General features: G+C 40.9%; 2 protein-coding genes and 1 long non-coding RNA gene across 3 annotated transcripts; 1 reads left to right on the forward strand and 2 right to left on the reverse strand.

The window, feature by feature from the left end:
- Window positions 1-30,044: 30,044 nt before the first annotated feature.
- On the reverse strand, window positions 30,045-70,826 carry LOC143171845 (mucosa-associated lymphoid tissue lymphoma translocation protein 1-like). Its single transcript, XM_076360935.1, has 17 exons — window positions 70,666-70,826; window positions 68,854-69,020; window positions 61,598-61,719; window positions 60,318-60,468; window positions 56,240-56,418; window positions 55,553-55,649; window positions 54,784-54,816; window positions 53,017-53,043; window positions 51,834-51,869; window positions 49,783-49,986; window positions 44,023-44,200; window positions 42,531-42,605; window positions 41,327-41,454; window positions 36,774-36,923; window positions 35,157-35,314; window positions 34,136-34,261; window positions 30,045-33,358 (listed from the first exon to the last, which is right to left on the reverse strand). Exons 1-17 carry the CDS (start codon window positions 70,824-70,826, stop codon window positions 32,897-32,899), a joined length of 2,454 nt encoding a protein of 817 aa, XP_076217050.1. The 3' UTR covers window positions 30,045-32,896.
- A 122-nt stretch (window positions 70,827-70,948) lies between these two features.
- LOC143171865 (alpha-protein kinase 2-like) lies at window positions 70,949-116,146 on the forward strand. Its single transcript, XM_076360973.1, has 13 exons — window positions 70,949-71,196; window positions 71,969-72,003; window positions 73,094-73,147; window positions 81,784-83,491; window positions 92,386-95,260; window positions 97,858-98,005; window positions 100,955-101,082; window positions 101,189-101,224; window positions 103,204-103,478; window positions 103,600-103,688; window positions 106,999-107,216; window positions 109,093-109,141; window positions 113,506-116,146. The coding sequence occupies exons 4-13, from the start codon at window positions 82,109-82,111 to the stop codon at window positions 113,738-113,740; spliced, it is 5,436 nt and encodes a 1,811-aa protein (XP_076217088.1). The 5' UTR covers window positions 70,949-71,196; window positions 71,969-72,003; window positions 73,094-73,147; window positions 81,784-82,108; the 3' UTR covers window positions 113,741-116,146.
- A 7,474-nt stretch (window positions 116,147-123,620) lies between these two features.
- Window positions 123,621-134,284, reverse strand: LOC143172061 (uncharacterized). The gene is made up of 3 exons (XR_012997286.1): window positions 134,229-134,284; window positions 127,903-128,096; window positions 123,621-123,857 (listed from the first exon to the last, which is right to left on the reverse strand). It is a non-coding gene; the product is annotated as an uncharacterized LOC143172061 (long non-coding RNA).
- Window positions 134,285-140,081: the final 5,797 nt, after the last annotated feature.

Raw genomic sequence — 140,081 nt, forward strand, 5'->3', positions numbered from 1 at the left:
AGAACCAGTGGTGAAAGAAATTACCGTTTTTTAAGATTATTCTGTTTTCTCCATTGGCTTTGCAGTGGCCAGGAGCAAAGCCTCTGACACTGCTGTCCTTGTGGTAGAGAGTCTCAGTCAAGACAAATGAAACCACCACTGTATTCCTTCCACTTTGACTCCAGAACAGCACTGAGATGGGATCACCTGGTCGCCTGCGCTGATGGAGCAGTAAACTTTGCTACCGGGTCGCATACCATGTATTTCATTCTTCAAGAACTGTGAAGAAGTTTTCTTTTTCCTGAAGAAATGCCTCCAGTACAGCCTGCTATTACTTCTCAGCAGTCAGCAAGGAGTGCTGCCAATTCAAAACATTTTTCCTTTGATGCTGCAGTGAATGCTGAACTTGTGTGCAATAATAACTTCTTAATTATTTAACTTCTTAAGGATTTTAAGGCTCTTGCAATCCAGAACTCTAAAATGTGGTGTATTCATCCCACACTTTTTGTATAGGAATCAGTTTTAACTGTATCAAATATAAATAGCTACAAACGTAGCTTTTACACATTAAAAATGTGCTGGGGCCAAAGATGATTTTGCAGGTGGATTGACACAATAAAAAATAAGGTCAATTTACATTTAATTTTTTTATGTTAGAATAAATGATGCCCTTTTTGTCCTCTCCCAATTTTGTTTGTTGTTTTTACTCAATAATAAAACATTTCCTTCCTGGCTAGTGAAACATCCTTAGCTTAAGCAAGAAGGATAAAATACAGATTCCATATTTCCAATCCTAAATTTATTTTTTAGACTAATAGCTTTACAACTTTTGGCAAAAACTTAATACTATCTGTTACTTCAGTTGCTTTTTTTAGGTTTTCACCTTAAAATTTCCTGTATCATATTAGCCACAAAGGCAGAGAATAAGCCTGCATTTCTTGTTTTAGAATACTTACATTTTTCTTTTTATCACTGTTTTGAATGCAATGGTACTTTTCTTTAACCACTATACTTAAACATTCAGTATTAAAAAAAACAGCTTACAACTAAACTTCCCCTTTTCTGATGCTTCTATTACTATTCTCTAGCTATTTTCTTGGGAAAAAAAAATCAATTCCCTCTCCTGGTTATTAAAATAAGTCTCCTATTATATTTTGGACTAAAAGCTCTAGGATTGCTTTTAGAAAGATGAGATTTATTAAAAGAAAGGGATCTCATATGAGATAAGATGAAGGACTTTGGTAGGGAGAAATCTATAACCAGACTCAAAATACATCTTACCTACTATTGAGGTCAAATAAAAATTAAAATCTAGGATGATTTTGAATGGAAAAATGCCTCTCAGTCTAGTAAACAGACAAATATATGACAGACACACACAAATTTGCATCCACATCTGTAGACTCTAAATTGCAGATTTCTTCTGTTAAGATAGCTTCTGGCCCAATAGCACGTTAAAACCTAAATTTGTCATGCGACATGTTTATCAAAGTGCTGTAGTGTTCTGGCACCTGGCCATCTGGTAGACTCCAGAGCTCTGATTTATAGCCAATACTCAACTCACAGGTGGACAGGGGAGTTAAAATTCACCTAATTCTCACTCTAGATGCCTGGATCTAATCTGCAATTTGCCAAACTCCACACAACCACCAGCTAGCCTTTGGGGTTTGCACTGCTCAGAAGTGGCACTGGTCTGCATCTGGGCTGAAGGGGCCGGTCTTGGCTGGCTCTTGTGCAGCAGGAGCGACAGCAGCGTCGGAAGAGACCTCCCCATTGCTCAGTGGTTAGGTTATTCCCAGGATTTTGGGGAGTCAGGTTTGCTCCTTCGCGATCTCCAAACCTTCATTTCCTACCTCTACAACGTACTCAGCTGGAAGGATACTCTGGTAGATGGTGCTTTGCTTCTGTGCTTGTAATCCTGTGTCGAATAGAGCAAGGAGCGAAAGAAACCAGACTCCGCCACCAGCAGAGTGAGCAAGGCGTGGGTCTGGGTCCCTCCTGCTGAGTGCTTGAGATCCGTGGTGAAACCACTGTTAATCTAGGCTGGACACCATGAGCGAGTGACCCCCTGTGCTGCAAGGAAAGGTTTGCTGCTCCATGGAGGATGGAGCCTGACCAGTCGTCCAAAAGTAAAGAAACTGAGTGATGACTTGGTTTTCAGCTTTCATTTTTTAAAACCAAAATAATTAAAGTGTGTGCCAATTCTACGGGACTTTTGAAGCATAGTTTGGTAATCTTTGTCCAGAATATTCTGCGGAAACAATGCAGTTTGCATTTTCCACTGGGATTAGCTCAGAAAAAGAGCATGGAGTTGTTGTCAGTAATAGCAAAAATACAGTGATAGAAATGTGTGCAGATTGTGTACAGATGTATTCTAACTCCTAAGCCTTGAAGTGTAAGCTATAGTCTGATGAGAGAGGTCTTACTATTTAATAAGTATGGTTTACAAGTTGGTTTTAAATTTGGTTGGTAGTGAAATGACTTTTACTCCACTCGTTAGAGGTTAATGAAGAACATACGTAAATGTATGAATAGCTGCTTAGTTTAGGAAGCAAGAGGACTTCTAATCTGAAAATTGTCCAACTCCATGGTAATTTTGTGCCAATGCCTATGTTGCAACATAAAAATTAGAGCTATTTTTCCATTGGAGAAGATAAATCACTGGATCCATTGTTGGTCTCTTCTAGGGTCTGGTTACACTATGAAAACTACCAAGCATGACTGTTCAGGATTTTCTCCTAGTTATTGAAAAGCCATCAACTATTTTTAGGACCAGCAACCATTGGTCACTACTGGCTCGGAGTGGGCAGTCACAGAGGCAAGCAGAAGAGAGATGCACGGAGTGGGGAGAGTCCCTCCTGCTGCTCCTGTCTGCAGGGGACATTTCCCTCCTTTGGTGATTACCTCTTTCAAGGGTCCCTGTTGCTGCCTTTACAGGTTGGGTGTACACTCAGCAGCTAGCAACCAGCTTTATGTCGCCATTGCTTCTCATACAGGCACTTACTGACCAAAATAATCAGCACCTAGCTCAGAACAATGAGAGTTTTGCACACAGTTAAATGTAAGTGTAGACCACAACAAACTACAGTTAAAACCTGCACGGGGCAAGTATAACCCATAGATAGATATATATATATTTATATATGCCCATGTATAGCATATACATACTTGAAAATTATGCTGAATTAGATTTATGATCAGAAAGTGAGAAATCTATTGAAACCCATTCTTAACTACAGATTTTTTCTTCAATGTTGAGCTGTCTTTTGTCTTGGCCTTCTCTCCCTTGGCTTTGAAGACTGTCTGTCTTTCAGAGAAACAAGAGGAAGAGGAGGAAAAGAAGAGCACACAAGAAGTAGATACAACCTAAGATAAATGGACGTAGTCTCAGGGCAGGGGAGAATGTAAGAATATAATGTTAGGGCAGTCTCTGTGGGGCAGACAGCGTTCAGATCGTAACTGCTGCATAATCTGTGCTTGCGCCTCCAGCAAACACTGCCCATAGCTATGGAACAACATCTCCACAACAGGCAATTTCCCCCAAATTTGAAGAATGTATTGGACAAAGGCTAATGGCTACACAGAAGTTGATAACTCTTGTTATCCATCTGCAGAAGAGAATCTCTAACTACAAAGTGAACATTTGCAATGCCCAAATAGCACGAAGAGTGAGAAATCCTAATAACTCTCAGGATGTTAAATGCTAGAAAAGCCAGAATATGGTAATGTCTTGAACAACAAGACACTCAGATTTTTAATCATCTGTAGAAGAGATGCTGAGTTCAGATATAATACAAAGACAGGCGGATTTGACAGGGCTTAATAATTCTTTTTTTCTGGCTGTTAACAAGCCAGAGCAAACTATTATCCAAAGAAATAATGGTTAGTTAGCAAGGATAGTGGGCTTAAAATGGTAAGGGAGTTACAGTCAATACCTCAGCTTTTCCACATATACTGAGAGGTATTAACATAATGCCATGCTGGAGATGTCACAGCTCCTATGAAGAGTGTTGCTGAACAACTGCAGCCCCAGGCCTGGCAGCCGTGCAGGGCTTCCTACCCCCATGCAGAGGCAGTTAAACCTCCCAATGCCATGGCTGCCTAAGACAGTGACAGCCCTCGTCCTCGAGGCCTCAGGAAAGGCAGGAGCTGTGGCATACAGGCTGGTTGGAAGGCACCATGCCAGCAGCAGCAGCTCTGTCCCCACCTCAGGGAGCCACAGCCCCGGGCCGCAGCTTTCCCACTGGGGTGGGCACCAGGGTCCCCGCCTCTGCCCCTGCACAGACACAGAGCAGCCCTCCCTGTGTGTTTGCTGTAATGAAAGGGACTCTGCCACAGAAAGGCTCATGGCTACCCTTTATTTCTGCATCTCAAACGAACAGTCTTTCAGGCCCTAAATACCAGCTGGAAAGACAAGCAGAGGAGGCTGCAATGGTGTAACTTGTGCTGGCACTAATGACCGCTTCCGGGAGAGCCCCCTGCGATGGGGACAGCCTCCGCCATGGGGAACACCCAGAGCAGATGTGAGAAGGCCCCTAAGTTGCTCCACCAGCAATATCAAATAGCTGATTTTCATAGAATCATAGAATCATAGAATTGTTTAGGTTGGAAGGACCTCTAAAGGCCATCTAGTCCAACCCCCCTGCTGTGGGCAGGGACATCTTCAACTAGAGCAGGTTGCTCAGAGCCCCGTCCAACCTGACCTGGAATGTTTCCAGGGATGGGGCATCCACCACCTCTCTGGGCAATCTGTGCCAGTGTTTCACCACCCTCAGCGTAAAACATTTCTTCCTTATCTCTAGTCTAAATCTACCCCCCTTTAGTTTAAAGCCATTCCCCCTTGTCCTGTCGCAACAGGCCCTGCTAAAAAGTTTGCCGCCATCTTTTTTAGAAGCCTCCTTTAAGTACTGATAGGCTGCAGTAAGGTCTCCCCAGAGCCTTCTCTTCTCTAGGCTGAACAAGCCCAACTCTCTCAGCCTTTCTTCATAGGAGAGGTGTTCCATCCCCCCGATCATTTTTGTGACCCTCCTCTGGACCCGCTCCAACAGGTCCGTGTCTTTCTTATGCTGAGGGCTCCGGAGCTGGACACAGTACTCCAGGTGGGGTCCCACCAGAGCAGAGTAGAGGGGCAGAATCCCCTCCCTCGACCTGCTGGCCACGCTTCTTTTGATGCAGCCCAGGATAAGATTGGCCTTCTGGGCTGCGAGCGCACATTGCTGGCTCACATCCATCTTTTCATCCACCAGTACCCCCAAGTCCTTCTCGGCAGGGCTGCTCTCAATCCCTTCATCCCCCAGCCTGTATTGATACTGGGGGTTGCCCCAACCCAGGTGCAGGACCTTGCACTTGGCCTTGTTCAACCTCATGAGGTTCACACAGGCCCACTTCTCCAGTTTGTTCAGGTCCCTCTGGGTGGCATCCCGTCCCTCTGGCGTGTCGACTGCACCACTCAGCTTGGTGTCATCTGCAAACTTGCTGAGGGTGCACTCGATCCCACTGTCTATGTCACTGATGAAGATATTAAACAGTACCGGTCCCAATACGGACCCCTGCGGGACACCACTCGTCACCAATCTCCATCTGGACATTGAGCCGTTGACCACTACCCTCTGGATGCGACCGTCTAACCAATTCCTCACGCACCGGACAGTCCACCCATCAAATCCATACCTCTCCAGTTTAGAGAGAAGGATGTTGTGGGGGACCGTGTCAAAGGCCTTACAGAGGTCCAGATAGATGACATCTGTAGCCCTTCCCGTGTCCACTGATGTAGTGACTCCGTCACAGAAGGCCACGAGGTTGGTCAGGCAGGACTTGCCCTCGGTGAAGCCATGCTGGCTGTCTCGAATCCCCTCCCTGTCCTCCATGTGCCTTAGCAGAGCTTCCAGGAGGATCTGTTCCATGATCTTCCCAGGCACAGAGGTGAGACTGACTGGCCTGTAGTTCCCTGGGTCTTCCTTTTTTCCCCTCTTTAAAAATGGGGGTTATGTTTCCCCTTTGTCCAGTCAGTGGGAACTTCACCAGACTGCCACAACTTCTCAAATACGATGGACAGTGGCTTAGCAACTTCATCCGCCAGTTCCTTCAGGACCTGCGGATGGATCTCATCGGGTCCCATGGACTTGTGCACCTTCAGGTGCCTTAGATGGTCTCAAACCTGATGTTCTCCCACAGTGGGCGGCTCTTCATTCTCCCAGTCCCCGCCTTTGCCTTCTGCGGGTTGGGCGGTGAGGCTCGAGCACTTGCCAGTGAAGGCTGAGGCAAAAAAGTCATTGAGTACCTCTGCCTTCTCCATATCCCGGGTAACCAGGTCTCCTGTTTTGTTCCAGAGAGGGCCCACATTTTTCCTCATCTTCCTTTTATCCCCAACGTACCTATAGAATCTTTTCTTGTTGCCCTTGACGTCCCTGGCGAGATTTAATTCTATCAGGGCTTTAGTTTTCCTAACCTGATCCCTGGCTGCTCAGACAATGTCTCTGTATTCCTCCCAGGCTACCTGTCCTTGCTTCCACCCTCTGTAGGCTTCCTTTTTGTGTTGGAGTTTGTCCAGGAGCTCCTTGTTCATCCATGCAGGCCTCCTGGTGCTTTTGCCTGACTTCCTCTTTGTTGGGATGCATCGCTCCTGAGCTTGAAGGAGGTGATCCTTGAAAATTACCCAGCTTTCTTGGGCCCCTCTTCCCTCCAGGGCTTTTGTCCCATGGCACTCTACCAAGCAGATCCCTGAAGAGGCCAAGGTTTGCTCTTCTGAAGTCCAGGGTAGTGAGCTTGCTGTGTGCCCTCCTCGGTGCCCTAAAGATCTTGACCTCCACCATTTCGTGGTCACTGCAGCCCAGGCTGCCCTTGAGCTTCACATTCCCCACCAGCCCCTCCTTGTTGGTGAGAACAAGGTCCAGCAGAGCACCTCTCCTCGTTGGCTCCTCTACCACTTGGAGAAAGAAGTTATCATTGACACACTCCAGGAACCTCCCGGATTGCTTATGCCCTGCCGTATTGTCCCTCCAACAGATATCAGGGTGGTTGAAGTCCTGAAATCCTCATGAGGACCAGGGCTTGTGAGCGTGAGGCTGCTCCTATCTGTCTATAGAGGGCCTCATCTGCTTGGTCTTCCTTGTCAGGTGGCCTGTAGCAGACCCCCACCGTAATGTCACCTGTCCCTGCCTTCCCTTTAATTCTGACCCATAAGCTCTCGGTTGGCTCCTCATCCATCCCCAGGCAGGGCTCCATGCACTCCAGCTGGTCATTGACATAGAGGGTGACACCCCCTCCTCGTCTCCCCTGCCTGTCCCTCCTAAAGAGCCTCTATCCCTCCATCCCAACACTCCAGTCATAGGAGCCATCCCACCACATCTCCGTGATGCCAATAAGGTCGTAGCCCTGCAGGCGTGTGCACGTCTCTAACTCCTCTTGTTTATTCCCCATGCTACGTGCGTTTGCACAAAGGCATTGAAGTTGGGCCCCCGATGAAGCTGTCTTACTGGCTGGAGTTCCTTTGTGCTGCTCTTCAGGCGCTCTCCTGCTGACCTGTGTTCCTTCTCCAGGCTCTGGGCATCTATTGCTGGCCCTGGCATCAAACTGATAGGAGTGGGATGGATTGAGGTTCCCCTCCTCTAGCATCTCTAGTTTAAAGCCCTCTTCACCAGCTTGGCAAGCCTACGACTGAAGATATTCTTCCCCCAGCCTGCTCTTCCCCCAGCCAAGGAGTAGGCAGCTGCATGCATGGCACCACTGCGGTGTCCACAGGCTGCATGCGGGGAGAGCCGTGAGCTGGATGAGGCCCAACCTGGCTGTAGCCCTGTGTGCTGGAGGGACACCTCTGTCGCAGGGAACCTGTGGCAGTCAGCGGGAAGATCCTGGCTGCTCTTCCAGGGACCCAGCTCAGGGAACCTATGTCTTCCCTGTGGTGAGGCAGGCTGGGATCAGGCCTCTCAGGGTGCGAATGGCCACAGCCGAGCAGGAGAGGTGGTCTCCAGAGCCTGTGCATGCCTTGATCCAACCCTGGGTTCAGCCGTACCTGCCATTCCCAGCAGCAGCTTGGATCCCATCCCGTCAGGAGCATCCGCTGAATCAGGGCTGAGCCGCGGCGTGGCGGGAAGGGATGTCCTTTGCCTGTCAGAAAAGGACCTGGGGATGCTGGTTGACAGCTGGCTGAACATGAGCCGGCAGTGTGCCCAGGTGGCCAAGAAGGCCAATGGCATCCTGGCCTGTATCAGAAATAGTGTGGCCAGCAGGAGTAGGGGAGTGATCGTGCCCCTGTACTCGGCACTGGTGAGGCCGCACCTCGAATACTGTGTTCAGTTTTGGGCCCCTCACTACAAGAAGGACGTCGAGGTGCTGGAGCGTGTCCAGAGAAGGGCAACGAGGCTGGTGAGGGGTCTGGAGAACAAGTCTGATGAGGAGCGGCTGAGGGACCTGGGGTTGTTTAGTCTGAAGAAGAGGAGGCTGAGGGGAGACCTCATCGCTCTCTACAACTCCCTGAAAGGAGGTTGTAGCGAGGTGGGGGTCGGTCTCTTCTCCCAAGTAACTAGTGATAGGACGAGAGGAAATGGCCTCAAGTTGCGCCAGGGGAGGTTTAGATTGGACATGAGGAAAAACTTCTTTACTGAAAGAGTGGTTAAACATTGGAACAGGCTGCCCAGGGAAGTGGTTGAGTCCCCATCCCTGGAGGTATTTAAAAGACATGTAGATGAGGCGCTGAGGGACATGGTTTAGTGGGCATGGTGGTGTTGGGTCGACGGTTGGACTCGATGATCTTAGAGGTCTTTTCCAACCTTAATGATTCTGTGATTCATGACCCGGTACGCAGGCCATATGCCTGCAACACTTGCTGGCTAGTCATCTTCAAGCTGCCAAGAGGTGGTACTGGTGTTCATGGCAGATGGTTGTACACTGCATCTCTGGGAAGACTTGTCACAGGTTTACATCTGTTGGCAAAAGGATACCTTTAAGCCCAAGCATTTCTAGACATGAAGTAGGAAAAATGAAGTAGGAAAACAACAATGATTGCCAAAACTTGGAAAGACATTTCTTCTGCACCCGAGTACCATTTTTAGAGAACCTAAGATCAAGATGAATGAAGGGGAGGCACAGCCTCTGCTGGGAGCAGCCCTTGCTCTGGCTTCTCTCACACTGCTCCGTGGCCCCTTGCCTAAGCCCATCATGAAGGATGTGACTTTGCTGGCATGCTGGCTTGCATTATCCATGCTTTGTGCACACCTCCAAGCTATTGTTAGAACCACAGAATCACAGAATTGTTTGGGTTGGAAGGGACCTTCAAAGATCATCTAGTCCAACTCTCCTGTCGTGGGCAAGGACACCTTCCACTAGACCAGGTTGCTCAAAGCCCCATCCAACCTGACCTTGAACACTTCCAGGGATGGGGTATCCACATCTTCTCTGGGCAACCTGTGCCAGTGTCTCACCACCCTCATCGTAAAACATTTCTTCCTTATGTCCAATCTAAACCTGCTCTCTTTCAGTTTAAAACCATTGCCCCGTGTCCTGTCACTACAGGCCCTTGTAAAAAGTCTCTCTGTGTCTTTCTTATAAGCCCCTTTATATATTGAAAGGCCGCAAGAAGGTCTCCCCGGAGCTGTCTCTTCTCCAGGCTGAAGAACCCCGACTCTCTCAGCCTTTCTCCATAGCAGAGGTGTTCCACCCCCCTGACCATTCTCGTGTTCCTCTTCTGGACCCACTCTCACAGGTCCACGTCTTTTGTGCTGGGGACCCCAGAGCTGAACGCAGTGCTCCAGGTGGAGTTTCACAGGAGCAGAGCAGAGCGGGAGAATCACCTCCCTGGACCTGCTGGTCACGCTGCTGGTGATGCAGCCCAGGATGCTATTGGCTTTCTGGGCTGCAAGTGCACATTGCTGGCTCTTATATTCTTGTTTTGTTCTGCACTAAGATACCCTGAAACAAAGGAAATTGCTTATAGCATCTGTACTAGCTACACAGAGGCCACACCGAACAATTATCTGGTTGATCAGCATTGCGAATGCACCACACCATGTACTCCAGCAAAACAGGTAGTTTAAGGGTAAAACGCTCCAGTGGAAGGTGTGTGGGTGTGCGGGCAGGAGCTGCGTGAGGGACAGCACACACCTGATCAAAGCAATTTGCCCAGCAGCACAGAAGAGCACTGCTGAAGGCCAGACCTGGACCTGGGTTTTCCCAGCCATCACCTCACAAACTCAATCCTCCACCTGTGTCACCAGCGAGTTACACAACAGAACCACATGCATATTGCAAAATGTAAGGCTAGTGGATTTTCCCATGAGCACTATGGTCTTTTCCGCTTACTAACACCTTTCAAATGCTGGGCCAGAAACCCCTCAGTCAGCTTTCTGTTCAAGCATTAGCCACCTGCGTGATTAACATCCAGTATAACAAAGCTCATCAGCCTAGGACATTGAAAAATGTCTGTTTTGTTCCTTTAACGTGCCATATGTATGAGATTTTTCCTTCCTTCTCCTGATATTTATTCAAGTATACGAGGATTATTTCTGAATTATTCATCATACAATATCTGATTAGACTGTGGCTGTGCTAGTTCCCACTGCTTAATGAATGAGCCATTAGCCTTTTGCAGATGGTGCTATCAACAGCTATTTGAATGCTGTATGTTTGCCTGCATTTACACAGCACTGTGAGCAAAAGGATAGAGCTGAACCTAAATGCAGGGTTGGGAGATGATTTTTTACTGTAATACCCGTTAAGTATCATGTCATATACAATACTCCCTGTCTCACTCACTGTTGGAGTCCACGGGATGGCCTCATTAGGCACTCCCTATAGGAGCTATAGGTGGAGTTTCCACAGGGCACCTTCTGACGCTGGATGCAACTTCTCTCACGGCTGGAATCCTACAAACCGGACAAAGAGAGGAAGTATTTTTGCAACACTTAAATTTTGTTTTAGACAGTATCTAATACAATTTTCTCAGAATAGGAAATCTTTGTGTAGTTGAGTATATATCCTACCAAAATACTCTTTACATCACTTCAAGCAATGAAGGAAAGTACATAAAAAGAAATTGCTAGCAGTTACGATCATTTACGTATACACTGTCTTTCTACACCAATGTGTCCTATAAAATTTGGCCACTGCTGCCATTTCAGAGCCATGGCTCACCTGCATGAGCAGAGGCAGACACCATCTGTGTGCTCCAGATACTTCTTTCTCCTAAAGTTAGAAAATAAGAAGTGAAAGAAGACACTGTACTAGATAACCCAAGCAGTAGACTGAGAAGAGGCATAACTGGCACAGGCGCACTCTTACTTTGGGAAGGTCTTTGACAGATGTTGGAAGACTTTTTCTTTATTGAACTGGGGAACACTGCATAGCTGTGTGTTGTGCCAATAACGTTGTGAAATTCAGCCCAGAATACACAGTGCACTCCTATATGTCTGCTTGGCGGGGTTCCTGCTGGTGCCCTTAAGGCCAACCAGGCAGCCTGGCATCGAAACAGCTGGAGAACAGGGCACCAGGAGGCGATGCCTCGAGGCATGCAGCCACCCACTGTCACCAGCAGCAAGGCGTGCCTGCCCCTCTGGAGGTGAGTTCAGCCAGGCATTTGGTACCGGCAGCAGCAGTGCTTTTACTTTTGCCTTTCCATAGTCTACCCCGTAAAATGGAATGAGCACATAATAAAATAAGGATAAAGGGGAATCCAAAACATCCAGAGCTGGACTCTGAGCAAGTCATCAGAAGAACTATGCCAAAGTTGCTAGCAGCCAATTAAGAAACCTTTGCATCTGGAAGAAACTCAATTAGGTGCAGCATTGTTTCCAGCAAGAGCGATTTTTGTGCTACTTTTCTTCTGTTTACCTCAGGAAACACTATCCTCACAGATGGGGATGTCATCAGCAGCTTAGCCTGTCTGTGGTTGCTGATTTTGAGCTGCCCAGGATGTTCTTCCTACAATTGAAGCAAAAATAAAACTAAAGGTGGCTTGCTGATTTAAAGCCAGCACAGCCTGGGAGTCTTTCAAGCGATCTCAGACTTTCAGTGCTGGTACTTGGTATCTCCTGCTGGAGGAAGGACGTCTGATTCATCACCACCAGAGGCTACAGAAGATGAGTCAGGATTATACAAATTCCATTTAGTTTGTGTAACAACACTACTTTCTGTATTGAAAACTTCCTTTGCTGCTGCCATAAAGATCTCTACTGAACAAAACCCTAAATATGCAGCAATTAGCAAACCGTCACCCAAACTGGGGCTGGTCACTTGCGTGACCTGTTTTTCGGTATTTGTGGGGTCTCGGCTGTGTGCGCAGCCAGTGTGGCAGTGGAGGGGAAGGGGCCAGCAGGAGGGGGCTGATGTTGAGGAAAGCAAACTGAAACTCAAGTGTCAGAAAAGCTGCTTGACAGAGAAGTGTATCAGGTTGTGGGAAAAGCCTTCCAAGAGCAGTAATAGACACCCAAAACTTGTGATGAGTCAAATCAAAAGCAGAAATAACTTTGATCAAAAATTTTGATAAGATATGGGAGAAATGCAAGTGTAGTTTACATTTGAGTATTAAACTCTGTATATATTGATTTAAGCCCCTGGATTAAATCCAGAATATTTAAAATAATGGCAAGCTCATATTTATATTAAATAGTTAATAATAAAAAAAAAATCCCCCAAGCCCCTTACAAGCTTTGCTCTTATACACATCATTTTCTCTAGTGATCATTTTAAGAAAATATGATTTTTACAAATGGCTAGGAGACATCTAAATTCCTCAAAATGCCGTACTGACTGTTGAGAGCTCCGCTTAATTCACCGCCTGTGGCACGAGAAGGGAAAATGATCCCTCCCTAGAAAAGACAGGTGCTATTATCATCATTTCCATTTCTTCCAAATTGCAAATATTGCTGCCTTTACAGTGATTCTCCCACCTAACTGTATTTAGTAACAACTAAGCTGGCTCTTGTGCTAACAGTTGCCCGGGAAATAAAAACGAGTGTGAGTCGGAGAGTTTCAGCAATGTCTGCTTTTGTCCTAAGAATTATTGACAGCGGGAGATTACAGTGAAAAACTGACAGTGTCTCTATACAGTTGCCACTTATGTCAATGGTGAACTCACTATTGAAAATAATTCACAGGTGTCTGTGTTACACATTAGTGGTTCTGTCACAGCGTAAATTGGGAGTTGATGAATGTAACTTCCCAGTTATGAAGTGCCCTGGAGCAATGCTAAGCCTGGCTTGTGTAACCAAACAGCAAAGCATGCAAAGTTGAGGTGTGCACATTTAGCAGCACTGTACAATCGCTTGCTTGGATGATCCCTGGCCAGGGCAGATGAGGTCGGCTTTTCTTGTTGTCAGTGCATCTTCAGAGGGTGCCTGCACTGGAGACCTGCCCTGCTGAGCACCTCGCAGGCGCCCCCAGACCTGGCTGGAAGGAGGACCTGCACCCAGCTCTGCCAAAAACTGCCAGCTCAGACATGCTGCTGAGCTCACACAACTGTCAGCTTCCACGTGCGCAGAGGACTTCCAGTGTCAGAGAGCACAGTGCCTCTGTGGCAGCTCCCCAGCGTGATGCAGCCACCACGCAGCCAAGGCCTGCTCCACCTGGGGTCTAGTGGGTCTCACCCGCACCCTCAAACACCGGCAGCAGGGAGCCAAAGCAACCCATTGCCTCTGCCCTACTCACAGGCTGACAGCAGTACTCGAGGACCCGGCATTAAGGACACTTAAAACTACAGACGTGTGTAATCTGTATATATGCACAGATACGCACATATATATACACACACACATATCTTCCTTATGTAGCATGTTTTAGGTTGCATGCTTACATATAGGAAGTACAGAAAAATCTAAAAGCTCGGGTTTGCTAATCCTTACCTATACACGGTACATACCCATCGCAGGTTCTCAAGCCTTTGCCTGAAGAGTTTGCTGCAGCAAGAAGATAGGCCAGGGATTGGCCCTGACCACCCCCCCCAGTCCTGTGGAGGGTTTCAGAAGTCTATGTAAGAGTTAAGTGGACAAATATGAATAAATCAAGGCAAGTTTCTTTTTGCAAATATTTCTGAGGAAAATGAAATGTCTGCAGCCATCATCCAGAGGGACGTTAAGGAAGATTGCAGGTTTGCAGACTTAAACAACAGGAACCAATAGCATTAATATCTTGTCTTCCTTCCACCACCAACTTGAACCCAAGGTCTACTGCAAACAGTCCTCTAGCTCAAGCTACATCTGCTGTCCTTACCAGTTAACTTAAATTGTTACTGGGCTTTGGCATTACCCACATATGCACACTGTCCTTGATAACTTTGCATGTATTAGCATGGTGAGAAGGAGGGAAATTGCTCTGCACTGGAAACGCCTGCTCCCTGCCTGGTGAGCTCTCTACTACCCTACAAAAGTCTTAAAAATACCCAACAACCTAAACCACCAAAAATGTTTTAAAACACATCCAGGTTAGGGCAACGCTTCTGCTTGCACAACGCATCACCCTGTGGCATGCCACACTGCTAGTCTGATGTGCCCAGCACTGGAAACACCCCTCTCCCATTTGACAAAGAGAGGCAGAAGATGCAGGAGGATCAAGGGCTACAGAAGAGGAAGGGGAGGAACCAGGGGAGCATCCAGCCCAAGCACGGACCCAGCCCCGAGGGTTTCAAAGTTCAGTGGCAGCCCATGTGCATAGTTTTATCAGCCTTCTTTGAAACGGATTAGCAGCCTCTGGTGGCTTTCCTCTCTTTTGTACAAAAGGGCAGGTGGTGAGGCTCTTTTGGTTTGTTTCACATAAAAGAAACAGATATAGGATAGTTATCTCACTGGAAGGGGTCCCCAGGTGACAGAGTATTCCCTGTAGGACGTGAGGTGGGGTGGCAGCACACCCCCACCCCCAGCTGCTCCGGCCTGGTTACCTCCCCATAAAATGAGCGTGTTTTTCCCGTGCAGTGTGATGGCTAACCATTATCTATTGGTAAGACATCCGTTGCTGTCACTGGCGACAATACTCGGGTGTGACTGCACCTGCTGAGGCCCTGATTAGATTGTGTTTAATGGCAGGCTGCTCGGGGAGATTACAAGCATGTCGTGGGCATCGGCTCCTCCAGCATCTGCACACATTGTCTGCAGGGGCTAATCCACTGTTTCAGACCTGGGGTATCTTGCCTCTTTGTCCCTTCACCTCTCAGAAACCTCTGTCTCAGAAATTATGCTCCCACGCACCTGCTGCTCCCTCACCAATGCCTGCCTACACCACAGGCTCAGCATCTGCGGCTTCGTTCCACCCTGGACCTCACCATGCTGCCGCCATGCCTCTGCATTGCCTCCTTCCCCGTGCCAGCACATCCCAAGGTGGTGGATGTGACCCAAGGGCAGGCAGGGGATGCTGTCACCCTTGGAGCAGCAACCCTGAGGAAACTCTGGGAGGTTTTGGTTGCACAGAAAGACCTCCTTTTCACAGTATTTTAGGGGAACTGAAGTTCTCAAAAAAACTCCTTACATAGCATAACCTTAATAGTCCAGTACTGGAAATTCACATTGTTACCCAGATTCTTGCCAGGAAAAGAAAGTCAGCATCTTGCTGAAGAGAAGATGCCCCGGGTGGATGGAGAGGCAGTGGACGCGACGCGGGAGCGCGTCTCTGCAGAAGAACGTTGACACCTGGTGGCTGGTCCAGCCAACTGCTCAGGTGGCGGCCAGCCGCCCTGCTGAGGGTTTCCAGCCTTCGCGTCAAAGGAATTTTAACAGTGGAACTGAATAACTAGAGAAAGAATTACAGCTTTACTGGCATTAACCATGTGTTATCCTGTATATCTGGGGGGGTGGGGTGTACTCACTTGGAGGAACACCAGAACCAGAGCTTCCATTAATGAGTCTTGACGGAGCTGTCCCCAGCCTCAACAGGCACAATGTGTTCAACGAACATGCATGCACATTGGTGCCTCAGTCCTAAAAAGCCTGCTCTAGGACTGAATAACTAACCACTAAAAATATTACTGTAGGCTTCCTTCATGACAAAAAGTATCATTTATTCCTTTCGAGCTACTGTGTGACATTTCCCATGAATGATCTCACGCATAGTGTTTCACCTCCTTCAAGCTCAGGAGCGATACATCCCAACAAAGAGGAAGTTGGGCAAAAGCACCAGGAGGCCTGCATGGATGAACAAGGAGCTCCTGGACAAACTCCAACACAAAAAGGAAGCCTACAGAGGGTGGAAGCAAGGACAGGTAGCCTGGGAGGAATACAGAGACATTGTCCGAGCCGCCAGGGATCAGGTTAGGAAAGCTAAAGCCCTGATAGAATTAAATCTCGCCAGGGACGTCAAGGGCAACAAGAAAAGATTCTATAGGTATGCTGGGGATAAAAGGAAGACGAGGGAAAATGTGGTCCCTCTCTGAAACAAAACGGGAGACCTGGTTACCCGGGATATGGAGAAGGTGGAGGTACTCAATGACTTTTTTGCCTCGGCCTTCACTGGCAAGTGCTCGAGCCTCACCGCCCAACCCGCAGAAGGCAAAGGCGGGGACTGGGAGAATGAAGAGCCGCCCACTGTGGGAGAACATCAGGTTTGAGACCATCTAAGGCACCTGAAGGTGCACAAGTCCATGGGACCCGATGAGATCCATCCGCAGGTCCTGAAGGAACTGGTGGATGAAGTTGCTAAGCCACTGTCCATCGTATTTGAGAAGTTGTGGCAGTCCAGAGAAGTTCCCACTGACTGGACAAAGGAGAAACATAACCCCCATTTTTAAAGAGGGGAAAAAAGGAAGACCCAGGGAACTACAGGCCAGTCAGTCTCACCTCTGTGCCTGGGAAGACCATGGAACAGATCCTCCTGGAAGCTCTGCTAAGGCACATGGAGGACAGGGAGGGGATTCGAGACAGCCAGCATGGCTTCACCGAGGGCAAGTCCTGCCTGACCAACCTCGTGGCCTTCTGTGACGGAGTCACTACATCAGTGGACACGGGAAGGGCTACAGATGTCATCTATCTGGACCTCTGTAAGGCCTTTGACACAGTCCCCCACAACATCCTTCTCTCTAAACTGGAGAGGTATGGATTTGATGGGTGGACTGTCCGGTGGGTGAGGAATTGGTTAGATGGTCGCATCCAGAGGGTAGTGGTCAACAGCTCAATGTCCAGATGGAGATTGGTGACGAGTGGTGTCCCGCAGGGGTCCGTCTTGGGACCAGTACTGTTTAATATCTTCATCAGTGACATAGACAGTGGGATTGAGTGCACCTTCAGCAAGTTTGCAGATGACACCAAGCTGAGTGGTGCGGTCGACACGCCAGAGGGACGGGATGCCACCCAGAGGGACCTGGACAAGCTTGAGAAGTGGGCCTGTGTGAACCTCATGAGGTTGAACAAGGCCAAGTGCAAGGTCCTGCACCTGGGTTGGGGCAACCCCCAGTATCAATACAGGCTGGGGGATGAAGGGATTGAGAGCAGCCCTGCCGAGAAGGACTTGGGGGTACTGGTGGATGAAAAGATGGATGTGAGCCAGCAATGTGCGCTCGCAGCCCGGAAGGCCAATCGTATCCTGGGCTGCACCAAAAGAAGCGTGGCCAGCAGGTCGAGGGAGGGGATTCTGCCCCTCTACTCTGCTCTGGTGGGACCCCACCTGCAGCACTGCGTCCAGCTCTGGAGCCCTCAGCATAAGAGAGACATGGACCTGTTGGAGCGGGTCCAGAGGAGGGTCACAAAAATGATCGGGGGGATGGAACACCTCTCCTATGAAGAAAGGCTGAGAGAGTTGGGCTTGTTCAGCCTAGAGAAGAGAAGGCTTTGGGGAGACCTTACTGCAGCCTGTCAGTACTTAAAGGGGGCTTCTAAAAAAGATGGCGGCAAACTTTTTAGCAGGGCCTGTTGCGACAGGACAAGGGGGAATGGCTTTCAACTAAAGGGGGGTAGATTTAGACTAGAGATAAGGAAGAAATGTTTTATGCTGAGGGTGGTGAAGCCCTGGCACAGGTTGCCCAGAGAGGTGGTGGATGCCCCATCCCTGGAAACATTGAAGGTCAGGTTGGATGGGGCTCTGAGCGACCTGCTCTAGTTGAAGATGTCCCTGCCCATGGCAGGGGGGTTGGACTAGATGACCTTTAGAGGTCCCTTCTAACCCAAAGAATTCTATGATTCTATACATCAATAGCAGAAACAATAGTCAGACTCATGGGCCACAAACTACATTAGTTAACTAAAGAGGTCAGAGCCAGCTGCTAGTCCTGAGTGCAACTGCACAGGCTGGCCAAGTTCATGCAATTCTCTCAGCTTCACTTTCCAACCAGGGCGGCTGCAAGGGTCTCTGTGAGGGCAAAAGCCACGCTTGGTTAGACAGGATCTTACTAGCACATTAAAAGCAAAGCAAAGAGAGTCAGAGTCATATGACTCCTTGGTCTTCGTTTGCAGGTATCCACATCCACCTAGGGACAATAGGAAATTTCAGGGTCCGTTTGTAGAAAAAATCTCTTATATGGGAAATGATTTGAACTTTATTATTATTATTATTTGTACCACACCCCCCTCCCTCAAAGGCTCCAAGATGAACTTGGCTTGTTTCATCAGCAGTCGCTCCGGCTAAAGGCTGATGGATTCCAATGAAGAACGCAGAATGGCCAGGATCAGAAGTAGACAAGGTGAAGGGCATTGGTATTATTACTATTAGAGCTTGGAGAATCTGTGTAATTTGGCGGCAAAATGAAAAAAACAACCTGTTTTTTTTCTGGGTTGTTTCAAACCATCTTTTCACTAATGAAGAAATACATCTAAGACAATCTCAAAGCGCAGACATTACGCCAACAACAGTCTAAAAACAAAATATCTTGATTTTATTGAAATGTTTCATCTCTTCTTTTTTTCCTGTCAAAACTATTCCCTAAACATCAGTCACAGTTTTGCATGTTGCTCACTCTCCTCCCCCCCCAGCTGCATGAGGGATGGGAGGAAGGAAAGAATAAATTTCTAACAACAAAACTGATGCCCGAGTTACAGCAACAGTTACAACAACACTGAGAAACCCAGACCAAGACTGAAGATCTCAGGAACTGGAGAACTGAAGCTCACATTAAAAGCAGCCCCATAGGCAACGGCAGATGGAGAAGCAGAGCAAGAGCTTCCCGGGGTCCCATCACTTAGGTGAACCCTGCACCTCTGTGTTCAGTTCACACACGCACAAGAGTGCCCACACCAAGTGACAGACCTTTGCTCACCTCCCAGATCCGGTCCGCGGGGTCTGAGGGAGGAGGAGGTTTCACAACAATGTCCCCAGTGGCAGGGAGAGGGGTAAAGTGGCAGGCAGGATCTGGCATCAGGCTACAGCAACCTCTCCGGAGCATCGCAGCTGAGTCTGTGGCAGAGGACGGAGCTTCCTCTGGCACAGCCCTCACCTTGGGTCCTGCTCTTGCAGCTGGTCGCACATCGCAATTGCTGTGAGCCTGGCGAATACTTTGAAGGAAGTATAATGCCAAAAAACCCCCCTGTTGAAATCATACTGAAAATTAAATAGTTGAATAAAAATTTAAGTTTGATATGAAAGCACACAGTATGAGATAGTCTATTGAGTTCCCACCCTAAAGGTTCAACTGTTTGTTTGTTACGCATCCAGTGTTTACTCTCACAGTAAAGCAAGGTTTTAAAAAAATCAGCAGGAGGTTTTAGAGGTAGCTGTCAGGGTGCAGCAGGGTCGGGGCTGGCCACACTGGGGGTCTGAGCCAGAGGGAACCCATGGGGGACCCCAGTGTGGGCAGTACCCTCACCTACAGGCACAGTCCCATGTCTGACCCTGGCAGGCAGAGCTGGGGCTGGCAGCAGGGTCCACTTTAGAGCCCCTTATAATTTTGGAAGAAAAAATAAGGCTGTGAGGTTATTTTCATCATTTTGTCCATTAAAGATGGGTAAAAATTATTCAGTGAGTGACTTACGGACTTGTGATAACAACAAAATGGTAAACAGCAAAACCTGATCTAAACCCTGCTTAGTCTGTCATACCTACGAGCCAGGTTCAAATGCAACGATATAATCTTTGCAGGCAGAGAAATTGGATTGACCCATTCTGAAATCCTTTCTCCACCTCCCTTCCGTGGGAACAATTATACAAGCCCAACATGCAAGAAATGGCTTGGCTTCAGATAAAGCAAAAATTTACATTTTGCACTGCATGCATGCAAATAATCATTTAGGTAGCAAAGTCAACTGCTGAGCATCATCTCTCTACTCACTACATTTTTTTATTACTTCTTCTTCGAGCTGTCCAAAACCATCCATCTTGCATAATTAAAACCAACTCCAGTTTGTGATACATCAAAATTCTAATTAAACCTTTTGTACCTTATATATACCATAGTTTGAACATCTTCAGATCTGGCAGGCAGATGGAGTTTAACAGGAAATATTACATCAACAGATGCCACTACCTAGTTATCTTTGCTCAGTCTGGGAATAAATTGACGGGTAAGGCAAGAAAACATGTTTTCTTATAGGGCCACCATCTGCTAATTTGAGAAGCTGCTGTCACTGATGACTCAGTATCACTTGTATATGTAAAAATATTACTAATATCATTCTCAAGACAGCTTTTATTATATAGTAACTTTATTATAACTATTGACTAGCACCAAGACGATAGCAATAAGAAAATATTGTAACTAATGAGTCTAAAAGGAAAATAACTTTAAATAGAATTAGTTGAGAAAGGGCAGATATTTCTCTTGGGAACCTTTAGATAACAAACCTGGTTTTTATCCTTCTTTTCTATCATATTCTGTTAAGAAAGGGAAATGTTTGTTGCTTGACATCAGGCAGAGCTTTTCCAGTTGTGGAAACCTACAGTCTTCACACACACACACACACAAGTTTTGTTTATCAGCATTTATAAAGAAAAGAACTGATTATTGGATTGCCAGCAGCAGAGGTGAAGAGTTACAATTATTTGTTTTGTAAAACAAGATGATGGGACACCATGAGGTGTAAAGGTGTTCCAGCACACATGCGGCACCAGGGGCCTGCTGAGCACATGCCTCATCTCATCGGGATTAGAAGATGAAAAAAGCAGCTGATGGAAAGATGACAACTGAGTGGAGGGTAAAAACCCCTCATTCTTCACAGCCACTAAACAAGTAAAAATGACTCCATAGACCAGGAAGGCTTGCATGATTTGAATTCTGTAGTGAATATACATATAACCAAACCACAAGTCAAACCCTGATTTTGACCTGGCAGACAGATAATGAATTAGCTTTAAACCACCACTTTTCCTTCCCATTGCGCAGTGCACTGCACCTCTGCACACCGAGTACATGCACTGGTCTTCCCATCTTACTGGCTGGATTTGATCTTGCTCCCTTGCTCCAGCAAAGTACCAGCAGACTGTCGCTGCTTTACAACCAAAAGCAAAGACAAATTTATGTCCCAGGCAGTTACTACTCTACCATCCACAAAGAACCAGCTACACTCAAACAGCATGCCCGTGCACCCTTAAACTTTCCCAAAGAATATGGATATTTTCGTATATATGAAAATTAGATGCAGCCCTTGGATCCCTCAGAAGTTGTCAGATCAATCTCTGTTGTCAAGCTGCATCTGCCGGTATGAAGAGAGACAGCCAAGACCTCTGCTCTTCAGACTTTTTCAGTTCTGCAGTTTCTCTCAAGTATGCTTCATCTGATAAGAGTGCCTGCTGCCTTGCCTTCCCTCACTCTTCACTAACAGGATCTCCTGCATTTCAAGTGGCATGCCTACAAGCAGCGTTAGCCCAGCATTTCTTTTTCACTTCTTTTCTATTTTCACCTTTTCTGTTCACATCCCACTGCATCCTCTCCCTCTTGTGCCCTTCACCCCATTCCCCACAAAGCATTCTCATCCTGAACTGCAGCAGGGTCAGTAAGTCCAGCCTGGCTCATAAACGTACCCTATAGAGAACAGGCAGGTTTTGGGAGGGGCTGAGTTCCCTTGCAGCCTGCTAAGGGCAATGGGTGCTGAAAAATGTGGCTTTAGCATCACAGCTGGTGAAGGGAAGCCCCTTACAGGGCTGTACCCTCGATCAGCAGCTGTACGCTTCTGTTCACCCACTAGAGAGCGTGTGACTGCACAAAACCAACACAGCAACGAATTCAGTCTAATGAAAGATCATATTTTTCCAGAGACATACAACACCATGTAATCTATGAAAAGAAAGGGACTGTTACAACCTCACACACCAAAAGCACCTCTTGTTTTAGAGGGCTCCACGATTACCTGGGACATCTGGTCCTGTCTCAAGAGGACACAGGTTCCCCGACTCCCAGGGTTCCACCAGGACCTTGCTGACATTCTTAGAGGCAGTGGCAGAACACACAGACCTCTGCTCAATGACACTTAAAACAGCAAAGCTGGAAAGAAAATTCTTGCTTTTGATATACAAGTACACTATCAGAATAATTTCACAATTGGCTCTATAAGGCAAATTTTATTACACAACTCAATTTTGGGGATCAAAATCTGCAAGTGTAGTTTTGCAATGCAGTGAAATGGAGAGTGATATTTTAAGCTAACATGTAGCGGCCATTTACTTTGTAAACCATGTAGGGTATCTGTATCTGCATTTATTTTGTAGACATGCTTCTAAAAAAGATGGCGGCAGACTTTTTAGCAGGGCCTGTTGCGACAGGACAAGGGGGAATGGCTTTCAACTAAAGGGGGGGTAGATTTAGACTAGATATAAGGAAGGAATTTTTTACACTGAGGGTGGTGAAACACTGGCACAGGTTACCCAGAGAGGTGGTGGATGCCCCATCCCTGGAAACATTCCAGGTCAGGTTGGACGGGGCTCTGAGCAACCTGATCTAGTTGAAGGTGTCCCTGCCCACGGAAGGGGGGTTGGACTAGATGGCCTTTAGAGGTCCCTTCCAACCCAAACTATTCTATGATTCTATGTTTAAATGCCAAATACTCTTAAGAATGATGGGCTATTAAATTATACATTCACAGGCACAGTATAAAACAAGTCTTTTTAAAAGCTTATTTAAAAGAAGTGTATCAGGCAAAAGGAAAAACGTTCCGGTTAATTTCTCTGCAAACTGGTTGCAGCGGCATTAATTGCCTCATGCTGGCCACTTTCAATGTTTCTTGTCTCTGACCTCAACAGGGTCTCTGACCCCCAGGGTTGAGGGAGCAGGAGCAGAAGCTTTCTGATGCTGTTCTTTATTTCAGCCTGCCTGCTGGAATTCTGCTTGTGGACTCTGTGCTGTAGAAACAGGTCAATTAGGATTAACAGTCACTTCAAATGACTAAGAGCAACGTCAACTGGCAATGCAGAAGTGAGAAGCTCTCCAAAAAGACACCATTTCCTGGCCTCTGCCATGCAAGCTGTAGAAGAGAGCAGAGCTGTAGACCACTGCAGACCAGAGTCCAAGAGCTTTCTTTCGTAAAGTCTGCAGTTTCAAAATTTTTGTTACGATGGGAACAAAAGCATCTTTTTACTTTACATCTCCAGAGAGAAGGACACTACAGAACACAGTATCATTACTTAACATAGCAGTAAGCAAGTAAAACGCCCATTCAAGTCCCTTCTACAGCCTAGGTATCCTGGGCACTGAGCTAAATCCAGCACAAGAACTCATTGGCCAGTACAACCTCAGTGGGCAGCTCCTTAAGCCCTAGCTGCACGAGCCTCCTTGCAGGCAGGAGGTCTTCTCAGGAAACTGGAATCAGACTTTTTGTTCAACCTGAACTATTCTCTCCCTTTCCAGAAATTTGCTTTTGGGTTGAAGATATTAATGACAATTTTTCATCACAAGTAATATGTTTTTTGGCAGAACATAGCTGTAAGCAGAAACGTCTTTTTGATAGAAAAGCTTCTTGCTAAACGTTTTTTTTTTATACTAGCTCTTGTCTTCATCATAAATAACTTCAGAACCAGCAAAGTAACCAGTCTCAACCTCAGTAATACAGTCTGAATCTGAATATTGGTATTGCTTCAGGGACTGTTTTAATAGTAATAACTTTCCCACATGAGAACTGAAATAAAAACTGCTGCATGCTAAGTAGAATCTGCACTCTAGAAATATCTTTTTGCATCCCAGAGAATGAATGACCTCACAAACAGTTGTAAAGTTGAATGGAAGCCAAAAACCCAAGAAATTCAGTTTAGAAACATCAGTCCAAAGCTAGAGGCCAAGTTTGGAGGACCACCAGTGAATGGAAACTTACAGATCCACACAAATTTCAGAATTTAATTTACTGTAGATTATCTAGTGCTGAAGATCTGAGCTGAATATGCCCAAATCAAAAGCAATGGACATCTGATTATCTATTATCTTTATGTAAAGCAGCACTACAGTTGAGAGAGGATGCCAAAGAATAAGGTGCAGATGAGCTGCGACCTCTTCCATCCATCCACGATCCAAAGTTTAGTGAATATACCTACTTCAGTCAAGTGCTTCCTTTACACAGGAAGACTGTAAGCCAACAACTTCTTCAGCCAAAGCTTATACAGACAAGTCTTGTGGAAAAAGGAGTGTTCTAAGTGCCATTTATTGTGAAATTAAATGGCAGAGTTTAATATTAACATTAAATGCCAAACAGACTAGGAAGTTTTGTAACTATTTGTTAACTGCAGAGCAGCGTAGATAAAACTCTGTCTCCAGGTCAGCCTTAGAACAAGGGGTTGTGCTGCCAGACGTTCACACATCCACCAGAGACAGAGGATGACATACAAAGTCTCAAGCAGGAACTTGGATGCAGTCCCTGCAATGTGAGCCCAGTGTGCTGGACTCAAAGAGTTATGGCTGAAGAAAGAACATCAAAAAGAACTTGGAAACTCAGCGGATAAACAGATCACCTAAAGGTGTCCTGGGGCTCCTCAAAAGGAACGGTGCTGGTGCTTGCCAAATCAATGAATGCTCAGGCAGCAGTAACAAACTTAGGTGCACACATGTGGATTCTGTAAAAGGATATCAATTAAAAACCAGACCACAATGGAAAGGAGGATGAGAGTTCGGTGGTTGTTTGCAATACGCTTCTCTACAACTCATATTACATCTTCCATGCTTTCATTAAGAGAAAATATTGCATTGTGTTAAGGCCCATTTAAAACAATGAAAATCACATATATGTGGACATAAACTTCATATTTTTAAACAAACACAGTAGGCAGTGACTAAGGGATATAATTTAAAAATTATGGAAATATTTTTGCATTAAACTTATTAAGAATCTACAGAGTTCTTCAAAAAGCATCCTTAGAATTTATGGCTTTAGGTGGTACCAGGAGATTTAATTTATCACTTTGGCTCATCAGGTAAAAGAGTTCATGACTTAATTAGCTCTGTGCACTAGAAGGAGTATTTATTTCACTCATGTTTCTCTGTTAACCATGCAATTTCTGCAGGCATTTTTTTCCCCACTGTGTTTGACAAAAGCGAGCTCCCAGCAAGCGGGCGAGTTCTAGCACTTGCAATTTTTGTGCCCCCAAAGTCCTTCATTACATGACAGCATTTATAGTGGGAAAGTATTAAGTATCCGTTTCTCCACCACTCTGAAGGCTGCCTCAGTAAAAGCCCAGGAGGGGCACGGAGAGCTGGCTGTGACTTGCTGATCTAGGCCTAAGGTTAGAGCAGCTTCCAGAGGAGAGGCCGTAACAGAGAGGTCAAGGGGTGGCAGCTGGCACAGGTCTGAGTTCATCGCTGGTTTTATGCCAGCTGGGTGTTGCCATTGTTTCTGAAGGGCTACAGAAACAGAGTTTTCTCTCTCTTTTCTATATTTCGTACAGTACAAAGTAGTTTAATGTGGGTTTCACTGACATTTATAAACTACTTCTGTTGGGCTCACAGTTGTCTCATCTGACCCCACAGGAACAAGAAACACTTCTCAAAAAAGAAGAGCCAAACAAACTATATTGCACACAGCTAGCAAATGGTTTGCTCCCATATATCCCATCAGAGGAAAGCGTGTTTTAACACGAGGGAGCTGCCAGGTTATAACCAGGATTATGCCAGTGAAGATAGCATGACAGAAATTAGCAGGGAGTCTCCCACTGTAATGTGTAACAAGTCCTACCTCCAATTTATGTGCTGCAAAACCCACTCCACCTTTAACCAGCAAATCATTTCTGTGATTACAATGTAGTGTGCAAAGAGCTGCAGTTCTCTACATGCCAGGGCAGGTAAAAGGCTTGGCATGAACCCATTATTTCTACTAAAAGCAGAGCTTATAATCTAATGGGTGTTTCAAATAAAGTGTTTTCTTTGCAGCTGCAACATTGAAAGAGAGTCTACAGCAGTTTTCTGCATATCACTAAGACAGACACATAAAGCAAAACCTACAGAACTTTGAGAATCAGCAAATCAATATTTTATAGTTACTCTGTACTTCTTGAAAGACTGTAGTGCTTCTTACAGACAAAAAAAAGTATCAAATTTGGTACATTCTGACAACCTCAAAGCAGTTCTTAAAAATTTCTGGACCAATCGTCAGTTCGTCGTGTGAGGCAGGTATCATGGGTACTACTGGCATTCAACAGAAGGGAAAAGAAAGGAGAGAAGCTGACAGGCATGAAGACGACAGGATGTGAACAGAGAAGAATCCTGGGACCACTTTAAATACCTACAGCACTGAAAAACAGCACATTCAGAGGGGAATTAATCTGAGCAGTTTCAGCTCTGTAGAGGCTAGACAGATAGGCATCTCTAGGCTGCCTGATGGCAATCAAATGGGAGAGAGGCACCTACCTCCACAGGATAACTTGTGCTGTCCTGCCATGCATGCCCAACATACATCCTCCTATAGGATGTCAGAAAGTAAAGCTGCCTTGCCTTTAGAGAGGTGAAATAAATCCTAACCACCACATTAAGTCATAAGAGAGCCCAGGAAACATCTGAGAGCTGTTTGATCTTATGTGTAGTGAAGTCATTTGCATAACAGCTTCATTTGAAAAATGAAAGCAGGATGCTAGCAAATGACTAAAATGATTCTGTCTAAAGAACGGATGGGGAAGTCCTAGTCACTTCCTCCTGCATCCACTGCAGATGCAGGTGCGGAGGCTGGTCGCTGTGGTAACACACACCCACATGGATCCTCATGTTCACTGTGTGTGGCAACAAAAAAGGATGGGAGACAGCATTTTTTCTTATTAGCTCTTAAAATCAGCCTGGTATGACTAAATTGCAGCAGTGGTACTTTAGAAATTAAATAACTGCTTAATTTCCATAACATGGAGGTGTTCTTACTCCATCCCTATGCTATTGCAATTACTAAACTAAAAGGATGATCAAACTTTTAAAAAAAACCCCAAACCCCCAAAATTCCCAACACCTTCTCTCACACCTGATACCCTAAACGTATCTCCAATTCATAGCAAACACCTTGGACCTCAAAATGCCACACTCCAAAAAGTGAGCAGATCTTACTCTGTACAATTAAAATTCTGTGCAAGGAAGGAGTAATACTGAAATGCATTACACTTACAGTAGTCAGGAATATATGTCAAGGTGAACATAGCCCTGAAGCTTAATGTATGTGAGAGCTGCCAGAGCTATTAATTAGCTGACAGAATGAGGAAAAGTAGTTGATGCAACAACTAGAGACAGCAAAACCAGCCTTGAAATCTATTAGTGAAGAGTTACACAGTACAGATGGTCTTCTGTAGCCAGAGAGACAGTTTAAGGACTCTCAAGACAAAAGGTTATTTTACTGAGAAGGTAGCTTGCAGAGCTTTATGTAGATATATAGAAGGTAAATTCACTCATACCATTTCTGTGGAAGATATTTCTCCAATCCAGTATGAACAGTGCTTTGATTGGACTGCAAGAGGAAATGGCTTGAGCAAGTCAAAAGACGGCACTAATTACTAGAGAGAAATAAGTGTCTCATATTGGGCAAAGAGAAATTGAAAAACTCCATTAGGTCAATACACTATGTGAACTAAATTGAGGATAAAACTTTACCCATGGTATTTGGCTATTGTCTTCCCATAATCTCAACATTAGGTATGAAGTTCACTGGTTTCTGTGACCTCTGGTGTCAAATGATGCAATCCAGGAACACCAGCTGATCATCTCTACCACAAGGTTTCAGATCTCAGCTGTGCCAAAAATCAGGTCAGAGAATTACTGCAGTTAATACTTCTAGCCAGGGTCAACTTGAGTTCCAAAATGATATTCTGGCCACCTGATGCCTTCACGATGTAACAACTGTTCTGACATTCCCACAGTGTGTGACAAATGGTTGACAGTGCACTAGGACAGACTTTTGCAAAACTGTAAAATCCTTCCTACTAAACCTACCAACAGCATCATGATTTTAGAGTGCTATTCAAGAAACATCTCAAGAGAGAAATCTTCTGCCCTACAGAACTCGTACAAAGTGGAGAAGACAGAAAATGAAGTAGACTGGCAGAGAAAGATGCTCATATAGGACAATACAAATGTCTTACTGCTTATAACGGTACAGATCTCCTTTGATGGTTTGCCATGACACAGAAATACACAAGAAGGTGCGTACCCAAAGCCAGCGGCAGCTGGTGCCGTTAAGTCCCAGCACTGTCTTCTAGAGATCGGCGAAGAGCACGGCCAACATAGTCAGCAAAGGCCAAGTATGTGAAATTCAAAATGCCAAACCAACAACTAAATGAATCCCAAACCATTAATTTTGGAGAGCCCTTTCTTTATAAGCCTCTCATGCTCCTCTATTCCTATTGTTCGCTAGAAATAGGATCACTCTCAGAAGTTTAATGCTGCATTAACAACAGCTTTTTCCATTTCAATTACCCCACTGTAGAGTGGGGAGGGAAAATGGAAGAAGTGTATTGACCTTTCTGAAGCATATGAACTCTTCCTTTGCCAGAGAAGCCTGAGCTTATTTGGATCACCTTAAAACCTTTTTTCCAAACCTGTTCAATATCCAAAACCAAATAACAAACACATAAGTAACTTAGCCTAGCAGATACTTCAAGAAAAAATAAGTATTATCCCCAAACAATTGCACTTCAGGAAAAAAAAAACCCAAGGCTTCAGTTCAGAAAGGGCATCACAAGCCAAAGAGAGCTTTAACAAATGCCTAGGTTTAGTCATGTATTTTAATCCCACTGATTTCACAGGGATTTAAATGTTGGCTTAATTTATGCATACTGAACTTTTAAAGTGCTTTACTGGATATGGGCCAAAGGAAATGGATGCCTCTTGCAGCTTGTCCTTAAGAACCAGAATATTTCACTCAACATCAATTATTAAAACAGTTAAAGCAGTTCCTAAAGGCAGTGATACAGTAAGAAAATGCCTTTCCATCCACTATTCCCTTTTTAAGTAAGGCTCAGAACGATAAAGTTTTCTTCCACATGCCCTACTGCCACAGGTAGAGTTTTGTCAGATGATTTGCGCAGGTCCCTCTCCAATCTCTACAGTTCTGTGATGTTCTCTTTACCGTATTCAAATATAGTTACAATTCCAGCATCTTAGGTATAGATCCTCAAAGGTTAATCAGTTCCTACCTAGGCTGACAAAGACTGCGTACCATTGGACCACGCACTAAACTTGGGAACTAATCAAGGTATGTCAGAGCTCTCTAGTAGCGGGAAATTCACTGAACGCTGACCAGCTGCCCCACTGTAATGCCCCAGCTGACTGCCCGCAGTTAGTTTTAAATCATGCCGGGAGACAGCTACTCACACATCAGCACTGCTGCTCCTGGAAGCCCTCCATGGAGCGCACCTGCAAAGAGACAAGCAAATACAGTCAGTGAGTTCCCCTGCCTTTCTCTGGACAACTTTTAAGGTTTAATAATTGGATTCTTTCTCTTTCCACATTTCTAAAGGAAATTGTCTCAATATTACTGAAACTTGTTTGGATACCTTTGCAAAGTGATGGAGAAGGATCATTTAGGTTTAGCCAGCAGTACAGTTGGGATGTCAGAAGCTAGAAGGCACATAAACTTGCAAAAAAAAAAAAAAAATCTAAGTGCATAGTTTGAGAAACCTGTACAGGCCCAGGGTGCAGATATGTTTAACTTTAGCTGAAGCTCATGATTCAGATTTCCCCTTCTTTTTTGTTAAGGAAACTACTTTATTATATGCATTGTTTTAATACAGTTTGGGGGTTTTTAAACTGGGAGGAGTAGAAGAATATAGCAACTACATATGCACAGATATATCATTTTGTGGACAACAGTTTATTACAGAGTAAGAAACAAAATAAGCTTTTATACAAATTAGAAAACTGTGACAAAGTATCAGCTAAATATTACCGTACTAGACCATGTCTCAAGCTATAATTTTTGATTTATAAGTCAATTACATAGGATAATTAACACAAAGGTACATCTCATTCATCAATAAATATTTCACTATTTAATACCCTCCAAAGGAGAAAGTCAGAAACTCAAGGTCATTTGCAGATTACTTCAAGCATGGCTGTCATTTTGGAAATAACTACATTAAAATCCATGTACAGATATCCACCTTTCAGCACAGATGAATTTGAAGATCAACAGATGTAGTTAATGATGCGTTAACATTCCCATCTGAAACTTGTTATGACCACATGTACAGCACCTCCCTCAGCATCCAGCCAACGTTGTAAGACTACCAGATCCCACCAGAAGGGTGGATCTCAACTGGAGATTTAAACTGGTTTGTCAACCATGTCAATGAGATTCAGTTATTTCAATTTTTTGCTACATACTTAATGAAAAGCACTATGATAATTTTTCTAAAGTAAAAAACTATTTCATGATGGGGATCTTAATTAAAGCAATACTGCTTATCAATATTACCTGGGCAGGACAGGCTACTACCCATATCTGAAAATTCCCTTGAATTTTAATTACCTCACACCCCGATATTTTCATGCTTTCAAAGCATCAAGACTTTTTAAGACCTAATAAAACCGATTCAGTGTTCTCACACTTGTCCCCAGATACACATAAGCAAGTCACAGATTCTTCAGTATTTTGAAACAAAACCAAACATTAAAAAAATTGGTGTGTTTTTGACCAAACTATTCAATCCAAATATGCAAAACAGTTTAGTGAGCAAAATTGCCCTTTCCCAAAGACAGATCAAAAAATTTTGCAATGTCTAAAAGGTTTGACACCTAGCCCAAGCTAGGTCTATCTGTTCCCTTTGGTCAACAAAGCAATAAAGCACTATATGAAAGTAGCTCATTTGCCTTTTAGTGGAGGATCAACTGTCTTCTGAAGGTGCCTATGCCTCCACCTCTAATAGTGAGATTCTGGGGTTCAGAAGCTAAAGGACCTAGAAGACTAGTTTATAGAGAGATGAACTCCACCTTTGAGCTCCGGAGCAAATGCACACACGTAGGGCTATATACGAAGAGTCAGGTTGTGACATGAAGCAAGTGTCCCTCACCTTTGGCAGACTGCATTTAAAGTTGCTTTATCTTTTATAAGTTTGTGTGTGCTGGAATCTTTATTTTGGATTTTCACAGTTTTAGGGTAGACTGTTAGCATTTTTATTTGAATGAATATAAGTTCATTTGGCCTGGAAAACAACTGAGTAGGGGTTTGTTTGTTTGTTTGTTTAAAATCACCACAGAAAAGCAATGGCTGGTGTTCAGGAACACCATCCTGGTACTTCAGCCTGAAGAACCCCAAAGTTTTCACTTATCTTGCCCATTCATTTTTAGCCTTCAGCATGTCTTACTGCGTGACTAACTATACAATACTTAGCTTGCTATGAACAGGCACTTTTTCCTCGTATTTCCATTTACAGTTCTTGCAGAACATGAAAAGACCACCTTTCCAGAAATAAGATCAGTAAAAGTCTTGTATGTTACATAAGAGAAAGATTATCATAATAAGAACAATCCACCACAGTATGAATCTGTGACTTTGCTCCCTCTCATGATTTGCAATCTAGTTCTCTTAAAAAAAAAAAAGAAAGAAAAAAGTGATAATGTTAGTTTACTAGCTCAGTTCAGATTTTATTTTCCTTGCACAGTTCTTCATCCATCTGTCAGTTGCTGCCAGACATTGGACATTTGACCATGAGAGAGGAGAATGCAGTCGGAGCTGATTATTAGCTACATCCAAGGGACTGGAATGTCAGTGACTGATCCTAATACATACATGAGGAAGGAAAGAAACTGAAAAGCTTGAAGGAGACATATTCTTAACACTGGAATATTAAAACACTGTATTAAAACACATCTTCACTTCTGTAAAAGCTCCCTCTTTGCTCAGTTCATTTACATTATGTGTCATATACTCAGTAGGAGGCTGTTACAACATATATAAACACATAAAACCTTATTTTAATGCAGTATGTAAAAAGAAATCCCTGGATGTTGAACAACTGAAACAGAAAGATGGAAGAGAGAAAGGTGTATTTATCATTTTGGGGCTAATGGATTTTTTAAAATCATGTTAAATCATAGAGGACATGGAAATTCATTTTCCTGCTTAATTCTGTCAACATTTTTTCCTCTGACAGCTATACATGTTTATCTTGTTTTTATATAGGATGAGCAATTCCTCTCTGAAAACAGATTTATGAAACATACATCTACAGTAAATCTTACAACTCCAGTTGGTACTGGAGAAGTAGCTGGGAAGATCCAAGGCTTTACTATCTCAAGAGAAACTTTGACACCACAGCCAGGCTTTTATGCATTCATCCCCTAACAGAAACAGTTAGCTTCCTCCCAGAAATGCATGATTGCCTCTGTTTGTTAGCTGCTTGATTGCCAGACAATGGAATAGGAAACTCTGAGGAGTTCAGGTTTTTCCCTGTATCAAATGTCAAATGGTAGGAGGAAAAAAAAAAACAAACAAAAACCCACGCCTTTTTCATTCCTAAATGTATCAGTCCAGTTTTGTCTCTTTGGATCTGAAAAATTTTCATCACAACCTCATTCCCAGTACCACCTCTAGACTCTCCAATCCCTTTGTCCGGAAGCCCCCAAACTCCAGGAGACGGATAAGCAGTGTGGAAGGTCCCCTATTCAAGAATGATACTGTGGTCTATTCCGAACACATCACAGCTACTGCTGTTTAGAGAATCTGAGGTTGTCAGAGAGAAGGAATTCCAGTTCAACAGTATCATCAGTGGTCTCTACTGGTACATTACTCTTTTCCACAGGGGGTGAGTAATTCCGTACTTCATGTCTTGAAGCTAATATCCTTGAAGTCCCATTGCAAGAACATGTCTCTGGTTGTCTGATGTTGTCTGAGCAAATACAGTTTGGATGGTAAACGCCTGGACAGGAATTTGGTTGGCAATGACTAGGGACATAGTATTTAGTTGCCACTGGACTTGATTCTATTTGATGATGAAAAGGATTATTAGCCACACAACAAGTCTGGAGACAGTTATTTTTGAATCCATGATGAAGGCCTAATTTAGCAATAAGGGGCTTGCCAACATTAACTTCCTTTCTTTCATCCATTGTATCTTCTATTCCTGGATACTCATAGTGCAAGCACACAGTGAAGATCAAGTGCTCCTGCAAAAAAAGGAAAGGGGGGGGGGGGGGGATAAAAAGAAAAAAACAGTTATGCTTCCTCCCCAAATAAACAATATAGGAAGCACTTGAAGAGTCATAATCTACTGGAGAAGGAGACTAACCTTTTTAGGAGCTAAAGACCCATATTAGGCAACACTTGTTTAGTGAGGACCTCTTTTGGTTAATACTTGCTTACCTGATAGTATTTATTTCTAGAAGCACTTATATTAACACCAGCTGCCAAAAGCACTGAAGAAGAAGTACCAAGCGATGCCCAGCACAGAAGTTCATGACACAAAGATACAGAGATAAACTTAACAGTGCCACAGTATGTTGAAGTGAGAACCTTTCAAAAACTGCATGCCCAAGAGCACAGGTTGGAATGGAAGGAGATGATAGGTAACATTTTCATCTCCTACTAATGACTTTGTAAGATGCAGCTCTGCTTCAGGTCACATTCTTGTACTATAGGGAATAGGAACATCCCCACAGTGTGCAATAGCTGATCTTCACAAAAATAATCATCTTGTCAAAGTTCAGTACGGGCCTAGAAAATACCAAGTTCCTTGCACGACGGTATCAGTCCTGCATATGCATTGATTCCCTGGCTTTTATCTAAAAACTAAAGTCACTAAATTGTGCTATTAGCAATTTTTTCCCTCCAAAGAACATATTACTTATTATATAGACAATACACAGCTACCTCAACAGAACTGCAAAGCAATATGATTAATCTAAATTATCTGAACAAACTTGTGGGGAATAATATATATTAACCCTTAGTTTTTGCAGTGAACTTAGCCTGGTGTAGAGGCAGTGTTTGGGAAGGTCCTTTGATACTAAATAGCTTCCGGTTTCCTCAGGAGTTCCTTTATTGGCCTCTTTAGGATCCACATCCAGGTCCTGTTGCAAGAAAAAAATGAAAACTTAATTGAAGGTACAGAATTTGTAGATCATAAAATATTTAGCAGTATTTCTTTTTATAAAGTCAGCATTTTCTTCTTAAAAAGAAAGAAAACATCAATCTTGGATTACTTGCAAAGGCTGTTGAAATCACTGTTAGTCACAGGCAGAAGGGGTTACATTTGAGGTTACCCTCTTTTGCTGATGGTTCCTGTCAAACTTGATGTGCTTGCTTCAGGGTTGCTCTTTTTTACCTAACTTCTGCTATGAAGTACAGTATTACAACACTAATTCTGTGGGCTAAAAATACATGTATTTATTATGCACATTAACTCAAATATTTTATTCATAAAGCATCAGAAGTGTCCTGTTCGTTCTATCTAAAAAGGTTTTCTGCTCCATGTCCTCTTTCATTGACATCAGAAAAGAAGGGTTTTTGCCCCAAGGAGCCTTCTGTTTTACTCGTATCCTTCACTTTACTGTGATCAGCTGAGTAACATCAATGGAACTGGACAGGATCACCCAGGTGCACAGAACTGTAAAACTAAAGCCTAAGAAACCTTGTCCTGCAAGGTAGATGTGTCCTCAGCTCACATAGGAGCTACTGACATTTAACTTCTTCAATTAAATGTAACAAATACTTGATATTAGAAAATTAAAAACAAAGGAGACTTTGAAAGAGATGACCGCGGATTCATTTTAATGTATTTTTATATATATTAAAAATATGCATTAAAAAAAAAGTGTGTGTCTGTACAGACACACACACGTAAGCACCTGATTTCAACAGTTTAGACCCATTTTGTTACAAAAGATGCAGTTTGACATGGACAGACCAGACAGTTTTCAACTTCAGTGGAGGGAGATCACCGAGACACCAATAGGAAGCACTTACGAGTGCGAAGTCTGTAACGTAGGCTCTGCAAACTACTATTTCAGGTGGCTTCTTTACTATTCGCGTGTAGATTATCATGACATTGGAAAACTCAGCTGCAAACCCCAACTGAATCTGAACACCACATTTGAATTCAAGATACATACTTTCTGGAAGCTCTGCAAATAAATAACACATCATTACATTCTAAATAAAACTTAGCATACGTATTTTCTATTTTTAAAAATTTTTTTTTTAATTCAAAAGTTTTAAAAGGTATAGACCTCTTCCTCCTGCCCTCCCTCTACCTATCACTTACATATTTATACTGAAGCAAACCAGGTTAGAAGCTAACCAGGCAGCAATACTGTCTGCTAGTATCACACAGTAACTGGCAGACACTGCCAGAGAGAGCTGACTCAACTTCTGCTTTGCAGGTTTCTTTCCAAACTCTGTGCAACTAGCAAGGCAACATTTACTGTAACTGGGATATAGCTTACTGACCCAAGAATTTGTTTACGTATCTGTAATCAAACCAGAAAGGTTAATATGGTATATATCAAATATATAGGACACACAGCTATAGCATTATAAAAACCTTTGAATTTGATAGCAGAACAAGTTTCAGGTTCATTTTTTTCCTTTCACAGGCTATGCACACATTCTAGCCCGCAGCATTTTTCTTCTTTATATTTCGGATCTTTCGCAATCCATAGGAATATATCTAAAAGTGCTCAAGGGTCAATGACATCATTCTGTGTCTGTATGCTTTGTACTGATTTTTCTACTCCCACTGGAAGTGGATTATTTAACATTATCATAGACACACCTTTATGCAAATATAAAGGTTATTCTCTTCCCAAATTCCAAACACATTCTCTTCTACGCATGGCTTAAAACAAATAAGCCATAAGATAACATTATGTGTTTATAATTTTTGTCTTGCATTTCAATCATTTAACAAACAAGAATTAAGGGCTTGATTCCACAAATAAAAATCTACATCTGTGAAAGAGTCTGCCTACACGACTAGTTGTCTTGAAAATGCCACCCGTGACCCTCTGCCCAATCTGTCAAAGAAATTTTAAGATGTACTGCAACATATTTAGGTGAAAAAGATAAAAAGGTCTTAAACCCCACTACCCTTCTTAAAAGAAGTCTAGAAAGCCTGGAACTGATTTCACCCTTATTTTAGTTTTCTTAGTTATATACATTGAAAACTCCTTTTCATCATGCACTTTTACCATACAGCTCACATGGCTATTTTAGGCAATGACTTTAGAATGAGATTAATGATGTCTTAAAAGTGTCATTGTTAGACACAAACAGATTACTAGGAGATTATTCCAGGAGGCAGGCATCATCTAAGTCTCCCCTATAGTGTTTGAGTCGTCTTAAATATACTTACTCAGGATGAATTCTGCATGTCACCTTGTTCATTATAATCTCATGTATAGGTAAACCCCAACACAAATATTTCCAAGATCTGAACACACTAATGAAAATTCGATATGAACTTGAATTTCTTCCATTTCTGTTCAATATCACAACCCACAGACTAGAGATTATTAAGGAAGGACATCCTCTTATTTTTCCCATCGTGCCAGTAGGATCATCTAAAAGTAGACTGTACTATACCATGAGCTTTGGCCCACTGTAGGTTCCGCGCCAGAGACTCTGCAGAAGATACGGTTTGTTGAATGGGATCAGTTAATGCCCTTTTCTCAGACAAACTGCTGCGGATCTCCAAAGCTTGCTTGCCTTTGGTAAGGTGACACTTGCCCATATCTAAAAATAAGATGCATATAGTTTCTCTCAAAATCAATGCTGCTGAAATTCTAATTAAATTAAGTACATCACTGCAATGTTGTCTGGTTGCTATGGTTATGCCAGTGTTGGTACTTCCATAAAAACTTGCAGTTTCAGAAGTATTCATTGCTCAGCTATTCATTCACTTAAGGCTAAAACAGCATGCCAGATGCCTGCAGAGAATCCTGAGGGTTTTGCATGTGTCCTAGTCAACGTGCTCACATTTTTCAAAACCAGTTCAAGCAATATCACAGCTCTGAATCAATAAGGTCCTAATTAAAGTGACTAATTTCAAGAATGTGAATAATACCATTGGAGGGGATTTCTAAAGAATTGGAGGCAAGTGGAGTATTTTAGGGGTCAATAAAGGGGCCAATATTGTTTATTTATCATCATCACTAATGACCTGGATGACAGGACAGAGTGCACCCTCAGCAAGTTTGCAGATGATTAAAAACTGAGAGGAGTGGCTGATACACCGGAGGGTTGTACTGCCATTCAGAGGGACCTGTACAGGCTGTAGAATTGGGCAGAGAGGAATCTCATGCAGTTCAACAATGGGAAACACTGAGTCCTGCACCTGGGCAGGAATAACCCCATGCACCAGTACAGAAAGGGGACCGACTCACTAGAAAGCAGCTCTGCAGAGAAGGACCTTGGGGACCTGGTGGACACCACATTGACCATGAGCCAGCAATGCATTCTTGTGGCAAAGGCAGCCAACAGGAATACCGTTGCCAGCAGGCCAAGGGAGGTGATCCTTCCTCTCTTGTCAGCACTGGTGAGGCCACATCTGGAGTGCTGGGTCCAGTGCTGGGCTCACCAGTAGAAGAACAACATGTAAATACTGGAGAGAGTGCAGTGAAGGGTCACAGAGATGAGGGGCCTGGAACACCTCTCATATGAGAGAGTATGAGGGAACTGAAGCATCTTTTGTATGAGTAGATGCTGAGCGTGCTGAGACTGTTTAGACTGGAGAGAACGTGGCTCAGGGGACTTCTTATCAATATGTATAAATAGTTGATGAGGGAAAGTAAAACAGACAGAGCCAGACTCTTCTCAGTCAAGTGTGATAGTACAAGAGGAAGCAGATGTGAACTGAAATAGAGAAAATTCCACTTAACCATAAGAAACAACTTTTTACTCTAAGCGTGATCAAACACTGGGACAGGTTGTGCAGGGAGACTGTGGAGTCTTCATCCTTGGAGACGTTCAAAATGCACATGGACAAGGTCGTGAGCAACCATCTCTAGTTTACTCTACTTTGAGCAACAGGGTTGGACTTGACAACCTCCAGAGGTCCTTTCCAACTTTAACCAGTCTGCAATTCAAACTTACTCCAATTTATTAGGGTCTCCCTATATTTAGTTCAATTACATTTAAAGGTGACATTTTCAGATAGTTTTGCTGCATGCAGAAACTCAAAACCTATGGCCTGCAAAGTGAATTAAAAAAATCCTGGAAAATTTCCATTTACGAGTTCATAAAAAAAATGAAATAATGAAGGCTATTTACGTGGAACACTTTTAACGTGAACACTCCTTTAGAACATTTTCAAGTGTCATCAGTGCACCAATGTACTCACTAACACCCAATATCGGGTAATACTGACAACAAAACACCCAATATCTGGTAATACTGACAACAATCGTTGTCATGTTACCTGACAAATCAATCTTTCTCTCCACTCTGAGTTCAAGAATGAGATAAGTAATAGGTCACATGTCAGAACATCTACAGTATGTGACATTAACCTGGCAGTACAGACAAAACAATAAGAGTCAGTCGTATTTTACAGGACATTTGGGGAAGTGTAAGGAAAATGGGTGCCAGCAGAATTGTGACATGTTCTTATGGGGAAGCCACGAAGGTGGGGGGAAGAGGAGAGAGAAATCTCAGAGAATACTAACCCACTTAAGAACACCCAAAAGCAATGACAAAAAGGATGAGGGGAAGAAGAGAGTAAGAATATTTTTGGGTATTTGTTCATTATAAAATTTGTAAACTTCTTATGCAAGTTGAAAGACTGATTGGTCTGTGACCATTGCAGAATACAAGTGGGTGTCTGTTCTACTCCTACTCCTGCTTTGAACAGGCTGACAATGGGAGAATGCGGGATAAAAACTAAAGACGTACTATATACATAAACTACAGACATAGTATTGAAGCTAGGATGAGTGGATTACAGGGTTCTCTTTTCACAAAACAGTAACAGTCAGAATGTCCCAGAAGGCAAGAAAGATGAAGGAAAGGGAAGATATTTGGGCCTGCTTCAAAACAGCGTTTCAGGAACAATGGCTTAATGAATTTGGGCCTAAATACAGCAGCTGGTGAGCATCCAGCAGGAGGAGCTTTATCAGAGCTTCTGCCAGGCTTTCAAAGGAAACACAGCTATAGCTAGCTGCAAATGAGAGGACAGCAAGTCCTCAAATTCTTCCTTTGTATTTAGGTAATGGCAAAATTGAGTAGCACTGTAAGCAAATAAAAAGCACAAATCTTAATGCAAAAAGCACTCTGCTTGACTACAGCTGGCAAAAGAAGAAAAACACATCGCCTTGTAAAAAAAAAAAAAAAAAAATCATCAATCAATTTCAGCCCTAGGCTTTGGAATAATAATTTCAGTTTTAGCCTCTGCAGATCCTATTTCTTCAGGATAATTCTGAGATCTGAAATTTTATTTAACTTTTCACAGAAACTTCATGGAAAGTTTAATAGGTAAGGCTGAAAATACAGAATGGTAAGTTTGTTTTATGGGATCTAGTCAAACAGCACACTAACTATAAGCAAAAAGACAGAGAATATATATGAGAATATATACCAGACAAACAAGCAAACGGTAACCCAAGACCCATCACATTTCAGTTTACATCCTGGGGGTATGCTGGATTCCTATTGCCATCAATTTGACATAAATTCCATGCTTATATTTCAGCTAGTCAACCAATAATCTTTTCCCTTTCCTCAGTAGAGCACTGACACAAGCTCCGTTGGTTTAATCTTTGCATTTCATTTTCAACAGTCTGACCAGTTGACAGCAGAACTTTACCATGCATTTAGGATCCTCTTGGATTTTTTTCTGCTTTTTGGATCCCTATCAAAAGACAGACTGGGCAAAATCCTGAGACCTGCAGTTGCACTAAGTACACTGGACACCACAGCAGAACTTGGCTGATTCCGTACATTATGTACAAATAACAGAATCTTACACAGACAGCTCTTTGTTAATGGCTGTATCTATTATCCTATGTTTTGAGCAAATGTTTACACAGAAGCAATACATTTTCCCTCAGCAGTTTTCACTTTAGCACTTCTTCCATCAATTATAAAAGACAATTAATTACTGAACCAGACATATTAAAACAGTGGATTGCCCTTTATAGTGCACTTACACCCTTTGATAGAGAGCAAATAATTATCATCGCTATAGCACTCTGAGGTAGGTAGGACTCAGTTTAAACGAACGTGGAAGCGACTGGACTACCACTAGCAGCTGACACCACAAGACAGAAGAGTAATTTCTGTGGATGGATGTCCTGGTTTCGGCAGGGATAGAGTTAATTTCCTTCTTAGTAGCTGGTACAGTGCTGTGGTTTGGATTTAGGATGAGAACAATGTTGATAACACACCGATGTTTTAGTTGTTGCTGAGCAGTGCTTACACTAGTCAAGGACTTTTCAGTTTCCCATGCTCTACCAACTGAGAAGGCTGGAGGTGCACAAGAAGCTGGGAGGGGGCACAGCCAGGACAGCTGACCCAAACCGGCCAAAGGGACATTCCATACCATGGGACGTCATGCTCAGTACATAAACTGGGGGAAGCTGGCCGGGGGGGCCGCTGCTTGGGGACTGGCTGGGCATCGGTCGGCGGGTGGTGAGCAATTGCACTGTGCATCACTTGCTTTGTGTATTATTACATTATTATTATTATTGTTGTTGTTGTTATTTTATTTCAATTATTAAACTGTTCTTGTCTCAACCCACGAGTTTTTCTCACTTCTACTCTTCCAATTCTCTCCCCCATCCCACCGGGGTGGGTGGGGGGGGGAAGGACTGAGCGAGCAGCTGCGTGGTACTCAGTTGCTGACTGAGGTTAAACCACAACAATGGACAATTCAAAGTTGCATGCAGAAAGACACTCAGAACAAATAAGGTTCATTAAAAAGGAGAGTATAAAATTGATAACTATTAAAGCAGCTCAAATCCCTTTATAATATCATGGTGCCTAGTAGCACCTGCTTCTTGATAAAAGCTGCTATTTTAACAAAATGCAACAAGAGCTTGAAGTAGTGTAACACATTCACCATGAGAAAAACGACATTTAAGCAAAGAAGTTTTTAGTAATGCAGGCTGAGAAGACTGTTAGTGCCGTAAGCTGGAGTTTACCTTCTGCAACCTCATCAAGCAGTACAGTAATCTTCTTGTCTTCTAACAAACGGTCCTTCAAGAACTTCATGAAGATTCCATTGGCCAACCCTGACTGCTGAATTTCAAAAGCTTCTGCTCCTTGGCACCTATGAGATCATCAATATCAGAAAAGGAAAAAAACACTGAAACATCTGCATGATTAAGATCAACATGAGGACAAGAGTAAAGTTATTTTGGGAATGGGGGAAAGAAACCCTACAATTTGAAAACCAGGTTGTGTCTAAGGCCAACCTGCTCTTCATGTTCATTTGCAAGCAACTCATTCTGGGAAGATTTCACTTACAATCAAGCCACAGACCAGAGCTGATGTAAAACTGTTTATATGAGGAGCTTAAATTTCTCATAGAAGACTTCATTAAAGCTCTTGACTACTTCTATTCAACAGCTTGTGCACTTGACTTGAAAACTGATAGAGAGAGGTTATTTAGCTTTCTGCTTAAGTAACCTCTTCAAATAGTTTCAACTGCAATTGAAACTTTATTCTTTACACCTAGAATAAGAAACACAGGGGCCAATCCATATGCTACTCCCCCAATAATTCATTAATTTCTATTTCTAACACTTTTTTTTCTAGAAATTTAGCTTGCATTAACAGAGGAGACACATGACCGAAGAGGGTACAGCACGTATAGTTCATCAACTGCTCCGCAGTACTTGACCTTCTGTACAAGCTCACAGTGCAGCAAGTACCATTAGGAACACACAGGACATAACTCTCCCTTCCCCATCAGCACAAAGAAACAGAACATTATGGGTCTGAGGGTAAAATTTGCTTTTTTCTTCTCTGCGTTTTTTTCATCTCTAATAAATAATACTTAGATGAGTAGAGCACTCCTACAAGTGACCATCAGAAAAAGATCAGGAACACCGTCCAGCGGTTTCTGGTTTGCTGAATGCAGTTCTCTCACTGGCATTACCCTATATCTGAATTGGAACGTTAAATACGGGGAATCATTACATATGCATTTCCACAGTCAGTTGACTGTGGAATGATTCAAAGAATGAAGTAAAAAAGATAGTATGAGGACACAGATATGGATATAAATTACTGTTCCTTTAACACCACAGTTGGTATTTTTCTGTAGAAGATCAGCTATACAATCTCAGTGGTCACTTCTGGCTTCAAAACCTCTATGGCATAGCAGAAGAAAAATTTCCTTACGTTGCATATCCAAAAACAATGTTAGCCGTAACCTTCAGAGCATCTAAAATAAGAATTGTGTCATCATATTCATTCCTGCAATAAATGGAAACACAAAAAAGTAAAATAATAATTTGAGAACTAGTAATGGTAACAAACTCTACAGTTGTTCAAAATACCGAAACAGCATAGTTCAGAAACATTAATTTTTTTCTCTCCTACAATTCTGGAATGAATCCTGACTGCTAAAAGATAAAAATCAGCATCATCAACGCTCTTCACGAAGACAATGTAAAGACACAATCAGATATCACGCATTACCCAAATGAGGGCATGCTATATTAACCAATGTAGAGTTTGGCTACAATATCTTAAAAAATGATTTCTGATAACTAGCCATTTTAGGTTATAACAAAAACTATATGATTTTTTTTATTTTATTTATTTATTTTCAAAACATGGTGTCTGCATAGTTAACATGATGCTTATGCAGCAGTATTTTCTATTTGGACAGCAGATTGTGAAGCTGAATTGGTCACTGGCATTACATTAGCAGTGAAGTTTAGAGGCTCTACTAACACTAAAGCACTAGCAATTTTCTATTATGAAACATTCCTTAGATACCAATTTGCAGAAGTGCTGACTGAAGAGCTGATTTCAAGTGCAAGTTTAATCGGGCATAGTAGTCTCTTAACATGCAAAGAAAAATAGTACTTTATTTAGAAAAATCTGATAAACCAGTTGATTTTTAAGCTCTAAATAAAGATACAACATCCCTAGCATAAAAGCAGTCCATGAAATCCATGCCTCTGAATAGTTCTAAAATAAGCACTTCACTTGAGCCCTTCTGTCAAATTAACATGCCTTTGATCATATGGATTCTCCTTCCTCCCTGTAATGATGAAGATGGTTAATGATGCAAGGGAAAAAGGGCATTTTTCATTTTTAAGATGCCTAATTTCACTTTTATCTAATAAGACTGACGCTTTATAACTTTTAAACAACAACAAAAAAAGAAGAAATAAATGTCATTCAAATCAAGAGGCAAATATCTGCCCATGGAAACAGAAAGTCTAATCGCCAGCTTCACATTTCCATCCAAGGCCAAAGGCAAAGTAAGTTTATGAATGACTCCACAGTTGACTTTAAAAGCATTCAGGTGCAGGCTGTGAATTCTCAGAACTATGAACTTCACGAGTTGAACATGAATTCACAAGCTGAACGTGAATTCACAAGTACAGTGAATTCTCAGCCTAGACTAAAGATTTCTCCTCAGTGTGAAGTCCAGCTTTCTCTCTCAAGATCCCTTGCTATTTCTCAAAGTGACTGTTCAGTTTTATTTGTTCATTTTTAAAATAGGCTCAGTTTTAATCTGTTGCTACAGTGAATAAACTGAACTTCACAGTTGGTTCCCAAAACTACAGTCATTATACCCTCTCCCTCTACCGTGAAGCAAAAACATCCCTCAAACATCTAATGTCAGTTCTCACTATTCATGAATTATGAGATGTACCTTTTCCGACACATATCCAGTAGGAATACATTAAGTCCCGTCTCTTTTTCCTGCATTAGTTTGAGGATGTTCTGCACACACAGACAGTTTGCAGATCGGTAGGGATTTGGAGCATCAATAGGAACCATGAAACTGTTCCCATAGTTTTCGTAGCCATGGCCAGCATAGTATAACAAACCTGAGATTTCAAAATATATGTGACTGAAAACACAGTTCAAGGGTACATTGGAACATTTCTATCAATTTTAGCATGGTCAAAAACTGCATGCACTATGTCCACCCTATGTGTCTGTGGGAGATTAAGATCACTCAAGCTACTCCAAGCAGTTTTTATATCGATATGCCTTTGTTAGTACAGGAAGGAAGGGGAGGTGGAAGGGGGGAACCATGTTAACATCAACTTCACAATACACAGACACAACAAATTTTAAAAAACCCCAAACACTCATGCAATAGAATCAATTAGATATTTGCATCAAACACAAAGTTAAATACTCTTAAAATGCTTTAAGTAGAGTTACGACCTCTAACAGAAAGAATCTGTGTATGATATATCTCACAGATAAGAACAAGGAAATGTGTCAACTGTAAAACATCTTCTCCACATGTGCAATTACAAAGCTTTGAGTAGCAGTGAGTCAGTGCAGATTTTACTCAACAGTTTGGATGGATTTTTTTTTTTTTAAATGAGAGATGCTGTCATCCTTAAAATTATTCTCCTTTAATTTTTTTTTTTTTTTTTTTTACTTACCATTAATCGTCGGCAATTCTTAAAAGTACTTTAATTACAAAAAAAATCAGAGGAAAACCTTGCTTGCACTATGAGAGTATTTTACAAGTTTTTAGTTTTGCTGTTTCCTCCGTACAGTCAGTTTCTCCATTTGTTTTTGTCTTTTTTCATAGGGAGGGATAAGAAATATTTTTACATTGGGGGGGAAGATTATGCTATGATCATGTTTGGTTTACAAAAGATTATCCTACAATCATCTCCCTTGTGTCAATACACAACAGTCTACAATATTTTAAGATTTAAAATCTTCAATAAAACTTGCAATAGTTTTGTATAAAGAAAACATATCATGGAATTAAAAACAGCTTTTCTTAACCCTGAAAAAGGGAACTGCAACCTAGGGCTTAGATTTTACTTATAAGAATAAAAATGTCAAATATGAAAGTCATATCAATTTGCAGTAAGATTAGATGATCTGAGCATTAATAACCTCCACTGCCATAAAATGCAGTTACCAGAAGCTTGTATGATTAAATGGCATTTTCCTATTGTCTGTTCCCAGTGTTGTTTTTGCTTATCTATGGCAAGTTCCATCTTCTAAACAGAATTTTTATTTATCTATACAAAGCTATGTGTCAGACCTTCAATTAGTATATAGTATTGCAGCTGAATAAAAGTCAACAGATATCACAATTTATGCTAACTGGAGATATGGTCTTCTTATGTCATTATTCTTACTAAAAATAGCTGTGAAATTTGTCACTACAAAACTTGAATATTCAGAAAAAAACCAAAATAAGCCTTATCGTAACATACTAAAATGATCTACATTTAAATCAGCTTGTGTAGGTAGGTATGCTAGATGTTTTTACCTTTTCATCACAGATAGCTACGACAAACGAAAATACTTCTTTCACACAGCCCTGCACTTTTTGTAAAGGAATACCAAGATACAACTATAGCCCTTCAAACTAAGCCTTCGGTTCTCTTTTACTTGTAAGCTCTCAAGTCATTAACAACTATGCCAAGACCTTGCAAACTGCTCCACTCAATCAACGGTGCTCAATTTCTTTTTATGGGAAACATGCATAGTCAAGATAAGCAGCCAGCAAGTGCATACAAGGTAAACTCCAGGATGCAAGGCTTCACTTAAACAAAGAGCCTAATGGTTATTGATCTGCCAGTGTCTTGGAAAATGGCAACAGCTTTATTCAATTAAAAGTTAGATTTCTAAAGGGCACAGAATTTAAAGTGTATGATTAAAAACCTAAACAAATAAAGGTACTATTGGGCTATTTATAAGATTCCAATGGTTACCTGAGACCGGGTGGGTAGTTTCAAGAGAGTTAAAGATGAAGTTAAGCGTCAAGTGCATGACTCCATGTCAGGTCCTAAGTTAAAAGGAAATTCTTACATTTGATTTCCACAGAGTTTGGATCTGGACCTAAATCAAGGTTATATTTGAGATTATATACATCTGAGTGTATGTTAGATAAGTAATTGGACTGACTGAAGGAAACAAGCCTCTAATGTAAAGCACTATTTATCAGAGTATTTCCTCAATGAATAGAAGTATTTCAGAAATAACAACTACGTTTCTTTTATATCCTTGGCAGATGACTGGGCTATGCTTATTTGATGAGTACCTGCAACAGTTAATATGTTGAGCTCAAGATCAGAAATAAATCTCTGCATACCCAGAGTAAGTAGAGTAAACATGTTTGGAGGGCCTCATTAGACACTTTGACACAACAATTTTAAGTAGGCTCAAGTTCCTCGTAGACGTCAGCATTTAAGTGATATCTGCCTCTCTCTCTTGCTTTCTCTCACGCTCTCTTTTTTTAAGAAGAAAGCAGCCTAACTATTTTTAGCCTTTAAAACATATGGGTCTATGCTTTTACCCTTTGTGGAATACAGTATTAATTGCACCCTACATTTAGAACAACATAAATTAAGACATTAGAGGAGACAATCATCATCACTTTGTTTACTACTCCTGCTCTTAAGGAACAGTATCTGAAATGCCACTTTCCTGGCAGTAAACAAGAATTACATAACGTCATATTAGGCATCATGGATATGTTTAACAAGGACTAAGCAGACGTAGCCACTATGCCTCTTCTATTTGGAACTATGCCCACTAAAAATGCAATAAATCATTATCTATTTGTGCATTGACAGCATCTTTTATGTGCTTTAAGCCATTAATAGCCACTATCCAGAAAGAACAAAGGGACCATTTAAATTGAAGTAGTTATTGCCAAACACTACTGACAGAATGCTCTGCTTACCTTTCAGAAATATCAACTTGCAGTTGTATTTTTCCAGCAAAAATATGCCTTATAAGAGCTTTCATATAGTGCTGGTGAGAAACTCATTAAAGCCTTTCAGTACTTTATTTTCTAAATTCATGTCAACAGTTATAGAAAAAAAATTGAGAAGGTGCAAGAATCTAAAAGCTCACTCAAATGTATAAGCACATCTATTTCCCAGGGAACAAAAGAAGAAAACTGCTATCAGAAAGTCTACTAAACTTTACTGTCATAATTAGTCTTCATGTCATGCAAGTTTTGGCTCTGACATAAATGCCCAAATATCAGAGCAGCCAGTTCTGCACAGACAGAGCATCAGGTAACACACCATTAAAAAAGGCATAGTAAGAAATAATCTGACCTTGTGTTCCAAAAAAGAATCAAATAATGTTTTCTTGGGTGGGCATTACTATAGGAATCCTGCAATTTAAATAGGACAACTGGCAGAACTTTTTGGTCTCTGTTCTAAATAATTTCTGGAGTCATTTATGCAATCTTAGCTTTTAGAAAAATGACAAAAATAGTGGCAGTCAGCAGCAAACTCCTCAAAGCCCACAGAAGAATTTTTCTTGCACTCCAGGCCACGTCATTCTAGGCCTTTTCCATGCAAGACATGAAGGTGTGTGCTCTGTGCATCGATTCCACCATGCCCTCCCCCAGCTAGCACGCCACCAGTTCTGTCTTGTGCTTTTTCCCTCAAAATCAAGTTTATGCAAGACAAGGAATCCCAATATATGAGTAATCATCTAAGAATCAATGCATATCAGTAGTAGCAATGCATACCAGACCCAACTGGTTAGTCATTAGCCCAGCAGAAGGCACCTCCTGTGCAGTATGTGGAGGAGAGCTTAAAATTATTATTGATATTCTATTACAGGTATCTTATAATTGGATGTGTGACTCAAATAACAAAAAATATAATAAAAAGAGAGAAACGTGTTAAACACACATCTTTTAGTATGCATACTTAGCTTAATTTGTCCTACTATAACTTAAACCAATACTGATGAGATGCTGCAGTACAATCATTAAAGTGATGCTGCAATTTAGATGTGAGTGCCTTGGATTTTTGTGGGGTGTTATTTTTAAGTCTCAAGAATTTAAGGGGAAAAAAAAAAAAAAAAAAGAGGGCTGCTGCCTGCTTAAGCAGCATAACCACTATTAAGCTTTCCATCTAATGTGCAAAGACACACAGAAAGAATAAATTTTATACTCTATATTCAGACCTTCCACTGAGTTCTGCCCAAACAGGAATCTTAGTATTCAACTCAGTGAAAAATCCTTTATTACTGACAACTGCAGAAAGTCAGAACCTGAAGTCCATAGCTCACCAATTCCTCAGTTAATGCCTTTCCTTATGCAAAGTATATTCCACAAAGGATAATATGAATTCTTCTGTTTTATTTTACTTCTTCAAAGTGCATAGACATAAGAGAACTACATTTTCATTTTACATAAACAAACTTCTTTTCAATTTGCTTTTTGAAGTAGAAATCCAGGTTTGCACAACTCTCCCTGTCAAGGACATTATGAAAAACCCTGTGCTTGCCAGGCCAGTATCACAATAACTGAAAGGAACCAGCAATTCAAAATAAGTATTTCTACTCAACTTGAAAACTTGGCAAAAAAGAAGAGGGCAAAAAAGATTGCATCCAATCTGTTGAGTGTTATGCCCTAACTCTAAAGCACAATGTTTTTCTCTTATTTCTGTACTGCATATTTTAGTTTGTAACATCTTCATGAGAGATATGCTTTGCTACTATGTGCCACGCTCCTGTCCCCCTCCCCCCCACCTGGTATCAGAGTGCCACTCACTGTAAAGGCAAAGAAAAGCACCCCTCTCCCTCTGTTCTTTGCAGAGCTGGTGAGCGAGGACTAGGAGAGCAGAGCAGCCCCTCCCTTCCCCTTCCGCCAGAAGGACGGAAATCCAGAAGGAAAGAGCGTTCTGCAGACATCCAGTAGAAAGACGGGATGAACGGAAGGGTCCCACCAGCAAGCCCAGAACATATTTCATGCTGTACTTAGGGCTGTTCCCCACCTCCCCAAGAAATGCAACCCAGCAGTCTAAATATGCCAAGGGATTGGCCAGCCCTAACCAAATCATTAACTTGCAGGCACGGGGAAGGAAGGAGGACAACAGAATAGACATTTACAAAGAAGGTGTTTAAGAGGTCTCCTAAAAGCAGCAAGGACTGCTGCCCAAGACTACATGTAGTCTTGTATACTGCAGTTACACAGTTTTCAACTACTCTGCTACTAGCTCATTTCCATAATACACTAACACAGGTGACACAACAGACTATTCTTGCTCTTGCTTAAAAGACTACTATAAACTAGTACTAATGACTTCTTAGTACAAATGTGCGTCTTCTGCAGAGCATGTTGTCAAATATGCTATACAGATGCAGCAGCTTTTAGCAGACAAACACATCAGTACTATCAAACAAAAAAGTGCATTGCAGTTTTAGGCGTGGTTAAAGAAAAAAGTTCAAACATTTTATCTGTTCTAAAGAATAAAGAAACAATAACATTTTAACCAAAGTCAAAGAATACGATGATGGGTGTTTTTAACTTTTCCCATTCTACATACATGCTATTTACCATGAAGTTTGTTTTGCTATCACATATAGTGAGCTGGCAGAGGTAAATACCAGATGTTTGTGTACTTGATACACCACAAAACTGACTTACTTCAGAAAGGGTATCACATGTTCTTACCATATACTCCTTTGTCCAGGAGAAGTAAAAATTCATTCACTGCATTTCGCATCTCAGACTCAGTAAGATCCAGCAAAGAAACAACTTTGAAATCCAGCTGTCTTAGCAAATTGGTCAATTCATAGACATCTACCATTGGAGCCTTGAGTTGGGGGTGATTCCAGTAGCTCATATTTCCTATTAACAGAGCTACCTTGTCTGTTGCTGCAAAGACAAAGGAAAAACAAAACCACAGCACATTTATATATTCCATGGGTTCAATACCTTTAAATTTAATTTCTTCTAAAGTGAAAATAGTATCCAATCTCACTTCAGGCACAATATTTTATATGATTTTAAAAGTCATCGTACATCAACAATACAGCTCAACTCTATTCTCATCCAAAAACCAAACATTTCAGCATGGTCTGACAGTCAACATATCTGAACTGCGAGGCATCTCAGACTGGATAATCTGTCAAGAAGTGAGTCACTAAGGCTATCTCCCATTTCTTTCATTTTTCTGAAAGCACAGACTATTACTGAAATTCCCTCATGCAAGAAGAAATTTAATAAACATGAAAATTCTTATGGCAAGTTGCCAAAGCTATGGCCAGTATGTTTTCCCAAAAAACTCAAATTTTCTTATGCTTCTTAAAAAACAAACAAGAAACCACCACACACAAAAGACCACTTTCACATCTCCACCTCCCATGTCCCATCTCTCTAAAACACAGTACATTTAGGTGGAAACTGAAGGTCGGAAGTAAAAAAGTCTTTTTTCTGTTTGTTAATGTTTCTTTTTACTGTTGCTCTAATTAAAAACAATTATCCAGAGATATGAGAAATTTACGAAACTCAGAGGGAAGTCTACTGATTTTCTCATAGTTTGAGATACATTCACTTTGATTTTAATAAAGTCAGAAGTAATTCTTTAATAAGTAAACAAAGCAGCAATGAAAGGGGAAAAAAGTCACATTGACAGAAATGCTTTAGAGACCACTAGCCTGATTTTTATCCAAACATTGCACGCTAAGTTCAAGAAAGGCACTTATTCAAAGCAAGGCATTTCCTCCCTGGTTTGTTACTTCTCCTCTCCAATAGGGATTATTGTCCCACAGCTCTGGTGGCAAATAAGATCACGTGAATGCCCCAAACCTGCTTCAGAGTCAGTACCCCTGCACAGCTAGATCCAGAAGAGAACCTCTGTCCGTAGCCTCAATGTCTAACATTTCACCTCCTTCAAACAAGATGTTTTCAACATTTTTGCAGCTGGAAAACCTCCAAGGTCTTGAACAGTGTAAACTATTTCAAACAGCAGAGACTGAGTGACAGTGGCATACTGTCATTGAAAAACACTTTTAAAAGTACAAGCTTTCTAACTAATTTAGAAAAGATGAACCAGGACTGGGGAGCACTTACATTCCCTCTCACGCTGATGAGCCTGAAAGAGCGGTAAAATTTTGACAAAGGCCAGCAGCCTTTCCACCTGGTTTAGCACCGACGACAACATGCCTGGCCACAGTCAAGTCTACCATGCAAATTTAAGAATGCGATTAAAAAACCCCAGCAACTATTCTTCATAACACACATATGCTATCCATCTATCTTTATAAGCTTCAGCTCAGGATCAAAGCATCCACACACTGTGCATCAGAAGAGCTGAGCTTGCAGGGACAGCATACCCTTAGCAGACAGACTACCAATCCTTTTTATCATATCATCCTGCTACCACTACCTCCAACTGTTGAAGTATTCAAAGTAATGGAGTAACACACTGGCTAAGGTCGTGGCCAGAGGAACTTGAAACACTAAACTGAAACAGATGAGAAGTTGAGGACGCTCCACTGAGTCACTAAAAATATTGGTGCCCTCACCGCAGTCTACTACTGAAAGGGCATGCAAATGTTATAAAGGACTATAAAAATATACAGCAGTCTCCCTTCCTGCAGCTATTTACAGGCACTACAGTTATTTCATTAGCAGTGGCAGAAGAAGCAATATTCAGAAGCAGCAAAATCTATTTCCTAGATATGAAATACGTACGTTCATTACAGCTAAAAAGTACTTACCAACAGGTCTGTGACTCGATTGTTCTTGTAGGTCTGCTTAAAATAGATTAAATCAGCAGATTGTCAGTAACTACAGTCATAGTTGCCAATGTCAGAAAATGAACTGCATGTTCCATACAGCCATAGTCTATTGGTATTGCTTTGCCTAATAAGTTACTAGTTTAAGACAAAAAAAGTACTCTTTTTTTTTGTTTTGGTGGGGGTTTGGGGTGTTGTGTTGTTTACCTGATCTCCTTCACCCTCTTCCAGCAAACATAGCCTAATAGGCTATGAATAGCTAGCTCTATAAATTAAGAAATAATAAATGCTTACAGTATAATTCTGAATCTCAAACTGCACATCAGCATTTTCAGTAACACCCAAAACAGTTAATCCTCTCCAAATGAAATGCAGACATGCAAGATGGGGGATGCTTAGCAGGGATCACCATCTGTATGTGAAAATGTGTTTATTTTGTACTTCACAGAGGGATGGTAGAGCCAATGCTCTGCCAAGAGGAACATGTAAGCGATGTGCCAAAGTGGTACACTTTGGATAACATGTTATGTATCATGACACTACCACTTCAGTGACTAAAACTAAAGTCTTGGCAAAAGCAAACATATCTTTGATGTCTAACCCAGGAAATTATATGACCTTTGTGATTTGAGATTTTTGGGAACACTGTATCAGGGATAATCCCTTATGGAGTACTATTCCAGATCTACGTTTCTATAATAAACATCAAATAGGCTTCAAATCACATTAGCTCACTCCAACATGAATTCAAGAAATATACCAGTTCAACATATCATGGGTGACAGCCAGACACCCTACATCTTTTTCACCTTAATAGTCTGAAAAAGCAGTAGCATACTAAAACTTAAGAGTCCAAAGAAGCCACAGACAAGAAAGCAAACGATAATTCCTTTGTATTTGTATAAGTATACATGCAGTATAAAAGAGTAGCTTTGTGTGATTTTACAGAGATAATAGCAACCCTATGATTCACTATATTCTTCAAGTTAATTTATTGGAACCAGAAAGCTGTGCTGCTCTTAACATGGTATCTGCCCCTATTAAATCCCCAGTTATAAATACATCCAAATAATGTAAACTATATACTGTAACCCAGCTAGGCTTCAGTGATTTGTAACATAAAATGAAGATGCAAAATTAAAATTTTTCAAAACTTACCACTTACCTGGTTTTTGAAGATCACTTAGATCTTCTGTGAAGAAATACACCAATAAAATCATAGTTTAAACAAGAAGCAAAACCCACATTTTTTATTAAGAAAAATGTAATTGTCATGCCATTATTAATAGAAGCCAAACGTTAGAAAACAAACGACCTTTCTAAAATACTTTTGGCTTTGCATTTCTGTAAATCTAACCTTTCACGTTTATTCCACACACAGAAAAGAGAAAATTCTACATCAATATACTAAGCTATGCTAGACACACCATTATAATACAGTAGATCTCGAAACAAAGGGAGAAACACATACTATGCCTCAATCCGACAGGCATGCAAGCAGCTTGAATGAATAAGGAGCAAGATGTCAGAATCACCCATTTGAAAAATAGATGTTTGAAGGACTGCTGAAAAAGCAACATCCTGAGCAAGAAATCTTACTTTGTAAAGCCACGTGTATTCAAAAAGACTTCAGATACAATTTTCAAGCATTCTAAGCTACCACAGATTTCACCTAATTATTCTGAGAACACTGGAAACTATGGAAAAGAAAAATCATTTATCTGAAGCAGAGGTCTCTTGGAGCAGGCCTGCTCCATGCAGTGGAGCCCTAGGCAGATCTCTTAAACCACAAAAGCAGGCTCATATATCCATGTGGGAGACCTGTAGTGACCTGAGGTGATACTACTGTCAGTGTTAATGTAGCTTAGTAGCAGAATGATGTGGCATCCAAGCAAACTGTAGTTTGGGTGTAGACCCCCACAGATAATACAGTGGTTATCTTCTGCTTCAAAGGGTAGTTGAATTACAGGTAACTAGGAGGCTTCTGCATAGCACTCCAAAAGGTAATGCAGACACCTCCAAGCCAGAAAGGATGTGAAGGCTCAAAGAGATGATCGGTGTCAGAAGCTATGCCATGGAAGTGGCTGACACAGAAATGTGTGTCACTTGTATGTTCCAGTGAGCGACAGTACAACAATCCCCTCACAATGTTAAACCTTTAACAAAAGGGCTAAAGGGGAACATCAGCTCTGGTTAAACTTTGAACAAGAAATGCTGCACAGCAGTTTAATTCCAAGAAAATTCTATAAAAAAACAGGGTAGAGAGCCATTTATTGTACTTTGCAAATGCATTTTTTTTTCTTCATTGTTGGTAGGTAAGCTCGGGGGGGGGCTGCTGTAAGCAGCCTTACATCTTTATATATGATCCCCTATGATATAAATATTAGACTTTGAGATGCTCAGTAATCAAGGGATGGTATCAATATTAAAGGTCACAATACACTACTTCGTCCCCATTACAGCAATGCAAAGGAGAACAGAAATCATCCTAATAAGGTTCCTGGAAACACCTCTTGCAGACACAGAGCTGACAGTGGAACTAGCTCTATCCAGCTCTCTAAGGTCACCCAGGTTCCTAAACAAACATCTTCAGCTTTTCTTGCAAGGATGTTGCCTTCTGAGCCCAGCCAAAGAAATCTCAAGATCTTTACATTTCACTAGAAACTGTAAGCACAGGACACAAAAACAGTGCAAAAAAAATCAAACGACTTTGAATACTACAGAAGAAGAAATTAGCTTGGTTTTTCTCCTGTGTGCTCTAGATCATGGTATCAAGGCAAATAGAAAAGCACATGCAGAAGGAACGTTGCATCACACAGCAGTGTTTTAAAGTAGACTGAAACTCTTAACCCACACATGCTTTTCAGCAACACACTCAACAATCCGTCATCAATTTTAAAAAAAGTGATTCACAACTAAAGATTTACTTTACCTTCTGTGCACTCCACTGCCATAGATTTCCTTCCTTGTGTTTGGGGGGGGCAAGAATTGGAAGACAATTGCTCTCAGTTATGAGAGTTAGCACACACAAAGTGGAAGACAAAGGTCACTTCCAAGCTTCTCTGCAATCTGGCTCATTTTATAGCAGTGTAAATCAGCACTGACCACAACACCGTATAGTAATTATTACTAAAACTCAGGACAACTAAACTAGAATATTTCTTAGGATAGGAAAGAACTTTTCATATGAATTATGCAATAGTATTCCCAGATAGATCTGGAAGCTATACAAACAGATCTTCTCCTCTTTAGTTTACTGCAAATACATGCACACACACTAAACCGTATTATATTCACTTATTCTGCTTGCTATGAATAATCTCACCTGTCCTGATTGCTGAAGGACTCAGTGAAACACAGTTCATATCACAAACAAGAGTTAAACTGTTTTTTAGTTGTCAAAAACCAGGAAGAAATCAGCTTGCAATCTGCTGACAAGCCATGTATGTGCTAGCAATGCCAAAAAAGTGGTAGCATTTCTATGCGTGTTACCATAAAAACCCAAAGCACTTTGTAACTGATAAAGCTCTAAAATTCCATTTGCTGCAAGCAAACACAGCTATTTTAACAAACGGATAAACTAAAAATACAGAAGGCATGTGCCTGGCTGAATAATAAAATAAATTCTAATAAATAAATTCTAATGATAGGGAAGAAATTGATAAATCAGCTGACCTACAACAAACAGAAAAACTCCTTACCTATAATGACTTCTATCTTCTTGCTGTCTTGATCTTCCCGGTCATTGAATACGTGACACCAGTATGTCCCTTGATGTTCCACATCCACATAAGTTACCTATGCAACCATCATCACAGTCATCCCGCCAGACCCCAAAAGAATACCTGTATCAGTTTAATTTAAGCCCACATGCAAGAAAGAGTAAAAACTAAAAGCAAAGCCTAAACAAATCCAAAAGCTGCCGATACACTCATTCTTCAGTAAGCTGGACAGCATGTGTGTTCTAGAAATGCTTTCAAGAACTGAAGAAAGAATGTAAATCCACCTCAGAGGCTTGAGATGCATTAAGCACTGAATGCAACAGCTCGTACAAATCACAGTGCTTTGCAGTGCAAGATAGAAAGAGAAGCTTTCACTTTTACTGATACTTAGTCTTTGTTATGTCAATATGTCACACTAATCCAAAATACACTAAGCCTTACATCCCATGACTACCACCTGAAACATGTTCAGGATTAAAATTAGGCACCCGAGAGCCTCAGAACAGTATGGGCAAGTAACAGAACAGGAGAACAACTTATAGCGAGCGCTTCCATAATAAATTATCAAGGCTATGAAGAAGTTATTTTCTTCAAGGAAGCTTTATGTGGTAAGTTAAAAGTGGTTACACATTAGTCCCCCAAGGCTGGCACTTTGCAGTAACTTACCATGTAGACATTTTTGCTCCCATTTGCCAAGGGAAATCCATTTCTGAACCACTGGTAATGAGGAATTGGGTTTCCAACAGCTCCACATTCTAATACCAAAGCATCCCCCACTGTCAGGTTTTGTGACTGAGGCTGAATACAAATGCGCAACTTGCTTTCAGGCAAACCAATTAAGCTCCCTTAAAAAAAATAAAAGGAAGAAAAAAGAAAAGAAAGGGTGAGACAATCTAACCGCATATAGACTAACAAGAATTGATGACATACGGCCACATCTTCCTGTAACTACAACAGACTGTTTTAATAGCAATGAAATTAAGTTACTTGTCCTTTAAGAGTATGCTAAAAATGAGTAGCAACAGCTTTCCAGTTCTTCAGTTGAAAAGTAAAAAGGAATGCACATTAAATATACCCCAGAAGTAGAAAAAGTGCAAAGCCCTCTTTGCGTTATTTATTCCTGCCTGTAGGATTACAAAGATTCCAGAGAAAGGCACAAGTACAAAGAGTGGCTACTGAAGGATGGACTGAGGATCCAACTTGTGTGCAAGTGTAGACACAGGAATAGAAATTTAAAACTTAAAATCAGTTAGTTTTAGCATATCCATCTTCTTCCCATTCTAAACTGAGCATCAAACCTTATGGTAAATATACTAAAAAAGCCCAAAGCTAAAAACACTTAACAAACATCAGCCGCTGACATGTCCCATTATAGAAATGTCTTTGGGAAAGAAACCTATTCAGGAAACCCTAAATGCATTAAAGACTTGTCCAGCTGATGTAATGTAAGTTTCTATATATGATAAAATTTATTGAAACAAAGTGTTGAAATTCATTTTTGAAACATCCACTACACACACAAGAGTGTTCCACTGACAAGGTTTCTGATCTCTGCGTACTGAACGGTTTGATTAACTGACACATACTACAGGAAGCCAGGGCCTACTTGTAAAGGTCACACCAGTGATCTTTTATCTCAGCTGCAAGGTCACTCATCTTTACTTTTAGACTACATATGTAGACACATGTTTTGTCATCAGAACTATTCATGACTGACAATTAGGGGGTGATGACATTTTCCTTTGCATAGTAAAATAAAGGGAGACAGTGATAAGGGTGTCTCTCTTCTACTAGAGTCTGAGCCTCTTGGCACATTAAAATTTGTATTTCAAAGATTTTACAAACAGATGTTTCATATTTATGATCAATGTTGACTAGCGTTTTTAAAAGAATGCTGTATTTCCTAATGCAGACTTGATACTGGTAAAAAGACTGACAGATGCCTGAGCAAATATTCTGTTCTATGACCACTGCTGTACGGCATTTCAAATAGAGACCCTGGCTTACCATGTTCTCTATCAACTTCTATAATGGTGTTGTGGGTTTTTTTTTTTTTTCTTACTTAGGCAGAAAGACAGAAGTAAGATAAGATGGAAAGGAACTGCTGTTGTAGTCAAATTAAAAGCATTAGTCTTTAAGACAAGGAACACAAAAGTTACAGATAGTGAAAGAGAACATGAGATTGAAAGATAACGTGGTTTCTGTCTCCGGTGTGACCCCTTTACCTGCCATCTCATTTACAGGCTGTCCTTGGTACAGCCTGTTGTTGTATCCCTTGCAAAATACACTAACAAGCCTGTAGCAGTATCTTTCGGAATTGTGTCTGGCTGCCTCACCGATCACAAGCTCACAAGACAGCTATGAAAGACAGCATTTTACAGAATGGTCGAGCTCTCATCAAATAAAAAGCAATGAAAAGAGAGGAGGAAGAAAAAAATCTGAAAAAAAGAAAGCAACCAAGGGAGCAGGAAAAGGAAAAAAAAAAAAGACAGTCAACAACTGAAATAGAAGATTTCGTACCTAGTCAACATTTGCACAAATGTCATTGTCATCTAGTTCAACTGAAACACCAGTAATCCCAGGCCAAATGTTACAGGAGATAGCACTCATTCAGTGCAGGTACTACATACCCCTTTTAGGTCTCCTTCTAAGCACCCTAAGAGGGAAGGTTATAGGAAGAAGCAATCCATCTTGCCCCTTATCCTTTTACCCATCACCAAGACCTAAACACGCTAAAATTCACTTCCACTGTGGTTCCTGGTTGACCAAGAGTCATGGAACACAAAGCAAGGCACTAGTCTGTGGATACCTGCTGCCCTTTAGTCACCAAAACTTTCACCACAAGTGTGAAACAATATACTGATGTTTTTCTCAGACTTTTTTTCCACGTAGTCATTACAAGCTTATTCATCTCAGCTTCCTGGTGTAATCAACAAGATCTAAAACTGCAGGTTTCTAACTCAATAGAACCTGAAGTAGGAGCAAAGGAAAAGCAGAAGAAATCATCGCTTAGATAAGGGATCGAGAATATGTTTGAGATTAAGATGTAAAAAGGTCACCTCAAATGACATTGCAATAGCTTTTGATCTTTTACTGGAAGATCGGTTCTCTCTATTCTCTTTTCCTGTTATGAATAATTTTTATATGTGGGATGCAAGTGGAAAACACCTTTGACTCGTGACATAAGACAAAATAAGTACTCTTCACAGTCTGAAGACAGTGCAGTTGATTTCTATCTCACTCATCTTTAGGCCAATAGCAAGCAAGTGCAAACTTTTTAATTAGAAAGTTTATAAAGGGTAGATTTAGTGCATGAGTCAATGCCTATTTAATGCAACTGACTATTCTGTAAAAAAAAAAAAAAACACCACCAAAACAAAACACCAAAAACCAAACCAAAATCCTTATGCACACCAGAAAACAGAAAGATGCCACTCCAGCAACCTCAGAAACTGGAAATAAATGCACAGTATTAATATACTTGATCCAAGAAGTAAATTTCCAAGATTTTCTTTACCTTCTAGAACAAATTCCAGTACTAGCTGGATACTGTTGAGTAGACAGCTATTTAATCTTATTTGCTTTCTGCTATTATTCCATTCTCCTCACGCTTCTTCCACTTCCATTCTTTCATCATGTATGCTGCAGATGGAGATTAACCCATCACTAAAGCAGAGGTATCTTCAAGCCAGTGCCATAAATTCATACAGACTTACACTGGTACAGTTGAATTACTATGGCTTTTATTATGCAGGTAACACACATTTGACTGTTAGCTTACCATTTATAAAACCCATGAAGATGCAATTCACACCAAAAAGACTCAGTTTAACTCATGTGTTTCTTCCTCTAATAGGTTTATTTCAGCAAATTGTTGGCATGTCTTCACTATTATCTGGGTTGGTTATATGAAGTTGAAAAGACTGCATTAGCAAACATATATTCTGCAACAGACATATCCACGGAGCCCCAGCCTCTCTCTTTTCCCCAGGTGTTCTGGCAAAGAAAGAATGTGCTGGGCTTTGACCAATTTATCTTTCCTGGTTGGTACACGTCTAAGATTGTGATAGCCTATTATGATCTGAAAAAGTGACTGGAAGGAAGATATATCACTTCGCTACCTGCCAAACCTTATTCCAGACCTCAGTCCTGTTTCCTCAGAGTGCAGTTAACACTCTTTCCATTCCACAGTATCTAGGTTTTATAAAGTGTCCAGGCTTCCAGCATGCACGCGCTCTTCTGTAGTTTACTGTTCTGACCTTCTAGGTAAGGTAGGACTTCTTTCTAGGATGGCAGAGAACCTCATTAGATTCTCCTTTATCCAAATACCTTTCTTCTCAGACTGGCAGCACACAGATGAAGAGGAAACAGACAATCCTGACTATTAGGTCAGAGCCCATGGGGCAGACATTCAGAATAGACTCTGTGTGTCCAGTTGCTAGCGAGTTACAAGAGGTAAACAGGTAAACAACAAGAGAGTTAAAGAATTGCTTTTCTGGTCCAGGAATCCTCTAAGAATTAAAAGGATCTGAGACTGTGTATGTTTTCCATCTATCTATTTCTTATCCACCACTGTGGAACTTTATTTCTCTTCTGCTTTTGTGACCAGCACAAGAACCCAATAATTGGATACCGCATTTTTAATCAGCCCTCTTTCACATCTCTGCAAGACAGCAACGGGGACCCAAGTTCCTCTAACAAGTGGGAAGACACACTTTCCGAAGACAATGTTTTTGCCACTCACCGTGAGATGTACCCTGGAGATCACAAACTTCAAGTCGTGCCCACCGACTGAACACAAAGGAAGATTCACTGTTCACTCGACAGATGTAAAATCCAGAATCGTTTACATTCACTGGATTCAAAACCAGCTCTGGAGAATTACCATGGGGAACCTGAATTACAGGTGAACCAAGAAACATTTAAATTTACATTGATTTAATCTATGCCAGGATCTAATATTAGAATATTTATTTCCATGTCCATAACACCAGCCTCAACTCCTTCATTTACTTGAAACTTTTGGATGAAAAAGTCTTGGTCTATATGTTTAGTAGCTCAGAGACAGGCTTTCTTCCAAGAATAATTCATATGCCTCTATTTAAGACAATTCTGAGCTTTTAAGCCTGCTGAAAAGCTCTTCCTGCAATTAATAATTTTTACCTTTCTCCACAAATAACTCTGAATAATTCCTTAAGCACTACTCCAACCAGCATATGTGTTACACTCAGCTCTAGTCTTAAGATATATTCAGCTATGACCAGGAAACTGAAAAATTATTTCACAGAAAAATAATTTTTTACTACATCTATATTTTAACTGTAATGAGCAGGAAATGACTGCAATCATATTTTTTAAGCCATATTTTGGATGATCTAGATAAACTTTTAGAAAGGTGTAGAAAATGAGTTAAAAATTTCCTAACAGCAATTTAAAATACCATAAACTTACTCCATTTTTAAAGTTAGTACTTACAATAAAATAACATTAAGAAAAAACGTGCATTCATCTTGTAGAAAGATAACCAGGATCAAAAATATGGGCATTAAGTGCTGCCATTCAAATTCCAGAGACACCAGCTCACATGCATTCCAGTATTGTATTGAAGAAGTCTGTGGCACCACCAAGTTCATGCCTTCAACTGTTCATTCTTAGGAAACCAGTTTCCATCTGTCCAAGACCAACAGTGATTGGCATTTGTTCCAGTGCGGCAGTTTCTCAGTAGCCTGTGTTAAACTTCTTGGTAAGCTGAGAGACAACTAAACTTACAGTTTCTTTACTGTCACATTCCAGGATTAGCCTCCAAGGCTAATCAGTGGTCTGAATATAAGGGACCACCTTATTGCTTTAGCACATTGATAGGGTCATTATGCAGCATTTGTTAAAATTCTATTTTTATTAGTATATATAACAATCTTCTCTCCTTGTAAATAAGAGTAACAGTCTTTAAAAAAAAAAAAGTATCATCCAAAATCATTACCTATTATTTTGACCACTTAATCTATATTCTGTATCAACTATTACCTCTTTTTCCTGTTTGAACCACTGGTAATGCACAAATGGGTGTCCTGTTGCCCAACAACACAGCTTGACGACCTGACCAGAGAGCACTGCTTGAGAGTCTGGCTGTACAACAATCTTTATACCTTTAAAAAAGAATTTATACATAGGAAAGTTAAGAAATACAGTTCCACAATTTAAATTTGTGTTTAAATTGTCCTTTGAGCAAAGAAAATTTCTGTCATTAAATATACTTGAAAATTTGTTTGTACTGTGTATACATGCAGTTCCAATTAGTAATATGACTAAGACTTTCAAAATTGTCTTCCATTGCACAAAATCCATGCTTAAATTGTTCAGTACTCTACCGAATTTATCAGAGATTTAAAGTAGATCATTCAGACATTTTAATTTTAGGATAATTCAATCCCTCTTGCTCTCCACTCACTAAAGCAAATAATACTTCCAATGGCATCACAGATCCCTTCTGGGAAAGCTATTCCCAGATTTAAGAGTTTGCTCACTCCCAACAACTTCTTTAGTTGTTAATCCTCAGATTAAGATTAAGCACAGCCTGAGGGATGGATCAAAACAGTAAGAGTTAGTTTAACTACAACATAGTGTGTTTTTCTACTATTCCTCATGCAACCTTATCAGCTGAAACATTGGTTTCAGCTTTATGCCTTTGACTCCTGTAGAACACAGGGCTGGGGTTTACTTTTGCCAGTCTGCAAGGTAAAATTTTCTTCAAATTTTAACTGCCAGGAAATAGCATGAGCGAAATTCTGACACCAGTCTGATATGATCCAGTTGTTTTCTTAACCTAGACCATTCCAGAGATCTAGTTACAGCATGACCCCAAACACAGATCCACTGGTATAACCAAGGTCATCAGAAGAAGAGGAGAGGGGGGAAAAAAGTCAACTGCAGAACAGAGTTTAACCTCACACTGCTGTAAAAAATACATGGACCTATGACCAAGGTGTTGAGCAACACTGAGCTGATAAGCCATCAAAAATCATTAGTTTAAAGCATTATTGGCTATGGATGGTAAAATGCATTTAACAACCCCAGTGGGACCACAAGCAATACTACACATTAAAGACTAGTTGCTACAATACTAGTGTTGTGGGTTAACCCTGGTGGGCAGATAAGCATCACACAGTCCCCCACCCCCAGTGGGATGGGGGAAGAGGGAAAGGAAGAATAAAACCAAGAAAACTTGGAGGTCAACATAAAATGAACAACAACAACAAAAAATTGTTTAGTAGGTGAAGGATGACTGGAAGAGTAGTAAAGAAAACAAAACAAGTGACACAAAGGCAACCACTCACCACCTTCCGTGGGTAGACCGATGCCCAGCCAGTTCCCAAGCAAAAGATGGCTAGGCCCTCCAAAACTCCCTCTTTTCCCTTTTATTGCTGAGCATGATGTTATATGGTATGGAATATCTCTTTGATTAGTTTGGGTCATTTGCCTGATTGTGTCCCCTCCCAGCCTACTGCACACCTCCAATCTATTCACTGGGGGGGGGCAGAGCGAGAAACAGAAGGCTTTGATGCTGTGCAAACAACTATTCAGCAAAAGCTAGAACATTGGTGTGTTATCAGTACTGATTTGGTCAGTACTGATTTGGTCAAAAATCTGAAACACAGCGCCATGTAAGCTGCTATGAAAAAAGTTAACTCTATCCTAGCTAGGCCCCATACAACTAGTTACAGAAAAAGCACAGAAATAGTGAATGGTACAAAGGCACTTCATCACCATCAGAAATGAGCAATCAGATACAAAACAGGTATACATACTAAAAATTTCTTTTTTTTTTTTTAGAGTCAGTCTAATTTCCCTGTTTTGGGAGAAAGTAGTTCCTTCTTTATAGTTTAAGGAAAACACATTGCAGCTGGACATCATCTACCTGGACTTGTGCAAAGCATTTGACACTGTCCCACACAACATCCTTGTCTCTAAATTGGAGAGACATGGATTTGATGGATGGAACACTCAGTGGATAAGGAATTGGCTGGATGGTCGCACTCAAAGAGTTGCAGCCAACAGCTCGATGTCCAAGTGGACACCAGTGATGAGTGGCGTTCCTCAGGGGTCAGTGTTGGGACCGGCGCTGTTTAGCATCTTTGTCGGCAACAGGGACAGTGGGATCAAGTGCACCCTCAGCAAGTTTGCTGACAACACCAAGCTGAGTGGTGCAGTTGACATGCTGGAGGGAAGGGATGCTATCCAGAGGGACCTTAACAGGCTTGAGAGGTGGGCCTGTGTGAACCTCATGAAGTTCAACAAGGCCAAGTGCAAGGTCCTGCACCTGGGTCAGGGCAAACCCAAGCACAAATACAGGCTGGGCAGAGAATGGATTGAGATCAGCCCTGAGGAGAAGGACTTGGGGGTGTTGGCTGATGAGAAGCTCAACATGACCCGGCAATGTGCGCTTGCAGCCCAGAAAGCCAACCGTACCCTGGGCTGCACCAAAAGAAGCGTGGCCAGCAGGTCGAGGGACATGATTCTCCCCCTCTACTCCGCTCTCGTGAGACCCCACCTGGAGTACTGCGTTCAGCTCTGGGGCCCCCAACATAAGAAGGACATGGACCTGTTGGAGTGAGTCCAGAGGAAGGCCACGAAGATGATCAGAGGGCTGGAGCACCTCTCCTGTGAAGACAGGCTGAGAGAGTTGGGGTTGTTCAGCCTGGAGAAGAGAAGGCTCCAGGGAGACCTTACAGCAGCCTTCCAGTACCTGAAGGGGGCATACAAGAAAGCTGGAGAGGGACTTTTTCCAAGGACGTGTAGTGATAGGACAAGGGGTGATGGCTTTAAATTGGAAGAGGGTAGGTTTAGATTGGACATAAGGAAGAAATTCTTCACTATGAGGGTGGTGAGGCACTGGAACAGGTTGCCCAGGGAAGCTGTGGCTGCCCCATCCCTGGAAGTGTTCCAAGGCCAGGCTGGATGGGGCTTTGAGCAATCTGGTCTAGTGGAAGGTGTCCCTGCCCATGGCAGGGGGATTGGAACTAGATGATCCTTAAGGTCCCTTCCAACCCAGACCATTCTATGATTCTGTGAAAGTGTAGTCTGGTACAGACGCAGTATTCCAGATTGCTGGGGGAATAATCTTACAGAATAGCATAGAGTAAACCAGAAGCTGTATAAAAAAAAATAGCTGCAAAGAGATTGCAAATATCCTGGTACAAGACTCAAGATTATCATTTGCTCCAAGCCTTCTTATTACACTCTGCCAGGAGTTTTCTTTTTGTCTGCTTTTTTCCCCCTCATGTGTTTAATGGCTTAGTCACACATCAGAACTTTTTCCTAACAGAGAATGTCTGAGGAAAAAAACCATAACAATTCGATCAACAGGCTGAAACCTGAGCAGAAACCCATGTGGTCAACAGACTGAAACAGAGATTACCTGAGATTTGGAATTCATATAATCTTTGTCTTGCAGGGAAGCGGGCTATATTAACTTCCTCCACACACAATCTTACTCTGAAATAGTTGATCACACAGGCAGCTACTCCAAAGTAGCTACAGGACTTGAAAATCCCCTGCCTTTCTTTCTCTAAAATAATTTCCCTCTATACCTGTTGTGGTTTAACCTCAGTCAGCAACTGAGTACCACACAGTCGCTTGCTCACTCCTCCCCCCCACAGTGGGAAGGGGGAGAGAATTGGAAGAGCACAAGTGAGAAAAACTCATGGGTTGAGATAAAAACAGTTTAATAATTGAAATAAAATAATAATAGCAATAATAATAATAATACACAAAGCAAGTGATGCACAGTGCAATTGCTGTGCAATTGCTCACCACCCACCAACCCATGCCTGGCCAGTCCCCGAGCAGCGGCCCCCTTGGCCAGCTTCCCGCAGTTTATATACTGAGCATGACGTCCCATGGTATGGAATGTCCCTTTGGCCAGTTTGGGTCAGCTGTCCTGGCTGTGCCCCCTCCCAGCTTCTTGTGCACCTCCAGCCTGCTCAGTTGGTAGAGCATGGGAAACTGAAAAGTCCTTGACTAGTGTAAGCATTACCTAGCAACAACTAAAACATGGGTGTGTTATCAACTTTGTTCTTGTCCTAAATCCAAAACACAGCACTGTACCAGCTACTAAGAAGGAAATTAACTCTATCCCTGCCGAAACCAGGACAATACCCTAGCCCTGAAGATCGCTACCTCAGTTCCTCATTTAACACTTCCTCCACTGTTTTTCATAGTTAAAGGGAGTGTGTTAAGTACAGTTTTTGAGCATCACAATCACCTAACATTAGCCAAGACAAACAGGAATTATATTATTTTAATTTAAAGGACAGAAAAATTAAGAATACTTGCTCCTTCCAAAGACTTCCGCTTTTTTTTTTTTTAATCTCTCCTGATTTGCATCACTAACATCTCTTAAGAAAGTAGCTGAGAAAAATGAATTCTCTGAAAGATTTGTATTTTGCGCTCCTTGGAAGTATTACAAACAAGTTCTAAGAAATCTGATTCATAATTTCTTCACAGTTTCATTTATTTTCCTGCAATTCATTCAGCACTATACAGCTACTTCCTGCAAGCATCACAGAATTTAACGGGTCAAAAAGAAAACCTTCTGGCTCAATTTTCTGAATGATTACAAAGATACACAAATATTTCTCCAATTTTCCTTGGAAAACGCAAAGCTCGAGTTTTATCATTGAGGATGGCAAACTTACATTTATGGTTACCAGACTTTGAAACATGCAGTGCAAATTAAGCACTCATAATCTTAAGAATGTAACAGTTGGATTATAGTTAACTTACACACTGATAAACATTTTCAGTCATTTGTGCAAAATCGGCCTCAATTACTCACATTCAGATTGAAGTGCCTAAACTGCTGCAGTAAGAAGCCTGCCTGCAGAGGAAAAACACCTCTTTGCTCTTGTTTCAATCACCACAACTCAATGAGGTTGCACAAGGACTAGACTGTAATACCACGAATTGCATATTAAGCCTTTTTTCCTTCTTAGCCTGAGAGAAAGCTCTTCGCATTTCATTCATTTCCAGCAAGTTCACAACATGACAAGATAAAAAAAGGGAAGAAAAGGGACAGAGAGGTGACCCAAGGAACAAGATGCCTGCGCTTTCTCACTACTAAAAAGGAGAAGTTTTAAAGTTATCATCACTACTATTTTGTGTCTTTATAGAAAGAAGATCTTCTATGGAGTTAATGCAATGTGACAGGCAAGCCTCTAAGCTCTGAGAGACAAGTTCTGGAACTTTGTTCTGGGAGTCTATGATTCTCCAAGAGATCCTTTGTATTGCTGCAAACAAAGTGATGTCCCAGCTTGTAACAATACATCTCTGCCATAAAGGTACTGGGGTAGTATCACTGCCAAAACAGACCATTAAGCAGCATCAAAACTGTACACTCATTAAGCAGCACACTCGTAGGCTCACAAAGGTTTGTGTCTTTTTAACTGCATCAGCTAAGCTGGTAGAAAACAGTCTAACAAACCAGTATGACACCTATAGAGGTCTTACAGTAAACAATCCCTTTCCTAAAGGAACTTGAGCAACACTTAAGCTCTTTTTGGTATATTAGAACAAGTGGGCAGTAACGAATTTGTACTTTGACTTCAAATATCAACGACCCCGAACATCTAAATAAACTCACTGCAAATATCAAGGCCTACCACTTCTTTTTAAATAGTTTAAAATTCTTTTTGACCTAAACTTTCTTCAAATACCCTTTGCTTTGGTTTATCTTAGTTCCAGTTTCTCAGTCTCTATGAAGCTACCCAGTCCTCCTTAGAGGAGGCTGACTCCGTTCTATTACAGATCATACTGTTCTGCAAAAGATTCATTTATAACAAGATCATCTCTGCAGTTCCAAGGGGTCTTGACAAAAGTCTACTTATTGGCTTGTTCTCCTCAATACAAAGATATCTTGGCTATCTAGCCAGTTCCCTAATTGACACCACTATCTCACAATTCTGCTATGTAGCACGTTCCTGTTTTATCCAGGATTTAGTCTTCATTACATATTTCAAAATGTAACTTGACTGATAGCCACACAAAAATCCTCAATTCAACGGTGATGATACTTGAGATGATCACAGATCAAGCAAGCACAACATTCTGACTCTGTGCAGGCACTCTGCAGTACAAACGTGAACCAGGACCATTCTTGTTTTCAGTACTCCCCCAGTAACCACCATACAGAGAACAATAAAAAGGAACAAGCATTCATAGTGCAGGACAGCATACTACTGCCTATGCCTCCACCTCAACTTTTGCCCCTGTGAGCGCAATCCACTCACACTGATAGAACATCAGTTCCCCTCTCCCTGCCAAGCCTACAGTGGTATACTTCAGCTAGGCTGTTATCATGTAACTCAATCACACCTCATTCAACACACCATGGTCCTCCTAGCACAGTAAGAAGCAGCAGCCTTAACTAGATGAAACGGCTGCAAAGCATTGCTATAATTTACTTGAAAAATTCCAAGGTTGTCTTAACAATGGTTCTCAGCCCATGGCTTCTTTTCTCACACTGTCCAAAGAATAGGACAGCTATGAGTACAGCAAGGAGCTTGCTAGTCTCATTTCCACTCCCTGCTCTGAAAAGAAGCTTTCGCAACCTCCTAGTAGGCTGAATTTCACCACATCCTGAAGGAGGAGGACATAAAAAAAAGGCCCTGGTTTTGTACTATAGCAAGAAGCACTTGGTCTACATGGTCTTACCTGTGCATTCCCTTGCGTTGCCCCACTTCCTAGACTTTTTGTGAAGAAGCAAGCTGAATGTGTTAGCAGAAAATAATCTAGTTCTATCTAAAGTTAGTCTGTTTTTCTGTCCAATTAGCAAGTTGGACGGGATCCAATATGCACCAGAAGTGGCACTAATTGGACCCTTCCCCTTCAATTAGGGTAAGCTATGAAATGCAGTTAACAAAACCTGTAGCCCAAACAGATGGCTGGCAATACTACTTGTCTTTCTAACTCAACCATTTCAGTTCTATAAGCATCTCCCAAAAGCATAGTTTGATACAGAACCCAAGTCAGCAGAGGGAATGACAGCACCTGTCATATCCATGCAGCCAAGTCCAAGTCTACAACAATACTGCATTAAGCCTGCTTATCTACTTGGCTTACTTTTAATCTCAGAATCATATGAGCCAATTACTATGGTAATCACATGAATGCCAGTTACTAGAATCCAAACAGTAAAGATGTTTTTACCTACTGTAGAAAACAAATACTTCAGTGTTTCCAGTGTAGAACATACAGTTGCAGTGAAAGCACAAACCAGAACTGACCTGAATGGCTGAGACACTGGAGAGCCTCTGTATGCTCCAGGGCCTGCAAGAACTCCACAAGCTCCACCACAGTGCAACCCCGATCTCCCAGTAGTTTCAGGAGACTCCAGCTGGGACTTCCTTCTGGCTCCAGCACTTTGAGGGAACACTGCTCTAAATCGAGAGGGCTACAAAATAATATGAGAAAGTCATGGCATAGACCTTCTTACTACTTTCTCCTTAGAAAGGAGCTGAGTTAAAAATCACTCGTAGACAAACAAAAAGATTTAAAAAAATAATAGAGATGGGAAATTCCTAGATGATTTGGACATATTCGCAGTTTTTCTTTCAAGTTTCAGGAGTTCAGAGATTATACAGTGACACCTCCACAGACAGAAAGTGGTATTAGTGAGTTGCATGCTACAAAACAAGAGATGCTTGTACCTAACAATTCTGACCAAACGTATTAAGAAATCTTCTAATTTTCACTTCTTAAAGTTTCAGCAGAAAAACAAGTACAGCACCTTTCATTTTCATGTGCCTAATCCAGAAGCGGTAAAGAGTGAGTCAGAATCTAACTTGAAAGTCCAGGAAGACTTTGATTTTCAGAGTAGTTGTTAAAACAAGTGACTGCTGCAGCTTAACTGATACGCACATCTACTGCTACAGTGCAGTTAACTGCTCCAATAAATTTATCTCCAAGTATAAACAGGAATAGTTTTAAATTCTGGTGTTAAGTCTTCATGTGCTTTCAATCGCAGCAGATTAAAATAACACAGATAATAAGGAAATGAATACAGCTATGGAAAGGGAATGCAAGTTTAGCTATTCCCACTGAAAAGATTCATCGATGTTTCTTTCATTAAATCACAATGCCATGCAAACCTGGAGATATTTTCACTTATGAAGTAGACCTTCATAGTATTTTACCGGATAATACAGAAAACCAAACATAGCCACAGGCCCTACAGAGGGGTCATATTGTAGTCCTAAAGTTCTATTTCCCTGTATTAATAAATATAGTCATAATAGAGAAAGGACGCATCTTCATAATGTACATTCAGTGCTGCACTTGAAATGCCTCATTTTTTTGAGATCCTACCCGCTGAAAAAAATCTTGAAAAGCCACAGGAACTAAAACGATCAGGAAACAATCTAGAGAATGTGACCTAGGAAGAAAGAGTTGAAGAAAATGAATGTCTTTGCCCTCACATAGACAAGAGGAGCTACAGGGAACAGTCAACAAACATTTTCCATGTTCCCTGTCTAGGGCAAGCAGTTGGCTGCGTTCGTGCTGAGGAAAGGCGGGTGAGGTACAAGGGGATGCTTTCCAACTACAAAGGTGGCAAAGCAAAAAAACACACTACTTGCACCCTGTTACTTCTTCACTGGAAGCCTTCACGTGGGACTAAGCAAACACCTCCTAGAGATGAGCTATGTGTCCTCGATCCTATCTGCCCCAGCACAGGGGCTTCTGTTAGGGGATGCTCCTTTCCTTTGTACAATGAAGACACGGTCCCGTGTGCTTTCAGCAACGGATGAGCTAGAGTGCGGCCTCAGGGAAGGCTCCGGGAGGGACCCTGCGGCCGGCGCGTCCCCTACCCTCGACCCCGCGGTGGCACCACGGCCTCAGCCTTCGCTCTGCCAGGACGCCCGGCCCGGCCCGGCCCGCCCCTCCGCCCGGGGCTGCGCCACCTGAGTCCGGCGGCTTCCCCGCCGCCGGAGTCCGCCCCCGCCGAGGCCCCTCCCGCCCAGCCCAGGGCCGCGGGTCACCCCACAGCCTCCGCCGCCGGCTGCCGCGACTCCCTGCCCGCTCCCACAGGCCGCCCTCACCTCAGCCGGACCCTGCCGCGGCTCCCCGCTCGCTGCGCCAGGTCCCGCCAGCCCTTGCCGGGCGCTGCCCGGTCCAGCAGCTCGCTGAGCCTCCGGAGCAGCGGCTCCGCCAGGCGGCTGAGGGGCAGGGACCCCGGCGTGCTCCGCACCGGTTCCGACATCGTCCCTCTCCTCCCTCCCCAGCGGCTGCGAGCCACGGCCCGCCCGGGGCGGCGCTCCCGCCCGGAAGGACGCGCTGAGCGCAGCCGCACGGTGCAGCACGGCGCGGCACAGCTGTTTACCTCGCGCGCGGCGCGGCTTCCCGCCTCCGACCTTCCCCTGAGAGGACCCTCGCCATGTCCGTGCCTGGGAGGCCTGTGGCCCTTCGGAAAAGGAAGGTCTTCCCTCGGCCCGGGAGTGCGCGCCCTGGCGCTGCTGACAGCGTGAGGGAACCGGTCAGGGATTTGTTTTACCCACTTTGAAATGGGAAAGTTGAGTGACTGACTTTGAGGCCGAGACCTGTTGCCAGCGTGGGCAGCTGGTGCTGAGAAGGTCAGATATGGCCTGAGAGCCAGGAGCAGCTCTCCTGTGAGAGGGAGAGGAGTTGGGTGCGGGGATAAACCAGGCAAAAATCATACACCAATGAGAGCAGGGGTCTGGCTTTGAGGAGAAACAGCTTTATCTAACTGCAGCCAACACAGCCATGGACTCTTCTTTGTGACACATAAGGTGTCAGGTGCCTTACATGTCTTTTAGTGAGGGAGAAGAGGTACTGCTTGGGAAGAGTCCCAAGGAGAGACTTTTCCACAACTGCTCTCCATCACTGCTAATGGACAGATGAGTGTGGCTATTGTCTAAGAGGAATTCTCATCTCTCTGGAATTACAACTTGCTCAAAGTGGGCTGAAAGTGCCTTAGAAAGTAATTTTACTAACATTTTTAATCAGTGATCAAGCATTCAAATGTGGCTGCCTGTATTTCTGCAGTATTTTTTCATGTGACTGCAAGCTTGCCTTGCCTTCCCAGTGGGCAAGCTGGAAGTCAGATGGCTGCAATAGCACAGAACAGAGACCAAACTAATAAGCATTGCTGTTTAGTAGAGTCTGTTGTCTCATGGGTTGCATTGCACTAGTCAAAATGGGCTTACATCTTCTTGGAGATAAACATCTGCCTGCAGAGCAGATGACAGTATAGCATCTCTCCTGACTTCTGTGGGGTCCAGAATCTCTGAAAAACAAGCCACTTAGTTAGACTTAACTTGAAGAAATTGCATTGAGTGGCTTTTTCCTGCATCATTAACCAATAGTTTATTTCTCCTAATTTAGGTGCAAAACCAATCTGCATTGCAAAATGGATACAGGTAAGACAGTGAATTTGGCTTCCTGATGATATGTAGTTATCCACAGCTGTGTATGATGTAGCTGGTAGAAAATCAGGCAGGTGCCTTTCACCCACCTCAGCCTATGGTCTGTGCTTGTTGGGTGTCTTCCTACAATGTCAAACAGTTAAATTACCTCAGGTTGAATATGGTTTTAAATCCTGGTCTCTCATTTCTTTGGGGATTATTTTGACTATTAGGCTATTATATGAAACACAGATATCTCTGCTGCTATTCCTGAATGAGGGTGGTTGTAGGAGCTATATTTATTGCTGAACACACCAGTTTCCTACCTGGGTCTAGATAACACTGGGAGCAAGAAGTATTTAGTACCATAGTATCGCATAACCAGTTTTAGCTGTGCTTTCAGCAAAATGCTCAAGAAAAAACTTGGCACAAAACTTGCTTTTCAGCCTTTTCTAGACCCCTTGAGCTCAGAGCAGTTTGTGCAATTCATTCAAGTTCTTCCTGTGTGAGACTTGGTTTCTTGGGTAGCAGGAGTGGGAATACTTTACTTCAGGATTCACTTATTTGTCTTTGAGGAATGTGAATCATTAGGTGAATTTTTGTGTAGTGATTGTTAAAAGTTCACTATCCACCTTTGGTTTCCTCAACGTACTTGTTAGGGGTTGTAGATTTTCTCATGTTCAGCAGAACTTTTGTGTGCTTAACTTCAAGCAAGTAAGAAATTCCCAACATGCCTAGCAAAGCAGTTAAGCACACTTAAGCATGTGCTTTAAAAAACAACCCAGTGCTTTATTATGAAAAGCTAAGGCCAACACTTCCTCTCTCTCTCAAGGCCATGAGGAAATTCCTGTGGACTTCTATGGAAGCAGGATGTACCCTCTCATCACTGCCAACTCTCTCTCTCTCTTTCTCTCTCTGTCTGGCTGAGGTTTTCCCAGGAAGAGCCATCTGCTGCATGTAATGAAATAGTCTCTCTTAAAAGTCAAACTGTTCTGTGATCAGACTCGCTATACTAAGGTCACACTAGCAAAACAACACTGAAGCTTTCACCTAGCTTCTCAGCTCTGAAACAGCATGCATAAATTAAATGTCTTTTGTAACACAGAGTCAAACCACAGGCCTGGCCCACTTCTAGAACTTAAAGAAGGAGCACTCAAGGGTAAGTGCACATTTATGGTTTGAGAGGTCAAATTGTTTATACTTTTAAAATTACTTGTCTACTTTTTTTCTCCTGTGTGCAAATAGAATGTGTATCATAAAAGATAAATAAATGAAGAAGAGCAAGTTACTTTATTCTTAATGCACTACATGAATATAGTGATTTATACTGTTACTGAACAGGAAATATGATTTGTTATTTGCTTCTGCTAAAGTATAGTAATTTTTGCTCATTTTGGTAGATTTTTTTTTTTTTAAACACGTTGCATTTAGACTTCTGCTAAATGTTTCTGAAATTACACTCTGGTACTATTTCCACTGAGTTTCAGCAAGACAAACAGAATTGCAAAAATCATGCAAAAGCAAGCTTCCTTCTCTAAAGAATGTGTAAGTGATACTAGGTATCCTGAAATACGCATTTTATTCTTTCTAAATATATATTGCATGACCTAATACTCATTAGGTAAAAATTTCCTCCGTTCCTGAGAAAAAATCTGGTCTCTTGGTAGCATGTAGATGATTATCAGGCTAGATGCATGAATTGCTCATGCTGACAGTGTCAGATGCTTGACAAATGTTAAAAATAGATTAAGGCAGCTTAGTGTTAAGAATTGTGCTGTGATTGCTTATTTTAATTACTCTATATTAAGGTCTTTGTTAGAGAGCCAGTCATTTATTCTTCTTACATTTAGCCAATGAATTATAGCTGTTAATACAATCGATATGTGATAACTGGTTTAGATAATACAGTATTTTGCTAGTTTGATTTCTGACATTACATGCTCCTTGACAAGTATACTGCTTTAAACGTTTGATTTGACTGCAATGTCTTGAAGGATTTATAGAAGAATAATATGGTTATAGTTATTGTTTGTGTTCCAGCATTAGGAATTCCAGACAGAACTGAGTCAGGCAGAACTACTGTGAGACACAGAAACAGAAAATGCAGTCATTGTAAATCCTTGTGTGCATGGGTTCTCACTACTCTTACCCCATCAAATGTTAGACTCTATAGTAAGCAAACTGCTGTATAAATACTTACTATAGCCCTATTGTGAACAGAGTTCACAAAGTTATAATTGAATTCTAGAATTCCAGTTTCTGTTGTCTTGGAGATTTTAACTTTTACAGGGTAACAACATTTAAGAATGTAGGCATGATCACAATACTTTTGGAAAACGTTTTTATGGCTGTCTGGCACAATCACTTTGGAAAGCTTGTACAGACTAGGAGTGGAGGAAAGCGGATCACAAATTTCATGTGGAATTTCATACCATCAGTACCGATGGATGTGTGGAAAAAAAAAGATTCACAGAAATGTGCCAGTCTTGATGAAACTTTTACAGGAAAACTTATAATAAAAGCTTTGATTTCAGCTGTCTATCAGATTTACTAATCTGTCTATCAGATTTAAAATAGTCTTTGCAATATGATCTTTAAAGGCCCCTTCCAACCTAAACTATTCTACGATTTTACATTTAGAGAAATAAGAACATCCAACAGGTCTGTAGGGGCTAATCTGCTCAAACTCCCGTGCTTTGCAGGATGGTTTTTAATCCAGAACCTATACTGTAACTGACTTCATCGTGAAGGACTTTTACCTGTTTCTGTAAAATGTGCAAATCTGAATGGCTTCTTTGAAGCCAGGAGAATTCCACACAGGGTAGAGGTAAAGTACCTGCTTTAGGACCTGGGCCTAAAACCAAGTTACTTGGAAGAGAGACTTTGGATCAAACTGGTGCTGTAGAGTCATCTGCTGGGTTTTTTTTGTTGTTTGTTTTGGTTTTGTTTTTTTTTCATAAAAAACTGCTGATGTATATACTAGCAATTGGCATCTACTTTGTTATTAGAAAACTAACTGCATTTCTTGACGTTTAATTAAGTAAATATACAAAAAAGGCAGCAAACACTTTGAACCAAGTAATATGATTGCTACTGTCGTGGTTTAACCCCAGCTGGCAACTAAGCACCACACAGCCACTTGCTCACTCCCCCCCGGTGGGATGAGTTTTCTCACTTTTACTCTTCTGATTCTCTCCCCCGTCCGTCCCCCTTGAAAGGTGCACACAAGTCTTGTTAAGAACACAAATCTGCTCTGAATGGCAGTGCTTGAATTGTTGAATTGCTGAACTAATACTGATGTGTCTGAGGGAGCTACCACTTCACCTGTCATCAAGCAGTGTTCAAAAACCACATCAGGACTCAAGAAATCAATGAGCTTTGGCTTGAAAATCACGTAGCTTAAAAAAAATACAAATAGATATGCCTCTCTATTTTTCTTTTTATTTTAGAACATTTTTATGTTTTCAAGGTTTCTTCTTTATTGTAGTGGCTGGTGATTTAGAGATTTATTTTTCTGGAAACTGAAAATGGAGATTTTCATGTTCTTACCTGATGCACAGAACCTTCAGAAATACATCCTCGGATTTTTGATTAACACAGAGAATTACTGGGGAGTAGACTGTTGGTTATAATCCTTTTGCAGAAACAACAGCAGGAAATACTTAACGATTCAACAACAGATTTTATATTATTCATAGGAATGGACTATAAAAACCTATATCTGCATTGCAGATGGACTTACACATTTGTAGGTTTGTGTGCAGAAGTTCAATGAAAGTTAATCCTTGACCGGTTAAGCAAAAGGGATCTGCCAGATTTTGTGTGGCTCCGCAAGTGTGGACAATGGCAGATAAGTTACTGAAGACATGGTCTGTGTGATCTAAGGCTATTACAAACACACATTATGTAGCTATCCATTTTTCTTGTGTTTTCAGGTACCCCAGACCCAGTGTCAACTTGGTATAAAGAGACCAAAATATTAGTTGATGGAAGGATATTTCTTAATATGAAACATAGGAGGATTATCAGTTTCATTCCTCCTGTGTGTGTAGCTAAGATAACCCTTTGTGTGGGCTAATGCAGGTTCTTCTTTCCCACTCCTTTGCGCTGATGTGGGTGTAAAGCAGGGCATTTGCAGAACACATACAGCCATACAGGGGTATTTATGCGCTGATGTGGAGCTTTTAACATACCTAGACAATGCTTTGGTTGTCAAAGCATGTTTACATATATTAATTGTACTGCAGTACTATACAAGGTCTAGGCATAGATCAGGTGCCCGTTGTGCGAGGCAGCATTTGAATATGCAGAATGGTCCCTGACCCAAAATGCTGGTGCCTAATGATAAGGAGAGAGACAATACATGGGTATAGACTGACAGGTCCTGTGAAAGAGGGGGAGGAGCAAGTGCATCTGAAAGATAGGAATAAATCCTATTGAATAAGGGCGTGGGCTGAGCAGGACTGTACAGAGAACAGAGATTACATGATGAATAGATAGTAAATAAGAGAAAAAAACTTCAGAGAGGTAGTAAAGGGAATTTATTCCACCGACTCTAGAGGAAATGAATGCCACAGAAAGACACAAATTTCCTCCTGCTCATGTAAAATGCATAAGCTTTCTGTAGAAATAACTTCTGTGAATGTAAAATTGCTTACAAAGGAAGATTTCAATTTTGGTTATAACTAAATTATTTAAAATTATTATTAAATAATAATATAATTATTTTAAATTATTTAAAAGACGTGTAGATGAGGCGCTTAGGGACATGGTTTAGTGGGCATGGTGGTGTTGGGTTGACGGTTGGACTCGATGATCTTAGAGGTCTTTTCCAACCTCAATGATTCTATGATTCTATGATTCTAAATAAAGTAGACAAAAAATGTGATGCAAGAGGAAAATTCATGGCCACTTTTTAAGTTTAATCAAATTTGTATATTTTTGTCAGTTAAAAATTTTTTTGCTGACATTAGTATTAAGCCCACAGTTCCTTCTGAAATCATTAGAAGCGGCTTTGGGTCCAAATCCACCTGCAAAATGGCTATTACTAAAAATTAAACTCATTTAAACATTGTTCCTTCCATGTTAAAGTATAATTTTTCAAAAATGTTTTGGGCTCAGTTGGAATAAATGATCAAATATTGAACATTTTTTATTTAAAAAATATGTTTCAAATTGGGAAAAATGTTGGCATTTTAATGAAAATAAGTTTGAACAATCAAAATTTTTATTTAGAATTGGAATTTCAGACAATTTTTTCACTGTGAATAAGTTTTTCAAAACCAGTATGGAATTATGATGAAGTATGAATTTTAGATAAAAAAGCATTTTTTCTGAAAATTTACTTGAATTTGTTTTATTATATATTTTCTTTAGAGAAATGTTGAGTGATTGTTTTAGCCATTTTGATGCTTTTCCTAGCCATTCTTTTGCATAATATTATTTGAAACTGATTGTTTTTCACAAACACTTTGATTATTTCCTGCCATAAAAGGATTTTGGTGAAGGATCGACAAATGTCTTTACTGCCTGTTGCTGCCTTGTTAATCTGACCATTCCAGGTTTTCATCAATTCTTTATTTCTCGTAAATCATATCCAACCACAGTTCTGAGGTTACCATTTTCATGCTGCTGCCAGCTTTGTTTTCCCTTATCCTTAGTTCCTAGGGCATTAAGCTTAGGCAACATCAGACCCTGGTGATACGCGTGCAGTTTTCTTCATGGAAGTGGAGACAGACCTGAGAGATGGGTGGAGGAAGGGGAAAGGGGAAGCCAACGTGTCCAGGGATAGTGAAGGGGAAATTCAAATTGTCTCTGCTCAGCAGTGGAGATTTGTGACTGAAGAGTGATCTGTCATGGAGGGCAAGAAGGCCCAACTGCAGAAGGGGTTAAGCTGGCTGGAAGCAGGAATGCCAGAGACTGAACCACTCCCAGTAAGGGAGTGAAGTTTCCCTTGGTGGTGAGATAATAAACAGCCACAGTATTGTCTTGTAGCCATCCTGCAATGTGAGCGCTCAGGGGCCACCTTTGGGCAGCAGAGCTGGGCTGGGGGATGGAACCCATGGCAGGACTGAGGCGCCCATGCAACCGCTCATGGATTGGTGCTGGTGCCAGTCTATGTAAGGAATGGGCTCCTGACGATCTTTGCAGACTCCCTGTAGAACCGTTTATGGCGGTAGGACTCTGCCCAATGCATTGTTCATTAAATATTTTTTTATTTTATTTAAGCACAAACGTGTTTAATTCACCTCAAGTTGTACCATAAAAATTGCCCAACAATTGCCACTGTTCTGATCAGTAAGAAATGGAAAATAGGTTTACAGGTCATTAGATAACCAAAATAGGTACCTTTCTTACCATATCTGCTAAAACCTGGTGGTGTTAAGTTCTCCTACATGGCTCTGCTTCACTGTCCTCCTGTCTAGTACCTGAATTCAGGAAGTAGCATCATTGGTTTCCAGAACAAGACTTGAGACAAGCAGCCAGAACACCCTTAAACATTTAAATGTTCTCTTGTCTTCTTTTCACCAAATGTTCTAAACCCAGTTTATTAGGAATTGAGCTTATTTTCAGGTTACTAGTCAATAGCTGATGGTCAGTTATCATGATCTCCCATTCATCTTTCCTTGGTGAATTTCATTATGCATCTTCTATCACAAGTTTTCTTGAGCTAAGAGGGTATTATACTAACAGTTCTCTTTCCAATTTCTATCTAAATTAAATAATTGAAATTATGGCTTAATCTAATATCTTGTATTTTCTCCCCAGATTTTAGAAAAATAATGTCTCTATCTTGGGTGGAAAACCAGCATTTATTGCAGTTTTCCTCATGGAACATTATTTTGCTTTAATTTCCATTGTTGGATCTGACAAAACGCACAGCAATCTATCTGACAGCTCTTTTCCCCTCAATGTCAAAATGCAGCTGAATTAAGATAATGATAACTGTATAGTACAATTGCTTTAGTAAGGAGTATTCATGAGTCAATCTGCATTAAAAAAATGTTCCCAAGGCTTTTTTCAGCTGGGAAAATTACCGTGCTTTTAAAATAACTTATACCCTCCAAAAAAGAGGAAAGAGGCATCTGGTCTTCTGAAGCAAAGATGAAAGCAGATTTGAAAGAATGCAACAGGGAAATACATATTTAAGAGGAGATGGGTGAATGCTGGGGGGTAATTCCATGGCACTGTAATAAAATGGATGAGGAAAAGATTAATCTCTACTGCTCCTTTTTTTTTTTTTCTGTTAAATATTTATATTTTTTAGAGTTGAAATGGAAAGCAAAATGTGATCAGAGATCTGAAAGGCTGAAGATAATGGGATCTGATGCCTTTTTTCTCTAGGCTCTTGTTGGACACATGGTCTAGATTGTAGTTCAAAGGCCTGCATGAAGCAAGTGTACAGTATTGGCCCAGGGCCAGTCAACAGGTGTCCGAATTATTTAAAACCACCACAATATGCTCTAATATCCTCTCAATATCCTCTTCTTGTCATCTTCAGCAGGGAAGTCCCTATTACAAGGGATTTTGAACTAGTCTGCTTCTCAGGCTCAAAGGTGGTAGTCTGAGGAAGCCTGCACACCAGCTTCCTGCCCTGTACCTCCTGTGTGGATAACCTGAAACCATCTGTATGTCAGCAACACTGTATACAGCAGTGCATGTTTCCCCCTCTTAGTTTCATGCTGCAAAGCATCTCTAGCCAAGCCACTGTGACCAGGCTGACTTGCACTACTTTAAGGCTGTTTTGTCATCTTCTGTGTCTTCTGGCAACTTCCTAGCTACACCTCTGAGCTGACAATATACCTTTGTGGCACATCAGGCTTGCTCTTCAAACCATCCTTTCCTGTTGGCCTCCGCTTCCTTGTGTGCTGGACCTTTGCCAATTTATTCCAAGGCTAAATTGACAAAACATGTTGCCTCTCTGCTGCCTTTTCACTACCTCCTCCCGCTCCCCCTTCTCATATCACAAATACCAAACTTCTCTCCGCTCCTCTGATCCCTTCATGCGCTTCAGAGGCCCTGTGCTGATCTGGGTTGCCTGTTAGGAGGTGCTGAAGCCAGCAGCCTTATGGCAAGGCTGCTGCAGCTCCATGCCCACAAGTCCAACCAGTGAGGCTGAGCGTGTGTACTTAGTAGGCACATATACGCATGTATACAACACACATATATTGTATGCTGGGAGAGGGTGCTGGTCTGGTTCCCCCATCAGCTGTTGTTCCTCTGCACTCCTTCATGTGCATGGAGACAAACTGTTTATCACACAACCTAACATTGTCCCTTCTAGTATCCTTCCCATTAACCACCTTCTCTTCCTGCTTTTCTCCTCCCAGGTAACTCTGTGGAGAAGGTGTCTGTGCAGGGTTTGCCCGAAGGAAATGAAAATATACCTAGCTGCTTTGTGCTCTTTACACGAGAGGCAGATTCCAAGCAAGCCATGCAAGCCCCTTGCTATTTAGCCATTAAGCTCTAATCTAGCTCCCACATATTTTCTTACTAACTGACTTTGATCAGTGCCTGCAGTGGACTGTGACATGAAGCTCGGTGCTGACAGGTCCAATGACTGCTCTGCTTGTGGCCTTGCAGAGAGCAGATAGGGTGCTATAAAGTGCTTGAAAGGGCGTTGGGAAAGGTTGCTATGTGAGCGTGCTAGTGGCTGGTGATCTTGCAGCCAGGAGAGAGACATTAGCTAAAAAGGTCACAATGGGAGAAGCAGAGAGAAGGAAAAGGAGGATGAATAGAGGTGTCTTTGAATTGCTTCATCAGATTAGCAGGATGGCAAGGAAGATTTTCCTTCTGTTCTTCATGTCGTACCAGTTCTGTGAATAAAAATAGGTCACTATTTTTCAGAGCTTTTAGTCTGGCATCCTTCATGAGTTCAAATTTACTTGAAACTCAGTTCTGCTACACTGCTTTCCCTGATGAGTGGATCCCTGGATTGTGGAAGAGTCCTGCTGTGATTAGCGTGGGTACTCTCTGGTGAAGAATGACCCAGAGTGCCTCTAGTAGTATACAAAAACATCTCAAGTATCCAAAATCCTAAGATTTGGGAATGCTTAGGAAACAAGGTTTTTTTAAAATAAGAGAGAGATGATTCCATATTTCTTTGGATTGAGCTAATGGAAGCCTTTTGGTGTATTTCACTTTGTTTTTATGTAAATTCTGCATTGCCACACCATTTTCCTACTGCACAGCTGTAAGACTCAGTATGAACAGGAAATTGAAGCTAACCAGCCTCATTTCATTGTTCTCGCACCACAGAAATTACAAATATCAAGCCAAAATACAATAGAATTGCTTTGAACAGAAATAGCCCTATAAAATCTAAACAGACTGATTGTTCCAGGTATTTCTACAGACAGATTTTGGAATTTATGTCACTATGATGCCAATTTAAGGAATAGCCTACTGTTGTGCCAGTGTGACTACCAAAATAGCAGGTACTTGGTACCTGTAGAAATCATGCACATGTGAAAATTTACATTGTCTGCAGATTACTATTTGCATTTAGAAATGTGTAAGCGACATGTGCTGAAGCCTATTTTGTGCTGCTATGTGTATCTGCAGGCATGCTTAAGAATTTGTTTTTCTAGCACAAATCACTCCAGACAGTTACAATGTGTTGCCATTAAGTGTCATTGCATAGATAGCTGGGTTATAATGTTTGATCTTGATTTTAAAATAATGATTTTTCTTTTTTGAAAATGCTTGCAGCTATGTGTCAATTGACCACCTTTTAGAAAATATGTATACCCATTTTAGAAGTAATTTTAAACTTCAGATTTCTTTTATTTGCAGGTGCACAGAGCAAGATCTGCACCTGGAAACAGTTTGACAGCTAGAATGACCTGCTGTTCAACTTTTCTTGAACTGAAATCAGATGGAAAAAACAAAACTTCCCCAGTATTTGTTGTTGACCTAAATGACAATGTGGGAGACTTCAGGGTAAAATGAGCAGAACCAGAAACATTTTGCACAACACAAGAATTACCCCTATGAGGGTGACCCCATGTTAATTTCGCCAGATTCTAACTCTTCAAAAATCAGTGGTTTGCTGCTTGAGAAACTCGGAAAAGCAGAAATATTGTCCCCGTTTTAGAAATCCCACAGACAGTTGCCTGACATGGAAGACAACATGGATGTAAAAAATACATTTAAAACCCAGGAAAATACTTCCTGCCTAAGGGATTTTTCAGAGAATGGTGATGACCTAATTAATTTTAACAGTATGGTCAGTGTCACGGCTGGAAAAGCAGAGAAATACTGCAGTGGACAGGTGCATTCCCGCCCTTCAAAAGTAATCACTTATAATACAGACAACTGTTGCCTTGACACGGAAGACTCTGTATCTGGTCAGTCTCTGGCAGATGTCCAGGCATGTAAAAAGACGGGGCTCGGTAGACCTCTAAACATGAATACCCTATTCAGTGAGCAGGCAGATACTCCCATAGTAAATCACAATTATTTTGTAAAAGATGATTCTGAAAATTCTGCCACTATTCCAGAGATCTATGCAGAGGAAATTCCAAGTGTAAGTGATGACTTTTCTGATGATGACCTAGAGGATTTTGAATGTTCAGATGTGCTGACAGTGCATGAAAATGAAATCTGGAAAAAGAAATTACAGTTTTTATTAGAAAGTGATGATGAAGATGATTTAAAACTGAGTAAGGATTGTGATGGGTGTGCTTACTTCCTCAGTGAAATGCCTTGTCTGTTCCGAGTGTCAGATAACACTACGCCTATGGATACCACCATTGGCTTCTGTGGTCATCACTCAAAATTCAAAGGAGTAAATGTAAGGAGAGACCCCTCTATGTACAGCCAGTCAACTCTGCAGGCAGAGATGACTCTCACTGTTGGACACCACCGAGATAAAAGTACCAGTTTGAAAGACAAAGAAAAGTATAAAGTGCCTGTTGCATCTGCAGACATTGAAGATGACCATCCCAGAACTGAAGAAGAAAATAATGGAAGTGGCCACTCAGCTGCAGATTTCTCAACTGACAAATCAAAGAACAAGGATAATGTACGTGCCAAAGCGGACTCCTCTACTAATGGCATAGGTGCTTCTTTGACAAATCAGGCTTCAGAGACAGTGACAGAAAACATTATGGACAAGGACTTGCTGGGTGAAAGCTCATTGCTGCTAGAGGAGGGGGGAAGAAATTTGTCGGAGGAAAATGCAAGGCATGCTGTCTGTACCTTAACAGAAAATCTAAGAAGAAACCTTTTAAAGTTGTTAAACCCTAAAGAGCTTTGCAGATACGTAAGTAATATAGGACAGTCTTTCCAGACTGCAGCAGAGGTCAGGGAATCCAGTGCTCTGTTTCCCAGTCAGGAAGGTGTCATTTCAACACAAATCCCTGAGGAGACAGAAAGCTTGCAAATGCAGGCTGGTTTGTGTCATACAGAAGAGGCTGATAAAGAGTGTCATTGGGAAAGGAAAAGGACTTGGGGCCTGTCTGAGCAAAATCAGATGCCAAATGAAAATGTCTCACCCAGGGTAAGTAAAGTGTTTATCATTTAATGGAAAGAGCTGCTCTGCTGATTTGAATGCATTTTATTCCTGTTTGTCACAAAATAATGTAAAATTTAAATTACTTTGAAAGATACTATTCATGAACTTCTGAATGACAGCTACGGCTGGGAAGGAAATCTGGTTTTGAAAAAGGCCCAAATAAACCATAAGCTGTTCTAATTATAGAGTGAGACTGATAATAGTAAGAGGCACTAATGGGACTCTGGACAGCTGGATAGGGAAATCCGATATGTGGGCTATTGCACAGGTCTTATCAAAGTAATGTTTCTTTCAGTCCAGAAAGTTTCTCAAATACTTATTGTGAGCAGAGAATGTTGTGATTTACTTTCTTTTCAGTTTATACTCAAAGAACAAAATTGTCATCCGCTTATGGTGCTGGAAATCTAAAACAAATCAACAGGGGTTTGCTCTGAATTTATAACAAGGAGGGGAATTTAATCCAGAGAGTTCATGTTACGGAGGTGAATGGAGCTTTGCTTTTTAAAAATAAAACGCTGAAAGAGTCAGATATTCCAGCTGAAATGTAAAAACCAGTTAAAAATAAAACCCCAAAGTAGTAGTCTCTGTGTACTTGCATATTTTATGTCTGTTGGTAGGAAATCAACTAGGGAAATCAGTATAGTTGTACAGACTGATATGATGCTCCAGCGGTTTTCATAAGTGGGAGAATTGGATCATACTTTTTATTTCACATAGTAAAGACTGAAGATACATAAATATATATATAAGTATTAAATCATGAATAATCTTGTTATCACCAACTTTGCTGATTTGAAAGTGCACAGCTAGTTGCACAGAAAAAAACATTTATGACAAATAAACACAAGCTTTTTCCAGTTCCACATGCTTTTCTTCATCTATATCGTTTCAGCAAAAATGTATCCCAGTTCTGGGTAGTAGACTGACTTTAATCTCACCACTGGGGTGTCTTCAGCAGTCAAAAATCACTTGAATTCTTCTGCCTGAAAAACATCCATAAGTTTCTCTGTTTTTATAGTACTTAAAATTCCAATCATTTTAGCAGCACATAATGTTCTTATGATGGGGAATACCCTCCTATTGAAATTAACCTGCTGAGAATTTCTTGACAGTATGTATTACCATGGTTTGCAAGAGGCATTGTTTCATTTTTTTCCAAGTGCAGTACAAAAATTTAAATCCCAGAACCCTCTTAGCAAGGAGCAGCTGTTACGTTACTGTAAGTGCCATGGCCAAATTTCAGATTGGCTGGTTAGACTCTTGCTACCTGCAGTCAGTATGTATTTCTTCTGTTTGTGTGTCCATGACCAAAACTTTACATTAGATAAAAATTAAGTAGGAAAGAAGTATCGGTGTACACAAAAGGTCTAGAGATGAGCACAAACCAAACACCTGGTTTTAAACATGCATGAATGAAGATGAAATTTAGGTGTAGGTTCAAAATTATGTGGTCTTGAAAATGAGCCAAACAAAAGCATCCCATCTGAAAACTACTCTTTATAGCACAAGTAAAATGTGGACAGCTTCTCCCATGTCCCATACAGTAAGCCAGAAACTCCTCAGCAATCTGCTTGTGTAGCCTAAGAATCAACCTCCTATTGCTGCACACAGGTTTATGTAAAAGTGCACTGTGGTATTAGCTGGAGCCCAGCATTTGAGACAGCTCTGCCAGGAGCAAGGTGAGGGACTTGTAGCAAAAATCACAGCTGGCCGCTTTTGAAGTGTGTTGTATTTTCCCTCTCCATGTGGTGAATCAGGTCTGCTGAGAGGTACATAGCAGCCAGAGAACCACAGCACTAATTACTTAAGGATTTACACTTCCCCTTAGTGCCAAGATGCCTCTAAATGGAACAACCTTTGCAGTCTGTCTTGTGCAGCAACTGCTGTTCTGGGTGACTTCTCCTGCCATTAGATGGTCAAGGTGGGAGTCTCCTGACTCCTCTCATGACCTCATGATCTACCCCCAGGTGAAATTCTTTATTTATCTAATGCTTCAAAGCAGCTCAATTAATAATAGGTTCTAAAAGCCAACTGTACCAGCTGTATGATATTACATACTGTGCAGAGAGCTAGGAGGCTTCAGGTTTGCAGCATGTCATTCAACAGCTGGTGTCTGTTTAGTGTTCAGCCAGCAGCCTCAGCCCAAGGTACTGGTGTCACTCCTGAATTACAGAGCCCATGTCTATGGCCTGCTGAATGCCAGCAATGTTGGTGAAGTCCTGCTGGAAAGGGCAGGTTCAGAGGGATTCGAGGGCATAAGCAAAATACTTAACATTTACGCTGATACACTAGGAAGAATGGCATGTGGTGTTTGTATATTTCTAGAGCAGTTTTTTTCTGCTGATTAGATCTACTGTTCATCCTGCCATTATTTTGTTTTCACTTGTGTCAGAACAGCCTGTTCTCATAAAACTTGAGAGATACTTGGTTTGATCTTCCTGACATAAATTTATGTCACTTCTAGATAATTTTGAATTTTATTATACAAAAAGGAGAGAAGCAGAACTGACACAGAACTTCCAAGTAATCAGGTAATCTGGTTGTGCACAAAAAGTATTTTGTCTGACACATCATACTTCTGCTTTGTTAGATTCCAGGGTAGCCAAAATTGCCAGGACTGCATAGGCCAATGAAGCTGTTCATCTGTTGGGCTACTGGCCCTGTTCAATATGTTAAGATGGTAGCTATCTGCTGTTGTGTGTGATGTCCTAGAAGCTGCCATGTGTAAAGGAGAACTGTGATTTAGAGTGTTTGATTGCTGGGGCACTCTTAAGTTTAGAGCTCCCTGCTCTGAGGTTAGTACAGAAATGTAGGTGCTAGTCATGTGCACTGCACTCCAACACTGTCATGAAGGAGAGGGCGTGTGCTGGGAGCAACATGCAGAAAGATATGGGAAAAGGGTGGAAAGGTAAGAGGGGAGGAAGGAGTTGGGTTACGCAACAAAAGAAGAGGAAAATGAAACTGTTTGAAAGGGTTTCAGAACAGTTATGATGGGTTAACTCTGCCCGTGAGGGGTTAGACTGAAACCCAGCAAATGGTTTCATGTAGGCCAATAAACAGCTGGTGGATGGCAACTGGTTTAATGGCTGGCTTTGAATACAAAATGGGTGAGGAGGACTTCTGTTCCAAAACAGTAGTGAGTAAGAATTACTGTGCATGCCCAACACATCATTTTCAATCAGCTTATAGTTGTTTCGTTTTTCATTCAAATGTCTTTAAAGTACATCTCTGCCTCTTGTCTCATTTGAGTGAATAGTTGCTGGAAAAAATGAAGGCTTTTTGGTTATCTGAGCTCAAAACCTAGTCAGTTATAATTTTTTGTGAGACATGTATTCTTGCTCCCTCTTGGTGCAGCTTGCCACCACTCAGTTCTTTTGCTGGAATTTTGAAAAAACAGTTTGCCTAAATCTGTTTCCTATAACAGGGGAAGCTGGGATCCAAATCTCCTCCAACTTTGAATCTTAGCAGAAATTAGGTCTCTCATTTCTCAAAGTTTTTCACTTCATTGGAAAGTTTTGCACTCTGTATAAAATACTCAGTAGTCCTTGGGTGCAGAATAACTCTCCGTCAAGTGGTTAGCATGTTTTGTTTCTAAATATTATATTCATACTATGTGGCACAGATCCAAAAAGAAAGCGTGAGAAGCTACACCTCATCCTTTCTAATAGGCTAGAGTGGTTGGTATTTTTGCTTGAAAAGGTGGTCGTCTCAGACTTTTGCTCTGAGTCTGGCTGAGATGAGAGCTGAGCATTCCCAGGGAATGGTCTGAGCCTGAGCAGTGTGCTAAGGGGTAGGAGCTCTGCATCAGAGCAAACAGGATTCCTAGTATGAGTAACTAGAGCTCATGTAGGCTGTGATACCAACCCTGCTCGTTCAATAGGATCCACCCTAGGGCTGGCAGATAACATCCCATTTTGTCACCTGTGTTATAGTTGGCTCCAGTCTTTCCTGAGAGACACACAAAAAACCTCATCCATTGAAAATCCTCACCACCTCAGAGCATGGACCCATGACAGCTGTGCATGGTCAGCCTATTGTTCTATGTTGTTGTCAAAGGCAGAGAACTCGCTTTCTGTCCTTTGAAATACTATAGTTCTTATTTAACTTCCTCTTTTTCTGCCCCTTCAGCAGGAATAGCAGGATGCTAGCAGGATGTGCCTGTCAGTAAGCATCTGTAGGATAAAATATAGCTCATGTCTTTTGTTTCACCTGTCTAAAGCAGTTGAAATAACTACAGGTATTGAGTTTTTTAGCTAATCCAAGGCAGGTGTGCCATTTAAAGCAGAGTGTTATTTTAGGAAAGAGGAATTTGAGTGGCATTGCATGAAACAGGGAAATAGAAAGAGCCACTAAGCTACTGCTGGAGAACAGTGTAAACCAAAAGCAGTTCCAAACATGGTGGATTTGAGGGAGCTCTGATCCAGAGGCAGCGATATACTTATTGTCTGTATTCTAGGGATGGTTTGTTATAGTCCTTTTGTACAAACAGAGGGATATAAATGTAACATGGAGACTTTATTTACAGTGGAGAATTACCTTGCTAAACCTTGTTAATTCAGTGTTATTTAAAGCCAATCACTGAACAGCACACGGCCTGCCAAGCTTAAGAGCCAGTCAGATCCAGAAAGGATTTCTCTTAACTTCAGGGAAGCTGTCATTCCCACCAAAACGGGTTCCACTGCAACTCATAAAAACAGGAGTGAATATGGGATACCGAGTGCAAATACCAAAACAAGAGGTAGCGTGTAAAGCAACTAGACAACATAAATGGATCTGTCTTTATTGCCACAAGAGAGTCAATGGCTTTCAGAGCCAGAGCTTTGTTTTCAGAAAATTGTATTTTTGATCTAGTCCTGATTTAGACTTATGCATAGCTTGCATAGTAACTCAGCACTCTACAAACATAGTATGGCAGTAAAGAAACATTAAAGCGTTAAAACATTAAAGCGTTAAAAGAAACAGTAAAAAATGTAACATGTTGACCACTAAGTTGGATGATACAGTGGACTGAATAGAAGATCTCCAGACCTGAAGATGAACCAGCGCAGCTTGGGCTGAAGGGACAGATCAGTTTTACCATAACATTTGAGGTCACAGATTGGGTGCTGTTCCTCGGTTCCTGGTGACTTGAAGAAGTGACTTGAAACATTCAAGGGGTGACTTGAAACATTCTGGGAGAAGCTCACTTCACCTGTAAAACATTTTGCAGGTCTGTAGGTCATCAGTTTGGTCATCCGTGTCTTCTAGATCTCCATAGAGACTGTCAGATGAAAATGTTCCTGATATCAGATTGCCATGAAGAAGTAAAATCCTTTTAAATTTCTCCTTCTTTTCTCCGTGTTCTCCCCTGTTTCATTCCATAACTCAAGGGGTGACAAAAGTGCTCACTTACGCCATATGGTCCTTCTTTGCTTTTCATTTAATTGTTCCTGTCAGGCTTTGGAACACAATGGGTCTTATTAGCAGAGCAAGAAAACCAAGGAAGGGTCCTCCTTACATCATGATTTTACAATAGATTAAAAAGAAAGCTCTGGTTTTGAAGTGGCCGTTTCCATTTTCCTTTTACATAGCTCTTATGCAACTGACTTACCCGTTTATCCCTCCTTTATTCACAGTAACCATGGCTTTATAATGAAGGTACATGGACTGTATATTTCATGTATGAGTTTAAATACAGAAGTGTGATTTCATCTTTCTGTCATCACGCACCAGGCAGTTTGTTACACACACACAAAATTACTTGTTCTAGTGCATTCACATAATTAAATTCTCTAGTTTGTTACCATTCTTTTGTCACCCCTGAGTCGAGCAGACTGTCCAGTAATTGAAGCAATTGTTAAAATGTATGGCATTAAACCCTAGAAATCTTCTGTGAGAACAGGGAACAAAAAACCAAATCAAGATGAATAGTTCTAGGACTGTGTTAGCTGAAATAAATCTAATCTAAGAAAATACCAAAGTTAAAGCCAGCAAGGTTTCCTAAAACATGTTTAAAGGATTTGGCTATAAGTACTTTCAAACAAAAATAACATGGAGCTGATTACCACATACCCTAGGAGCACATATCCCTGGTAAATATAAATTAAAAAATTAATAAATGTGCCACTATAAGGCTTCAAATTGCATTCTGCTTTCAGACCTACTTTTGTCAAATGCAAGGCAAGGCACTCCATTACAAGTCCTCTTTTGTCATTGTATTTATTTTCCAGCCATCAGACAGTGTGTCTAGACTCTACAGTGCTGCATGTCTATAAATGCTTGAGACAGATGCTAACGTGGACAGACATACAGATTAGATAGATAAAAGGGTTCTTGAAATAATCAGCCCACTTTCCAGTGGGCATGAGAGCTGTCTATTTTCAGTCTCATACCAACAGCAGGTAGGGACTGACTGATCATATGTCTAACATACTTAGCAAGAATTCCACAGGTGTTAGTAAAAGCTGTGATTGAGGCTGCTGTGGCTGTAAGGAATAGAAAAATAAGCTCTGCTTTTCAGAGGTTTGCAGGGGAAGTGGAAGTGGCAGAAGGAGCACTAAGCTCAAACCAAATGCTCAGGACCGACTGAGAAGAGAACTGGAACTGACTCTAGAGACACGTCCAGGCCCACATCCCACTTGACTTGAGAGAAGGTGTGCATCTTAAGCTCAAAGAACTAGAGACTGGCATCTTCTCCTGCAGAGCAGACTTGAGCAGGAGACCAAGGCATTGGGAATCAGAGAGGACTGCAGTTGTGGAGCTGAGATTCCTAGGCTCAGGGTTTCTAGGTAAGTATGCACTAGCCAAGGAGTTTTGAAGACACTGTGGTGGCAACTGCATGGTGCTTGGGGTGGGAACAGCAGTTAAAGTCATTGACAAAAATCTTCTATATCTCTTCCTTCCCCATTGTCCACAGCATGTAGTCAGCTCCACATCCTACTCAAGCTGAATGGAGAAACAGAAAGGATGAAAGGAATTGCAACTGAAGTGGGTGGCTTTTGCAGCAAAGGAAAGCAATATTTGCTACAGCCGGTAATCCTTTTACCATGAACTTACGGAAACTAAGAACCTAGTGTCTGAGCAGCCCCTGCCTCTGCCTGAGCACACAGCAACTCATGGGAAATCCTTCATTGCATATCCTTCACTAAGTAACAACAGATTCTTTTCAGGACCGCTTTTCTGAATTCTGTGTCTGCCAGCACTCATTACATATTTACAGCTCTGCTGTAGCCCAGAGGACTCACCCATTATGTATCACAGTTGTTCATTTCAGCCATCCAGCACGTCGTTACAAGTTAACAAATAACTATGGATGGAACTGGGACTCGGGAGGGAAAAACCAACCCAAAACAGTTATGAAGTTGAGTTTGTGGCTGGATAAAAGCTAAAAAGTGTAAAATGTCTACAAATATTGGTGTTTTTTAAACTTAGTCTGATGTTTTTTAGCATTTCTTAATTTCTGCTGGGAGTCAGTACAAAGCTTCAGACAACCGCTAGAAAGATACATGGTCAAATGTACAAACTAATTCATGAGGTCCGTGTTGTTATAGCCTGTTAATGGCTATTTGAAAGTGAATATTTTTTTTCAAAGGTTGACTGCTAAGTTGCTCTCTACTTTTACAGATTGTTCTGGCAAATGAATGGTAACCAAAAGCATAAAGCATAATTAGTTTAGGAAACAATGCATTTTTCTCTAGTAAAAAATTGTAGGCTTCTCCATCTATGAATTGCTATGGGTGAAACATGCTCACCACCTCCATGGAATTGATTTAGAGCTGAAGAGGATTAGAGAAAATCCTGGAGAACAAAAGCTTGGCAGGGACTCCGGAACAAGAATTTAAGAATGAAAGCTCAATTCTGAGGAGAATGGTGAACGGTTTAACAGATTTTGTATGCCAGGCAGATGGCAGCACTTTCTTCATCCCATGCAAGCCCAAACATCAGCCAGTTGTTCTTCTTAATAAAGTCTGCACTCCTTGCATAAATGAAGTTCAGTTTGGCTTAGTTTAATTGAGGAATGGATTGTTTCTACATAAAGTGATGATTTGGAATATTTTGATATAGAAGAATAAAGGAGATGCAGGAGGAATATGGATTTTTATTTCCTGCGACAATTTTCCCAGCAGTGCCCCTAAGGTTGCAATGCATGTCTCATTGCTAGAGGAGGGCTGAATATGCCTTATATTGAGCAATTCATTACCACTTGGACAGAGGCAAGATCTGGAATGATCTCTATCATTCCCTTTTGAAGCGGGACTTGTCACCTCAAGGGGTCAGAGGTGACCCAAGACAAATTTCGAAGACAGCTTAAAACTGACCCAGAGATGTTAATTTCTTGGTGGGAGTCTTGTTCTGAAGTACATAGCACAGCAGACATGTGGGGTGCATTCTCTGAAACTTTTCAAGACTGATACATATTAAGAAAGCATCTTTGTGAAACTTAAGATAACAATGCCCATGATGGGAGCAAAAGGGAAGGCAAGCTCCCAGAAAACTAGTCCGGGTAGTTCCAGAAACTCATCAGTTTTGATTATGTAATAATTACATAAGTATGGTGGGACACTCTGACTGTTAGCAAAAGGCATAGACATGAATTTTATTTTATTTTATCTGTTTTTAACTAGCTGAACTATATCAGTCATTGATCTTCATCTTGATTACATTTTATATTTCTCAGCATTTGGATCCAGATCTGAAACTTACCAGGGTTCAAGGCTGTTAAGACCCAGGAGTTGGATTGAAATCCATTAGGTTGATAGCTACAAGTCAGAAACTTGACTATTGACAAATACTAAAAAAAAAAAAAAATTAGGTACATTTCAAGCCAGAATTCTAGTTCAGGCCTGTGTCAAGCAACATTCTAATTTTTAATTACATTTCTCTTTTTTTCTTCTTTGTAGAATCAAGGTGCTAATCTTAAAATCTTTACCCAGAATTGTGAGAGACTATGTATGGAGCCTGGAACAGAAAAGGAGGGCATCTTCATGACTTGTGAGAGTGCAGGAACCATCCACCCAGCTTCAGAAATGCTCTGTACTGAAAAGACATTACAAGTAAAAAATGCAAATTTACAGACCTATTCTCAACACCATGCTCCTTCTGATAAGAGAGAAAGTTGTCACCAACAAGTCTTTTGTGAACAAGGAATTAATATTATTAGTAATGGCAACAAATCAAAGAATGATATTTCACCTTTTCCTTTATGGGATACGGACTCTGTTCCTGATAAACAAGAGTGTTTGTGTGCTGTTCTCTCTTCTGCAAAGCTATGTGATGAGCCAAGGGAGGGAGAGCAAAGGTATAGTTTTGACTCACATGATAGCAACGACACAGATATTCTCTGCAGTCTATCATGTGATGAATCTCTGTTTGAAGCTAATCCCAAGTCAGTCCTGGAATCTGGAGAACCTGAGTGCAAAGGAGATGCTGATATATCTGCAGTGCATGACAAGCTGTGGAAACTTCTTCATGAAGATGACTCAGACTATCAAATCCCATTTGAAAACCGGGGGATCACAAGTTTAGAAATTAGGCTGACAGATAGCAAAGTCAGAGAACTGAACTTTGTACAGGAAACCTGTTCTAATCATCCTTTGCCAATAAATTTGATAGAAGAGCAGGAACCTATTACACAGCCAGCTAATAGACAAAGAACAGAGAAAGAAGACTGCAATGTTTCTAATAACCTACTTAAAACAGATGAAGCATGTAACAGTGCATCCATAGGAAACATTTGTCTTGCACAAGTGGTAGAAACAGATGGTATATGTCTAGATTCTAGCACTGGAAATAAAACGGAAACACCATCCATTTGTGTTTCAGCAAATAGTATCATCTTAAATACAGGGGAGTGCTTGGAGCGGAAGCCAAATCAAACATTAACTGACAGTAATGGATCCATTCAAATGACTGTTGCTCGGGAAGGAAAGCTTACCATTAATAATGCTTCACAAACATGTGATGCAGTTTCTCCTCAAAGACTGAAAAATGCTCAGAGTAGTAATTTAGCATATGACAAAGAAAACCCAGCTTACATGTCAGATAAGTCGCATGGGACAACTGGACAATTACTTCATACTGAGCACAACATATCCTTGATAAATGAGTCTGTAACTGGTAAAGGGTGTCATTTTAGAGACTGTTACCCAGCAAGAAAAGAACTGGCTTATTTCCCTGAAGAGAAAGACATTTTCCCTGGTGAAAATACCAATCAGTTTACACATGAAGAACACTCTTCTATTAACACCATACACAAAAGTTATGAAGAGAATTTACAAGAAAAAGGTAATCACTCAGACTTGAATGCACAAAATGACACTAATTCTGACAGTTATCATCTTTCAAAAAATAATGACTGTCGAGATTTTCAAGTTGTTTCTAATGCACAGAAATACAGTTACCTAATGCAATTGCCTAATTTAATTAAGATTCCTGAAACCATAACACGTAAGAATTTACCCCAAAATATAGACCAACTGACAGAAATAGAAAAACAAGAAGTGGCATATACTCCTTCTTCTGAGGATCCATTTTTAAGAGATTTTTATGTAGAAGTGCCCAGATATGAACCATGTAAAACAGAAGAAGAACAGAGAGAGATTTGCATAGGTGATGAACAAAGGGCTGAAACTTCCTGTGGCTCAGGAGTTAGTCATGTTTCAGAGAGTCAGACTGCAGTTTCCTCTCATAATACATCAGAACAACATGTATTTTTTGTCGACAGCACCTTCAAGTCTGATAAAGAGTTAAAAACAGAGTCTTCAAAAAATCACACGTATGCATCTGGAAGTGTAACATCAGTTAGTACGCCACTGCCTAGAAAGACTCAAAATGAATACCACAGCATAGCAAATGAGGATTATAGAGATACCAGTAATCAGTTAGATATCCAACAACTGACTGTAAAAGAAACATTGCCATTCTTCACACCTGTAAGCCAGTCAGAGGGCCTTCTTACCAGTATATCAACAATGGGGTGTCCTGGCACAGGAAGTCAAGTAAAAGAATCCACACAAACTGCAGTCAAACTAGATGAAAATTGGAGTGCGCTGGAAACTTTCTGCAAAGTATTGCAGGATCAGTTCCATAGGGTACCTGAAGAAAACAAGGAGGAAGCAGTCTTGTGTGAAAATAAACGAGAGATTCAAAGAGCTATTGAATATAACCCAGATGAAGCTGAAAGGAAGTCTCCTTTGCACACTGGCTCCAAGGCCCAGAGACAGATTATGAATATTAGCACTGAGCAGTCCTGGTCTGACTTGATCTCTTCCAGCAAGCTAACTGAGGTTGATAATTCAATTAAGTGTACTGAGTATGATAAAGATGAAGAAGTCATGACATCAGAGAACATAGTAAGTGGTTTAGTTAATTTGCCACCAGTTGATTCAGGGAGCAACCAGTATTTTCAAGAGCAACCACCCTACAGCAGAACTCAGCCATTCTCCATAGTGTTGACCACATATGATCCATTCCCAGTCAATGCGGAAACGCTAAGAAATCAAGAAGGATTGAAATCCTACCAGACATCACCAACTGTTGCTGAGCCTGAGCCCATCAAATGTAAACAAGACACAGCAAAGAGTGGGCATTTAGCTACTGGAGCTAAGAAGAAATTACCACCAGCAACACTGTCAAAAAAACCCCGACTGGAGGAGAGAGGAAATGTCAGCAAGGATCCTAGCTGTGTTAAAGAGTCTGTGAAGAGTGAGGCAGGCATGATTCATAAAGAAGATAGAAAAGAGCAAAGGAAACTAATTTTGAAAAAGGATACCAAAGGTAAGAGAAAACTGATTTTCATTTCTGTCCTTTCCCATCGTTCTGGCTACAGTACAAAATTCAAATTCATTAAATACACTGCAAGCCTCCTTTAGTCTAAATCATATCAGCTAAAGGTGTCCTGCCCTCACTGATGTTAATTTCCAGTTCTGTGAACTTAGTAACTAGTGCTGTCCCTGTGCCACAGAGCTGAACCCTCCCTAACATCCTTTTCGTAGCTGGCAAAAATGTGTTAAATTTATGAACCTATTTGAAATAGTTACTTCTTCATTTGTCTCCTCGCGTAACATTTTCAGGAATGTATAGCATAATGGTACCACATAACCACACAATACAGCAACTGCAAGCGCAGTACTTGCACGTTGTTATGTTCCCACAGGGCTGTATTCCCAGTTATGCTCCTACACTGTGGCTCCCAAATGCAATTACCCTCTCGTGGTTACCAAATGGTTTTATTACTAGCAAAGTATTACTGTTATTAGTAGGGTACCACTGATAAACATAATGTTTTGCAGTCCTATCTGATGACTGATGGCTGGTTCTGCATTCATTTTCACCACTGTTGGTCATAAATGACACTGATGAAATTAGCAATATTAAATTGACATAGAAAACATAATTGAAATGAGGTTCAGGTTGCTTGTCACAGTCTCTAGGAGGTTGCTATTAGGTAAAATGCAGACAGAAGTAGCAACAGTGTAACAGCTAGACAGATGAGGTATTTGTGGTTTCTATGGATACTTTGCAAGGACCAAGGTCTTATTTTTACCTTTTGACATTACATTTCATGTTCACATCATAAAATAATTTAATAGGTCAGAGCAAGACTGAACAGTGACTAAAAGTAAGCTACACAACTATGAAGCTCTTCAGAGAGTCTAATTACAGTGGGGTCTGGTGAGAGTTCTACTTTTCCAATCACATTTAAAAAAAACCCAAACTTTTCTCTGTTTGAAGATGTGTCCTTTGCCAGAACCAAATGTGTGGGAGGAGAGACACATTCCTTCAAAGCAGAGCAAGCAAACTGCAATTACTGAGAAATGCCTGATCTTTTTCCATGTACCTGAGGCTATGCTTGAAAAATGTTTTAAACATTCAGGCTTGCATCAGATAAGACTGAATTTTCTTAACCTGCTTCTGATCTGCTTTAGTCTAGACTGAAATGAATGTATGTTTGTACTTCAGAGAATTGTGTGGACCTTTTCCCAGCATTATGGGAAGGTTGGTATGGTTAGTCTGGTATATACTCAGTGTTCTCTTTTGTATTATTTTCAGCTGCAGGAGGGACGACTTTGTGGTTAGGGCAGGGAATCTAGAGCTGTTAGTTCTATTTACAGTTCTGTCACATACTGTCTGTGTCATTTTAGCCCTGATTCAGCAAGATTCTTAGGCCTAAGGACTTCAGTGACTACAAGTTAAACATAGCAATGAATTCCAGGTGCCTGACCCTTGGAGTTGGATCCAGCATTCCTTCGGCATTAGGTGTGGAAAGTTAGACTGCTGGAATGGCATCGCTGAGGGAGATGTGTCATGCCAGCTCATTCAGAGTGCAGCAGCTCAGAATTAATACAGTAGGAGACATAACATCTTGTATTTTATATCCCTTACATCTAGCAGGGATGTCTCACTTGAGCACAGGGATGTGTCATGATCCCAAAACCTTTCCCTAAGTATATATTGATTCCCTTTCTTTCCAAGTACCCTCCATCCTCCCGCTCACGCCATGCCCACGTGCAGAAGATGCTGGAGCATTCTGTGAGGCAGAAAACAAGTCTTAGCAGAGAACCAGGTTATCAGGACCTTCCCCAGACTGGGCAGAGTGCTGTCTTTCTGTAACCTGAGTGATTCTTGGATTTGTTCTACACGATGGTCAATGTTTAGCAAAAGAACCGTGCCCTATGGCTGGAAAGGTAGGGACTTTCTGTAGAGGCGGGAAATTAATCCTTTGAAACTGAAGAGGGAAGCAAAGGCCACTGACATTACCAAATGCAGATATCTAACCACTAAGTGGGGGTTCCTCCCTTCAGCTGTGTTTTAAAGGAAATGGTGCCATCACTGCATCTTGCAAAGAGTCTCATCCTGGCTAGGTATGTTCCAAGAACACCTTGGAGACTGGGCATCTCCTGGGACTTAAAGTCTTTTCTCTCAAAGGCTGTGATCAGTTAAAAAAATCTACTAGGTACAAGTATTCAGTTAATATGAATTCTCATTATGTAACCATATGGTATGCTGTACCTTTGTGGTGTCTTTTTTTTACTGATAAAACCAGCTGGTCCTTTAGTTAGAGAGAATGTGTTTTGACTAAGAAATTATTTTATGTCGATGACTTTTCAGGCTAGAACTTCCCTTGGGTCCTATTCCATAAATTCAAAATGTCTTTGCATTGAAAACATTTCTATTGACTGTGGGGGGCACTGAATCAGTCTTTTAAAACCTCTGTATTTTAAAGCCTTGGTTTCTGCATCAGAAGAAATCATAATTATTTACCAGTGTTGTCAGATTCATATTAACATCTGCAAATCATTCTGGGATTCCTTTAAAATGCCAAAACAATATCATTATGTTCTAATCCTAAACTGTGGCTCTTCTGTTTCAAGCTCCCAAGCTGCTGAAGAAAATCCAAGCAGAGTTGTTCCCTGACTGCTCTGGAAATATTAAGCTATGCTGTCAGTTTGGTGACCTTCATAGTGACTCCACCATTACATGGACTAAAGATTCCAAGTTACTAGCTCGACTGCAGAGAAGGTGAGTGAATGTTTCTGAAGGACTGGTAGTTTCTGAATAGCTTTTGGGAAAATATGCAATTGATTCACTCTTGTACCTGTTGAGAGATTAGTATGATAGGTGCAAATAATAAGTTTAAACAGGGTCATTAAGAAGCATATCTTCACACAGTGCACTAATATTGGTCATAGTTTGCATTCCATCACCAGTAATTCCTCTCAGCCTGTTCATAACCAGTCTCATCCAACTTTCAAGTACTGTAAAAGATCAAATGAAGTTTCAACCTCAGCACCCAGCCAAACAACGTAAACATGCTTGGTTAATATGTGGGAGGCTGTCTGTCCTTGTGTGGTGGAAGTGAATTGCTGAAACAACTAACATGCAATGTAGAGCTTGACGTGATTATTCCGCAGAAGCAATACAGACTGGGGGATGAATGGATTGAGAGCAGCCCTGCAGAGAAGGACTTGGAATACTGGTGGAGAAAAAAATGGATGTGAGCCGTCAATGTGCACTTGCAGCCCAAAAAGCCAATCATATCTTGTGCTGCATCAGAAGAAGTGTGGCCAGCAGGTCAAGGGAAGTGATTCTCCTCTACTCCGCTCTCATGAAACCCCACCTGGAGCACTGCGTTCAGCTCTGAGGTCCCCAGTACAAGAAAGACATGTACCTATTAGAACAGGTTCAGAGGAGGCCACGAAAATGATCCGAGGGCTGGAACACCTCTCCAGTGAAGAAAAGCTAAGAGAGCTGGGGTTGTTCAGCCTGGAGAAGAGACAGCTCTGGGGAGACCTTCTTGTGGCCCTTCAGTATTTAAAGGGGGCTTCTAAGAAAGATGGAGAGAGACTTTTTACCAGGGTCTGTAGTGAAAGGACAAGGGACAACGGTTTTAAACTGAAAGAGGGTAGGTTTAGAATGGACATAAGGAAGAAATTCTTCACTATGAGGGTGGTGAGACTGGCACAGGTTGCCCAGAGAAGTTGTGGATGCCCCATCCCTAGAAGGTCAGGTTGGATGGGGCTTTGAGCAACCTGATCTAGTGAAAGATGTCCCTGCCCATGGCAGGGGGGTTGCACTAGGTCATCTTTGAAGGTCCCTTACAACTCAAACCACTCTGGGAGTCTATGATTCTACTTTGAACTTCATATTCTGTATCGAATGGAACTTGAAGCTGATTGGATTAAACTATGGGAGTTGAATTTAAGGAAGAATGATCTCTCCCCTCAACCCAGCCAGTTAAGCTGACTCTGAGTGACAAGAAGCAGTCCAATGAGAAGGGTGGAAGTAAAAGCTTCTTAAGGCCTTTATCAGGATCTTTTCCAGCTTTTCTTAAAACTCCGTTTTTATGAAACGAGTTATTTTCTTCTGTAGCAGTAATGACATTCTTATCGCATAGCTCTTAAAATCTGTTTTTAATGTTTCAAAAATACAAAATTAACATTACCCAAAGCAAAAAAAGAAAAGATTTTTCCATCAGAATGCACAATTCTGTGAAAGTGAGTAAATTTTGTAGGAAGGCATCTTCTAAGATGTTCTTTTAAGGGGAGAGAAAAAGTTGCACGAATTGGTTAAACTTCCCATGTCATTCTGATTCTTGTTGTTTTAACTATACTGATTTTGATTATTGTATTACAATATCCATTGTAATATTAGTACATACCATTATCTGCTAAATAATTTTGCAGTGTTTTAACAAATAAACATTGCAGAGATATCAAATTTATCAGTTTTTGCAGTGATAACAAGTAAAATATGTGATAACATAAAATATTTGCATTTTAACTTCATAGGATAAATATATTTCAAAATGTTGGAATGAAAGTGAAATATATAACAGAGATTTAGAGTAAGAGAGATTCCTAATTACAATTTTTCCTTCAAAAATGTTCAGTAGAGTTCAGTGGAAATCTCCCTTCCATCACAATAAAAATCCAATTAATTGTTTTGTGTGTACCCAAGCACTGTTTCTTCTTTTGGAAGTATACATCAGTCTACAGAAATACATAATCTGGACTGTTTGGTACATCTTAGCTTTTACTTTCAATAGGGGGCATTTACAGGAAATTTGGCAACAAATCTTTAAATTTTTATTACCTGTCAACACATGGAAATATGTGTATTGAAAAATACACATTGCTAGTAATATTAATATCTGCTAAGTAATTTAATTTAAAAACTATTGTTGGACAAATATGTTCTCCAGTATGCCAAAATATCATGAAACTTCATGCTGCCAACAAAACTGTGCACATCTTCACTAATTCACTTCACAAAAGCTCTGAAGCACAATAGCCAGGTCTCCATAATCCCTGCATGGATTATCTGGCTTGCAGATAAATACTTCCATGGACATCCACTGTGGTACATGTGAAAACCTTCATGGTCTAAGAGGACTTGTTCACTCAGGCATAGCACTGTTTCAGTGTGGTTTTATTGCTGCCAGAGCCAGCTTGGGTCTGCAAGTACTGTAACTGCATTCGCGTGTCATTGCACCCCTGTTAATAATATCTGCCTTTGATCCATTTGTGAAATTGTGTATACAGACATCAGAGAGTAAACATCTAGCTTGAAAAAAGCAAAGAAACAGAGAAAGCTGAGTGAGGAGTCAATATTGAGGAACAGCATACAACATTTTGGGCTTTTATATGTTCATACTTTATATATTTGGCCATGATATTGATAGGGATATTAGAATGCCTTTTGGTGTGATTTAATTATTTTTAGATTTGATTGAGGTACTTTCCTCTCAGAGTGTAGTAGGATCATCTATTGTGAAACACATAATAGGCTGAATGCTTCTAAGTATTTCACTTCTAAGTGAAATAAAATATTTTGTCTACTTGCATCATATTTAAATCAATCTTTGCAGTGAGGGACAGAAATTCCAGGGACAGGAGGAGAGATACGTGGAATAATCAGGAAAGGTCTTTTAAAAGTATTAACGTGGAAAATTAACATCTTCTGTTCCAGTGCCCAGGATGACTCTCCTGTCTCTTTGGCAATAGCTAAAGCCAGTAACAAAGACCAGGGAATGTATTATTGCTGCTTGAATAATATGTATGGAAAGGTGACTGCTGAGTTTAATCTGACTTCTGAAGGTAAATCCCAGTTTATAATTTTAATTAATAATAATAATGACAATGGCAGTTTCCTTTTTTTTTTTTTTTTTTTGGCTACAAAAGCTGTTTCTTTGTTTCCTTGTAGTATTGGAACATCTCTCAAGTTTTCAGAATTGGGAAGGTAAGTACACACATCTGCTTGAATGTGTGCTCTAATCTTTGTTCCTTCTGATTTCCAAGTAGAACAAAAGATGGAAAAATACAACCAGACTGAGACATTTTTACAGTTATCCCGTGGGAAACTATGGGAATCCCTTGAAGCCATTGAATCAGTATTGTGTTTTTGCTAGCTGTCTTTCCCTTTTTGCACTCACCTTTGCTGTACCATCAAAGATAAAATTTCGCTTTAATTCATGGGAGTTTTGTAGGTGAAATACCCTCCTGTAGGATGGAATGGTTTGTGTAGAGTATGGAGTACCTGCTGTGACAAACCATTGATTTGAACTTGACTGTGTAACTCCTTGTTAGCTTGATGCACTAGCACTTCACAAACAGTAAACAATGAAATAGCATTGCATCGCATCATGCAGAGACACAGGCACACACAGAGTACTGAAAGCTCTTTTGGCAGAAAAACTTGCCAATGGTGTTTGAACACATGGTCTTTGCAAGTCACCTGCTATGTAACTTTAATCCAAGAGAAAGACGGGCATGAAGATTTGGAATGCTTTCCCCATATGTTAACTTGCATTTAATCACACTCGGCATATGTCTTGCTGTGCTACAGCTAAAGATAGACAGTGCATTGCAAATTGGTTTATCATTTCTGAACACACTGTACTAATCAAGTACTTCATTCGGCCAATTGATTTTTCTTTCTTTTTCTAGAAGAATAAAATTAAACGTTTAGTTCCTTGTTAACATGAAGACAGGACTTTTCATGTAACAGCACTGTATAACTTTTGATCAACAGAGAATTTTAGGTGGAGTTAAGGAGCCTTCTAATTCTAGCTTTATATGTGCACTGTTTCCTCTGTGCTTCAAAGAGAGGCAATAGTGTACAGAGTCTAAACCAGAGATAACTACAAAGGGGAGCTGGAAGGACTGCATTGCTGCGTAGTATACACCTTTTGTTCTCCTATTTATCTTTTCCACTGATGTTCATTGAAATGTTGTGATTACAGAGACTTGAAGTGCAGTTAGAATTGTTTAGTTTGTCTCAGTGCTTAACCTTCACCACTTCTTTTTCCCCCTATATTTTTTTTCCGTTTGTATTCCAGTGATCATTTAAAAGGGTGAAATCCATAATCCTGCTTGATTTCAGTTGTAACAAACTCAGGCACACATTCTTATGCTACTGGTACCTTCAAAATCCACAGGTGGGGGCATAAGAGAAATATACCAATTTCTCCTGAATATAAAGATCACTAAAATTGATCTATTTGCTTTTTGATTGAAAAGGCTTTGACTAGGAAAGGCATGTTTCCATCATGGTTGTATAGGATAAGGACTGAGACCTCTTTCAGCTGAGTGTCTCTACAAACATGTTGGCAGAATCTTTCCCTGAAAAGATTCCAAGCTGAAAGCTAAAAGAAGCTCTGGTTGTACCAGCAACTTCTGGCTTTTCTGAAAAGACAGGCTAGCTTTGGAAGAACGTGCTCTGAGCACATTGGGCACAGAACTGTGTTCTACTTTTAAATTCATATCTACATACACTGCTGTACATTAGCTTTATTACTGTCTCTGTCTTCCCAAAAAAGCAGAGTTGGCAGGATCTCTGTATTCCCTCAATGGCTCTTTAGTTCTCAGTCAGCTTGACTTACTTCACATTCATTTGAAGCTCCAGTTTACAACTCCCCTAAAAAAACAAGATTCTGTGGTCTTTACCTCTGTTTTTTGTTTGCTACACTCTGTATTCTCTCCTTATGAACCTGAACTGCCACCTTTCTCCATGCTGGCTTTCGACAGTACAGGCAACAAGCTAAATTTAGAGGAGCAGGGTCTCAGCCCCTTATTAACACAAGTGAGGCCATGTATTCTGTGTCCATTGGGCATTTTCTTTAATACTCTATGGAGAGATGCATTTGTTCTCCCATGTCCACCCCTTTCCATGTGACTGCAGAAGGATGTTGTGCAGAATGAAGTGGCATTGTGTTTTAGGTGTGGAAGAAATTGAATTCATGCAGCTCATGTTCAGAGAAGATTTCATCAGTGACAGCTATTTTGGTGGGAACCTGCATGGAATAATAGCTACAGAAGAGCTTCACTTTGGTGAAGGCATGCACCGGAAAGCCTTCCGAAGTAAAGTGATGCAAGGCCTCGTGCCAGTGTTCAGTCCTGGCCACCCCTGTGTTCTCAAAGTGCACAACGCGATCTCATATGGGACCAAGAGTAAGGATGATCTGGTTCAAAAGAACTACAGACTAGCACTGCAGGTAAGCTTCCCCTGTCCTTTGTAAGCAAGAATTGTGGGGAAAAGCTGTCTTGCAAATATTGACAGATGATCTCTTAATTGTTTTGAGTAATATTCCATAGGCATATCTGTTTGTAATATAGGAATGCTATGTCCAAAATACTGCAAGAGAGTATGCGAAGATATATGCAGCTGAAGCTGAACCCTTGGAAGGCTTTGGGGAAGTACCAGAGTGAGTATATATCTATTTTTATATACATATACACGTATGCGTGTGTGTATTGTCCTGTGCCACAGCTGCCCACTGGCTGCTAGGAGTAATTACTAAAGAAGAAGAAAGAGGAATCCTGAGAACAGTGTTACAGCTGGAGTTATGACCTAAATAATACTGAGTATCAAGGTGGTGAGAGAGATTCCATTCCCCTTAGAGAAGGATAATAAGGAGTGACGACAGTAAATAGCAGGCAAAAGGCATGATTTTGATATAAATTTAGAGGAAATTATTCATGTTAGTGAAGTAACACCAGTAGGTGATACTACTAGTATCATCTAGTAACAGCAGTAGGGGATAAGTCAGGCCTTCCAACTTTTCATTAAAAATGAAATCTTGAGAGAAATCATGATCATTCTAAAGCTGGTATGAAGTCACTCCATAGGCAAGTTTTCTATGTAAAGAGAGGCTTAAGTCAAAAAGCTCAACTCTGATGCTAGATTTTCCCAAAGATTGGTTTATTTCGTATCAGAAGTTTTCCATTTCCTGAATATGTGTACATCAGACCAATAGCTCAATACAGGTTCACCTCTGCCTCTGAAGCTGGGAAGTGGCACCTTGAGGATTTCGTAATAGATCTTTTTCAACGGATTTCTTGTTCCAGTGTCAGGCTACTGTGTAGAGTTGAGTTTGCAATGGATGGTTGAAATTCCATCTGCCTTGCTTCAAGGATAAGACCTACATGCTGAATCTCCATCTCCATTTAGATGACACAAGATCTGCTCAGCTGCACTGATTCCCTGAAAAAAAGGACCACTTAAAACACAGCCTCTGGAATGATTCCTTAAAGCAGCCTTTTCAGGATTAGAAACAGTGATGGAGATGGCAGCGGAATCTTTTAGGGAAAATATTTGTGCAAGTCAGCTTCTTTTCTGGAAATATATTGCTCTTGGTAAGATTTGTGTTTGAGAGATTTCTCTAGGCACAGGATATAACCTCTAGTTTTGATATGAGAGAGAGAGCAGTATCCTACAAAAACTAGAAGTCTGGTGCAAATAACAGACACATGGAAGGTTCAGATCTGGTGCTCTATTCTAAACAATTGGCTGGAAGACAGCAGCTAGGAGCAAGAAGAGATAATGTGCATATGCTTCTGGTTTGCTTTTTAATTTCAAAATTTTAAGGCTAGATTCCTTTCTTCTAGCCAGCCCTTGTCAGACCAAACTTGCATTTAAAAGAGGGTATATTCCTTGCAACATTTTATAAGAGAAATAGAGCAAGAGAAAAGTCATCCACGTTCTCCAGGGTTAGCTTTAAAGCTACAGCCTTAGCCTATCTGTGCACGTTTGACTGTAAGAGAAAGCTGGGGAAAGGATAGAGGAAGCACTGCCCTATAATAGTCAGTGGCCTGGCAGCTAGACATTTATAAAAGGGCAGGAGGGGGAGAGAGATTCTGTGGTCTTGAGGTTACTTACGATACTTCCACAATGGAGTAGTACTAACATTTCCTTTAACCAGTGACCCATTTATTTTCCTTTCAGTGTGCAGTAATATGAAACTATATGGAGCCTTATATACTAGTACTAGTTGTTCACTTTAATGATACTGGTAGAGTTAAGCTGATCTCATACCTTGAATGAGTAGGTTAGAACTAGACAAGTGCCTACAGTCGCAGTGATTGTTCCTTAGAAAGAGAATAACTACTAGTATAAAGGCCATTTGTACCAGTTTAACTGCATGTGCTATAACAATAAGAGTAAAATATCACATTTTACAAATTTACATATTTATCACAAATAAATTAATGGTGTCAATAAAGCTTGATTGTGGACTAGGACTGGAAGACTTATACAGAAGGGCTCTAGTTATATGTGGTTCTCTGTCCCATGACTAACTCTTCTAGACCTCCTTTCAATGTATATAGAGTACATATGTACATTCACGATTCTGCCAGTTCCAGAATCTACTACAAGTATGTCTGGAAGCAACTATACCACCCCTTTGGCAGTGTTGCTCTAAGAGATAAGGCTGTTTGTAAGAAAGCAAGTAACTAGAAACCTGTTTTGTGGTGACAGTCATTTCTCCCATTTGTTCTGAGATACTGCTAGGAGCTCTTTTGAGCTAGCTGATAAAATATGGTTATGTTCCGTTACCAGCTCCAGCTGAATGGCTTTCCAAAATGACCTTATCTCAGAGCAGTATTAAATTCCACTCTAATATACACTGATGTCACTTTTTTGCTTACTCTAAGGTTTTAATTTTGGAGATTTATACTGTAGTATCGGAGTGCTGCCTAACAAGAATGCTGAGTTTTTCCAGTGTAAGTACAAACAGAAGGCAGCTATCTGTGAGGTAGAACATTGCTTTCCAGACAGCAGGAACTTTGGTAACCAAGAAGTTCATGTTGCCAGTGAGACAGATACTTCCTTCCAGACTATTGTCATTATGACTTCACATTCAGTCTTTGTCTTTGGGAAGACCATGAAACCCCAAGCAAAATTTTATTTGATACTGGATATGAGGTTTTGGCATGGTGCATCTTTAGACATAAATGGACCTAGCCTGTATTCCTACAAAACTTTGTAAGTCTTTCTGGCTAAACTAGCTCAATTTCTAAATGAATAAAATGAGACAAATTTTGTCAAGTTTGCAATTTCCTGAAAACTTCATACAGAACTAGCTGCAGTTTTCTGACCTGGATTCAAACTTTGCTGAAGCCCAAGAATCTTCAGATTCTAGATTTTCACTTGAGTCAACTTGTCTTGAAAATCTGATGATCTTTCCAGAGACTTTCTTGTTTCCTCTTACTTTTTTGATAAAGTAGTTGCTTTGTATTTTCATTATCAAAAGTGTTTGCTAATTTTGGATGTGTCAGGTTTTAGAAGTCTAGTCTGAGAAATCCTCCACTTACACTGGTCTTGGGCAAAGCACTTTCTGGAGTGGATCAAATTTGCAGGTGCTTAACACCTCAGAAAGACTGAATCATATATCAGTCAGACTGAGCAGCTAAAGCAGTGATACTCCAAAATAAGCAAGCACCCTTTATTGTGCAGAGTTTAGATTTTGGGATGTAGTAAGACAACATTAGAAAGTATGCTTTGAAAAAGTTTACATCTGAGTAAATAATACAAAGAAATAAGCACATAGAGGATAATGCAATTATGTTCTAGAGCTACCTAGAAATCTGAATCTTGCCCAGATGTCTCCTGGCTTGGTTTAGACTTGGTAGCTGTTCATTCACTCTCTGAGATCATTGTCCACTTTGTCTGTTTCTTACTCCTTCATTGACAGAACTCTCTGGATTTTACTAGTTTTTATCCCTTGATTTCAGGATCATTCCTATTTTTCTTGTTCATCGCCCTGCTAATAACATCCCCTATGCGACAGTGGAGGAGGAGCTGGTTGGGGAATTTGTGAAATACTCTGTCAGGGATGGCAAGGAAGTAAATTTCCTGAGAAGAGACTCAGAGGCTGGCCAGAAGTGTTGCACCTTCCAGCACTGGGTGTATGAGAAGACCAATGGGAGCTTGCTTGTCACTGACCTGCAAGGTGAGTTGTCTGAGTCGGGGGCAATCACATGGCTTTCCCATGATACAGGCTGGTGACCACTCACAGTCAATCGCCGTAACTGCAGAACTTCCAGGGACTTATTTCTGAGCAATGTTATTCTTGGCTTTCTGTGTCTTATTGGCAATGCTGAATGTGCTGTAATGGGCAGAGTCTTCTCCAGATGTGGACAGTACCCTTGCCCTGTGCCTGTTTTATACAGCACCTCATGCAGATCAGAATAAAAGATAGGAGAGGGAGTTAGGATATTTTATTTTCCAGCCTCTTTTAAGTGCACTGTGTTTGTGTGTATGTTACCCTAGGGAACAGAAAGACATTCATTAATTGCCTACTGTGACAGCAGGGGCGAACATGTATTAACCTATACAGTATTATGATGTTTATCTAATCAACAGAGAAAGGGAATTTTTACCTAGCTTATGTTCTTGTAAGAAGACAGTTTGGAAAAGAAAAAACAAATGCACTCTAACGGGAGAGTTGTTCTTCCACGTGTCCCCTTAGTAAATCAGGACACTCAATATGAGTCAAGTCTGGCTTATTGTCTCACCTCCCAGAGGTTAATGAAACATCTTGTGAATTAAAGAGTTCAGTTGTTAATAACATCCTAGTCCTTCACTTTTTCTTGTATTTAAATACTTACCAACAATCTCTGAACAGTGGAATGCTCCACATCCAGGTCCTGGCTAGCTTTCAAGAAACATGTTCCTTCAAAAAAGAAGAATGGTGAAGAAATGCCCTCCTTGCATTTACTAAATGCTGCCCTTACGCTCCTACGTCTGTGACTCCTCCTAACTGCTGAAATGCTGGGCCTGTACCCAACACAGTATGCATAGATGTATTTGAAACAGAGAAAGACAGACCCTTGTTAAAGAAAACCAAAGAAAGGTGGAATTTTAGAAAATACCCCATATTCTTTAACAAGAGAAGGCAGGAAAATTATCAACAAGACATCTAAACAAGACCCCTGAAGTAATTTAAAGGGAGAAGAAAGAACAAAATCCTGGCCTAAGGGAAGCACAACAGCAGAAATAGTATCTGAAGCTCTATAATGATTGCTGCCACAAAGGACAATATACCTGCTGCTGCTGAAGAGAAACATCCTTCCTCTCTGATCATCTTCTCATTTGAGTATCTAGGCTGCATTTTTCAGGCATACCAGTTGAGATTTCTGAGGGTATTCTCCAAGGAAAATGGTCTTGAGACCATCATTTTCCTGTACAGAAAAAATTGCACACAACAGGACTGCATTTTGCCTATAAACAAGTCAACAAAGGGACAGGTTAAAAAAAATCAAGTTCTTGGAAATACTGAATAAGAAAGGGATTTTGGATCTCTCACCCAGAAAGTAAAAATAAGGTTGACTGACCTCTTGCTATTTGATTAGCAAAACAAATATGCAGTTCCTACTGATAAACATTTTAGTCTAAGTTTGAAAAGCATCAAAACCACAAAACCCATAAATAAATATACGCATCTCAGGGCAGGAGCCTAAGCAAAGATTTTGTATGTTTCTTAAAATGCAGTCATCAAAGTGTAACCCCTCCTTCCCCCCCACTGACTGTCTAGCACAGGAAACAAGTTATGCTCCATTTATCACCTTTATCTGTATCACTATTTATCTGTAAGCTACAGGTATGAGACTGACTTCTAGAAATTGCTAGTGATACAGAGCACAAACATCCTATTTTTAATTGAGGTACTTTAAAATGTTTTGAAAAAATGGTGACAAATAATTAAAATTAAAAACATGAATCAATAAGTAATATTTAATGCCTCTATATATGGTGCTCTTGAATCTGAAGATATTCCTAGAAATTCTAGTGTAACATAAGCTCTCTGTTTCCTTGATGCCTTGTAGGTGTAGGAATGAAGTTAACTGACGTTGGCATAGCAACATTGGCCAAAGGGTGAGTGAAAAATTACTTCTCAACAGCATGGTTTTGCTTTACACATCAATCTCTTCACAGTGTAAATATGTTGGGGGAGGGTGCACTGGAAATTTATTCTTGCTTTAACTTTGGAAGAAAATCCTCATCTGACTCTTTTAACTTCTTTTTGTTCGTATTTATGGGAACCTGCCTGTAGGGGAAACACATTTATTTTGTTCTAAAAGGATGGGGCTACACTGTAGATTGGGCTTTACTTTTCCTTCATGCCTCCCTTAAAATAGGGTTATTCAAAGGGCATTTCAAGAGTGAAATCAAGGTCTCTGGTGACTTACAAGCAAGTAAGGCACTTTACTTGGTGGTACATCAGCTGCAGGAAGGTGGGGCTGAAAATGCAGGGCCAACACTGGCTCCAGCCTGGGGTACGAGGAAAGACATGGTGTTTATGCTGCCCAGAGCTTCTGACCGTGGAGGAAATATCTCAAACCCCAGCATACTGTTGGAGCCAGAGCTCCAGCTGGGCTTGCACTCATTAGCACCTGCCCCAGCAAATGCAAATACAAGTGCTTATACCTAGATCCTGCTGCCAGTAGCTAAGGTGACCCTTCTCCCCTCCTTCTCTTCCACTGGAAGAAGAGAGGCTATCTACCACAGTGCTGTGGGAACTAGGGAAGGAGATTCCCTGAAAGGGGCCAGTTTATATTGCCCTTTTTGCAAGGAATTTTCAGGGACTGCATGAGAGAACACAGCTGAAATCCTTCTTGCAGCCAGCAAAAGTGCCAAAGCTTTAGAATATGTATTTATGATGCAAGCTTTTATAAAGACTCTTTTCTCAGTTTAGAACTCTATGGTTAGTTTTTCTTCCTATAGCAGGCAGTGACTGTAAGCTTTTCTTGAGCCCGTGTTCTTGTCAGCTGCATGGGTGGGGGGAAGATGTCTGTTTAGCTTTGTATAGGCTGCTTATCTGATAAAAAAGGAAATGTGTTAAGGGATTTGATGGTATCTCTTTCCCTCCTCTCTCAAAAGCAGTAATTCTGAGCTATAACAAAAGATCTGTTCATAATATTTAGAGAGGCCTGTTTCCTAGTAGTTTTGCAATGGCTTCAGGTCTTTTTAGGAGACTTAAGCATGTATGTAAAGATATAGGCCTTTAACGCTCTAACTTTCTTCCACTTCTCTTAAGTTTCTGTTAATTAAAGCTTCTAGTTATACCACAGGCCAAAAGAGCCATTGATAGAAATAGGCAGTGTAGGCAGTCATTCAAATCAGCTGGCTGCTGGAAAGAGAAAGGGGATGGGGATAAATGCCTGTGACCAATGCTTTAAATTCATATTCTTTTTTGAGAAACTGATAGAAAAAAGCAGATCCAAACACATGTATTGAGTCTTTATACTAAACTGGATCTTGTCTATATACTCATGGTACAGGAAAAAACCCTCACAATATCTTTTAAATTATTAAAAAATTGACACCAGAATATTCTGGGAAATTACTCCTATAAAAACACATGTTGGACTATGGAAGAGGAAGGTGAAGTGAGAAAATGGATATGCAATGCAAGCTGCAGTAAGGATCACCTCAGTCATATATAAGGGAATATCATTTCCCTTCATGAACAACGTCTTAAAAATGTTGAGTATCATTTTGTTTGTCGTTTAGCTAATGATATTGCTACAGGACAACAGATTTTTCCTGGTCCTGTATTTTGCTTCCATGCTCCTTTCCCAGAATGGTCACCTCTGCATTAATATCTGCAGTTTGATTTTTAATTCCGCGAGCCTGGATGCAGAAAACAAACAAGTACACAGAATTCATCTGTATTACTGGCTATTGCTGCTTTTGGTAGTGTGCAGCCATGCTGATGAGAGATTGTCTATCTCACATGTTGGGGAGAACATACATAGTCCTACTTAACTAAAAAATACAGTATGATACTGTTATGATTTTAACTATATTGTTAGAGAAGATACAAACCTGTGTAATTTTTGGTGTAATTGCATGTAGAAATTCCCATAGTTTCCTCAATCACTCTTTGCAGAGGTAATGACCTCAGTGATCACAGACAGGTCCTCTGCCTCCAATTCTTCTAAGCCTGGGCCAATCACATCAAGGCAAACCAAAAATATCCTTGGGAAATGCTTCTGTGATCCTCGATGAATGGAAAAACCTTCATATTGTTCCTGGTTGGAATGTAAATTAAATACAATTCTAATTTCACTCTAAGATTAAACTTGTGATCAGGGAAAAAAAAAACCTGAAAAAAAAAATCCATCTCCCCCACCCCACCCCCGCCATGCTCATGGTATAAGCAAGCTTTCAAATAATCTAATGTCATAGTAGAAACTGTTATTGATGAATTTACAAAAGCCAATATGGCAACTGTCATGAATTATTCACGGCCATTGTTTATACCCCAGTGTTTCTTGTAAACCAAGCACAATAAACAGCATATATTAAAATGTTGTACCTATATTCAGCATTGCTCATTGCTGTTAATGATTTTTATGGGGGTCCAGACTCATATTCCAAGTGTGAACAAATATTTCTGGATGAGCATTTATGTCTGTTTTATCAGTGAATTGGAAACCAAACGAAGCCAAAGCAATGCGCTGAGGTAGCTGCAGTACAGTTTCTGTCAGCAGAGGGCAAAGCCTAACTAGAAACCGAAAAGCCTGGAAAGTGTTTTTAATGTAGCCACTGGGGTGCACCAGAGTCAGGCAATCAATCCTTTAAATAAGCTACTTAGTAGATTCTTTGGCGAATGTAAACAAAAATAATACAACACAGTGACTGGCTTCTAAGTGCAAACAGTGAGCCAGTTTAGAAGCTGTGCACAAGTGCCCAGGTATTTATCCAAGAATGGTAAACACAAAGATGAAGGAATCAGGAACACAGTGACCTACGGTCACGATGATTAACAGGAGGGCTGTTTGCCAAATGTGGATCTGAAAGTCTATCTGGTTTCAGGGCATTGACAAATTTAGTTTTGCTCAACATGGCAAAAAGAGGCATTGGGGAGTTTAAGCCTGGGGACAAATCCAACATTCCCCCTTCAGATTTAAGGAAGATTTGGTTTGGGCCAACCCCCAACTGTCAAGTTTGGGAGATGAAATTCTGTCCGGGTTTTATTTATCAGTCATCTAGTCAGTGAATGAATAGTGCATGCAGTGCAAAATAACAGCTTCATATTTTTCAGGGCTTGGAATGGTCAATAGTTTGGTGTTATTGAATACAAAACATATGAGTGCAATACGGACTGTACAATTTAGAAGCCATTCACTAATGGAGACCTTCCCCCAGTTACACATACCACAAGCTATAACAGCACAGAATGGTCAGAAAGAGTTTGACCTCAGAGAAACAGTGTTTTCTTTAGCACTATGCAATCTGCATGAGGAAAGAAGTTCTCTGGAATGCTGTGCAATGAGCATGTTGTGTTAATTTCAGTGCTAAATCTTGTTTGTTTGTTTTTCGTGCAGTGATAACTCACAGTTCACAGCTGAGGACACTGTGTGTCCAGTGAAGCAAGAGAATAGGGTAGAACGTGCACTTTCTAAGGTTACCAAAAAAGGAGAGGAGCACCCTGGCCTTTCTTCTCTCTTCTCCATCCTGGTAATTTGACCAAAAATTACTCCTTTAAAAAGCAGGTGCAGCTTTTAAAAAAAGCTGATGCAGCTTAAAAAGCAGGCACCAGAAGGAATGTCAGCAACCAGTGGCAAGGTGAGGAGAAGAGGGATGTACATGCTCTGCCTACTCCCTGGCTCTACTAGCCCACTGAAGAAGGGAGAGGTAGCAGTGGGAGATACGGTGGTGGCTTGGGAACTGTGAAGGCTAGATGAGACTACCTTCCTCAGGAACGCTCCTTACATCCTTCTTCCCCAAGAGGCTTGGCTCCTTGGGATCTTGTAGTCAAGCCTGGGTGAGGGAGGAGCGTAGCACAGAAGTTACGTACATGTTTGGATGAAAACAGCTTCTGGTTCTGACAATATCTTATGCAGCAACCTTGTCTCTTCATGGTAGTCAAAAGAACTGTTCATAGATGTAGAATGGATTTCATTTATATGTTACTGAGACAAAGTCAGCCAGCAGACAATTATATTCCCAACTAAATGAAATGAAAAATAGTAGCCAGGATACAGACCACAGAACTATGCCTCTTTAACCCTTTTCCCTCTTCTGTCGCTACTTATTGCCTGGTTCCTTCACGTCTCAATGGCTCAGTTTGATTTTCTGTGACAGAGTTAGTGCTTCTCAAAACAGCATGGGTGGAAGAGATTTGCTTAATGTTTTCAAGTTGCTTATGAGTCAACAGCCATACTCTGCCTCCCTGTGCTGAAAATGAATCTTGAAATCCCATTTGGCTTTTTTTTTCTTTGTTGCTACAGATACAAAGGTTTTAAAGGCAACTGCTCGATTTCCTTCATTGAGCAGTTCAGAGCCCTCCACCAGTGCAATAAGTACTGTGAGATGCTGGGGCTGAAATCTCTCCGAACCACTCATCAAAAACAGAGGAAAGCAACATCCATGAAAAGCAAAAATCTACCAAACTCATCGACTATAAAGAAAACAGTGCCCAAGAAAGCAAGAGAACCTAGAGACTTCATTTCTTCAGAGCACTGAGTTGCACTGTCCCATCCTGTGAAAACTCCTCTCGAGGATATGTAGTAGTGATAGGCACCAATGACCTGGTGGGGGCATAACTTTAGTCTTTTGCCTTATGACTTTATTTTGAAGTCATCCTGATGCTGATGTCAGCAACAAAGAAAGGAGCTGATTCTATGGTCTTGGTACCTGAGATTTAACACCAGAGCAAGGTTTCAAGACAAACTAAGCCATCTGCCTGGATTATTTTATAACTCTTCTGTGTATTGGTATCTGCACATTTTGAGTCTTGGACACTGAGTGCACCACAGGTCACTGGAGAACATCTTCCCTTCTGTGTGTCTCTGCCTGTGACGCTGTGGGTTCAGCTGCTACATAGACATCAATATATTTAAGATACCACTTAGTAAAAGTTTTGCACAGTATTGTTGCTCAGGCTGCTATAGAAAAAATGTTTCCTTTACCAGATTTTTGCATATTGTAATCCTACTATAATCCTATTCTTGTAGTTTTTTCTCCCACTTACATGTCTTTTAATACAAGACAAAGCCATTCATGGTTGGACATATCTGTCTTCTGTCCCCCACAAAATTAGCTAGCATCTTTAAGGTCCTCACCAAAGTGATGTCATCAGCTTAAAGATGAGCAACTTGTGTGATTCTCCATAGAATTCCTTGCTTTCCATGCAAGCTTCCTTGAATCTACAGTGAACCCCATGGCACAGTACTGTTGTGCTTGCACCGATCCTGTTGTAGGATAGAGGTTTGGAGTCTGCATGTTGCCAAACAGATACCTTCTGAAATAAACCATTACATATGGAGGGTATTTCAGTACCTTGCAGCATTTTCAACTAGAATAAGTACAATGACTTTTCTGTGTAGCGTAGAGTTGTTTTATAAAGGAACATGACAAGTGCCCTGGGCCAGTACCTGTCTGCTAAGGAGTCATGATTTATCCGAAATGCCTAGGCAGGGCCAAAACTGAAAAAAGATACTGTGCTCCATTAAACTTAAGTGTAGCTTATGTGGAGATTTGCAGCCAGAGGAGGGAGCTATGCATGTCAGAGGACACGTCGGCAACAAGTTTACTGGAGGTGGCAGTTGAAAACCCAACCTGCAGTGCCTAACACAGAATACAAACAGTGAACGTTGTCAGACTTCTTATTCCTGTGTGATTGCTAAATAGCAGGTGGTGCCAGAAACCAATACCTGTGTGTAGGAGTCCCATCAGTGCTGAGGAAGATAAAAGTGATTTCAGACTAGGTTCTGCTTTATATTGATAAGCAGTGTGTGCCAAATAAGAGATAAACTGTTGGGGACTAGCTGACACTAGGGACAGAAACTCATCTGACTGCAATGTAGATGTAACATTTAGGCTTGTCATCCTGGGCTCCCTTTACGGTTAATGGAGGTCTTCTCAATGGAATTTAGAGCAAAGTGCAGGTTATCTGAAAAACAAACATTTGAAATAGGTTAGATTAACTGTGCCAAAAAAGTGCCTATGTCTCTCCATTGAGAGAGAAGGAAGCAAAGTGTCAGACAGACATCTGCATTTTAAATTCCTACTGTTACATGGGATGAAGTTCTCTAGCGTTGTTCTGAAGCATTTGAGTTTTTAATAGTTTTCTGCTAACTTAGGTGGAGGAGATCAACTACAAAACGGTATTGCAGAAATTAGGATGGCATTGTAGTCCACGTAAAATTGAATGTATGAAAGACTATTTGAAAGATGAGTTTTTGCATAGAAAATGCCAAAGGAAGGTGAAAACTCTGAGTGTGACTGAAATCTGGGTCAAAACATTGAGAATGAAACCTTGACAAAACAATTACAATGTACTGAGGATGGGAAGCCATTCATTTCAAAATAAAGGTGAATGACAATGCTGTACTACTGCAGAGAATCTGAAGTATCACAAGAGAATGGAGGTAGAAAAGTATACAGAGCAGAAGTTTTGAAGGAGTTATCAAACACAGCAGGCAGAGGGACATGTGGCATAGATGAGGCAGATGGTCTTACTGATACCGGCTGTGCTGTAGGGAAGAGGTTTTCCCAGGGAAGTCCCACTGTTCTGGTGTCTCAGTTCAAACCAGGAACCAGTCTGAGTTCACTCACATCTCTCTCTCAGCCAAAAGGAAGTCGGTGCGTGTAAGAGAACGAGACACTGTGCATGGCCAGACAGTGCACCTCGCAATGGGGATGGCACCAAGCCACTTTCCACTGCCACCTGGCAATCATCAGTGCATCATTTATTTGAGTCTGGAATTCTGTACTCTGCTGATGCTTATTGCTGCTTGCGGTTCTGGCTAGCTTTGGTGAGGAAGAGAAGATGTTGGGAATGGGGCATACTGGGCGCTCTGTCATGTTGCAGCTGGAACTGTTGGATCAGTCAGGGGCAAGAATGTCAGTGCCAGGCAGTTAGCATGAAGCCGGCCACCCAGACCAGGGGACCGTGCTGTTAGGCCAACACTGTGTGTCAGTGGGCCTAGCTGAGTAGCCCTTTCCCCTTCTGTGGTGATGGGAGAGGGTCTCAACAGCAGCTCTGCTCCTGACAGCTTTCCATCAATGGAGAGTACCAATATGGGAAGGAGAGTTTACCACAGATCTTTCCAGTTCTTCTGTAGCCATGCGTGTCAATAGTGTGCAGGATGATGTAACACCCCCAGTTATGAGGCTGCTTGCTCATCAAAGCCAAGGGGCAATGTAAGAAGCCTGCATAAAAAAAGTGAGGCCTGGTATAGCCATTGAACTTGAATTCCCTCATGCGCTGCTATAAACAGAGAAGGCTCACTTGGGGCTTATTGCCTGATCCAGATACTGCATGTGTGCACATGTGCACGTGTGTATGTTTGCAGGCCACCCTTACTTTACCTAAGGTACTCTTGTCTGTCTGTCACGTAGGAGCTGAAAAGTGGTTCCCTAGCTTTCTTTTTCAACCAAGTTGACTGTGTCTGGTCGTTCAAGAAATACCAAGTATGATAGTGGCATGTAGCATCTTTGGGAAGGAAATTTGCTCCCATTTCCCTTCTTAAGTATTCAGCTTCCTGATATTTCTGATCTCTAAGAGACAGGGTATTGGGAAACCAACACTCTCCCACGCCCACAACTTCAGAGAATTAGTTTCGTTGATATTTCATGCCTGTGTAAAAACATCACCTTACTGCATTTACCTGGTGTGTTCAATACTGATGACAGCACAGAGACAATGAATATTATCCTTGTCTGGAAAGATGGAGGTCTCAGTCCTGCAAGAATTCAAGCTCAGATGGATTCTCAGAGCACCCATCTGTGACCATAGTTCCATCCCTGCAGTGGTTTGCAGGACTGAGTCATAACTTTCTTCCTTATTATTTAATCAATAACTTGGAGAAAATGTTGTTTACACCTGTTGGCCAAAATAAGCACAGCAGAAACCATAGATCTGAATGAGGATGTTTATGCTCCACATGTTCATGGAACACAATACAATGAAAGGCTCTGTGCTCTGTGTTGCCTTCTAAAGAAAAGATGATGACATTCTTGTCCCCTGGCAGTGAGCGTAAGTGAATCTTTTAGAATGTTTTCCTCTGTGGGGAACTGTCCTCCAAGCCCACTGATGAAGTATTAATTAAGGACTTGGGCCACATTCTGGTTGTATTTCTGTTTTGATGGATTTGATGTTTTTCATTCATCTTTCAACTAGACTTAACATCTGTACTCAAAAGCTAATTTTCATTTTCTTATTGATCTCGCAGAGTAAATGTGTACATGGAGCATTATATAATAGCAAGCCATCATATTTGGATTAAAGAGACATACACCCAGCTAAAATGGATGCTTTTCCACTGCTCAGGAGTTTATTGAACGTATTTTGTTTGTTAATAGGCATATTACATTGCTGATGTATTACAACACTGTGTGAGTCACAATTCCTGAATTTCTGTCAGTGGAAAGTCCAACTGATGATAATAGGAAAACCTGGCAATACACTGATTTAAAGCAGTCATTTTTCTGTAATAGAACAAAAGCTTCAATTATAATAATGTGACATGATCCTGTTAAAATTCAATCATTGCCTTTGAGTTCAGCTACACGTGCAATTACATTGAGATAATTATACATTAATAGCTACCAAAAGTAGAAAATGCTTGACTACCTCAGGTTAAAGCCATCTTGACAAGTTCTAAAACCTTGCTCTGTCATGGTACTCAGATGATTGCTCTTTGGTGTACCTAAGGGAAGTAGAGAATTGAGTCTTTGTCTTTTATTTGTTTCCTTGTTGCCCCATCCTCTTTCACACTTGCTGAGCTGTCTGTTCTGCCCTCCTGTCTGTCTTGTTTGACAGGTAGAACTCTGTGGTAGGAATACCTTGTCCATGCAGGCCCCTCTCAAAAACATCCTCAATTCCTTACTGACGTTTCTGGATCATGATATAAAGAGTTTAAAATTTAGATAGTCTGACAGTGACACAGAAAGAGCTCCAATATGCATGTCAAAAACTGATGGGAAATGATGATTAACAGACTGTTTGTCTGCCCATGTCTCAATTTTAGTGTCAGATTTTTTTTTTTAAAAGACTTTGCTAATAATTGTTGTTCTTTGTAGACTGATAACTAGCCACTCTACCCACCTTAGTCTTGCTGTTACAGAAAATACATACATACCCTGTATCAGGAAGTATTTTCCTGGCTATCTGAAAAAGAATGAAAGCTGAGTACATCTAAACTCAACTTCATACAAAGGTTTAGACCAAGAAATCAGACTGGGAAAAGAAAGTTTGGTCCTATTTATGTCGGTTGACTTCAATGCCAGAAGAAAGATTCACCTAGTAGAACTATGGTTTTACCTTGGTGTACCTGTGTTACCAATATGCATCAGGTGGATATCTGCAAAATCATAAGCAGTGAAATAATAATTATCAGTAGGGTAAACAGTATTCTCATTGGGCTCTAGATTTAATGGCCCGTTTAGATGAATGGGAGAAACAGCTATCTGTTTCACAGACAGTGTTTTAAACTGAGCCAAAGTTTGCTTTTTGCCTTTTACATAGGGGAACCAAAGCATGGGTTTTGTGAGCAAGTCAAATAAATACGTATTCTAATCTCAGCAGAAACATCAGCAAAGCAGAAACTGGAACCCATTTTTTAAAGGAGCATTTAGAGGTTAATTCTTGCTGCTAGCAGTTGCGTTATTATATTAATAAATATTCTTAAGCACACATAGAATGAATGAATTGCACTGTGTTCTGATAGCAATTTTAAAATGTTATGCTTTTCATAGGGCACCACTGTAGTTTAGGCTGAAGCACTAATGCTTTGTGATTTAAATTCTATTACACAGACTAACAATGATAAAACACTCAAGAATGGAGTCAATAAAGCTTCTACAGGGTGTTTCTTCTTGTTCAAAAGTAATTAATCGCATGAATGGTCTATAGGTATTGAGTTTTTAGATGTATGTGTCCCTACAGATAAACTGATAATTCTACCTGTTCTTTCGCAGTTTTTACGTGCTTTAAAAAACATCTGAGCTCCAGTGGTAATGTTTTTCAAAAACACCTAAGGGATTTCAGTGTAGGTCCATATCCACAAAATATTAGGCACATAACTCTTTAAGTTGATCTTTTTTCCAAAATGTGTCTGTGACCCTTAGAACTTTATTGCTCAGTGGAAACTGGCCTCCTCAGTCCCATTTGAAATAGAACCCCGAGTATATTTGAAAATGTCACCTGAATGTTCAGAAGTGTTCAATGGTAGCAGTGAATGAATCAGAGTACATCAGTCCTCCACGGATTCAAGAAGACAGCTTGCAGTTTTGAAGACCAGTGCACAGTTGCTGCGCATCAGCTGCAAACTCTGGTTCCAGCTTTAGATCTTAAATAACAATCTCACCCACAAGCAGAAAGTTGGTGAGTATAGAAAACAGTCAGCCTGGTCCTGAAATGTGGGGAGATATGTCTAGGGTGCAGAAGAATTTTCTTTAGAACTGGAAAATTGAGAAACTTTTAACCAAAATGTCTGCAGGAAGACAGATCCTTGCCATAGAAGTTAGATTATTCTTCATTTCAAGTTTCCAAACGAACAAAGCCAGACTGCTAAGTTTCAGGATTTGAATCTATGACTGACTAGTCTTGGATGAATAGATCATTGCAGCACTGTGATACATATTCCCTGTCCTTATGCATACACCTGCTTTACAAATTGCTTGCTCCCAGGTCTCCAGAGGATGCAACTTAGAAGGCAGCTGATGTATGTTGAATGCTGTGCCTTGAATATTTATCCACTTCAAGGAGATGTAAGATGGAGGACCCCGTTAGAAGACAGGCAGTGTGTTTCCCAATCCATTCGCTATACCACGTAGCAAGAGAAATTTGTATGTAATTCTTACTGGAGGAACTTTTCAGTATAACTCCCGCAGCTTAGCCTCACATAACCTAACAGTGAACTGCAGGGTTGCAGCTCCATTATGCCTTAATTTCTTTTTTTTTCCTCTTCAAGAAATTTCAGTGTATCTAATAGTTGTGTGGGTGTTGTAAAGATCAAGTTGCTCTACAATAAAAGCCTCAGTAAATAACTTCATTTTTGAGTTTTAAGAGCACAGTAGTAAGAAAGTAATAGGGAGAGAGAATTAATCTACACTGCTATCCTGCCACAGAGCACCAGGGGAAGGTTAGGAACTGTTTGCCCAGATGGATGTTTGACTGAATATTTTAAATGGGTTTCCTTTAATAACATTACAAGTAGAAGCTGGGCAGCCTGTACTGCCATTTCACCACTGGAGTACAAGCAGTGGTGATTCATGTTTTGCACCTCTAAAAGAATGAATGACGTGGAATAAGCTGTGGTGACATTGCAAATCATAGAGCTAGTCCAAAATGACAGACCTAATCTCCTGCTCTTTCTGTTGATATGATATCGATATTGTGCTCAGGCAAGCAGCACATGAGGCTTACTGCGTGAGAGGAGAGAAACAGCATAAGATGTTCTTCAAATAAGAAAAATCGCAGTGCCAGTAATCAGGAAAAGGGCAAGCAAGACTGGTACAGGCTCCCTAGAAAGCACTGCAGGTGTGGTGAGGAAGGGAAAGGACTTTCTTCATTCTCCCTCAATCAAAGGTTGAGAAGAAAAGTAGCTGCTGTGAAAAAATTACACAGAGGGCCTTGCAGACAAGGTCACTTTTCGCTTTCCTCCCGCAAAGCCAGAGAAAGGAGTTCCAGCTCTCTTGCCCACCCCAGCCCTCCAACTTACCTGCACAAAGATTCCCTCAGCTAGAAGCTTGTTCTCAGCAAAGACCTTTGGAAAAATAAGCCATAATTACCTGCAGCTCTGCTGATTTCACTGTGAGTCTACCATAAAATATTGTGGGTGTGAAATTACTGTGATTTACTGAGTCTTGGACAGCAGGAGAATACTGGCTTTGGGAGCGTTTCTGTTGCTGCTGGATACTGGCTGTGTTTACGGGTGACTGAGGTTGCTTGTTTTGCAGCGGTGGCAGAACAATGTCCCTTCTTAGTGTTAATGCTTAGTGGTCTTATAGATGCCCAGTCTGTGCCAGATGTCTTGGATCTGGCCCACTACATCAGTCTTTCCAATTCATTATCTGCTCCTTTCAGGCAAAAGATAGGACCCAACCTTATGCTATGGGGCAGCCCAGCCCTCACCTTGCCCTTTTTACCCTTTTCACAAAGGACCTGCCGCCTTTTTATACAACTAAAAGCTCACTTACACATGAACCATGTTCGTGTTGCCCCAAACGCACAGTAGATATGTATTTGGTCCTGTGATAGGGGTGCACACAGGATCAGGTGATGAGAGCTGCTTGTTTGCTGTGGCTAGATTTGTGCCATGCACATGGCAGCACAGTGTATCAGTTCGGTGATGTGACAGGTCCATATCAAGTGTCATAACAGGGATGGACTTGTCATCAGGACCCAGCAAAAAGCCTTCGTGGCACACACCAAAAGGCTGGTACTGCTACTACAGAAATGTGTTTGAATGAGCTTCCTGTGTAATGTAGGAAACATCAGAAGGGAGGAATAACGTCAGGATATTTCTGTCCATCCATTCATGCTTTATCTGGTAGTCAAGATCAAGATTTATTGTTCCTGAAAGCAAAACTGGACCAGGGAAGAGGACGCCAATGGGTGCAATATATACTGGAAGGATGATGTCAGGTAGGTGGGACAGCAGTGGATAAGCATCTGGCACAACTCTCAAAAGAGACTTTATGTCCCTCAGAATGATGTTGAAGGGATGGGGAGCACAGGTGGTGTTCTCCTCTATCCTCCCAGTTGGAGAAGGGAGTTCGAGAAAAAGGAGACGAATTGAACAGGTGAATGACTGGCTGCGTAGCTGGTGCCATGCTCAAGGTCTCAGCTTCACATACCACTTGCTTTGTCCCTGTGCTCACATGTCCATTGTCACACTCCCACCTCTCCTCCACCTCCTCTACCATTGCCCCTGCTCCTTCCCTTTCCCTGTCACTGTGCCTGATGTTTATTTGGGACAGCAGGGTTGGAAGAGGAAAAAAAAAGCACAAAAAAAAGTCTTTCTTCTTCCTGTAGGTAGTAAGCTTTATCTTCTTCCTTTTGCAAGAGCTGTTCTGCACTAATTTATCAGGAGGCTACTGGATTACTCTCCATTCAGTCACCTTTTATTGCTGTATCAGATACTTGCACAGAGGTATCTGATACAGCAGGTTTTCAAAACAGATGGTCACAAAAGAAAACTGAATGCAAAGGGTGTTTAGGATATGTATAAGGTTTAGGAAACCTATTCTGGGTTCCTCTGTGAAGACCTGTTGTGTTATTATAATTTGAAGCGCTGAGAATTCTTCTAAAAATATCTAGACTGGAGCTCAATTTTAATATACAACATTGTAGTTCTTCCATTAATTCTCAGCAGCATGCATTGCTAATGACTGTTCCACGGCAATAACTCATGGAAGAAAACAAGGTTTAGGGAATAAAATTAAGTAACTCATTGAAGAAGTTCTGTTGGGAAACACTGTGTGATAAAATTGGTTGCAAATGGAAACACAGTATAATCTATAAATGATAAATTTCACATATCCATCTGTGCTTTCTTCCAGCAGCACTCTACACATCACAGCCATAGGAAGCTTCCTATTCGTTATGCATGCCTGGTTACTTAGCACTAGAAGTCAGAGGAAAGGTGAAGTTTGAAGCATGCTGAGGAATATTAAGGTTACCACTCTCATTGCAAATCAGAGCGCAATATTCTGTGAGCCTGAATCTTGGATTATTCAGTGGGATTTAGGCTTCTCAGTGCAGTATTGGTGCCTGGCTTTCATTAAGTCCTTTGGAAGTTCCTACAGATGATTCCTATTCTTTAAAATAGTTTTCAGAAGAACTTCTGTGAGGAAACTGTGACTCTTCCCAAAACAGTAGGCTTAGAATATAAGACAATGAACTTGTGCATGGTGCTCAAATCATACATACAGTTGTGACACAGAAGGGAAGAAAGCTGAAAGCATTTGAAACCTGAATAAATGATGTTTCAAGTTAGAGGTAATAGCTTTTCATCAGAATTTTGGAAAGTGTTCTGTCTGAAAAATGTCATGAGCATCTCAGTCAATTAATGTTCCAAACTTATGTTTTAATTTGATGCCAAAATAAGAGCCAGAGTTTGACTACATCAGCTAATTGGCTTGAGTATTCTATAGTCATGGTCAATCCAACAGGAAAAAGAAAATCCCAAGCTGGCCTTGTTTTTCAGAGGTAATCACAACCCCATTGATTCCAATGAAATTGACATTCCTAATGATGACATTATAATGATGATTCTTTAAGAGGACTCGTGTGCTTTACAATGGGAATCTGGAAATGCATGTAGCAGAGTATGTATTTCCCACATATTATGGTGGGTTTGCTTATAAAAGAAAGAGCAGAGTCATCCTGACATACATGTGAAAAGTTTATTTATTCCTCAGCATGGTGGGAAAACGTATTGCTACAGTTCACATACTTTTCTGAATTGATGTCTTGTCTACCAGTAGCTATTTAGTGTGATAATGGCGTTTGATAGACTGGACACAAACACCATTGTCACACTCCACAGCTCTGGTAGTAGGAGATCATTAGTCCATAGAAGAAGTAATATGCACACATTGCAGACTTCAGCATGGGTGCTTCAAAGATCTGCAAAACACAGAGAAAAGACCATGTTTATGCATATTTATACGTGGTACCTCAGGATTCTCACCAAGGAAGTGGGAGACAGGATTCAGAATTTCTTGGAGGTGAATATTTTTTCCCAGCTAGCTGTAGTCATTTAAAAGCTAAGTAACTTTAAGCTTGCCTTTACAGGCAAAGGGGATGGACAGGCACCTTGAGAAAGTAATTGGTCCTGTCCTAAGAGACAAATTTGTGAAGGGAGGGATGAATCATTCTCTGCAAGGACCTGTGTCTTTCTCTTATTGATGGAAACAGCTCAGGATAAGCACCTGACTTTTATAGAGCTATGTTAGATCTGAGGAATCACAATGCTAAAGATTATATTTGTTTTCCATATACTTGCTTTTGCCAGCATTTTAGAGCTAGCCCACTTACAAGACAGCAAGTTGGTCTGTACTCCTAGTCTCACTTCCCCTGTTTTAATCAATGCAACTTCTGTGACACGTCAACGCCTATGCAACAGTGAATTAAGCAGTGTAACGAACATACATGACTGCGGTGTTCAATTTCTTCCCAGAACAGTTTTTTTCGGTTTAATAGGACAGAGTGTGTTTCTGTGTTTGTTTAGCCTGCAAGTCTAATAGCATTTCTGCACATCCTCAGTGAGTATAAAAAAATCCTGTAAAAGATCCTGTTTGTCAGGAGTGGACTAAAAGCGCACAAACAGTAACTGAGGGTCACATGATGCACAGCGATTTGTAAAGCCATGGAAATTCAGTTATGTGTCATCATCACATCTGAATACTACAGAGAAGCAGAGAAAACAGAGAAGGGAGCACAGGGAACGGAGGAGATTAGAAACCAGAGCTTGGGTGAATAGTAGTAGCCTTTGTATCTTACTCTTCCATGTATCCGCTTTTTCCTCAGTCTATAAAGACTGTCAGCTAGTGTGATCATCTGTGCAAGATCATATTGGATATTAACTGGAAGAAACACTGACCTGTGCAGATAGAATGTAGCTTTGTGAAAGTGCAAGCCAGCTAGTGAATGTTCATTAATAGGAATAACAAATTAATATTAGTAACTAATTGATAACTGCAATGAAGTCTGCTAACTTAAAGGAAAAAAAAAGAAGAGACAGACCACAGAGTGGATATTCCTTTATTCCCCTGGAATTGGTAAAAATCTTTCAAGGAGAGCAGAGTACATTAAACATTAATGTTCCATTTTGCGTGAATTTGGATAGATTTTGTATGTGCTGAGTACCAAAATGTTTTTTGTAGCTACTGAAAACTTGAACTTTATGACTCAGAAAAGAATGCTGTATGGACTGGTTAGAAGCACGATGGGAAGGGATGGAGTTGTCTTTTTGTGCCAAGAGATGAGGACAGAACATCTTGCTATAATGCTTTTAAACTATCCATCTCATGTTTTTTTAAGCTCAGTAAATGCATTCCCATTTTTACATATTTGGGAGCATTTGCTACCCATGTGTAATAAAACTAGACTCTCCAATAGTCTTCTGGATCTGGTTGCAAAAGCCTGTTAAGCAAGTTAAAGCATTCAAAAGGCAGACTCTGAGATCCCCAGAGAACTCCTCCTATGGGCTTAGCCTTCCTGTCAATCTCATTTTTTATCTTTCCTAATTCACTGCCCTGGTGATGTGTCACTCCCACACATTAATAGCCTTAATGCGTCTGCTTTATTCTCAGTCTGCTGTCAGCACTCCCATCGTACATTCCAGCTGAGAAATGAGAGAGAAAGGCACAAATTTCTATCATCAGCTGTTTGTAAAATCTAAATGTTTGAGGCATGTATGCTGAATGTGGTACAGCTATGGAGGAAAATCACATTTCTGTACTTGTTGAGACCAAGTGCTCGCCATTTTAAATATCAGCTTTTGTAAGTAGGAGAGGCAGTCCCTAGCTTGAATCAGGGCATGCTGCAATTTGTTTTGCAGATCTTTGAATTTGTGAGAAGTGCAGCTCTGCGTGCCCCAAAATAAGAGATTGTGTATGGGCAACTACCACTAGGTCAGCTGAAGCGCTGGAGCTTGTGGGGAGTAGAACATGGCCCTCTGAAGGAAATTGACAGAATCTGCTCTCCAGATGAGATGCAGGTTGAGGGCTACTGCAGAATCAGCAGCCCTCATTTGAGACAGTGGAAGGAGCTGTAACAGGAAATTAAGGATAAGGGCACAAGGCTCCCAAATACAGATGTTTATATGCAGATCATCAGGTAGGGAAATTTAGCTCACTCTATTCTACAGCATTAAAAGTTGAAGTGCCAGCAGAGGGGAGACACTAACACACACAAACTAGCTGGCTGCCTACAGGTACTGAATACACCTGAACCACCAGCACACTCTGTGCAGTGTAACAAGTTATTTCTTCTGCAATCCTTACCTTTTGATCCAACTTCGTGTCTTTTCTGGACCTTTTTCTTAAATGTAATCTAGTTCAACCAGTGTTGATCGGTCAATGCAGACTCACTGGGGCTCTGGACCAGTTTAACTACTGATTTGCGGGTACATATAATCAAACCTCAGTGAAAGCACAAACTGGCAGTACGAGCTGAGTTCTGAGTGGCCCTTGGCTGGTAAATAGCAGAGAAATGAACCTTCACTGGCTGGTTACCAGGTCAGACGTTTTTGTTTTTCAAACATGATTATTACAAGTGCTCTGTCATTCCCATCCTTATCAAGGAAGCAAGCCTATAAATGCTTGGGCAGGGCTGAAACTTTTCCAAGGGCTTTTCATCTTTCACTTTCACTGATGTTGTCTGTGTTTTGAGTCTGTACATGCTGTAGTGGGAAAGAGTTGTGCATTTGAACGAATACACAAAACTGTCAGGCAGATTTGCAGATCCACAGGTCAAGCCACTGTGCAATCACAGCTACAAAGCAGACATCTCTAAAAGAAGGAAAGGAGCTGCAGCACACCCTGTGCATCAAAACGGCACTGAGTTTTTTTAATTAATGATGGCAGATACACAGTCACACCCAGAACATATTCTGTCTAATCAGGATGCAGCTTGCAGTTACAGACCTGAGGTCCACAAGACTATTTTTAATAAATGTGTCTATGCCCTAGCTGGTGATAATGAGACATGAATGCCAAAGGAACATAAGTACTGTACCTTGCTTTCTAATTCATCACCATATTAGTGTTTTTTCCCCTTACCTTTCCTCATAAACATTTGACTCAGCTTTCTCTCTGCAGCAGAGAAGAAAGGTCAGGCAAGATCCTACTCTAATTAAGCTCTCTGAGGAAAAGTCCGACAATCGCTGGCAGATACAGTGCAAAAAGCAGTAGAGCCCTGGCAGAAATGCCTCTAGACTTTACTGTGAAATGTATATGATAGTAGACAGCCAGGCAAATGATGCAGCTGCAAGCAGGCAGCTTTATAGTTCCACAACTACATGGAAGCTTCCAGCAATTCAACAGGAATATTTCCAAGACAAAAGGTATGAAAGAAAGAGAAATGGCCACTAGTTTTTAGTACTGCGATGGAGCAAAAAACCCTGAAACAACGGGAAAGTTACTGGACAGTACAGGGCGAAAGCAAAGTATAAACATCAGAGAAAAAAAAAATCCACTTTTTGCCTCCCTTCTGCTAGACATTTGTATGAAGAATATTATTAGAATGTTCCAGTTGAGAAGATCATTGTGAAGAACAAGAGGGTTTTTCAAGAAGTATCTGAATATGGATCACAGAACCTGTCCTTTTTGTATATCTGGACTTTGAAGCATTCATGTAACCCTGGTGAAGTCTAACTATGCTTACTGTCAGCTTCCCCACCACCCCTTTTTTTTTTTTAAATAAACATTTAGGGTGGCTTGCCGACTGACGCTAATAAAAGCCTAATCTCTTTAAAAGTGCAGGCAGAGATCACTATGTAAAAGACATTAAATCCTGTTAAATTACACAGACAGGCCACAGGCATTTGCGGATACTTTGGTATGCTGGAGTGCTTAGTATTCAAAATTCACTTACACTATTTTATTTTTGTTAGTACATTTTAGCATTTCCTTTTCCTCACATGAATCAAGCACAGGAAGACACTTACCATCTGACACAACTGCCAAATGATCCTCTGTTGTGTCGTTACGGCTTGTCAGATTCTCTGCATGACATTTTGCTGAATATCACTGTGTTCAGATCTTTGGAAGTCTTGGTTTTCTTTTATGAGTTCCTGGCAGTGGTCAGCTGTTGAAAGCCTCTGTTTCCAGTGGACACCTTTCTCTCGCCCTTTATGGAATCCTGAGGTTTTAAAGTAAACAATTCATTCTCTTTCCGATAAGTCATATTAAAATATTGATCTGAGGGAGGGAGATGGCCCTCAGTGCACAGAGCCAGAGTCACCTTTAGTCAAACAGACTAAGGAATGGAAAAAAGCTCTCTGAAATCTCAATTTTCTCTGTCCCTTCAGAGAGAGCATATGTGGGTAGGGAAAAATGGAAAATACAGGTTGTTTTGAGCTGCCTGTTTTGCTTAACCCTGAGATGAAGAGTGTTTACTCTGTCTTCATATTAATTGCTTACTTCGTACGGCAAGACTGATTTCATCAATTCCTCGGATCACAGTGCTAATCTTACTGTTCACTGCTGCGTCTTACCAATCTTGTTTAAATTTTTTAATTTTGATTTACTGTCTTTTCTGCACAGAAACTTTCAGAACTCTCAAAGAGCCTGTAACATTTTTAATAGGTTTTACTTTCCAGCCCACCTATGAGACAGGGGAAGAAGTCTGACTTCAGTTGAGCCTATCTGAACACCAATGGCAAAACCAGGAATTAAACACACATTTCAGGACCTCATCCAGATAACCAACAACTAGACCATTGCATAAACCCCCAAATTAAGGGCATGATAAATTTCACATTTTTTGTGAAGGCTAGCATGGGATTTGAACCTGAGATTTCTCTAAACATAAATTAAAGTCATACCTTCAGTACAATAACCTTCCTGATAGTTAACTAATGAGTATTTCATTGCTTACTTCCATTACCATGCTTCTATTCCATTAGAACGTAAGTATTTTGTAACAGTCTTAAGTAAAAGTAATGTTTTTTTTTTTAAAGCAAAGTTTTCAATACGATACCTCACAAAAGTGAGGAACCAGGTCACTTTACTGGATATGTTCATCCAGCAGCAGAAAACCACTGCAAAATCAAATCTGAAAAAAATTGTCTCTTGCACTCTCCTTGGTTTCCAGCTTTAGTATAACTAGACCTTTGACACAAATGCAACTTTTGTCCTTGTTAAGATACCTTCCCTTACCACTGCCAGGGTGAAATGAAACAGGCCCAGTATATATGAGCTGTAAGAATCAGAGCTCTCCTTTCGTGGGAAGAGTCCTGCACGTAATCGATTCAAACACGTAATACAATACTGGGTAATGGAAAAAAAACTGAACTACAAAGCCACTAGAACACCCTCATCTTTACCAATTTATGGCATGCCTTTTCTCCTTTAGGTTGTCATGTATTTGGACTGCAAATTTGTCATGGCAAAAACTATCTCCTACTGTTTCCTAAAATGCTGTTTTCTAATCACAGTGTAGCTCCAGTCTCAGATACACCAGTAATACAAATAATAATGTCAGCAGTCATGAATAAAAGAAGGCACAGAACTGTGCTTTCTATGCAGTAATGAAGCTATATTTATAGGTTATTAGCAGTCTTATCATTGCATATACAGTTCATGAATAGTTTTTTCCCCTTATGAAAAACTCTAGAATTTGTAATTCTCAGGGATTTAATGACACATTTTTATAACCTTAGTTGTAAAAGCAATGTTAGTTGCCTAATATAGATGATCTGACTGTTTCACCATACTCTTTTCCAGTTTTGTTAAAGCAAAAGATTTTAATTAGCACAAAGCACAAATTAATAATGCTAACAGGTGACATTTAGTAGGGAAGCAGAGAATTAAATGAGACAGGAAAAGAAAAAGAGCACATGCCTGAGTTTTAGCTTTCATAATCTGTGCTATATGACAGGGTATTGGAGAAACATAGTGAAATGAAGAGTTTTGTAACAACACAATCCTAGTCACTTGGTTTTAGGTTAAAAGTGCCAGTAATCTGTGCTACCTAACTTCAGGTGCTGTACAAGAAGGGAGACCATGGCTAGGTGTCAATCTCAGCTGGCTACGCAGCCCCTTGGATGCACTGATATAGTCTCACTTTCTATCCTTATAAAGACATTAACAGGAAGATGACTGAGGAAATTCTGGAGCGAATCACCATCTGGCTGATCACTAAATGTCAGACAAAACCAGGATCTATTGAAGTCAAAAGAAACATTTCCACTAACTTCTGAAAGATCAAGATAGCATCTACAGCATTATATGTCTGTATATTCTTTGTGTATGCAGACATCTTGCGCAGTGGGGCCCAACTGTTTCATGATTGTTACTACTAATACACTTCCTGTAATATTAGGAAAAATATACCCCCAGTTACAGCTGTTTTCTTTGTTTAGAGTCCCAGTGGTTAGGGCTTTTTGACAGTGCTCTCAACCTTTGTGTTACCTTCTATTCTTGGTCTGTTTAGAAAACCCTCCTGAAGCAGGGACTGCTTTTCATTTGGTCTTGATACTGCTTGTTTTTTGGTGAAAAGTCTCTTATTTGGGACTTGTACGTGCACACAGTATAAAGATGACAGAATTACTAGTAGTAGCAGTAGTACTAGTTCATAGTGTGCCCATAATAGTAGAACAAGGTTTGAGGAAAATATTTATTTAAAAATTACCTGTACAATTATACCAGAATCCTGTGTGCAAACTCCATATGCCATTCTGAAAATATGGATGTGCATTTTAAATCTACAGAAGGTATCCGACAGTTTGCTTAATCATAAAAAGAGGGCAAAAGACCTCAAATTAAAAAAAAAAAAAAAAAGCCACATGTTGTCCAAAACCAGCAGAGAAAGACTAAAATGTGCTACTTTTACCCACAGAGGAAACACCACTTACTTGGTATTTCTGGAAAAAAAGCTGTTTTCATCAAAATGGCGATCTGCGATTGTAGGTGAAGTACTGCCCACTACACATGGAGCCACTGATGAGAGTCTGAAACAGCATTGCAACATTCATTACGGTTGCAGACTGGTTTGGGTCCAATTCTTTGAAATTAAATGCCAAATTATTTGGAAATTCCTGAAAAAAAAAGGAACTGGTTTGTTTAAATGTTAGTAAAGGTGACACAAGGACAAATAATGCAATACACATTGCACATTCATCTGAGGGCCAAATTCTTCCCTTGAAAATATGTAGCTATGACCCCAAGCAAAATTATCTAACTTTGAAGTTCAGTCTAACTTTGAAGTTGGCACTGCTGAGAGCAGAGGACTGAGTCCTGTGACCTCCAAAGGTCCCTTCCAACCTAAATTATTCTCTGATTCTGTGATTCCATTTTATGTGCATAGCTCCTGTTGACTAAGGTCTCACTATACAAAGGACAAAATTTGATCCATACAAGAGTTCTTTCCTACCATTTTTCTTATATAAAATATGGAGGATATGAAGAGTGAAATAGAAATCTGAGGAATGGAGTCTTTTCTATGTGGAAAGAGTAAAAGACCAACTCCCAAACTGAAGGAATAACTTACCACAGGGGCAAAAATAGGGCTATGTTAGGAAGTTTTTCGCACTGCGAAGATTTAACAAACAGTAAAAAGCTATGGTTTGGCTGTGCAATACCTTAATTATGAAATTCTTCAATTAAGAGCAACAATTTTGGCAAAAAAGGGGTTAAATATTCTGTGCATGAAGATCTCACTAGTGTATTAGGAGAATTGTTTTATTCTGTTTCGAAATTATATGGGCCTACAACTGTTTGTGAGTGGTATAAATCCCTATGGAAGAATAAACCTTCTTTGCAGCTGGTTAATTTTGATCATAAATACATTACATGTTCAGCAAAGCTCATTTAGAAAGCCTGTTTGAAAAGGCTTAAAAAACACAATTATTTTGTTTATTTAGAGTAGATTTCAAAAGCCAGTTTCACCATTCAGTTCAAACCGAAGACTTTCAAATCAGGATTCATTTACATGACACGAAAGAGGCTCACCTGAATCAGTTCTCATTCTTTTTATCGCTACACTTAAAATCAGAATAGTATGAACTTTATATGAAAAAAATAACACAGAGGAGGATCATGGTGCACATCTAGAGTAAGTGGGGAGAAGCGGGTGCATTGGGAAGAGCTTTCTCTTCCCCATTTGGATGGCCTGAGACCTTATGTTATCCAGCTAATTTATCACAAACCTCAGGTTAAAGTCAGTTGCAGTTTTGAGGGAGATGGGAAACTAGACCCTCAGTCGAGGAGGGAGTTAGAGCAAAAGATTCTGATCCGAAAAATCTGATGCTATAAGATACGGACTTTAGAAAGGAACTGCTGAGGCACCAATCCAGGGAGACCCCAATTCTGCAGTCCTCTGGAACCCCGATATTTAACCATTTTCCTTCCCTAGATTCCAGCCTCAGAGCTGTTGCACTAATGGCCATTCACGTATGAGAACTTGAGTTGTATCTTTATGGCTTACTCTAGGTCTATCTTTAACGAGCATATAATCAATACTCTCAAACTGATTTGGGGTTGGCTATTTCATCTATGGAAAAATCCTGTTACAATCCGCCAGCTGTGGGCATGGCTTACTTGGTTTAAAACTTTCAGACAAATCTGGGTCAAAGATTTAGGCCAGATCCTTTTGTGGAGAAAACTGACACATGTCCAACAATGTAACTGAATTTATCCGTTTGCTATGACTTATTAATTTCAGTGAATCTATGCTGACTTACATCAGTTTAGGATATGACCATATAATTTTTGAGAGGAAATTGCTACAGGGATTCTTGCGCTCAAAGTGGGCAAAGCTGGTATTTATCTGTCTATCCCAGATTACTACAGTATTCAAGGGGCATCAACCTTCACAAACATTGAAGGAAGCACATTTACCAGCGCTAATACCACAATATAATAGACAAAGGTGAGGCATATGTAGTGCTAGGACAACTTAGATCACAGAAGGGAAAATGTTGTGGCCCTTGTAAGTCAATGGCTAGTGGTTAAAGATTACCTGTTCTGGTCATTCTGACTACTAGATAGAGAAAGATTAACTTAGTGCAGTATAAAGTAGAACAAAGGTATTTAACCTGGAAACCATGATCTCTTCTGATTTCTACTGGGGCTCAGTAAACGAAATTGATTTGAGTTTCCCAATCATCAAACTCATTACATCAGTTCTAGATCATCCTGGCATTCCCCGTAACGATTGACCATCTGACACATCCGACACAAAGAATTCAGGTTGAGGATTATCTTCAGATTAAGGGTGTAAAGTCTGACTAACAATGTACCATCCATGAAATTTCTGTTTCCCCAGCAAAATAGTTGTGGATAGAATTTAAGCAATTTTGATGTAAGCAGATGGCTAACAGATAAAATTTGTGTTTATTTACCTGTCCCTAGGGGGGAACTCCCCACCCCCCAAGAAAACTACTCCCTCTGCAAACACTGTTATTTGGCTCCTTAGCTCTAAGTCTTTTGCCCAGGTCAGCTATACTGCTTCCATTAGCCTGAGAAATTAACTGTCCATCAGCGGTTATCACAGGCACAGAACTTCCTTTTTCCTGTCAACCACTGCTGCAGCCTACACATTTCAGGCAAAACATTAATCCTATAGATCACAAACCACAGCAAAATAACCTACTTAGTAATGGACATTTACAAAGAACATACGATTTTTGCAACTTCCCTTCCTTCCTACGTTTTACCAGGAGGTCGACAGGCCTCCCTCTCCACATACAGCTGGCTACGAGCACCAAGTGGCATGGCCATAAACCTGCCTTGCCCTCATATTATATACAGTATTTTTCTGAATTTGGGTCAGTGCATACCAATTCACTATGCTGCTGTATAGTGATTTCTTTTTGTCTGGCAGCCGCTAAATGCATGGAATTTAGTCAATATGCCATAAATGGTTCTGTGATCAGAGAAACATGTATCACAACCTCTCTCTTGTCCATGACTTCAGTTTCTCCATACCATACTCATTAGGTACTGACATGCTACACACATGTGATACAGAAAGTTTAATCTTAGAACAGTAAATAAAGGCTAGTCATTTCAAGACTATTGCCCTAAATCACTTTGGAGTCCGAGTCCCAGTAGGATTATTATCTTCAGGAATCGCCATAGTAAATCAAACCTTTGCTCAGTGGTGGCCTGTGCCACCTACCTCAGAAAAGACAAAAAAACCCACTCAGCATTTGCTGCTTCCTCTGGTCTACAGATTAATGTACTTTAATATCTTACTAACTTCTGCTCATATGCGTTCAAGTATCATGTATCTGCATGATAAACTCAGCACAGGTGTCCAGAGCTTTACCTGCAGGATTTACCACACACAGCAGCCATGATGCAATCAATACGCCACAGTGGATTTGAGGTGAGCATCCACTACCTTTTCTTTAATGCCACGTGAGCTGCATATAAAACAGAGTGGACAAAGCACAACATGAAGGTCTTTGATGCAGATGAGGATAAACAACTTTATTCATTTTTTATATTTGCAAGTAAAAAAACTGTTTAAATCCTCTTCTCAGAACTTAAGAGACTTTAGTGGCCTGAAATCTGTTAACTGCCAGCCTGATCCCCTCAAAAAAGACACAGAGAGCCACATACTCATGGAGCAGAGGCCCCACACTTCACTCCGTGAAGAGTAACATTGCCAGCCAGCTGAGACCCCCCATCTCACCACTGGCTTCTGGCAGACAATGGTGCTGCCGGGGTGGGGTGGGGCGGGGCAGGCTGGGGGGGTCGGGACCTTCTAGAAGGGGGCGGGGCCCAGGCAGGGGAAGCAGAACCTTCTAGAAGGGGCAGGGCTCAGGGCCTGTGGTCTCTGCTGAGGAGATGTTCTCTGTGTGTTGACTGTTCCCTTGGGTGCTATCTCACCACAGGCAGTTTGGGCCTGTTGGTGCCTGCTTGCTGTGTGTGCTCAGGGGACGTGAGGAGTGCTGCTGGAGGCAGGGCCGGCAGCCTGGGGGGGCTGTGGCTGCAGAGCTGTCCTTGCCAGCCTGGCCCAGGCACCTGAAACCAAAATGTCCCTCTGTGGAAGGAAAGGTCAGACTGTCTGTGGGGATGAAGCATTGCACAGGTGAATTCAACTCCAGCGGCCAACACTGAAACAGTTAGTGAAAAGATTGTGGTAGAGAGCATTAGAAGTAGGGTGGAAAGGGTGCTTGGTACCTTTTGCTTGCTGTAGCCAACTATAATTAATCATTATTTATTTAAACTTCTCAGTCATTGGTGAAGTTCATTCTAGATGTGAGTAGTCACAATTTGCTTTTCCCCTGCCTCCCCTTGTGCTTCAAGTGAAACCTTTGAGCTTACACAATTAAAAAGGTTTCGGTATAGACTTTCACATGCGTTTTATTATTTTTGCTCTTTTGATTAAAAATTGCAGACTTAAAAGTTGGTTTGGCGTCTTGACAAAATCACGAAGACAATGTTTTTATAACTCCACGTTGAAACTTTTAACTTTTTCTTCCTCTGCCAGTTTGACCTGGCTCTGGCCAAATGGTGACTGGAAAAAGAACTCCCTACAGCTGACCTATATACTAAAAGTGCATAAAGTAGAAGCCAAGAAGTAGCTAAGATAAGGCTACTTAAATACAGTTTGGTAGGGTGGGTTTTTTTTCTTTTCTCTATTCTTCTGCCCCTATTCCCTCAATTAAACAGAAAAATAATGTGGCTATAATATCAATGTTTTGGAGACAAAGAGTAGTGACAAAATAAAAAAAAAAAGTCATCAAGTGTTTTATGTGACATTGCAGACACTTTCCTTGCTAAACATAAACTTTACACAGATACAGTATTTAGTCTAACCAGGTAGTTTACTAACTCATTTACTATCCTATGCAGCATGAAATTGAATTTCACATGGTTATTCCAGTCCTGGATACCATAGCTCTGCTGAACTGAAGTATCTGTCACAAAATCGTGATTTCAAGACCTCAGAGAAAATGATTCTGCTGTTTCTTTTTCTAGTCTGTCTCTACAGGTAATCACTGTGCCTGTCAAGAGAATGTGTCTGTAGGGGAGGGTATAGGCTTCTCAGGTGCAGCTGGTTTTTATTTGCTTAGATTAATGCAGGTGCTGAGCGTCAGGCATCGTAAGTTCTCCTTATGTGTCAAAAGAGATTTCTCCAGTGAAAAGAGAAAGAGGACTAAAGCAGGGAGAAAAGGAAGGTAGCTGGCCCTGTAAAGAGTTGAAGATCTCTCTCCCTCTTTCAACGTGAAAAGTTTATTTGTTAATGCTATGGAAAGGATTTCTTTCAGTAAGCAGAAGCTGGTTTTCAATTGGAAGCCTGAATGGCTATAGAATTTGTTAACTGGCCAGTGATAACTATGAGCAGTTTACATGTTGCAGATGACTTGCACATAGAAACAACAGGTGAGTGAAATATGGATCTTGAGCTCAAGATAAGATGAAGCAGTAGCAATTTCTGGCCTAGCACTGAGAATTGCAACATTATTTAACAAAAATATTGAAAGGGCAATTATTAATTTACTTTGCAGGCTGTAGACACAGGGTTTGGGAGTTACACAGGTGTTTAGACAAATAGGAAATTAGTAAGTCTTCATTAAGATCAGGTGTGAGGGTGGCTCAGGGACCTTTCTAGAGACTTTTGAGTTGGTAAAGTGATACTTGGTGTGGCTAGGTCTTCAGAATAGTCTCTGTTAAATTGGAGAAGCTTACCTATTGCACTGGGTATTAAATTTACTGGATAGTAACAGTTCTGGAGTTCTTGAGACTGCTCTTCTGGACCGACTTGGCTGGAGTGAGTAAGCTTGCAACTGACAAGTAAGTAGACTTCTAATCTTTGTTGTAATGGGATGACTCTGAGGTTCCAGTACTCAGCAATTAAAATAAGAGGTGGTGTTCCCTTGGCATGTATTAGATTTGATGCCCTTTATAGAATGGACATCTGTGGAAAATGAGCTGGGTCAGAAGTAAATCACCAGAAAACTTGCCCCCTCCCCATCTTCGTGCTATCTCTGAGGGTAGAATTAAAAAAAGGGTGCGGTTAATGGAATTGGAGGTGGCCTTGTGTTTTGGCCTGGGCAAGTGTGATAGTGTCTGGGTCCCTGCCACTTCTGTGGTTTTTGTGTTCTGAATTGGGAGGGAGGCTTTGTGGGTGAGGTTGTTCAGAACAGAGTAACAGGGCCTTTTCAAAATCAGCTCTTGGAAATAGGTGGGTTTGCAGTCTACTAACTTAAGCAGCGTGGTACAGAGCTCCAAAAAATATTTTGCTGAGGTGTAATCCTAAGGACAGTGTTGATGGACTAGGCTAAGGCATTCATGTCCCAGCAATTTAGAAGGTCTAGGCCTTACTAAATACCCATTTGATGTTTACACTAACATCTGCAGCATATGCATTGATAGAAGAACTTAACTGTATGTGAAACAGGAATGTTGATACTGGAGTCCCAGTAGCTGAGACAAGAGGTCATCTTCTCCCTTGTTTATGAGTCCTCCTTGACTGGAGACCTTTTATTGAAAGATTGGAGGATAGCTACAGAATGCCAGATCTCATGCAGGCATCAAGGGATCCTCAGCCAAAATGTGGTCTGGTATGTTGTGAAGCTGAGGAAGAGGCTAGATTTAGATGAGTTTTGCTGAGGAGCTATTACAGCCCATACAGTGGTTTGAAGACCAGTATTTAAGGGTGTATCAGGTGGCTGAGCATCACTCTCACTGAGGCAGAGCGGATTCATAAAAAATGGCAGGGGACTCTTGGAGTCCTGAGGTACATCATGCTACCCTGTGGATCATGAGACTTGTCTAGCAGGGCAGTGTTAACGGTGTAATGGTTAACCTCATGGGCTTGTTACCCTGTCCAGTAAGCAATGGGTGGTAGCATATGTAAATGCTTTTTTGGTGTGATGCCCTACAACTCTGAAATTTCTAAAATTTTTTTTTTTAAGTGAGTATTCTCAACAAAGCTTCAGGGCATGCTTTTTCTGGTGTTTGAGAATAAAGAACACCCTATCCTCTACCTTACCATGAAATATCTGCCATGAAAATAAAAACAATAATATAGTTGTTCCTTGTGCATATTCTTATAATAGACCATCCATATGTGACTGTGCAAATGTGGGCTTGTTTTCAAAAGAAGGAGCTTGAGCTCAGTGTAAAAGGGAAGAGTTTCTCATTGTCTTGTTGGGTGGGGAGGGGAGATAAGTGATTGAATGCATGAGCTTTTTAAGAAAAACACCTAGCTTTTTTTTTAAGCTAATAGGAATTAGCTGCCTATGTAATCACATACCAATTCAGATCACCAGAGCTTTAAATCTCATGACCTCACTAGTTTTCCAGGTTATACAATGTTGTGCTCAGAATACAGTTAAAAGAAAAATTAATTTGAGACTTCCTTTTTTTCTGTGCTTCACTTCTTAATATCTCATTGCATTGGTATTAGTGTTTGAAAGAGGAACAAGTTTGCTGGTCAAACTAATTTCCTTTTTTTTTTTTGAAATGGAGAAAAGATCTGCTTGTGAAAGGTGAGCTTTTTTTTAAAGGAAAAAAGTGAGGGAGGAGGGAGGAAAATTCTGTTTGGTTTGCAACAAATGCCTACTTTAAATATCTATGTCTTGAAAATATTTTCATTTGGAGATACTGCTGAGATGTTTCAGGAATTTTTTTTTTTTTAAGACCAAGGTATCTGCTGTATTAGTCTATAATAGTCCTTAGAGGGATTATATTTCATAGCCACCCTATGGTCCCCATAATGCAATATGACACCCCTCTTTTGCTGAATCATTGATATAATCTTGCTGTTGTTTCTCAGAACACAAAGCATATATCTAAGCTACAATTTTCTCTATGTCACACGAACTCTTTAAAATATATGGTTAGTCTCAGAGGTGTCGTCTTCAGCTGAAGAAGCCTGAATTTTCTAGGGTTAAAAGCTAAAACCTTCTACTGGCACAAAAATAAAACAACACTTTCCAACCTCTTGTTATTTTTCTGTTGTATTGGAAATCAATTCAACGCATGCAACTCTTGTTTTAGTAAGCTCAATGAATTACTTTTTATTTCTATTAAATAGAAGATAGGCTTGAGTTCATATAAAGATAAGTAAAAATTATTTTCATGTCCAAGTGAAGACTCTTAAAACTATGCAATTTGCAGTCATTTCAACATTGCTTACTTTCAAGGCTTATTCAGAGATTACTCATTCTGCTTACCAAGTAAAAAGAAAACCTTTTTTTTAATTTTATGCTGGCAGGATAAATTCTGTATGAAATGAAATTTAGAACTCACCTGCTGTTCCTAGAATACTCCTGAAAACTTGTTTTTCTTCTGAGGATGTTTATTATGACTGGAGAAAACAAAACACCACATATACAAATCTTAATCTTTATCCCCAGTGGAAAGTGGGTTATTTCCTCCAGATATTAGCTGATGTTTTTCCAACTTACATTAGAACATTATCCTACTGTCTATGTTATGCGGCTGCCTTTAACATTGTGTGGTAGGAATGGCACCGTACAAAGGTGGCATTTGTATCTGCTGTGCCAAAGCCACAGACTGCATGTGCTGCTCTGGGGTCAGAATGGACCCTTTCTGTGGAGTTCGGCTTTGTTAAAGATTACTCAGTCTGAAACGTATCAAGCACAAGCCTTCTCTTAGATTTGATTATTACTGCAGGTATTATTTCTCTAGGACTTGTCAGTCTGGACTGTTGTTCACCCTTGTGATAGGGCTTCATTTCTCAAGGTGGCATTTGGCAAGGTCTGTTCTCTAGAAAAATTAATTGCAGTTTCAACACCTGTCAACAGGTTTGGTCACTAGGAGCCTGTTCTGTTACAGCTGCTAGAGGCTGTTAGGTTTTACGAGCGCAGTGCTGTTCTTTGGTGCCTCTGGGATAAAAGAGGTTGTAACTGCAATACTCAGACTCTCTCAGCAGACTGATAACGTGCTAAACTGAGGTATGCTCTAATACCGCATGGTCACTGATGTGGAGAGGAATGTACATCTTAACGTTGTGAAATATGCCTTCTGGTGGGGAAAATGCACGTGTGTTTTCAGTGTGACTGGTGAATTAAGGTACGATATTCTCATGGATAGCTTGTTGGAGCTATTTCACATATGTGAACTTGAGAATGTTAAAGATTAATCATTCTTATCAGCGCTCTGTAAGCAGTAAGCCAGTGCTCTGTTTTAACTTCAGGTA

Source organism: Aptenodytes patagonicus, chromosome W (genome assembly GCF_965638725.1).
Source record: "Aptenodytes patagonicus chromosome W, bAptPat1.pri.cur, whole genome shotgun sequence".
In the NCBI taxonomy this organism is placed as follows: domain Eukaryota; kingdom Metazoa; phylum Chordata; class Aves; order Sphenisciformes; family Spheniscidae; genus Aptenodytes; species Aptenodytes patagonicus.

Bases quoted from the DNA above. Each gene is read 5' to 3' on its own strand.
- LOC143171845 (XM_076360935.1), bottom strand. From the start codon at position 70,826: ATGTCGGAACCGGTGCGGAGCACGCCGGGGTCCCTGCCCCTCAGCCGC. The intron at 61,720-68,853 runs GTCAGTTCTGGT...TCTTTTTTAAAG, and splicing joins CCAGTGTCTCAGCCATTCAG to GTATAAAGATTGTTGTACAG. The intron at 35,315-36,773 runs GTATAGTACAGT...ATTTATTTGCAG, and splicing joins ACAGTGGGCCAAAGCTCATG to AGCTTCCAGAAAGTATGTAT.
- LOC143171865 (XM_076360973.1), top strand. From the start codon at position 82,109: ATGGAAGACAACATGGATGTAAAAAATACATTTAAAACCCAGGAAAAT. The intron at 101,083-101,188 runs GTAAATCCCAGT...GTTTCCTTGTAG, and splicing joins GTTTAATCTGACTTCTGAAG to TATTGGAACATCTCTCAAGT. The intron at 103,689-106,998 runs GTGAGTATATAT...CCTTGATTTCAG, and splicing joins GGCTTTGGGGAAGTACCAGA to GATCATTCCTATTTTTCTTG.